Source organism: Mytilus galloprovincialis, chromosome 1 (assembly GCF_965363235.1).
Source record: "Mytilus galloprovincialis chromosome 1, xbMytGall1.hap1.1, whole genome shotgun sequence".
Lineage (NCBI taxonomy): Eukaryota > Metazoa > Mollusca > Bivalvia > Mytilida > Mytilidae > Mytilus > Mytilus galloprovincialis.
This window is the reverse complement of record NC_134838.1, coordinates 44,371,829-44,478,498: the sequence shown is the minus strand read 5'-3', so window position 1 is coordinate 44,478,498 and position 106,670 is coordinate 44,371,829. Positions and strand designations below refer to the sequence as shown.

The window sequence follows — 106,670 nt, the reverse complement described above, 5'->3', positions numbered from 1 at the left end:
ATTTAAAATTCCTATGGAGATTTGCATTGAAAAGGGAGATAACTCTTGCAAAAAAGGCAGAAATATCAATAAAAATTGATACAAAATTACAACTTTACCGCTTCTATTCATCAGAATGTATTAATTCTTGATATTTTAGGGGTCTTTAGAGTATAACAAACAACTCTAAAGGTGTTTTCATATATTTTATCAAGCTATAATCTAGATTTCGTAATTCATTAGTTGACCATTTATTGAATTTTTCAACATGTCAAGGTAAAGAATCTCAAATTTAATAAAAAATAATTAAGCATGTATTCTTCTTTTTGTGGTTTAAAATTTCTTTAGATAAGTAGGTTGCTGAAAAAATATAATATACAGATATAAACAATACCAAATTTTCACATTATTTTTTCAAAATGGTTACAAAGCTTCAAATTTGAAATTTCTTTAATGAAAAATGCACGAAAAAAATAAAAATACCCATAACACTTCGGTTTTGTACATTTCATGAGCAGAAGAATATATAATTTAGTCAAATACAAACTTATAACCCCATCAAAGTATCATATTTTACGTATATTTAAAGAAAAACAACCAAAAACTGACCAAAAAGACTCATTCTTGTAAGAGTTATCTCCCCTTCCAATGTTAATTTCCATAGGAAATTAAAAATGCTGATTTTGAGTTTTCCTCAAGTTAGATTTTATGGGACTTTTTTCTGTGTATATAAAGGGCATAATGCTATAGATTAGAACTAAAACATTTTCTGTTGCAATTAGTTTGAGGTTAAATCTTAGTTTGACTGGACTAGTAAGGGGGAATTTCCCTTCCGAGTTACAGATTTGGAATATCACATCATTAACTTGCCATTTACCGCACCAGTAGTAGTTATTGGTCGCAGTGGCACAGGAAAAACAACTTGCTGTATATATCGTCTTTGGTATCGGTTTCAACAGTATTGGTCTAATCAATACCTAGACAACAAAACCTCAAAAGATGCAGAAATAGTGGAAAATAGTGAACGTCATAAAGGCAAGTCTAATATTTGAATATAATACTTTTTTATCTCCTTCCAGACTCTGCATTACTAAAAGCATAAGATAGGTAAAATTAATCATCAAACAGGACTCTAGTGCACCAAAGTCGCCAGTTCCCGTGTTAGTCTGAGTTACAACTTCTTTGTATACGGTATAGCGGGTTGTTTTGCGCGGGTGTAAAATTTCGAGATATACAAAAATTTGGCGGTTTTCATTTTTGGCGTATTTTTTTATCTGAATTAAATGTTTTGGTGGATACTGAAATGATTGTAGTTAAAAAGTTGTAAAATTTTACAAACAATGGTCTACTGTTATGGTTAAATTATTGTAATTCAAATTATTGTGTCACCCGCATGACGTCTTACTTATTGATTATGTTTTTGATACAGTTAATCAATAGAATACCGGTACATAGTTATTAGTCATAGGTGTACAAACTTCTTGTAAATGTTACGGTTGATAAGTTACGAAATTGACCGAACCTTTGATGTACTAATTAAATTACAAAATTATTATGAGCGATTTTTAACTTTTATTAAACTGGACACTAATTAATAAGAAATAAATACCTGACAGCGTACCTTACACTCTTGTATTGTTATTTGGGCGTATGACATTTGCGCCGATTTTGAAAATTTTCATTCTTTCATTTGCACCGATTTCATTTTTTCATTTGCGCCGATTTTATATTTGCTCGTAATTAGATTTACAGGTAAGTTAATACTTGTACATATACTGTACTATACCATTGATAAAATCTGGTTATAATTGTTATTCATTTAAATTACTTTTGATTCATATTGTTCTGGAACTTCGTTGTAACATGATGAACATATTACACACTGAAACGAGCCGAGGAGTCAATTCTTTAGTCATCGAGGGCCATACATATCGGAAGGTTAGTGTCCTGAAACATAACAACATATCTAACAAATGTACCATCAATCGTGTAAAGCCAAAGTCACCACGGATTCTAGGGTCAAAACACTGATCGAGCATAAACATGTGGCAGATGTCCGAAAGACAGAGGTTAAAGAACTACGGGTACTGTCAAGGAAAAAGTCTAGAGGTGTATCTTCTAGGCATTCTTCCATCTCCCCGTAATGAGCAGAAGACAACAGTTTTCCCGTTTGAATGGTTTTACACTAGTAATTTTGGGGCTCTTTATAGATTGTTGTTCGGTGTGAGCCAAGGCTCTGTGTTGAAGGCCGTACATTGACCTATAATGGTTTACTTTTATAAATTGTTATTTGGATTGAGACTTGTCTCATTGGCACTTACACCACATCTTCTTATATCTATGTTATGATTGACAATTCATTACATTTATACACATGGCTAATTGAAGAGGTATAAAATGATAAAATAAAAATTACATGACTTGGATGGAGAGTTCTCTCATACCCCCATCTTCTTATATCTATTCACCTGTAATTTACCTATAAAAAGATCGGCGCAAATGAAAAAAATAATCGGTGCAAATGAAAGAAAAAATCGGCGCAAATGCAAAACGCCGTATTATTTATTTTATTAAGTAACCAATAAACTAATTAACACCTGAAAGCCAGTGAATATTGCTTTTTGGCATTGATGTTGTTTGAATTATCTTAAACCGTTATTGGTCCGTCGAATGGGAAAAATGAATATTTTTATGCTTAAATTTTCGCTGAATTTATTTTCGCGATTTCCCTTGATCCGCCAAAATAAGCGAAAAATAAATACGCCGCGAAAATAAACCGCTATACGGTATTCTATTTTTTTTTTTTTATGTATATGGCAGTATGTATGGGGAACCAATTCCTTCAGGTGAAGTTGATCTGTATGATTTTGTCTGTTTTCTGTAAGATTTTTTTTTTCTTTTGCTTCAAACATTTCACGTATTTTATTACCTCATTTTTTCTCTTTGCAATTCGGATGAAGGTTATTTTAAAAATAAGTCAAATTCGGCAAAATTTACCTTTCATGATTAGGAGATTGTTTGAAATGTAAGAACTGGAACAGGAAGGACTATTTGTAACGCTCTTTCGGAACAGCTGTTTCAATCTTGAATACAACAGGTTGCGTAGTTTAATGTGGCAGTGGTATTATTTATGTTACGATATATTATCAGAATATTGTTTGTTATATCAACAGTTATATCTTACCTATCTTAAATTGTCACTGTTGGTAAATTAACAAATTATAAAAAAAAAAAATAAACATGGAAAGAAATGTACTCGTTGACAAATTCTCTAGATATGAAATGGTATTAACAGGTAACATCTGTTCTTCTACTACCAAGGAGGAACCACCTTTTGAAACCGTCAAAATAGTACATTCAACCGAGGATAAAGACAGAGAAGTTACAAGTATCCAAGATCCTACCATGCAGTTTCAAGAAGACATAACAGAAGAGGCAAGTGCAATGATAAGTTGTGACAATTTTACCAAGGGTAACCCAAATGGAATGTCAGCTGTAAAGGACAGTATAATTTCCGGGGCAAATGAATTTATGACAGATCAGGTTGACTCAGAAACATTAGAAAATGTTGAACATCATTTGCGTCAGGTATTCATAACCAAAAACGGTGTACTCTGCTCGGAAGTTCGAAAGAGTTTTAGAGCATTTATGATTGGTGATGGTATTGCAGCTGAACATTGCATACTGGAAGACACAGATTTGCCAAATCGTCTTCAAGATCTTTCTGAAAAACAATATCCCCTTTTTATTACAGCAAAGTATTTTTGGTTGATGCTTGATGCAACATAAGGAGCGCCATATTATTTTGAGAGAAACCCTGGCGATGGGAGCCCTAAAACTGATATTAAAGGATGGACCGATGTTGATGATATATCTATATTACTTTGTATGGATGAAGATGATTATGACAGTGATAGCACCGATGAAAGTGAGAACAACGACACAGAACACGACTCAAAGTCAGAAAATATTTCTCAAAAGAAAACAAGAAAAACTGATCCTAGAAGAGAAGTTACTTATAATGTGTTTGAAGAACTTCTGTGGCCGCAAATGATTGGGAAAACTAAGTTACACAAAAACAGATACCACCCGTTATTGATTTGGACAGAGATAATGTCTTTTATCAAAGGTTCGTTTGAGGCACTTGCATCTAAGAAAGACTATCTGTCAAAAGCCGAGTACTTTGAAATGGGACGAAAGCAAGCACCAGCCTTCGTTGGCGACCGGGAAACTCTGTATGAATTATTTTTAATATATGAACATATGCGACGACAAAAATGTTTATTTGATCAAACAGACGTAGTTAAAAACCTATACCGAAGATTTATGAAGCAGAAAAGAAGAAAATGGATTGTACATGAAATATATGTGGATGAAGCCCAGGATTTCACTCAATCTGAACTGTTTCTTCTCATCAACCTTTGCGAGAGTCCAAGTGGAATGTTCCTCACTGGTGATACAGCTCAGAGTATTATGAAAGGAGTTTCATTCAGATTTAAAGACTTGGTTAGTTTGTTTCACTATACAAGCAAGAACCTGACGGTAAGTGTCTATTTCTCCTACAATTATATTGAGATTGAACAATTCAACATGTAACAGGAAAAGAATTTTGAAACGGCAAATATAGATGTCATTTCATTTTCCAAAACGAATAATTGCTTTGAACCCTATGGTAAAATTGAGAATGGAAATGGGGAATATGTCAAAGAGACAACAACCGGACCAAAGAGGAGATTACAGCCGAAGACTATTTCGAGCCGCTTCCAATTCACCACCTTGACTATTCATCTATTAGTTTATTGATGTTGTCTCTGCCGAAAAAACGTTTTGAATTGACTTGTTACATTTTTATTTTTTTCTACTATAATATAAGGATCTATTGATAACATGAGCGGTACTAAATTTCTGCGTAAGGATTCATTTTACACTCACATACACGCATTTGAAAATTGACATTCTAACACTTATCTTAAAAGAAGAGTCACCCCGTAGTCTTTTGTAGTAAACAACTTACAAATTCCCGGTATGTAGAATTCTGGCTGTCGTTCGTTTCCAAATATAATGAAATTATTATTTGCCTCTTTCAAAGGAAATTGTTAATTGATGATATTTTCGAAATATCGTGTTAAAATGTATTCTTATGAAAGATGTATGATGTCCGAAACATTAAAGAATATAATCTAGTGGAATATAACTACTGTTCAGTACGGTTTTAGATTAAATAAAATTGAAAATAGAAATGGGGTGTTTGTCAAAGAGACAAAAACCCGATAAAGATCAGACAACAGCCGAAGTCCACCAATGGGTCTTCAATGCAGCGAGAAACTCCCGCATCCGGAGGTGTGCTTCAGCTGGCCCCTAAACTAAAATGTATACTAGTTCAGTGATAATGGACGTCATACTAAATGGATATAGGAAGATGTGGTGTGAGTGCCAATGAGACAACTCTCCATTCAAATAACAATTTAAAAAGGTAAACCATTATAGGTCAATGTACGGCCTTCAACACGGAGCCTTGGCTCACACCGAACAACAAACTATAAAGGGCCCCAAAATTACTAATGTACAACCATTCAAACGGGAAAACCAACGGTCTAATCTATATAATAAAAAAACAAGAAACGAGAAACACTTATAAATTACATAAACAAACGACAATACTGTACATCACATTATAAACTCCGAATATACACAAGAAATTAAAATTAAAAATCATTCAAGACTAACAAAGGCCAGAGGCTCCTGACTTTGTACAGGCGCAAAATGCGGCGGGGTTAAACATGTTTTTTTAAATCTCGACCCTCCCTCTATACCTCTAGTCAATGTAGAAAAACAAACACACAACAACACGCACAATAAAACTCAGTTCAAAAGAAGTCCGAGTCCGATGTCAGAATAAGTAACAAAAGACAATGATACATTAATTAACAAAGGACTACTAGCAGTTACTGACATGCCAGCCCCAGACCTCAATTAAACTGATTGAAAGATTATGTCTTCATCATATGAATATCAAGTACAATCCTTCCCCTTAGAAGTTTAGTATTATACCATCATAAAATATATAAGAAGAACATAACCCGTATCATGCCAACAACTGGTTTTAGAATAAATGTGTTTATTTCCGATGCAAAGACCCTATAAGTGAATCAATATTAAAGCCAAAATATGCAATCTTTAATGACCTGACAACAGTATCGTAACTATATCCCTTCTTAATAAGTCTGTTGAAAGATTTTGTTAGCTTTTAAGGTGAATGCCGACATTTTTGTGCTTTATAAACAATATTACCATAAAAGATTGGGTGTGAAATACCTGAACGTATAACATGTCTGCATGTTGAATTATATTTACGAATGATGTCCTTGTACCGGTGATAAAATTTAGTAAATGTTTTGACTAGTTTGTGATATCAAAACCCCTTGTGTAATAATTTTTCAGTAATACACAAATTTCTCTCGCTAAAATCTAATACGTTTTAACGTACACGAGCGAATCTTACAAGTTGAGATATATAAACACCATAAGATGGTGACAAGGGAACGTCACCATCTAAAAATTGATAAAGTCTACTTAACGTTAGATATGTTTGTTCTGTTTTACAGATGAACGCAGTTGATGTTTCTACGATCCCTGAACGCGTGCACAGCCTTCCACATAACTACAGATCTCACACTGGTATTACAGATCTAGCAAAAAGTGTTCTTGACATTCTATCTGACTTATTTCCGGATTCTTTTGACAAACTTCCTGATGAACAATGTGTTTTCAATGGCCCAAAACCTGTCCTACTGTATGCATATTCTCCGGATGATTTGATAAAAATGTTATGTCATCATAAACAGGAAACATCACAAATAGAGTTTGGTGCACACCAAGCGATTCTCGTTGTTGATGACGATGCACGTGACAAAGTGCCAGAAGAATTAAAAACTGGAATTGTTTTAACATTATATGAAGCAAAAGGACTAGAGTTTGATGACATACTGTTGTTCAACATTTTCAAAAATTCACAGGTCTGTACATAGATTTAAACAAACGCGATATTCATATGAACTTGGCTTGTATTTTGAGCATCCGTTAATGTTCTTTTTCTCTTTGCCAATAATCAGCCAAAGGGGGCTAGGTTACATCAAGAAACCATACCTTAAAACATCTACTAAACAGGTGATTTGTTTTTCTATCTCGTTATTTTTTTAAATCTTTTTTCCTCAGATTAAACTAAATAATTTAGTAATAAAATGACGACTGACAATGATTGAATATGAATGCAACCCTATTCTGTTAATTTTTATTATCGTTTAATAAAACCCATCACAAATGTGGTCTGAATGTTAGTCTAAAAAAACACCAAAGCAATGCAGTTATTGTTATTTTACAATTAAGATGTACTCTATTGAAAATGTCTTAAAGACTAATATGCTCGTTTATAACAGGCTTCGAAAGAATGGAGAGTTGTTACAGACTTTTTGCAGAGACAAGGAAAAGACAAAACTTTGCAAACAGGTAAATTCGACTATAGCCTATGTGAAATATCTTCATAAAAGTATGTCTTTCATGTGCAGGATTGTAAGTATTATTAATTGATTGCAACAGATCAACTATAGGTCATAGAAGCTTCTTTTTTTCAAATTGGCTTTATTACAAATGTAGTGTTGGGATGTGAATAATGTTACGATAAACATTTTTTCTGTGGTCAACTACATAATAAGGCGGGTACAAACTAAAACAAGGACATAATTTGTTCATACTTTGCTAAAATGTAATTCTTTTTTTTTCTATTTTTAAATCTTATTTAAAAGGATTTTCTATCGAGTTATATTTCAGGCTTCAGGTTGTAAAATGGCTTACATTTTGCTAAGTTTAGCAGCTGAAAAACCGTACACTAGAACAAAAATTGAATGACAATGATTGTTATCTTACCTCCTATACATTTCTAGGAATATGATTGGTTAAAAGCGTTCGCGTGGAGACCGTGTATATTCCATATTAGGTTAGTAAGGAGGCGGGGCTTGTTTCAATACACGGTTAGTAGTGGAGTTTCGACTTAGGCACTTTTTGATTATTCAAATGTATTGAAAGGTCTGTTTACTATTGTTATATCAAGGTTGTTGATATCAAATTGCTATTGTTAACATTAGTTTTTTTTTGTGCATACCAATGGAAGTAGGTTCTTAAAATTGAACACTTGGAAACTTTAATATAAAAGTAAGAAGACGTGATATGATAGCAAATTCTAAATTCAACAAATTAAGATAGTCGGTAAGATAAATGCGTTACATAGTGTGCTACTGACCTAATACGATATATACGGGATAGTAAATTCCATATGGGGTTCGAGCTTCGCTCGTATATATCGTATTAGGTCACTAACACACTATGTAACTAATAGTACTTGTAATAATACAGAGTGCTATTATAATTGTAGGATATTCATCAAGACCTTTGACGTTTGATCCAAAGTTACATAAAGTGTTAAATTCAGAATTGAAACAGCTCTACACAGCTATCACGCGAGCAAGAGTTAACGTTTGGATATTTGATGAAGACGTTGAGAAAAGGACACCTATGTTTCAATACTTTACAGCTCTTGGTTTAGTCAAAACCTCTATTGAGAAAAGTAGGTACTTCTATCTTAATTTTTTGGATATAAGTGTATTCTTCTTTTTTAAAACGTTGAAATGTTCAGTCCCTTGTATATTTAAGAAACCCTTCATTGAAATGACAGACATACACTCTCTGTAAATGTGTCCAGCTTTTTCTAGAAATACAATTTAAATTTATGTACTCATATTTTTATCATTTAACCATACGTTAAAGTTTAGTTTTGTCTCAACATTTGTGTGGTAATCTTCACATTAAAGATCATTTGATAATCTGTTGCTTTCTTTTGATCTTTTCATTTCTTGATGATGATGTTCAATCTGCTGCTTTTCTATTGAACAATTTATTCAGTTGCTCAATGTCCAACTATTTACAGCAAAATCTCACATTATAATAAAAGTAATATTTTCATTACAAACCATTTTCTATATGCCTAAATAAACTTTTAATTACACATATTTTAAACTTATTGTAAGTATATGGACATTTAAATGAATGTTTTGCGACTATTTGAAAAATTATTTAGATGAATAAACAATTGCCTGAAAGTAATTTATAGACTGTCCGGATATTGTATAGTCGCTTTATTACAATTTGTTTAAACAATAATTGTTTCCTCTGCTGATTTATTTTTCCATTTCTTTTTAGATTTTACAGTAAAGTCAACACCTGCTGAATGGACTGCAAGCGGAGAGGAACTAATGAAAAGGGATTTGTATGAGCAGGCAGCACAATGTTTTAAAATGGCTGGTTGTATTTATAAAGAAGAATTGGCATATACCTATTTGCATTATAAAAATGCACGCAAAAAAATTCAGAACAGCAGTGAAATGAGAGAAGAACTATATCAAGCAACTTTAAAGTTTTTGAAGTTGAAAAGGACTAAGGAGGCGGCAAAATGTCTCGCGATGGCTAAACATTATGATCTGGCAACTGAGATATACGAAAAGAGACAACGGGTAATACAACAGTGTCACTGTAGCCTATTTTACGTGAATTTTTCAACAAATAACGATCTTAACCTCAATCATTAATGTTTTTTTTTTAAATCTCGAAACGGTCTGGCATTATTTAGGGATTAAAGTTCTGTTAAATCATCTAAGTCATCCTTACGATTAACGTACACTCCAATGACTTAAAAGAAAAGAATGAAATTGATAAGAAATAACAAAACGATTATGTAAATGCCAGTTGCAATAAACCTTTGAGAAAATGATAAAAAAATCCTTTTTGAAATTAAAGTTAATGGTATAGAAAAAGGTTCATAAGAAAACTTGTGTTTAGCACATAAAAATAGGACGAAGGTAACCATGTTTTGAACTCAGATCACCCCTTCGATAGTAGTCTGATAATAAAAAATAAGATTCAACTGTAAATATCAGTTAGTAAAGGTTCGACTTACAGATTGGTACTAAGAAAAAAAATAACAATCGTGTTCTACACCGTTAAAAGAATTTGGAACAATATATTTTTCTAATAGTTTACAAAAAGCGGTCGACAATACGTTTTATTAAAATATTTAATAATCATTCATATATATTAAGAAACTATTGTTGCACCCTGTAAATGGTCCATTGATACCAAAGTTCAATGTATCCAGTAACACATAAAAAGGATAAAATCAATTATCTTAATTTTGGACGTGAAAATAGTTCTCTTTGAAAAATGTTGGTTTGAACTCTTATTCCTGTGTTCTCTCACTACCATTATAAAAATCTAAAGCTGAACCGATTGCTTTTGATCAATCACCATTTTCAAGTTTGTCACTTATCCCTCAACTACTGGCCGTTTACTGTACCACATGTTAATCGCGAGTTTGGTTGTTAAAATTGGATAATTTAGAGCATGTTTAATTTGTTGGGTTTTGTTTTTTTTTTTGTTCCGTACAAACAGGCTTCATTTCAAGTTTGGCAATTCCTTTTTATTAGATATATATATATACTTACAGATAGCTTTAATGCACAAATTCGTGATAAATCTTTCAAACATACTCAAATCTTCTGAAAAGATTTTTACTTTATAGTTTGAGAAAGCTGCTGAAATGTTTAGAAGAAGTGATAAACCATCAGAATGTTGTCGAATCTTTGAACACATTAGTCGTTTTGACAGAGCAATTGGTGTATTACAAGAATTCAACATGTTTGATGAAGCAATTGCATCTTTGCGAAGATATAAAGAGAAAAAGGTAAATATAAGCATTTTTCTTTTTCTCTATTACATAACACCTATAGGCTTGAACATGTTAACATTTGTGAATTTTGTTTTTGCTTCTGAATACCTGCTAAGGATTTCAAATGCAGTTATTCTTGTTAACATTAAAATCTGTGTTTGGCAAAAGAAAGCTTTTTAAAAAAAAAAAGGCAGAGACGCTTATTTTTGGGTATATTATAAATCATTTAACTCACGAATGTGTAACTTCTGTTTTGACACACCTTTGTTTACATCTTTTCTTGTCAAACTTTGCTAAATTGTTTAAGTATTGACAAATTCATATGAAATATATAACCAGTAGAGAGAAAATATAATAATATTGTACATCAGGACTTTCTTTAATAACACAGACACAGACAAAGAAATAGACATATTATGAACTCATTTTGGGCTTATTCATTCATCATATGTCTATGTTAAATTCTGTTCATGTGAATATAATCTAAACGTTTTCTAAAACTTTTTTAATTTAGGTATTAAATCAGATACGAATGAAGGACAGTATACGTGAACATTTTTATATTCCCCAAAAAAAGTATGGAATACCTGAGGCTAAATGCTACCATTGCTCTTCTGTAATATGTGGAAGCTTGGATAGTACTTCAAATCTCATGACTCACATGAGGGTAAGTAACAAAATCTAAATTGAAATGTTTAGTAGAATCTTAAAATTTTAAGAATAACTGAAGAATAATCAGATGTATTCACTTGTTCCAATATATGAATCTTTACCAAAATAAATTGAACCCTTAAAATAAGAAATGCAAATAATGCTGTCATGATATGATCAAATATAAAACACACAGTTTGAAATTATCAAATAAGGGATGTTTGTTGCACATTAAAATGTATATATGAACCAGCCCAAATTTTAGTAAATCTATTTAACACTTCTAATGGTAAATGTTTTTTTTATAGAGAAAACATAGGGAAGTACCTCTGGAAATCCTTATACAACCTGATGGATCTGGACTACAAGTAAGTAAAAACACAACATTTTAGAAAAATAATTTGTAAATATGCTGTGAAGCAACCATAGATATTATTTGTTGCTATGCTGGTGATTCGGTTCCTTTGTCAGTGGTAACAGCAAATATTTCAGACATTTAAAGAAAATACAAGTGCAAAGTACGAAGTACGAAGTGTCAAGTACCGAGGAAGAAACATCTATCCTCAAAAAGAATAAAGTGAAATTCAAATCAATTCAAAGCTTCAAGTAATGTAAACCAAAAATGTATGACTAACAAATAATTTCTGGTAAAAATGGTTTTTTTTTAAAAACAGGTTCCTAGACAAAATAGAGCATTTCCTTTTTAGATTGGAACATTAAGTCTGTAATATAAGTACATTCCCGCTTTTAAGTACGTACATACAGCTGAAAATATTTGACAAGAATATGAAGAGGTAGTATGCTATGAAATTGGTATTATGATTTCAAGCATAGTAAGTACAGGCGGATACCCAGTTGAAATTAAACAAAAGAAATGGAATGATTTGCTAGAGAAGGTAAAAAAGCAAAATTGGTATATTTGAATTGTTTACATCTGTTTTTATGGGCTTTAAAAATTTAATAAAGTGCATAGTTAAGGATTATATGCATCATGTGCGTGTTTTACTTAAATTATAGTAAAGAGCTTCAAGATATTTTTAACCTTAAAATTAAAGACAAATTTTCATATACTACTGTTCAATAGTCATAAATCGATTAAGCGAAAACAAATCCGGGTCACAAACCAAAACATAGGGAATCACATCAACTATAAGAGAAAACCAACAGAAACAATGAACTGCTACAATAACAAACGCTAACATACATAGGAACAGACTATTTGATAGCAACTGCCATATTCTGGTCTTGATATAGAATATTTTAAGAATAAATGGTGAGTTGAACCTTCCTCAGGAACAGATTATCTTAGCTCTATTTGCAAAACTTTAGTAATTTTTGGTCCTCAATGCTTTTCAACTTACAAAATTTCAATCCTGGTATCTATGATGAGTTAATTTTGAACATGGTTGTATGGCTAGCCAAACCTCACGCTTATATGGCAATGTTAGAAATACCGCTCAAAATGACAACTTTACACTTAGGACAGAGAAATACATAAATAAATAATATAATAGTGCGTAACACGAATGTATAAAACAGACGATTGTTGTAGGTGCAAATGTAGGTAAAATTTGTGTTATGCATGTGTATATTTATGGAAAGAGAATCTTCCATAGATTTGATTTTCAATAGTTATTATAGTGAAATATAATTTCTTTTTGGTGTAACCATGGCAACAATCTGCATTTATTTGATACAAAATATTTCAAAAAGGGGGGTGAAAATGTCACAAAATAAAGTCTCCAAAATTTGGTCCAAAAGAAAATTTCAATCAATTAGAGTAAGTGATACCTTTCCTGAAACCATAGACATTTATCTATCAAGAGGTAACAAAAAAATCATATGCATTTCTGCTCGTTTTTCCATAAAATTTAATTGAAAAGATCGAGCGTCAAATGTTTGTTGAAAAACACGACAATAATTTCTGGACCTATGGGAGGTAGGGATAGGAAAAACGGACTGCAAAACACAAAAATAGTCTATAAAACATGCTAAAAACAATCTAAATGGTCACATAAACCCACTTGGAAGGCTATATTATTCTTCAACTATCTAAAAATCAATTTTATTGTACAAAAACTTTCATATTTAAAAAATGGACCATGGTCATAATGCGAAACTAAACTTCTAACTGTGTATCGGTTGAAAACAAAACTTTACGACAAAAGAGATGATTTCAGCTTCCCAATTGTGAACTTTCCATTTCTATGTAGCAACATTCCAGCAGCGCCTGCATACGGAGTATATATCTCCCAATTGAGACGATATTCCCGGGCTTGTATTTCCTATCATGATTTCATCGATAGAGGGTTGCTGCTCACAAGGAAGCTATCGAACCAAAAGTTCCAAATGGTGAAGTTGAAATCATCCCTTCGTAAATTTTACGGACGCCATCACGAGTTGGTTGACCGTTATGGAATAACCGTTTCACAGATGATATCGGATATGTTCCTTATGTCGTAACTACAATCCACTTCCCTTTTCACCACGAATGTGACCTACCGAATTAGACTATTTACCGGGTTTGTAATAACATGAGCAACACGACGGGTGCCACATGTGGAGCAGGATCTGCTTACCCTTCCGGAGCACCTGAGATCAACCCCAGTTTTTGTTTGGGTTCGTGTTGCTTAGTCTTTAGTTTTCTATGTTGTGTCTTTTGTACTATTATTTGTCTGTTTGTCTTTTTATTTTTTAGCCATGGCGTTGTCAGTTTATTTTCGATTATGAGTTTGACTGTCCCTCTGGTATCTTTCGCCCCTCTTTTGAGTTAATAGCATTTAAAATTCACAGTATTAAAAAATGAAATATATGGGACAAGTGAAATACCTTTCTTATATGAGTCATAACAACAGAGTTGGTGTGTTCGAATAACAAATCTTTACTAAAAATACTGGACGACAAAGTTAACCAGTGGAACTAAAAATGCATAACTTCAAAAAACTTCATTTTGTGTGTGTGTTTTCTATGGCTATTAGTCTGAAACCTCTGAAACCCTTTAGTCTGCTTTACCACGAAATAGTTAATAAGATTTGTTTTAAATGTTTAATTTCGGAAATGACAACCGATCAGACAATAGTTTTGAATTGACTTAAAGCAGAAAAGTACATTAAATGATGACCAATGGCTAGTAGATGCATTTTTCTTTTGAAATACAACTAAGTAGTCAAGATTCTACTTCGTCAAAATTGTATCCCCATTACGCCACCTTAATTTTATAATCGTAAAGGTGATAGCCATTGTAGTGATGACACGCTGTCAATTTATCTCTTGAAAACAGATTAATTTATCCACATAGTATCATAACCATCCTCATATGCCTGTTGTTCATCAACAAATATATCTAAAAGCTATTTGACATAATTTAATATACTGTTTATTTTTTTTACAGAACTCATACAATAGGTCTGATAGCAGTCTGCATCCTTTGGGCAACTTGTATGATGAGGATCAAATAAATATAAATGCTGCTGGTCATTACCACAAACATCACGATATAAATCGAATGTTAGAATTCCTTGACCATATTAGGAGTGTATCAGTCAGAATTGATTTCTTAACAAGTCGATATAATGGCAACAAGGAGTACATCACATATGCTGCAAGAATACTTGTCAACAAAGGTAATTGGTAAATTGATAATAACTTTCCACTAAACAGACACCAGGTAATATGAAACATTTCAAGAGGGTCGAAAGATACCAGAGGGACATTCAAACTCATAAATCGAAAATAAACTGACACCGTCATGGCTAAAAATGAAAAATACAAACAATACTATACAAACACAACATGGAAAACTAAGAACTAAGCAACACGAACCCCATTAAAACTTGGGTGATATCAGGTGCTCCGAAATGGTAAGCATATCCTGTTCCACAAGTTTTCTTGTGAGCAGCAACCCTCTATTAAGGACATCATGACGGATTGTTCGGTTAAAGGTAAATTCAGAAGAGTGGTTATAGCGCACGAAATTCATAAAATTCCTTTTACAGCCATAGCACATTGTCTATACAGTAACTGGAAGGCTGTTCCAAAGTGTAAGATTTCTTAAATCAACCGTTTTAAATTTAAGAACATTTTAAGAAAATAAGCTTCCGACCATCCAGGCAAAGTTGACGTTAGAAACATTTGTTAACTCATTTTATATATTTGGTTTTGTCATATAGCTATATATGCTAGGAATGCCAAACATTAATCGAATACTCAATTATTCTTTCAATTACATTTTTTTTTGTAAAACGCCCCTTCGAGATTTCAATAGAAATCACTATAAAATCAAAATTCTAAAATCGTTTTGTATATTTGTGTGAAAAAAGAGTCCACAGATACCAAAGGACATTCAAACTCATAAGTTAAATGAACAGACAGCGCAATGGCAAAAAAAAACAACAAAAACAAATAACAATATACAAAACACAACCTAGAGAACTAAAGACAGAGCAATACGAACCCCATAAAAAAATAAGGGGTGATATCAGTTGCTCCAGGAGAATAAGACGGGTGCGAAATTGTCATTAAAAATGCGTCCGAAATCTTCATTTTTTAAATACTTTACAAACATATAACATCATATTAGAGGAACATATTGTTTCAAAATATACAAAAAAAAAACAACGTTAACACGGACAACCAGGCATTATTTAGATGACTACTTATCATATAAAACTTTGGTAAACGTGGGTTTTTTTTACGGTTATAAAATGTAACTGATGTTTGATCTGGTAAGAATGTATTCATTTATTTTCAAATGGTGACTATGTAACTATTGATTGAATTATTGTGTAGTTAATTGGTAGTGGTTATAGGCTATTCATTATGGTAGATCTTACCTAGGACTACAATGTTATGCAACTTTTGTCAATATTCGAACTATTCTTGGCCAGGCCAGAAAGTTTTTGTAACGAGCGTATGTTCGATTGGTCAGCCTTTATGTGAAAGTTACATTGGCGACAACGTGACAAAGTTATCCACCACAATCAAAATACATCGAGAATAGATAAAATCCAAAACTATGTATCAATTTAAAGATCGTGTTCCTTAAATTACGAAAATCATAATATCCATTGAAAATCAACTTATATATCCATTATTTTCTACGAATTTAACGGAATTATTTAGCTTAATATAATGATGTAGAGGGTTATACGTTGATAATGTGATACAAACAAAGCGTAACATGCGTATTATGGTCTTCTATTTTTGTATATATCTTTTCTAGCTAGTACTCAAGTACTGCTCTATTAAACCAACTAGTACTCTTTTAGTAATTTTTCATAGAGTTTATATGCCTCTGAAATGCAAAGGATTTAGCTTTTCTGATTAAGATCAAGTTTTAAAAAGGAACGAAGTTTACAATATGGTTTTTTTTTTTTTTTACTTTTTAAGATTATTTTAAAATTTGAAACAGGGCAAAATTCTGAACTATGTTTTATTCTTGGAAATAAATCCTTGCCGGATATAACTATTGTGCAGATTAATTACATGTAAGATAGATATTTTACAGATAAAACGAAAGAGGCTATTGACTTATACAATAAGTACGGCTTTCCAGAAGAAGCTCTTCAATTTTATGATATAAATAGAGACGCTTTTTCATATAGTCATTGTTTGGTCCTTAGTTCTCTCCTTCATATGAAAATTAAACCTGATGGTAGTGCAAACGCCGGAGAAGCTATAAAAGTATTAGAGGAACGTTTGAGGAAATCGATTAGGATGCTTTTGAAATGCAAAGAAGGAAACAATAAAGAAAGTATTGATGGCCTTACCAATACAGAGGGTGAGGCAAATTTGCTTCTTGGTAGACTCACTGGACATCAAAAGTATATTGAATTGGCTTTTGAGAGGTTTCAAGTTAGACAACCACTTGAAAACAATTGGGGCAAGATGGAATGTTTGAATTGGATGATGAATATCTCGGATTTAAAGCAAGGTTCACATTTGGATTTAGTAGTGAAGTGGCTGCAAGATACATTAGCATTGCTTTATACGATAACTTCCGAGAACAATTCCCTTGAAAAAATACAACTGGTGGAAGATTATGGGATAAAACAAGAAGGGGTGAAATTATTTTACAATCCTAGACAACACCCTCCAATAAGTAGACTTTTCAAAACATTAAAAAATAAATCTGTAAAAAAAGAAGTTGATAGAACAGAAGTTCTCCGTGTTATAATCATTGATCTGTTAAAAAAGATTAACGATTACTATTGGAAGTTTTTACCAATTGTTGAGAAGAACTTTACACAGGCATTGTCTGTTTGCCAGTTGAAAAGGACCTGTACCACTTTCAAGTATTTCGAAGTTTTGCTGGAAAGTAATGTTCAGAAAATAAGACTTGATTATTTTCTGCATCGGATCAAAGAATTATCAGATCGTGTTACAAAAGAAGAAAACCAAATTCTTCGACATTTCAAAACGCGTACTGGTGAATCTATGTCATGTCGGAATTTGATAAGAGAAACCATTCAGATTGTTCCTCGGATTAATAATCTTTCTATGAAGGACTGTAACTGTATACGTGGACAAGTTTTAAAGGTAAGGGAAGAAATGAATGAATACTTCAAGTCTCATTTGTCAGAATGTGAAGATGAGTTTAATGACAAGAGAGAAAAAAATATTTCAACTTTAGTAGAAATGATCACTTACCATAAACTATTTGGATTGAGTGTAGATATCACATAAAGCATTTTGGAGCTCGAGAATTCGATGTCAGAAGAACTATTGAGCTATTTACAAGATAAAAGCTGTCCTAACGATCAAAGTATAACTAAAGTGCGAAAACTTGGTTTTATGATTCCTGAATTTACGGGTAAACCAGTAGTTATATCTATTATTCGATCGTTTTCTTATAGTGTTTTTGAAATGCGTGAGCAACAGAACCCTTACCGAGCTATGAAAAGTTTCGGTGTCTTCGTTGAGAGACTTCAGAAGCAGCGAACAGAATATACACTACCAGAACTGAATTTATTTCTATCATGGATAAAATATTACACATTTGTTGGTTTTGTATTGCAGTCAAAACTCGCCATCTGTCAGAAGAGGAATGACTTTCAGTTTTTTATTCCATCATCATTTTTAAACACAGTAAAGTACATAGAGTTAACATTATTTGACGACAAACTGACAACAGAGAAACTGATTGCATGCTATGACTTTAAAAAGATGCCACAAATTAATGATATTCGTAATATTCTAGAAATGTTTGTTCGGTTAGTCTCTGGAATACGCAGTAAGATAAACATAACTAATATTGCCTTCAAAAGACTCAAGAATTCATGTCATTTACGAAAAATGAAGTCCGGAAAACCCGATGAAGGTCTTTTTTATTCTGATGTAGCAGTTGTTGAAAATGTGATATGTTGGAGTTTAATATTCGTAATTAATATGGATTGTGCCGTGTTTACGCAATCTGAAGCCGAAATTCTTAGACAACTTTCAGTGCATTACAAACCAGATCTTTATCCAGAACGAATATCGAACGTCTTAGCAGGTATAAAAAGTGCTACTGGTATAAATAACATCAGAAGAAGATTACATGATTTTATCACAAACAAAGGAGGAAAATTGCTGCGATGTAAATGGGATGAACTGAAAGGAGGCATAATTCAAGACGAATGTGACTTAAAAATCGATTCGATGGACACATTCCACCTATATGAAACACTAATGACCCTTACAGGTCAAGATCAATTTATTGCAGATGTCGCGGGTGAGAAAGACATATTTGAAACGGAGGAAATTAAAGTTACGGACGTTGAAGTCAAGACAGTTCTTGAGGACCGCAAAAAACAAAATATTCGAAATTTGGAATTCAATGAAAAAACAACCAAAGAATCAGTTTATTTTGAATCTGGTATAGTCGAAATACAAAATGATCCCTTGTTTGTTAAGCTTATCATAGATAAGTCAAGATGTGATATTTGTGGAGAGATATTTAAAGATAAGACTGACATTCAGGAGATCAATCAAAGTGAAAGGACAGTCAATAGTCAAGTTGTGCAAAATTTAGTATCTACTAAATTAAGTATAAAGTCTATTGCGAATTCTCTATTGTCACCGTCAAATAACATTGTAAAACCGGATTCAACATGGTCCTCACGAGCTGAGTTTTTGCCACTTCAATCTAGTAAGAGGCAGTCGATACCGTCAGTTGAAGAAACAAAAACGCACTTGCATTCTAATGTAAACAAAAACATACAAACAGAGGTGCATTCAAAGGGAAATAAGGAAATGTTGACTTTCCCTGACCCATATGATAAGACACAGCAGACTCGAAAACCTGTATGTACATCTGAGGAACACATGTTATCTACGTCTCATCAGGACAGACTAGCTAAATTTCGTCAATTTCATCAATTTTATCAAAACTTTGTTAAACCCATTCTGGATAGGATCAGCCAGTTTATATCAAAATATGGGTTGTTCACACCAGAAAATAGACAACAGTTTGATGAAGATATGAGAATCAGCAGGCTTGTCATTCTCTACGAGGAGTGTAACGTGGATCTACATAATATCGTCAGGTTGAAAAAATGGAACGGACACTATATAAGATGGAAATTACACGAGTTAGAAAATTTACACAATGATGTAAAGAAAAGTGTCAAAGAATTGTTTGATGTCATTAATCGAGTGAGTAAAACTATCATGGTGCTTGTAGTATTTTTCTGTCTAGATATTCACTGGTGAAAACTCATGAAGTAAGGTCTTATTTTTGGTAGATAATACTATAATACCAATTGGCCGTTTGAGATCTAAAGAATCATGAGTAATTTCATTGTTTGTACCCCAAAATGAAAATAAAGTCACGTCATTGGTTGAATTTCCATTGTTTATGACATTTTTAACCAATCACGACGTGTTGGTGTACACCTTTGTAAATATTACCCAGGATGCATTAGATTCTGAAACGGCGAATTGGTATTGTTTAATTGAATTACACTAACAATATAATGTTTCTGAATCAGATGTACATTTTCACAATCAAATTCTCTTTATTGATACTCGAGACCAAAATATCATTTCCTATCATTATTGTCATCTTATTGTGTGCAAATTTGAAGTATCGTGATACAAATTTTGAAATAGTATTATAAAGGGAAAATTAAAGAGGTGGAAAAATCCATATTAATTTCACAGAATTTTAATGATTCGGTAAAATGATGCCACTTAAACCATAGATGAGGCAGCTACTTGTCAGAACAGGGTAAGCAGTCCCTAATTCACTAGAGATACCATTGTGTACCAAAATACAGTGTAGAAAATCAAGTGAATTTCGAAATAATTCTGTTACAGCAATTCCGGAACGGTCAAATAAAAGATATTAGCCTGTAGTGTTCATATCGTTTTGCTTTTAGTCTTTAATGTATAGGTTATTCATTGATACCATATTACATCGTCTTATTTTATTTCCATCATGTGACCAGTTAAAAAATTTAAAGATGTTACTTCCATAGCATCATTTAGAAATCTTGAATCAGTAGCTGATATGGAAGAGGCAAACCCTTTTATCAAGTAAATTATGATAGATAATTCAAAATGTAGAAAATATTTAAACTGAAACTGCTTCATGTAAAATCAATATGAATAAGCTTCTAAAAGAATAATTGTAGGGATAATTCAAAGTCCTCCTTTTCATCAAGATGTTTAGTTCTCTTCCAGTGTTCAAAGACAACATATAGTTAGATAACTACAGTTGGAAGGAGAAATGGAGTACAAAGTTGAATATTATAATTACTAAAAGGTCTGACAGTATGTGGCAAATACATCTATGCAGTCTATGCCCATGGGAAGAAACCCTTAGCATTTCAAATAAAGTCCCATTTTATAAATTGTAAATTTGTATAAAATTGAACAATCATAGATATTTCCTGACAGCATAAAAGTGCTGACTACTTGGTTTGTGATACACTTGGGGTCAAAACATCCACAGTGTAAATGAGAATACATAGGTATCTGTATCTCTGATTTCCTTCATGTCAAATTAAATCGGACAATAAATGAACCAAGAAATACAAGTATATAAAGTAAGTTGGAAATGAATGTTCCTCTGGTATCTTTCGCACTTTTTTGTATATTTCAATATCCTGTTTTGCTCTTTTCAGAAAGAAAATTCAGAAGATGATGATTTCGATGAGCTACAATACAAACCTCACAAAAAATCTAAACGAAAGACGAAATGGAGCAAGATTGACCTGAAATAGGCATTTGGTTATGTGAGAAAACAGTTTTCTTTGAAGCTATCAATTTGCCAAAGAAATCATAGTAGCTGTAAACTGAATGATTTGTTTATTGTTATATCTATGGTATAATGGCTTTCATCAAGTTAGTTTATGTGATAATTAGTTTTAATCAAAATGAACATAGATCAACAATTCATTAATTTTGTAGAATTCAAAGGGAGTTCCTAAAATTCAAAGCTATAGGAGCGACAAGAATAGTTTGGAGTAAACAGAAAAAATCTAGCAAACTATAGTCGCAGAATGACTGTAAACTGTCAAAATCTACCTCGACCTAAATATCATTTGTCCATGACATTGTGATTAAAGTCTTAAAAGCTTTTGTTGAGTAGAACATATACCATCATCAAGTTTAAAAAGAAACAAAACCGGAAGAAAGCTAAGGTCGCATATTTTGATCAATGATGTTTAAATCGTAAAACTAATACTTCATCAGTAGAAATTAAAATCACAAAAATACTAAACGCCGAGAAAAATTCAAAAAGCAAAGTCGCTAACCAAATGGCAAAATTAAAAGCTCAAACAACGAATGGATAACTAGTGCATATTTCTGATTTAGTACATGCCTTTTCTCATGTTGAAAATGGTGGATTAAACATGGTTTTGAAGCTAGCTAAACCTCTCACTTGTATAACAGTTGCATCGAATTCCATTAAATTGACAAAGATGTGTGTAGTTTACGGTCCATGGCATCGTGTTAAAGTTTTGTCAAGTGGCACTTTTGTCTGCAAATAACAACCAAAAAAAACACCCGCAATTTTCACAAATATAACGAGTATAACTCTTGATCGATCAAATTCATCAAAACCATTTTTCACATGTAGTTTATGGTCCTTTACATATTTTCGAATTGAGTCAGGTCATACTTTTCGAATCATCAGTGCTACCACCCATATCATGATATGTCAGTTTATTAGTACTACGAATATTATAGCATGATTTCTAATGATACTAACAATATTTTTGAATAGATTGATGCAAATGTAAAATAAACCGTTATCACAGAGATATGTCTTGCATTTTTGTTATTTCGATAGTGCAAATGTTGAAATTAAAATAGCAACACTATTTTTAAACATGTAAGTTTTGCAAGTTTTCAAAGTTAATGAAACATGACTGTAGGTACATGGCTAAACAATCTCCATGCTAATAGAACTGCATACCAAATACCATTGACCTATCATAAGTCGTTCCCTTTAAACAACCTAAACACAAACTAATACATATAAACTAAGCAAAATTTCAAAGTCAATTAACCATAACTGAGGGGGCGGAGTCACATAATCTCTATGGTAATGAGATATGCAAATGCTACTACAACTGCATAACACATATCATTGACCTAGCACTAGAAGTTCGCCATAAACTGACCTCATCACTAACTATGACTTGAAAACTATACGAAAGTTTCAAAGTCAAGACTATGACTGAGGGGAGGGGCTAAATAATCTCCATTGAAATGAGATATGCCAATGCTTATACAACTGCATACCAAACATCATTAACTTACCCTTAGTGGTTCCTTTAAAACTGACCTAACTTTGATAACTAATTGATAACTAATCATAAATGAATACAAGAAAACTAAGCAAAATTTACAAAGTCAATAGACCATGACTGATATAACCAAACGCTATCAATCAACAGAACAAGTGAAATACAACCATATTCCTTACAAAGTATGACATTTATTCATACTTCCTTTTGTGTGTTAGAGCTACTTAAATATAACTAAAAGAATATTATGATTTCATGCCTTTAATTTGAAAAAGGCAGGGATGTTTATGATTTTTTGAATTATTTGAAAGATAGCTTAATATGTATAAGCCTTAAATAAATGTCAGAGTTCCAAAGAATGGACAAAATAAGATGAATTAATAATTTTCTTGTAATGTTATGCAAGTGCTGGCATACTTATAACGAAATTCCAGCCTCAGTCAGTATCATAAAAATTTAAAGCAATGTCAAAAAGATATGATTGCCTTATTGATTTGAAAACTTGTAACCATTTACAACTTCTCATCATAAATTTCCAGGTCAAAATATCATCCTTATTTAATACAAAAGTTGGGTACTATGTTATACTAGATAAAAAAACAATTTGATGGACAACAAAATTGCTAATTCTTTGAAAGCTATAGGACCATGACATAGAGGGCAGTGCATCAAAATGATTGTCAAACTGAGAAATATTGATTGATCTATCACAAATTGTCGCCAGAAAAGCTATACATATGTCTTGTTTGTTTTTGTACAGTAACTGAAATCTGAAACAGAGATCAAGGACAATTGGCATATGACAGAAAGAAACTTCTTATGATACATCTTTTATACAAGGCATGAAGCATCAAAGTTTTTTTTCTGATTTATAAGAGCTTTTCAGTCGCTAGGAGATTTGCATCCCATTTCTTGAATTTTTAAACTTTATTGTCGGTCAGATAAACATTATAGTATTTATATGTTTATTCTGCTCAGTAGATCAGTCTATGCAAATGTGGAGTGTGATCATGAAGTGCAACATTGCAAGATCACAGACTGTTGTTCATCTGGCTGGGAAACATAGGCCACAAAAAAGGCTAACAAAATAAGACTATACATATATATTTGAATGTGGTTTATTCAAGCTAGGATAGAAAGACAGTGGAGAATTCAATACATACACTGACTTACAATTAATTCAAATAAGTGTTATGTTTTCTTATTCAAAATATGAGATTCAGGTATCATTTAAACATTTAAGTTACTATGTATATTTTTACGAAATTTTTAGATCAATAATATAAAGAAATTAGTTATTTGGTGTTGTGTACTGATAAAAGTGTTACATAACTATATAAAAAGTTTGTTAAGTTTACAGCTATAAAACAAAGTGTCAGTCACTAATAACTCTTTTCAAGATCAATCCTTGGTAGTTGAAGGTCAAATTAATTGTAGAGAAATCAAATATGATAAATATATTTTAGGGTACAAAAATGATCAATAATCAAAATGTAATGAAATACAGATACTGCAATCTTCCCTTTAAAGCTCATATAAACATATGCAAATGACAATTATTTTCATTAAATAATTATGAACATATACAAAACAATCACTTTACATGCTAATGAATCAATTTTTCAAAAATAGCTACTCAAAAATGGATTGGTACAAAATATCTTCTATCAACAAAAATGCAAACCAGCTGTGTACAAAAATTTCACAGAAGTTCTGTGCATTTACAACAGAAATACAATACATACATTGACACAACCTTGTTTACATTCTTATAATTATTTTCATCTATTCCTGAACATATCAGGTTCATGTATATGTAAACAATAGCAAACAATAAATTTCTTGTTTAAACTTATAAAGCATTTATACAGGCAATTAATGTAAATCTTAATTTATCATTATGCATCTTTTATTAAGCTGTTTCTGCAAACAACAATAAAGCTGACTTAAAGCAAATTGTATTTTGCAGCAATAATTCACATGGATTATATAAGTATAGGCAAAGCAGTCATAAGAAATATGATTCATATTAAAAACCTGCTAATACTGTATATTGTATAAAGGTGTATGGCAAATAGTCCATTTCAGGTTCCTAATTAAATTTTCTATCGAGAAAAAAAATAACTTGGTAAATTTTTAGAGAAGAAAATGTCATAGATTTTCCTTTGTCAATTATTTGAATGCAGTCCAGAAATATGTATGTGAATAAAAAGCTTTTATACAGCTATCATCCAACAATCTGAAAATGTTCTTTAAGTCCAAACTCATATGCAACAACAAAATATAAAACCGATTTATTATGGAATGACAAGTCTGGAAACTTGAGTCACTGAACAGAACAGGGGAAATCATAGTTTTTTCATGAATATAGTCAAATAAACTATGAAAATATGATTATGAAAGAGAATTAAGTAAAAAAAAACCACATACTCTTTCTTATAGCATTCCAAAATCTGTGTAAACTGAAAAAAGACAAAATTTATAACAGTTAAAATTATGTTAACTGAAAGAAGACCAAACCTGACACACATTTCTGCAAAAACACTGTCCTGTCCACTAGTTTAATACAAAAAAGCACCATAACTTTGTAATGGCACAAGTACAAGCAACCTAACTTTCCTAAATATAAAAAACATCTACACGTACACTTCTACAAAAATTTCCTTTATGTTTTTAAAACTGTCAGGAAAGTTTGATAGTTTAAACTATATCTTCTGGAAAACCTATTGGATTTTTATACTGTTTATTGTCATTGTTTTGTAGTTGTACATTTATTATAAATTTTATGGTTCCAGTTAAATTGATATCTTTGAAGAAGAGTTCTTCCCTTTTATCAGACAGACATGTAATTATTATCTCATTCTCCATCATATAGAACTGAACACTAGCCTGTCAACACTGAGGTTGTCAATTTGAATCTCACACACAGCAGGTGTCCTTGATTGTAATATCAATTGACTAGGATTGTCAATTTTATTACTGAAGGTTGGTGGTTCTCTATGACTTAAAAAACTTAATCATACTATTAAAATTAAGACTTAAATTGTATACCCTTAAACAAAACAAAATATAACAATGGGCACAAAAAAGGTTTAACAAGAATGTGTCCATACTACACGGATGCTCCACTCGCACTATAATTTTCCATGTTCAGTGGACCATGAAATTGGGGTCAAAACTTTAATTTGGAATTAAAATTAGAAAGATCATAGCATAGGGACCATGTGTACTAAGTTTCAAGTTGATGTGACTTTAACTTCATCAAAAACTACCTTGACCAAAAACTTTAACCTGAACTTCGCACTATCATTTTCCATGTTCATTGGACCATAAAATTGGGGTCAAAACTATAATTTGGCATTAAAATTAGAAAGATCATATCATGGGGAACATGTGTACAAAGTTTCAAATTGATTGGACTTCAACTTCATCAAAAACTACCTTCACCAAAAACTTTAACCTGAAGCGGGACGAACGGAGGCACAGACCAGAAAACATAATGCTCCTCTACTATCGTAGGTGGGCATAAAAAGAATAACATCTTCTTATATTTTTTTCAAAATTGTAGACATTCACAGGGAGATCCAGCCATTTTTAAAAGGGGGTTCCCAACCCAGGATAAAGGAGGGGTTCCAACCATATGTCCCCATTCAAATGCATTGATTGTCCAAACAAAAGGGGTTTTCAACCAAGGAACCCCCTCTCTGGATCTGCCACTGATTCAATGGAAAGAAAAGGACTTCTTATAATTTACCATTCTGAATTTTTGACAAATGGCTTCCTAGTGATTTATAAATATCGAATGAGCTAATTAAAGAGTTATATTGAAGTAATAGCAATACACAAAGTTTTCATATTTTAGCATATTTCTATTTGAATTTCATGAAAAATTATTAAAATGGATCCGTTTTTAAGAAAATGTGACTGTAGAAATATGAGCTGAACACCTAAATTATCAAGCATGGAGAAGTTTTTTGTGGAATAATATTATCCTGGAATGGAAAACCAACATTTCAAGCAATGCTCTGATAAGACTTTTATACATCTGATATGAATTAAAAGCACCTACATTGAAACAGAACAACCTATCTTGTAAAATTTACAGAATATGGAATCTTGTACCAACCTCTACATGTGTATGAACTATGCCATTCTTGTAAAATGATATAAAAATGTTTAAAACTGAACCAATACATACTCTGGGTTCTAACATAAAACAATGATTGTCAAAACAAATAAATCACTATATGGCAATAAACTATAGGAATGACAACTGTCAGGTTGAAATTGAAGTTCAACAGTGAAACCAAAGATTTTTTGTAAGATTTGCTTATAACTTATCAAATTAAATATAACTAAATAAAACAAATAAACAACATAACTTTCTGTCCAAGGTTTTACTGGGAAATCGCTTTTGGATAAATGCAAAATGAAATCCAGTAAACCTATCATTTTCGCTTTTTTTTTCCTAATTACATATGTTCTGTTCATAAATTAAATATGTTTTGAGTGAATTAGAATGACACTTTTTCCTCCTTTTGTTCATTGAGTAGTGTTGATCAACATAAACTGTTGTAAGAGAAAACATATCTAAAAAAAAAAGTACTAGAGAATTTATTTCAGTTCCTAGCTTTGAAATTTAATGAATTCCAAGTTTGCCATTGTGTATGTTCAAAGCATTTTTTATTCATTTTATGTGCATGATTTTAATTCTGTAATTTTGTTCCGAAAACAAAAATGAAAAATGCTTCACTTAAAATCCTTGCCATTTTGGAAAACTAAGGTAATGTGCCTAATCCTATATTTCTACATTACACATTATTTCGTTGATATTTAGACCGCTTCTACACTATAACAACAAACGACTGTGGTATTTGTGATATAAATAAAAAATACCATGCATAAGTTTCCAAATTAGAAATCATATAATATATTCATTTTCACATTTGTAAGAAATATGCTCACCTAAATGAATGCAAGAACTACTGTGTATTTTGTCCATAGCTACTTCATTTATAAGTGAATACGTTCAAAAGCTAGCACCTTAATGACTTGGTGTAAGAAAAATATACAAATGTACAAAAACACAGGCGATGTATGTACAACTGTTTATGGCAAGACACATTGATGTTAGCTGCACAAATTATACAAAAGCACATGTTAATTTAAATATTAACTATAAATTCAGAAATATGTAAAATACATTTATGTTTTCAAATTACAAAAAAAATATTACAAAGTGTGAATCTGGTTATTTAAAATTACAACATAGATGTAATTTGGTTTCTTCATCAGTGCCTTAACAAACAAATGTGCTCTCTATTGATTTTTTTCTAGCAAAATCTAGATATTTCAAATGTCAATTTTGTTCTGTTAGCCGCTACAAATGTTATACATTTTTTCATAGTTTATTCTGATACATAATAAAAATAATGTTAAGTAAGTGTGTTTTTTTTCAGGCACTGCACTTCAAACATTATTTATGTAAATTTTATTACAGTAACAGGACTTTCATATTACATTTTTTGGCATGAATCAAAATGTCAAAATAATTTTGAATTTACAGTGCATAGCAATAATGATGAAATGATCACTACAAATAGTGGATAATCTTCTGTGCAAGTCTATAATTAAATGAACATTTTTTTCTGTTTATTGTTTGGATTACAATCATCTATGAGTCAGTATATTGGCATCACTTTATAAATAATAATTTCAAACTGGCCATTTTATTAAAATAATTAGGTTGTTAAATATGCATACATTGACTGTTGACCATGTGTAATAAAATTGAAAAATTCAATCTGTGTTTAAACCTTCTGTTTCAGCCTTGAATATAAAAAGGACAAAATCTAAAACTCCTACCAGTTCAGAATAGCAGACGCCACTCAAGTTTTGTTTAGATTGATGTATATTTTTACAAATATAACAAATATTTTGGTGAAAGTTGAAGGAAAAACTATTTTACATCAAATTACAATCAGGATTATAAAAAATATGATGGAATATTTTATTGAAATAAAAAAGAAGTTGGAAGGCATGTTTCACAATGATCACGGCCATTTTTTCTCTCCACCAACAACATAACCTAATGATATAAAATTATTTCTTAAATCTTTTGTCAAAAACTTATCCAACCTATTTTTTTCAAGAGAAAAACCCCTAAAAAACCTGATACCATTACACAATTTTAAAGCCATAATTCAAAATTTCCGCCATCATGTTTTAATGCTAAAATATGTTGGGAAACAAAAATCTACTTTTATCTTCTAATATCTACATATATATAATATACACAAATCAGGTGAAATGAACTCTTCCATGAGTATTTATAAATAAGATCATAATCATACATATTTACATAATAAAACTGAGTATCAAATACACAATACACATGCACGAAAACAGTAATTGTATATATAAAATACAGAATAACAAGATAAAACAAATACAAAAAAGACAACAAAGAATTACACAACATAAAACATTGAATGCTTTATTGGTGTAAAAGTTGTAAAATAAAAGAAATATCACATGTTTGTATGACAACCTGTTTAAAATGCCCCCAAAATAGGTTCTTCTAAAATGACATGATATATGTTTTCAATTTGTTTATCTATGAAATTTAAAAACATCTTGCAAACACAAATTTCAAAGCTAATTGAGTTTTGTTCACTAACACAGTAAAAAAGATATTTTTTTTTTCAATCCTAGTTTGAAAACTATCCTGTTACAAATTATATATAAATTAAACACATGCTTCTATGTGAATAATACTTGTTAGTTTGTATCATTAAACTGGAATGTCACTTCATCAAGGCATTCTGCCTGACCGAGGTATTTAAACATGGGACCAATTGTAAACAAATTGAGGATGATCATCATTACATCTTTAGATGTTCTATTGAAGAAAGAATGGACAGATATAAAGGGGTCTGGTTAGAATTGTTTTAAGAAAGACAGCAGTTTCTAAGTGGTTTTAACAAAATAAAATTGATTTCATGGTTGCAAGAAATGATATGTGAAATTTCTCAAAAAAAGAAACTTGTACGTGTAATATTTAAAAACACAACTATCCTTTAGTGATTAAATAAAATAAGATGTTGCTAATGATGAGATCGCCCAAATAAAAAAAAAAAATAATACAAAGCATATTTTGCAGAATGACAGTTACCTGTTGACACATATTTACGTGAGCTGAGGTAATATATTCACAGCTTACACTGAAGAGTGCATATGTTAAGAGTTTATATATGTCTTTCATACTCTATTTCATGACATTTATGCATACTATAGTCAATACTACCGACTTATATATGATATAGTCAGAAAAAAAATCCTAAATACTGCACTTGGATACATAATCTGACTCAAATAAAAGCACTTGATTGTTCAATTTGTTTAAATTTCTAGTCACTGAGTACATCCTATGAACACATAATATAGCGAGAAGATTTTATGGTTTTCGGGTTTTTAGCATGTGTCACACATTTGTTTCTGCTTTACTAGAATTTGTTTCTGCTTTACTAGAATGGTGATTATTTGGTAAGGATGGACTCCGCGGAACTTTATTCTGTACTGACGGACTTCGGGGAATAGTTCCATTCTTTTTTGACGATCGTAAAATCAAATGATTTGACATTAAAGCCGAGTCTTTTTCATTTTGGTCATTACAATAACTATCTACAGCACTATACAGGAATAAGTAATCACCCTGTTGGAAAAAAATATCAATCATAATAAAAAAAATAATCAATTTTCATGTTCAAACCACAAATAACATTATCAGTTTAGAAATAAATGTAAATATACATTCTAGTATCTATGATTAGTTAACTTTATACTTAAGATGATTTATCATTTGCAAAATGAATGGAGCATAACAGCATATACAACATTAAAAAATAGTTTGCTTAGCTATTTGAAACACCTTGTATAACTTATAGCTTATATTTTCTTCCTGGAGCTTTTTTTTTTAATGTTTTCTCCTGTTTCAGTATAGCAGTACTGCTCCAGATTAATTAATTTCTATCATGTAGAAAGGGAGGGAATTAAATGGGGCTATCTCCTTTTAAAAATAAATAAGGTAAAAAACAAGTTACCAATTCACCAATGTCATACAAAACAACCTATACTTCAACCCTCAAGAATTGTAAGAATTTTGTCTACCATTATTTGTATTCCTAACATTGATGACTTATTACAAGAACATTCTTGTTATAATGTTACTATGGTTCTTTATTTTTCGTTGATTTTTTGGTATGAGTAAACCATGAATTTAAATGTGTCAACAAAGTACAAGTTTTCAGGCAAAGCCAAGAAAATCAAATATCCTGAAAACACAATTTTTTTTGTCAATCCCAAAATATTTTTTTTCTAAATACATGAATTCCCAGCAACTGAGATATCTTACCACTGATCCAATGATTCCTGCTCTCTTCTTGTGGTAAAGTTTACATAAGTGATAAATATCTATTGTTTTATCATGTTGTAACTGATCCAATGAGGACCACAGAGCACAGAATTTACATCCAGTAACACCTCCATATCTAAAAATACAATAAAACTTGACAGCTAATTTTATTTCATATTCATAAATTGAAATGCAATGGAGTCCTATACTTTCATTTAATTAAGATCTGAATGAGGATCATTCGATACCACCTTAGTACAGGTAATACAGTAAAAGTTGTAACAATTACATGTCCATCAGCATGATTGGGTGTTAAATTCATGGAGAGCTACACTAGCGTTCCACACACAAAATCAAAAGCATGTAGCTCTTTCCTTGAAAAAAATCCTTTAGCTGAAATTTATGGTTATATAAACAGACTTAAAACTGTCATTATCTATTAAAACATATATCTAAAGACCATGTGAAAATCTCTAGATGCCTTTTCTGGTTTTCATTGTTAATTTTGTTTGGATTGCTATCTGATCAAACCATACCCATATGGCCTTTTATCCATATTTACTACTAGTTTTTTTAGTAATCGTAATCTTCAACTGAGTTATACTAAATTGTGCCTTAACGTTCTCTTTTCTAAAGAAAATTCAAGTCTAACTTTTCACAATTTTACATCAAGTTAGAGATCTATCTCTTTCTGAAATTACAATCTTACCTATCTACGACAATGACAGGTCCAATATCGTTCAGTCTATGAATATCTCTAATAGTGTCTATAAGATCAAAGGCTTTACATAATGGCTGGTCATCTCTTGGCCAGTTGGAACAGGATATCATTTTAGTCATAAGAACATAGTCATCCTACAAATACATTTTATCATTAAATCTAGGCAAATATATTTACTATTATGTTTTCTCAAAATCTGCTCTTTATAGAAGCTTTAATACATGGTACAAGAACTGATAGAAAAAAAATTTTGAATTCAATTCAGTGACTGCTGCATCTTATGTATATTCTTATGTATATTTCAAAGTTGATTTCTTGAATTAATTGACAACAATGATATTTACAACAGGAATCTATATCAATATAGTTTTGTATCAGATCAATTATAAATATTATTATAAAATCATTTTGCTCAAAACTTAAAATCCTTCACTTGTATATAAAAAGAATTTCTTCAATTATGTTGGCAGGTAGGTAATAACAATAAGAGGGATATGCAAACAACATTGAAATTTATCATGTAATAATTACATTAGATGTATGTTTCATTATAATACTTTATTCTGATTGGCTGCACATCATGTGTTATTCCGTGAGAAGTTGCATTGCTCACTCAATAAAGTGCACAGGTGAATTAAATAAAAAAATATATAAAATTCGTGTTTTCATGATCATAGCTAAAAAATGTAATTATAAGTATTGAATGCTTCTTTTTGTAATTTTATAGGGTTATAAAAGCGTTGACCGTGCGCACATTTTTAGAATGAAGCTTCCGCAAGCTTCCGCGCTTCATACAAAATGTACTTCGGTCAACGCTTTTACACCCCAATAAATTTACAAAAAGAAGCATTCAATTCTTAATAAATTGAATTCGTTCTTTTATCTTAGCAAAAGCAAAGAACTGAATTTTGAGTAAGTCCAATTCTATTTCAATCTTTACATCTTAAAGACTGGTACTCTTGATTTTACCACCATATAAACCATTTAATGTAAGATTTACAATAGCATTTTGTCTGAAGTTAACACATATTTTAGGTGACTTTGTACAGAAATCAAGGTCAAATTACCTGTGTAGATTCCAATAAGAAATCTCTGGTTGTATACATGTAACCTGTTTCTTCTTCACGACATGTTAACTTAAATATTCCTGTGTCTACTTGAAGTGGATTATCTTCTTCTGGCCAGAACTTGATAAATTCCTGCTATAAAAGAATCGTACAATTTAGAGATGATTATAATTCAACAAATAAATTGAATACCACTTGTCAGTAAATTCAGATTTAGGTATAATAATGTGAATTAAATTTCTGCCTTTTGTTTACAATAAAATTACATATGTAAAACAAAAATTTGAAGCAGGAAAGTAACTGACACAAAAAAGAGTATCACCATATACTTTGCCCCCATGATGAACTGAAAATGGTCTATGAGGCAGATTTTTAGTATATCAGGGAAGTAATGAGCAGCCAAATATCTTTTTTATTCTGTCTAACACATATATAGGCTTAATATCCAATGAAAGGCTTCTAAAACGTTCATATATTCCAGACAATTGTATAATGTCCGGTAAAAGTCCGGCTGGGCAAAGCATGAAACGGTCATCTACATTTTTGTTTTCAAGGCTTTCTTAAGAGAGGGTCATTTTAACATTATTCAAAATCTTTTTGACCCAACTTTTGCCTTTAACAGCCACACATTTCCGGTCATAAAAGTGACATGTTGATTAATTACTATCAATAAAACCCCTACTTCAATGCTTTATAATTTTAATCAAGGCTAATTAGTTTCATTGGTTTGTATCTATTTGATTAAGTTCAAAAGTTTAAAATTATAAGAAATACGTTTTAAACATGATTTGATAAAAATTTGTAAAAATTGTCAGAACTACGTTGTGTGAATTAGAACACGTGTGCACATGTGCGCAGGTGGGAAATTTAAATATGCATCCTACATTTCTTCAAAAATGCTAAAAATTTTATGTATCCGTTTTGGGTCCATGTTTTACCATTGTCAAGTCAACATCTGGTCTAATGAAATGTGATTTTAAAAACCAAAGTAAAGTTTTTAACAATGTTATTTTGCCAAAATAAAGAGTCTATGGCAGATATGAACAAGCTGATGTGCACACTTTGAATGATGCACTGCCAAGTTAACAGTATACATCAGAACATCAACTTCATATTATAGTAAAGTTTAATATCGTTTTTTTTTAATCTAATTTCAATCATTGGGATGGCCATCTGATTACCATAATTGCCTTTTGTGACTTAATCTTAAGGGATTAAAATCGGGATCAAATACAAAATGTCTGTCTGGCTCAAATATTTTTTGGAAGCCCTGATCCAATGACAAATATAACATTTAAATTCCCAATAATAACATGTAAATTTAAGTAATAACTAAACTGTACATAGAGCCAATAATACATATTACATGCTAGCTCTCAAAATAGCAATGCATATTATGTATGACCTGTCACTTTACCCTGACATATAACTTCCAAGCTCACTTCTTCACACTATATTTCCCCAATGTAGCATCATTAAGAAGAGAAACAACAAATAACAGAAATTTCAATTCTTTTGGTTTTACAGGACCTTGGAATATATGAATAAAATCTCATACTCATAAAACCACAATGAAAATAATTAACATATTTACGCTATACAAGAAACTTTTTATACCACCATCACCATGGAAAATCTTACCTCATCGTCCACTATATCAGACAACAGAACTATAACAGAACTATTTTTGTCCCAGACCATTCTCCAGAAATCCTCTATTGTAGATTCCATTGGATGTTGTGTTAAAATGAACTCATTGGTTTTTGTATATCCCTGAAATTAATGAAACAGTTGTTTGTTAAGCAATTCATTCTTTTGAAATAATGCACCAACAGTTATATCTTTTATTCCACAACAGAGAGTTGATTTACTTAACCTAATTGTCTGTAATCAGCAATTCCAATCAAAAATCAAATCATTACATAACAATAATTTACAGATCTAGTATCCTTATGTTCTTAAATTTGCAAAGTGAAATAATTCCTACATGGTAAAACTACAATGCTGAAAATAAAACTTAAAAACCCTTTAACTTAACAGAAAGAAAATTCTCATAGAAAAGTGACTGATGATAGATGGCTATATAACTTTTGCTGGCAAATCAGATGCAAATTCAGGACAAGAACATGTTACTGTAATAATTATTATTAACCCCACATTGTACTAGATCATCTAAACTAAAGGGAAAACAGATTTGCATAGAAAAGTAAATTACTTGACACTCTTTTGATTCAAATAAAACAACCCAAAAAGAGCACCCATTACATGACCACTATATACTTGAGAGAGGATAACTTTTTTAAAGACTCTTTACCTGCAGAAATGTTGCATTAATATAATCAGATCCTGGTATCCCTGGTTTAGTGGGAATTTGGACTCTCTTGGTTGTCATGGGAACAAGTTCTTCTCTTCGATTCTTTGGCACATTATATTCTTCCAAGGCTGGATATTTATCTATTTCTTTGGGACAGTAAGCAACCAGAAGCTAAAATATGTATTTATAGATAAATGTAAAGGTAAATGAAGAAAGGAAATAGTTTGGTTGATATAACATCATAATCAAATACATTCAACTTTTTTATTTTATTTAAGCTAAAATAGAATACTTCTCAAAACATTTCCTTGATTTGCTCTTTACAATCAAGCATATTTTCATTTTGTTATAGTTGGTTGAATGTACCTAATAATCCCAAAATACTAAGTGGTTGGAAAATATAGAATTACCCATGTGTTTTTTTCTTAATGTCTGTAGATATTTAAAAGATCTTTGGTATATAAGAATGTAAAGATGACTCAAATAGAATATGCACTTCGTTCAAGTTGACCAAACCTATACCATCCACGAAATTCACAATTTCTGTAATTTTTATTGTAATGCTTGCAGAACTTGAGGTGACTAATGATAAATCAGTGTATTACAAGAATGTGTCTTAAGTACAGGGATGCCCCATCAGCACTATCATTTTCTATGTTCAGTGGACCGTAGAAATGGGGGTAAATCTCCAATTTGTCATTAAAATTAGAAAGATCATATCATAGGGAACATGTGTACTAAGTTTCAAGTTGATTGGACTTCAACTTTATCAAAAACTACCTCAACTAAAAACTTTAACCTTGAAGCAGGACGAATGGACGCACAGACCATAAATATAATGCCTATAAATGGAGCATAAAAATTACTTATCACATATTTATTACAAATATGTTGGGTTTTGCACATGTAATAACCACAAAACTGCCAGGGGACAAAAAGAGGTTATTGGTTTTTGTGCCCTAATTCCAAACGATGTAACGTCATTGTGTCCTTTACAAGTATTGATAACACTTATGTGATAAAATTTCAAAGATTTCACCTGTTATGTTTCAATAAATTGTTATAATTGAACTGTTTTTCTCTTTTCTGCAGAACTTAAATATGTGATAAATAGATTATAACTTGTCTTTTCCATATTGGCCCAGGTTTCATCCCTCAACCCATATTGGCCCTCGGCTCAAGCCTGAGGCCTATATGGGAATCTCAGGATGATACAAGGGCCAATATGGAAAAGGGCAGGTTATAATCTATCCTTAATTATTTAAGATATGAAATATTTGTGTCTAGATGATATATCAAAGTCACTCCTTGATTTTAAATTTATAAAAAAAAAATATGATAGCAAATTAAACCAATTTCAAATTTTTTTCAAAATCTACCCGCATAAATCTATATCTATATACCTCAAACTGTTTCTGGAGTAATGAAGACTTATCCTCCTGAATTGTTGTAAGGTTCTGTATATATTTGTTTATTTCGCCATTCCTGACTTCTGTATCGTGGCTAAGTAAATATTCCACCAACGCATCATGAATTAACATGTACTGTTCCTAAAACATGAATATATAAGAATTAATGCCTTGATGTGCTCAGCTTACCCCAACGCACATTTCGATGTATTGGAAAACAGGTAGGTATTTAACAGAAATGGAAGAAAGGGCTTAATAAAACTTATCATTGTCAACAGAAGTTACTGTGAAATTAAATGTAGTCTTTCATTCTGCTCAGCTCTTTTTAAGAAAAGGATAAAGTGAAATTTGAAGTTTATTCAGCATATTGAAAAATTCAAAGTATCAGCAAGCTGGAAGAAGGTGTCTGACAGGAGGTCAGGTTACCCAAAAAGTGCTCATATACAGAAACAACTGAACTAGTACATCTTATTGCTATTTGTCCATTATTTCTGGAAAGGATAAGTGTTCCCGTAAATATCAACATAAAGGAAAATTTCTGTTGACATAATGTTAACGTCTAAGAGTGTATCTTATCTTACCTCTGTTTGGACTAGGAAATTTCTCTGTTGTCTAATTTTCAGTAAAAACTGTGGTATATTTATGGTACCCTTGTCTTTAAGCTGCTCTATCATAGCATCTATAAGGATGTAGGTACCAGTTCTTCCTACACCAGCACTGTCAAAACAATATTTTCATTAACATTATTTTTTTTTTTTTTTTTTTTTTTTAAACTAAAACATAAATAATTTTAAAGTCATAATACTTAAAACTGGTATATAGAATTTGTCCAATTCAAAAAATTCTTTTAAATTATCAATTTAATTTTCAGTAAATTGTAAAACAAATGTGTCCTGGCAAAGTCCATACCTGCAATGTACAACAATGGGTCCAGCCCCTGGTGGATTAGCAAATGCTGATTTCTGTACAAATTTAAGTACAGGCAATGTAAAATCTGGTACCCCATGATCTGGCCATTCTGTATAGTGGAACTGGTATACTATTCTTTCTGAAGATTGCTACAATTCAAAATTAATATTCATCAGTTGATCTGGATATTAAGTATACTTCAAATTTATATAAATATATAGCAATGTGGTCACTGAATTATGTATATTGTAAGTGTTTAATCTAAATAATCCTTCATAATGAGGGTGAATACAAAATTTAAGTTTTTCTTTCATGTATTTTCAAATTTTATTATTTCTTCAATAAGTTGAAATCTTTGAATTTTCAAAGAAAGTTGCAATTGTTCCTTTTGTGGTTTTTACAATTTAGCATATTTTAGTGATTCCCAATATCTTTTAAAAAGATAGGATGCCAACATTTTCTTAGGAATCATTTCTATATTTATTTACACATTAAATTTGACAATGCACAACTTCTCTATAGCTAGGATATTACCAAGACCCATCTCAAATTATGATCCAATACTGATTGTAAAGCTCAATCTTAATCTATGCATCTAATGTTTTTTTCTGTAAACCAGGAACACATTTTTACCGAAAACATGGTAAATTTTTAACAACCTTCTGAAGGACATTAACCCTTTGAGTATTTTAAAGGTCACAAGTTACCTTTTTAGCTTTAGTATCTTTGAGTGAGAATGTTTTTTTTTCTGTAAACCAGAAACACATTTTTTACAGAAAACTTGGCAAATTTTTAACAACCTTCTGAAGGACATTAATCCTTTGAGCATTTTTAGGTCATAAAAAAAAGATATAATATACGATAAAGCATTTTTGTCACAAGTTACCTTTTTAGCTTTAGTATCTTTGAGTGAAAACATTCTAACAGTATAATGAGCTCTAGAGAACGTGTTCAGATGTTTAACAGCGATATTCCCATGCTGTTCTAAACCTTCTTCTGGCCAATATTTATCACATTTTTTCTAAAAACAAAAATAGCAATAAATGTTATATTTTAATAAAAATACCTGTTGCTTTCTTTATACTATTTACTCCAAATTGAAATATGTACATGTATTGATAAACAAGAAGAAAATTTACATGCGAAGGAAAGAATTATCATGGCAGATGGTAAAGCTATACTATATTAATTTGTTGCTCTTTTAAACTTATTCAATTCTAAAAATTTCTTCACAAATATTTTGAAAAAATATTTTTTTATATTCTATATAAATTTTTAAAATTTGGTTTCATTTTCCTCAATTCTACATTTCTACTTGAAGGTAATCAATTGCTAGTAATAATTTAGCAAAATAAAATAATGCAAAAGTTTTATGTGGCCTCACTTTTTGTCATTTCACAGAATGGAAAATTTTGATTTTTTAAATTTTTTTTTATGCAAATAGTCATGAGTCAATGACGTAAGTTTTTAATGTTTAGGGAAAATGGAAATATTTAAAAAAGACTAACAACTTACCCTTCCTTTTTCCATCAGTTTAGTAATCATCACTATGACAACAGACTTCTGCTCCCAGACCATTCTCCAAAAATCCCCAAATGTTGATGGCATTGGTCCCTGTGTAGCTATATAAGCTTTGGATTTGTGATATCCCTGTAATTAAAAGGTTTAAACTTTACAAAAATTGACAAAATTTAATAAAAATATTAGAAGAATATCCTTCAATCTTACAGTTCATTGATAATTTAGACTTATCTGACTTTTGAAATTATCCTTGTAACAATTTTACAGTAAAGTGTATTCCTCACTAACTATTCAAATTACAGTGAAACCTGTCTTAACCAAATCTTGTGTAAACCAAAAACTTGTCCTTACCATACTTGTTCAAAAGTCGAGTCATATCAAATTTTATGTTCAGCAAACCTGGTTAAACTACAAATCTGCTAAAACCAAACAAATTGTTTAGTCCCAAAGAGGTTTCGGTTAAGACAGTTTTCACTGTATCTACATTATATAGGTAAAGACACTTCTTCAGAAATAGCTATTATTTTGAGAAAGAAACAACTCACAGCAATCCATATGCATGCAGTTTTACAATTAGTTTATTTCATATTTCACTAAAACACAGAATTTCAAACGGAGCGATTGCCATATCTCACCTTGATTTATAATGTACACAGTCTAAAATTTATAAAACCTATTCCTGTACTTATAAAAGCTTACAAGTAAAGTTATAAAGTTTTTCACTACTTTTCATTCAACTGGAGCTAGAGCTTCTAAACCACTTGTAAGGAGCCGATGCAGTAGTCCTCCAGTAAAATTAAGTGACTTATCTTTGATTAACATAGGTTAAACAATCAATATTGTTATTTAACACATAATGTTCAAGTAATTCTTCAAAAAATGAAAATGTAGAAATATAGACCTTACTTATAAGTTAGTGAACAATCCAACAAAGAACACCATTGTGAATGGATTGAATTACTAAATACATTGAATTTGTCCTGACATTAAGTTTCTTCACTTCCTATTGAGACGTAGTTTAAGAATGTTTTTGTTTCTCTCTCTTTTTTTAACATTATGTGTACAAAAAAGGCTATATAAATTATCATCATCTTGCACATTTCAATATTCACAGAATGGCTTGAAACGAGAAAATTTGAAAATCAAAACTATGTGAATAAATTCAGTTTTTAGTGTAAGACAAAATTTATTGTCCATCAATAACCAACATTCTATCTATTTTACTTACATCAACATAATTAGCATTTATGTAATCAGACTGACGGATTTTTTCACTTTGAGGCTGCTTAGCTAAATATACCCTGGAATGATCAACTGTAAAAAAAATAACTATATCAGTTATAAATTCAAATAATAAATCTGAGTTTCATGGAATAAATCACTCTCCTTCCACTTATCTGTGTTTTCCCCAATGGTTCAATTGCTATATTACAATTTCCTTAATTAGTTCATTAAAAAAAGGTTGTTCTTTTTTTTTTTAAATTTTGCTTTTTTTGTTCATACAAAACGTGTGTGGCCAGTATCTGAGGTCAGTAACAGTAAATACATTGATTTTTTTTGCCCTGGTAGTATTTGGAGACATTTATTCACTTTTAAAGATATTATACATAAATACATAGTAGGAAAGTCATACTTACATGCTGTAATATTTACATATCTATTCTTTGACTTATTTTCATGCATATTAGATGTATCTGCCTTGAGGTCTGTTCGTGTATTCTTGTTTACATCCTGAAAGACAACAAATATACTTATAATTGGTTGACATACAAACATTGACACATAAATATTGATAGAAGACATTTTCTATTCATAGATCATTTAATTCCTATGCTTTCCCTTTTTAATTTTATAGAAACTAAAGGTACAAGTAACTTACCATGCTTAAATAAATATTGTGCATTATTCATAACCATTCAAGCACCCTAAATGTTTTGAATGATCCATTAGACTTTTCTTTGATGTAAAATGATAATAAAAGATCCTAATAGAACAACAAAAATCTTGTACCTCATCCATACTCAATTTAAAATCCCTGCATTTTTATTTCAGAAACTGCAGGATCATTATATTTATTATTTTTTTCTTTCTGCTTTGCATCTGATTCTTTTTCTTGACATATTTTGACCTACTTTCACTTTCAGTCTGGATTCTGGGTTCTTCATTTCTTGAAACCATATTTATCTATTCATATTTTTGTTGCATTTTTTTCCATTTTAATATTTTTAAAACACTCCAATCCTAATTCTTAATCTTTCTTTCACATTGTCCTCTATTCAGTAAACCCCCCCCCCTTTATCGATAAGAGATTTTTTCACTATGACTTACACTATATTCTTGTGAGAATTTATCATCTGTGTCAGCATGCAATATCTTTACATGCTGAATAAAATCTTCTACTTTTACTTCAGGATAAGTCTTCTCAACTAAAAAAGAAACAAATTACAACAATGTTTCATGTACAAAAATAAATGCAGTATGGGTCAGATGATGCCCCTACTTTTATAACGTTATAAAAAGGTATAACTCAATAAAAATAAAAGTGACACCACCCAAATTTATAAACTTGATCTTTGTTTTATGGTATTAAGCATTGTGTATAAGTTTCATAATATTTGGTCGAGGCAAATTAAAATTTGAGAATAGATACTTATTTATGGATGTACAGACAGACTAGAGTAACACTTCATGCTCCCTCTGCTCTGGAGGGGGGCATAAAAATAGTTTGATGACACATCATCAACATTTGATTTTTCTTTCTAAGTATGATGACTGAAAAGCAGGGATTCAAATAAGCATATGTCTGAGGTTTGACAGGGACCTTTCTTTTTTAGGTGTGGACTTTTCATATTTGAATTTGAAAAGTAAAGTACTGTCCATTCTTGTCACAGATTTTTCATGAAAAGGGCTATTGACTCTCTTATGGAGGACCTATCACTTTAATAATAATGCAAATAGTTAAGGACCATTAATTTATCCAAATTTGAACCCCTGCTAAGAAATAGTCCTTACTAAAAAATATGACTTACCAAAGGGTTCTGCTATGGTTATGACAGTTGAAGGAAAATGATTAGAGTTGGTTGGGACAGCTAAGTAATTGTAAGCAGCCTGGTAATATTTTCTGCAAGTTAATGATCTGAAATTTAAAATATTTAAATATGATCAAAAATTAGTAATAAACGCAAACTCTAAGCAAAAGTAATATATCAGTAGAGTTGGGAAGGGTTTCATGATATCAAGTCCATGCTTAGATCACTTAGTTTTAAATTTCAAATTTATATTTCTGTAAAATACATCATCTTTTAATTGTCTTTAGATACTGCACTTAAACTGAGTTCTCAATTGAAAATATTGAAAAAGAGAGGTGTGAATTTGTCAAAAGAATTATTATAGAAAAAAATCTGCTACCAGTTTTTCTAAATTTTAACTTACATTTTCCATCAAAATCAATTTCCAAACATGACTATTGACTTACCTACAACCAATGAATACAAGTGAAGCCAAGAGTACTACCAGTATCCCACAAACAATTCCCGCCACTATACCAGCAGACATGATGTCTTGCTCAGCAGCTTGAATGGCTCTTGGATCTATAAATAGAATAATATGATAAATAAAATAATACACAAACATCATCATAAAATTTCAATAATATTTCATACATTTTTTTATATTTTTACATATTACAATGATTTTACAAATATAAATGATTATATGATGTTTACGAAAACAACACTCAGTTCATCATTCCAGAAATGTTTTCAGAAAGTTAAGAGACTTTTTAAAAAGAAAAAGAAATATAACATATGCCAGCTATGTAAAATAAGATTGTGTGTACTGCAGAACACAGTACACACAATCTGTACTCACAGAACACACAATGTGTACAGTCCGTACTTTAAATCAAAATACATTAAACTGAACCTTAACTCCAAGTTATACATATAGCTGTACAGATAAATGCACACAGGGCATAAACAGTATAAAATTGTATCTTCTTAATTTTTGTAAAGGTACGTTTTACACATTTCTGAAATTGATGAACTACACAGAAGACAAACACACACATTGGATGAGAACATAGAAAGCAAATGAAGCAAAAATGATATGAATCATAATATAAAATTTATACATTTCACAAAATGACTTCAATACATCAATATATTTTGTATAGTATTTTGTTTATAGATTTTCAGTGACATCATTTCTGTGGCAAAATTTAAGCTTAAGATGGTATAATTGTTTTCAATGATACATTTTTTGCAAAGGTCTTAAGCTGAAAATTCATCAAACTGGTCAGAATTGGTTATAAAACAGCAATTAAAGGACTTTTCCTTAGATGTTAAAACATTTTTCACCATTTCTTCAAGGTAAAACCAGCTTATATTCATTCTTTTCTTATCAATGCTCCATTTCTTTAAAGTGTGCATGAGACAAATCATCTTTCAATATTAATCAAATATCATTTAATGTTTACCTTATGATCAATGAAAATTAACAATGTTAAACTCTACTTTTGTATTCCCAATGTTAATTATTTCCTTTGCCCAGGATAAAAAAAAATACCATTAAAATGAAAACAAACAGAAATTAAAATCATGCATATTAAACAAGATTTCCAAGTACCAATGCAAAAAAGTTGAACTTTTCATTCATGAAAATAAGTTGACAAAACTCTGTTAAACATTACAAATCATGAAACCAAACAAATACAACCAATATTTAGAAACTTAAATACCAGGAGTGATGTCTGAAAAAAAATAGAATTTATATGATCAAAGTAATATCATTAGAATCAATTTTTTCATGAAGTTTTCAATGGATTTAATTTTTCCACAAATCTGACGAACAATACACATCTGTGAACTTTCATTATACACTTATGTGCCAAAATCAGCGGCAGTTCTGCAGGTTTACAAAAAAAAAGTTCAAGGGAACAAATTTCAAAGGAAAAAATATTTTGTTAACGTTATACGAAAATGCATGTATACGAAAAAAGCAAAATCCATCATACACCTATCTAGCAAACATCAGCATCATAGCTGTCAGGCATATTAAAACAATAATATGTCCATAGTATACAGATGCCCCATCCGCACTATAATTTTCTTTGTTCAGTGGACTGTGAAAATGGGGTAAAATCTCTAATTTGGCATTAAAAATTAGAAAAATCATATCATAGGTAACATGTGTACCAAGTTTCAAGTTGATTGGACTTCAACTTCATCAAAAACTACCTTGACCAAAAATTTAACCTGAAGCAGGGCAGAGGAACTGACAGATGAGACAGACGAAAAGATGCACAGACAGACGAACAGATGAACAGACGGACAGACCAGAAAACATAATGCACCTCTCCTATTGTAGGTCGGGCAAATTAAAAAGTTTCACAAATGCAACATCATCTAGATTATCTCTGTAGATGATTGTTTTCTTTATTTTGTAAGACAAAGAAAAAAAAACATAGTTTTGCAGTCATTTAGTAGCGTTTGATGCATAGGTTATCTATAAACATTTTGTATTCCTAAATGCTCTATCAAAACAAAAAGAAACAAAAAAAAAAGCCATACTGAGTAAATCTAAAATTTACACAGCCATAAATTTTATAAACATAAAAATAAATGCAAAATAAAAACAAGTTGTTTTAACATTGTTTTGTGAGTTGGCTACTATTTGGTATAAAACATGCAACCCTGCCACAGTTTTACCGATCAAGATCTAATGCAGTTAGTGATATTCTAAAAGAATGAAAATACCCTTCAAACTTAAAATCATAATTTTCCTACAAAAATCTAGAAGTGTTTACCAATTTTGAAGTAAAAATTTCTATATTCCCTAATTAAATCTGCACCATTCCACTATAAATGAAATTTAAAAAGAAAAACAAATACTCCACATATTCTACAGAGACTTCAACATGAATTCTTGAATGTAAAACTGTGGCTTGTAACCTAGATGTGGGGTGTAAAACCAATACACATTTACAACATTTGGTCACCTGCTATTATAACATTCGAATGATTGGAGGGTATATCTGGTTCTGTTGTGTTACTCTCATTGCCACCTGAGAAGTGAAAGGTCAAAATATAGGTCAATACTGGTAACAAACATGATGAATATAGCTACTCCAATAATATCTTCATGAAACAATTTTTCATCCCAATAGCAAGTTGATGAACAAATTATCATTTTGTATTCAGTTATTAATCAACTTTAAGTGTGAGTTGAAGAAATTGTCACAAAAAGCAAATGTATATGTTTTGGTTAATTTCTATAAAAATGGAAAGCATGAAACATTATCTGCATGAATGCTATGAGTCAATTATGCTGAATATTCCATTTTTTCTAAATTAAGTAAATAATTCTACCCCTTTGACACAGGATTGGGTGCACAGAGTTTTGCAACACTGAGTATAGGTGCTGTTTTTTTGACATGATACCAATTTTACAATATTTAATTTACATTGCAAGCAATATATACACATGTGTCAAGATATAAAGTTGCAAGGCTACTGCTTAGATTGATAAAAAAGTATATCAAGAAATGGCAGACTTTGCTATGGATACACTCAAGTCCAACTGAAATGATAACTTCACATTTTAAGCCTCAATTCTACACCTTTTATTAGGTCATTTAAATCAAATCCGAAGGGTGACCTTTAAATGCAGGGTTGATTGTGTATACAAAATATCAATACACTAAAAAAACAAATACATCCTTGGTCTAAAAATAGATATATGGTCTAGAAATAGATATTTGATCTAAAATAGATATTTGGCCTAAAATAGAAAATTTGGTCTAAAAATAGATATCACTTTTAGTAAATACATGTGTATGTGAATAATATTGTGCTTTATAGCCTACTTGTGGGAGATATTATCTTGAGACTGATATATATATTGCATGCTTTGTTTATACCAAGTGATGAATGCACACAGTTAATACAAAGGGAAGATAATCACCTTTGGTGGTCAGCAATTCTCCTGCAATTTTAAAAGCGTTCACTCTTAGTACATTGCACACAGAAGGTGGAGTTATAAATGATCAGAGGACAAACATATATAGTTATTTAATATTGGATTATATAGCCAATGTTTTATGTTTTGATGTCCAAAATATAAATTTGTCAAAAATATCTTTAAAGGTATAAGCCAAAATTTGAATGTTAATTTGGTCAAAAATATTTTCAAAATTTAATGCAAACTTTTTATGTTTTGATCTTCAAATTTTAAGTTTGTCAAAAAATTACTTAAAAAGGTATCAGATACATCCAATCCATGCAGCTGTAAGCTCTATTGACTGAATCTTACCTACACCATGATATTATGACAAATGCAAAATGATAGCTTTCAATAAAATGTCTTATAATGAAGGTAGAAATCTTTCACCAATCAAACCTTATTTCATGGCAAAGCATGATGTATACAGTATAAAATGACATCATATGGTGAGAGTAAATTAACTTTATCATCTTTTTGCATAATTTTTACAAATAAATCTGAAAGAATTATTTTTATATCTATCCTATTTTAGCGTTAAATCAAATCCAATACAAGTAACAAACACAACATTTTGATCCGTTCTACTCAATCGAATATGATTTTTCACGAAATTATTACAGGAAAAAATGTGCAGAACACTCAAAGTTCACCATACATAAGAGTTAGTACATACAATTAAGAAAATATATCATGAAAATTCACCTTGGAGATAGAAGAATTCTTTAGCAGAATAATTTCCAGGATACTGATGAGCGTTAAATAGACTCTGAGTAAGTCCAGCGATCCGGACAGAATAATGGCGATTAGAGGGTAAGTTACTAACAGCAGATTCAATCCATGTCATATCATTAGATTTTACAACCTAAAACATATACATAATATAAATAAGAAGATGATGTATTTATTGCCAATGAGGCAACTCTCCGTCCAAGTCACAATGTATAAAAGGTTAACAAGGGTCAAAGTATAACTTATAGTCGCCGTCAGCTGAAATTCGTAGCAGTTATCGGTAAAAATAGTGGTTTTTCTTTTTGCGATTTATGAATGGAATGTGAAAAACTATATCTCGAGTGAATGCGATTGATAGTTTAGATTATTTTTACCAATAACCGCTACGAATTTCAGCTGACGGCGACTATACAAATAATGATAAAACAGAAATAAATAATAAGTAAAGAAGATTAGAATTTGGATACTTATTTTTTTTTTTATTGTGTAAACTGCTTTTCTTTTCACATAAAATCTTAGAGCAGTACTTTGTATTTTGTCTTTTTTTAATGTTGCTTTTGTGCTTAGTACAACTCTGTTGAGACAGGCCCTTTTAACCATATTTTTATAGTTAGTTCTTGTGTTGTGCTATATATACAGTCCAAGGTTAGGTGAGAGGATTGACCTCTCAGAAACATTTTAAACACTACTTTCTTTTCTAAGTATCTGTGTCTGGTGAACAAAATTTGTTTCATTGACAGTCAAACCTGATATTCTTGTTTTTACTTTTAAAGTCATTTGTTAACTTATAGTATAGTTAAGATAGGTTTGAACCATGTTTTCTAATAAATATTAGACAAATGAATGAACTAGTGAAAGGACTGCAAAAGGAAAGCGAAAATTACATCTTAAAATTTACCTCATATTCTTTCTCAGGAATCTTTTTAGTCTTTGTAAAATATGAGTCGAGATCGATAAATTCTATTAAATATTCTTCCACATCACGATAGAACTTTTTAGGACGCAGCCATCGTAGATAAACTGAATCTGTCCCTATTGTTGTAGCATTTAAAATTGTAGGTGCGCCTGGAGCTAAAATTAATTAAGCAGTAAGCTATCATCCTATCATCTTTTAACTGTGAATTTATAATTATTAGTGAAATACCAATTTTTTTTTATTTCATGGGTATAAGTGAATTACTCATTCAAATGTTCAATGAAATTAAAATTTTCATAGGCTAATGTGTAAATTTGGCAACCCTATGTAATCAAACATCCTCAAATATACCAATTGTCAAACCGCGAAATTTATATCCTTGAAAACAAATACAACCACAGTAAATGGAAACCTCATCCTTTCATGCATTCATTTATCATGTTGAATTTGTTAAGATTTAGAATATTGCATAAATACATAACATTCAGTTTTAAGAGTTGATGCATGTATTTTCATCTACTAGAAGATATCTTGACAAAGAGGAGACGACTCTATGGAAATGTTTCATTTGATTCACAATAAGAAATTGAAAGAAAAGAAAAATATTCAATGCATTTTGTAATTCAAATAAATGACATGGATAACATTGTTGTAATTTCAGAATTTATAAATTGTACTTGACCTTTGACCTTACCTGTTACATCTGTCATTGCAGGATATCTATCACTAAATTGACCTTTACCCCCACCAGTTACAGCCCTTACTCTTACATCATACTGTGTATAAGGATCTGAAAAAAAAGTTACAAAACTTAAGCTTCTACTAATGATAATCCAACCTTATAATTGAAATAAGTTAACCTTTGGGAGATTTTTGAACAATGAACAAAAGTGGATGATTTAATTATAACAATTACAGAAAATATTGCCAAATTTAAATTTTACAAAACCTATTGCATTTTAGCCTAACACTTCTGAATTTACAATATATTTTGACAACAAATCTATTAGCAATACTTCTATATACATGTATTTTCCAACTAAGCTTTCACTTCTAATCTAAACATAGCATACCTAAGTTAGTGATATTTTCTGAAATTTTGTTTCTCAGTACGCCATTTATAACTTTAGTCCTGACAACACCAGTATTAGTGTTAATCCACTGTAATTCATAACTTTGTAGTCTCCCATTAATCACCTTAGGTTCTACCCAATGGACTTTCACCGTAGATGGGGTATTTCTTGATATGTGAGTAATTCTTGGTTTTGATGGTTCTAAAATATAAAATAAATTATGACTTTAATATTCATTTTTTTTCTATCCTTATATTTTACCAGCATGATTTTTGTGGTAAAATGAAAACAATACCATTCACACTTTTAACATTATTATATACCACAACTTTTTCAAAAATTATAATTTTATATTCAATCATCTGATGTCTCAAAGATAAATTTGAAATCAGCAATAATGTCAGAAGTATTTCGTTAACACTTTGTATCTGTTGATGTGAGATTTTTAATAGTTTCTGTTTAGTTTATTGACAACTGTTTAGAAAAGTGATGATTAGAGCTTGACATATTGTACAGATACTTGCTTATTGTAGAAGAAAATTTGTTACCCTCTATATATTTGTTGATGATTTGTGTCATACATGATATACAACATCTTCTTTTTCTATTCAAACTTTATGCATTAATTTATTGAAGAATTCTTCTCACAAAACTGATAACAGTTACTTTCTTCAGTAAAAGTATACTTCCTTCAGCAGTAACTATGGCAGCATATTGGTATACGTTTCTGACTGAAGTAAATACTACACTCTAAATACTAAATTCCTGTCTGAATTAAATACAAAACTACTGGTACTTACTTCCTTCAGCAGTAACTACGGCAGCATTAGCAACAGGTCCAGGTCCCTCAGTATTTATTGCTGCAACCTGGATCAGGTATTCAGTGTAGGATTTCACACCTGGAATATCTAGTTCCTGAAAAATATTAAACAAAACTTGAGATTGAATTTGTGTTTTGAATTAAATGTAAGGGCTTTTATAAGTGTGACTTTTAATACTAGACTTCATTTTTGCAATATGGAAGTTGTAAAAGTATTTGCCATGAACTCTTTGCTTTACCAAGAGCTAATAAATAATTGTTAGGGATCCTTGCAGGATATTGATTTGATGGGTTCAGGAACCCTTATTAATTTTGTTTTACAAATCAAACCATCACAGACACCAAACTTCAAGAAATACTATAAGTCACAATTGATGAGAACAAGTCAATTACTCTTACAATGAAAACTTTGCTCTATGTTGGTGTTTTTTGTAGTGACTTTAAGATGAAGAACAGCAATTAAAATATAGAAAAAAGAAATATTTTATTTGGAAAGCATATGATAACTCATCTGGAAAAGGTCTTTTCAGTTATTGAAGACACTTAACAAGACATTTCAAGCGATTTATTTTGGTATAAAAATCACCCACAAAACTTAATTTTTATAAGGCAATTTTAATTACTCACAGTCTTATCTGTTCTTTCAAATGTTATAACACTGAAGACTTTTTTGTCTGCTTCACTATACATGACCTGGTACCCCTTTAACTCTCCATTGATCTTCTCTGCTGCTGGATGATCCCACTTTATATGTATCACAGAACTGTTGTTACTGGTTGCCAAGAGGTTACTTGGTGGGGCTTCTGGTTCTTTAAGTATAAAATAAAATCATTACAAGAATATTCCGACTGGAAAAAAGATTGTATTACAATAGTGTTTATAAAAGAACAATGCACCACAGCTGCATATATTTATATAATGAACAAGAATGTGTCCAAAGTACACAGATGCCCCACTCACACTATCCTTTTCCATGTTCCATGGACCATGAAATTGGGTAATTATCTAATTTGGCATTAAAATTAGAAAGATCATATCATAAGCAACAAGTGTACTAAGTTTCAAGTTGATTGGACTTCAGCTTCATCAAAAACTACCTTGACCAAAAATTTAACCTGAAACTCCCACTTTCATTTTCTATGTTTAGTGGACCGTGAAATTGGGGTCAAAAGTCTAATTTGGCTTAAAATTTAGAAAGATCATCTCATAAGCAACAAGTGTACTAAGTTTCAAGTTGATTGGACTTTAGCTTCATCAAAAACTACCTTGACCAAAAACTTTAACCTGGACGGACGAACGGAACCACAGACGGACGGATGCACGAACGGAGCCACAGACCAGAAAACATAATGCCCCTCTACTATCGTAGGTGGGGCATAAAAACTAATGCTTTTAATGTACCATTCCATTTATTTTATTCTGTACATTAAAACACAACACTTGATGAATTTCAATTTAAGCTATATTTCCTCCACCCTCAACTTGTCCCTCATATTTTTCTTTTAATAATTTATCACAAAAGAGGGGTTCAATACCAAATATTTCTATATTTTCTACGTTTGTAGTTTTTTTCATGGCTTTTCAGTAAAAATTAAATACAGAATTTGCGTATACAAAGCATATCAATGGTAAAATGTTTTTCCCAAAAGTTTGAATAAAAGGGATACACAATGAGTTATTAGCAAGATCACAACTTTGCCTTCTAATACATCATGTTTTACTAACCTTCAGAAGGAGTAATAAAGAACATGCTTGGTTCACTGGGCATGCTCTCTCCTATACTATTGACAGCTACAATCCTTAGTTTGTAAGAGGTATAAGGTCGCAGGCTCATGTTGGTCGTTATATTCTTCTGGTGTATGTTTGTTGTCACTTGATTGCCTAATACCCAGTTCTCTGTATTTGTCCTAAAAATATAAATATAAAATTCTATAATTCAAGTCAATTGAAATACAATTATATTCTGACAAACATATAATTTATATAAATTATTTGAAAGCAGCTTGGTACTTTTAACAAGTTTCTGTTAGCACTGATGATTGACCAATTAAAATTACTATAAAGCTTTATGCTTAACTACTAACATGGTTTGAATAGATTGGTTTCTAAAGAATGTATTTTGAGTTAATTCCCTTGGTAAACATGTTGAAGGAAAAGCTGGTTGCAGGCCTGGGGCCATTACATTGCAATGTAATGCATTACATTACAATTACTTTGTGATTCTTCCATTACAATTACAATTACACTGAATTTGACTTCCATTATTCCAGTGCATTGATTGAAATTTCTTCACATGGCTCAGACAAGTAGATGTCAACATCATGTACTGCACCTTATCTGTGTCTATACCCTTTGATTGAGTAGTAGGAGGCATGAAACTGAAAAAGTCACTTTTAAGTTTTCTTAGGTGGTGGTAAAAAATAAATAAATTATCATATAATTTTGTTTCTAACATTGATCACTTAATCATTAAGACATCATTAAAGATTTCAAGGGGACATAATAAATGTGTCATTAAAGAATTATCTTGTGAAATGCCTAAGGGTTCTGTGAGGACAAACATAAGTTGAAAAGATTTGATTGCAATAAAAACATTGTGATATTAATTAGGTGAAATAACAACACAGAATGTTGTTTGATATATTCAATATTTCATTGAAATACATGTAAGGTGTGTATAGAATTATGAAATTTTCATCTTCATATATTTTTCATTGAGCTATATAGTTTTGTTTGATAATTTTTTTTATAAGATTTTTCAAAGACCACCGAACACCAAAATATTCCCATACCATATTAAACAAATATCAGAAACCAAGATCAAAGACTTGATATTTTTTACCATTTTATATTTTTTACCTTAATGTGTGTTTTAAAAATTGATGAAATTTATTTAATACAGTAATTAACTGTGACAAAAATTTTATTCCATACTTTCTTTTGTTTTTGTTAATATTTTATTTTTATTATACAATATTCTTCAATTTTATCTATTTTACCAATTTGTAATGACAAGTAATGTACTGTAATGGAGGCATTACATCAATTTTCAACTAAAGTAATCATTACATTACATGTAATTGTAATGTAGAAAATGTGCATTACAAATTACTTTGCATTACATCCAAAACAAGAGTGCACACGCTGAAATGTCTCGCCTTCTATACTAATCATTGATATTATGTTGATAGTCCTAAGTAAAAAGCTAAGCTTTATAACAACTGTACCATAAACTTAACATTAACCAAGATAACTAAACAAAGACCAATGAACCTTGAAAATGAGGTCAAGGTCAGATGAACCATGCCAGGCAGACATGTACAGCTAACAATGCTTCTATACAACATATATATAGTTGACCTATTACTTATAGTTTAAGAAAAATAGACCAAAACACAAAAACTTAACACTGTGCAATGAACCGTGAAAATGAGGTCACGGTCAAATAAAACCTGCGCGACTGACATAAAGATCATTAAATATTTCCATACACCAAATATAGTTGACCTATGGCATATAGTATTAGATAAAAAGACCAAAGCTCAAAAACTTAACTTTGACCACTGAACCATGAAAATGAGGTCAAGGTCACATGACATCTGCCCGCTAGACATGTACACCTTACAATCATTCCATACAACAAATATAGTAGACCTATTGCATATAGTATGAGAACAACAGACCAAAACACAAAAATTTAACTATAACCACTGAACCATGAAAATGAGGTCAAGGTCAGATGACTCCTGCCAGTTGGACATGTACACCTTACAGTCCTTCCATACACCGAATATACTAGCCCTATTGCTTATAGTATCTGAGATATGGACTTGACCACCAAAACTTAACCTTGTTCACTGATCCATGAAATGAGGTCGAGGTCAAGTGAAAACTGTCTGACAGACATGAGGACCTTGCAAGGTACGCACATATCAAATATAGTTATCCTATTACTTATAATAAGAGAGAATTCAACATTACAAAAAATTTGAACTTTTTTTTCAAGTGGTCACTGAACCATGAAAATGAGGTCAAGGACATTGGACATGTGACTGACGGAAACTTCGTAACATGAGGCATCTATATACAAAGTATGAAGCATCCAGGTCTTCCACCTTCTAAAATATAAAGCTTTTAAGAAGTTAGCTAACGTCGCCGCCGCCGCCGTAGCCGCCGTAGCCGCCGCCGCCGCCGGATCACTATCCCTATGTCGAGCTTTCTGCAACAAAAGTTGCAGGCTCGACAAAAAGTAATATTACAATGCATTACAATTACAAATTACCATTACCCCAGGCCTGGCTGGTTGATTTTCAAATCTTATTTTCTAATTAAATATTGTTGTCAGTATTGCAAGTACATGTAGTTCTTATCAAACTAACTTTTAAATGCAGAAAACTAATCATTAAAAATCAAAATAATTTAAAATCACTGGACCATGATTTAGGGGCAGGGAATCGAACTAATGTGTACTGATGGTAATAAAACTTCATAATAAATATCAATGATCTATCACAAAACAAACCCTATGTCTAACTTTCTGCAAGTTTCAAAGCAGTCGAGATCCAAAATGTATTAAAAACTTGAAATCTTTGGCTTGGCCGCTGGTGACATAATACTAACCTGACTTGTATCATGTAACTACTTATTGGACTATTGTTTTCTTCTGTACTGGCTGACCACCAAACAGAAACTGTACGTGACTTTAAACTCCCTATTTGTGGCATCCCTGGTTTACTTGGTACATCTGAAGTAACAAAAACAATCATAAAACCATAAAATTCAAGAAATTATAAAACCAGATGCTCCGCAGGGCGTAGCTTTATACGACCGCAGAGGTTGAACCCTGAACGGTTGGGGCAAGTATGGACACAACATTCAAGCTGGATTCAGCTCTAAATTTGGATTGTGATTAAATAGTTGACACAGCATAGGTTTCTGACACAGAATGAATGTGTTCTAATGAACTTAAAATTTTTGTTTTCTCTTAGAGCAATTCACTATGCTGTTGAATATTAATCCTCTCAAAACAAGAATGTGTCCTCAGTACACGAATGCCCCACTCGCACTATCATTTTCCATGTTCAGTGGACCGTGAAATTGGGGTAAAAACTCTAATTTGGCATTAAAATTAGAAAGATCATATCATAGGGGACATGTGTACTAAGTTTGAAGTCGATTGGACTTAAACTTCATCAAAAACTACCTTGACCAAAAACTTTAACCTGAAGCGGGACAGACGGACGGACGAACGGACAGACGGACGGACGCACAGACCAGAAAACATAATGCCCCTCTACTATCGTAGGTGGGGCATAAAAATGTTTGAAGAAATTTTCTTTTTTATTTATGAAATTTCAAATGAGAAAAATTGAACCCAATTTTTTTAATCACATCCCCCTTTCCCTTATTCCAAAACTAATCTCAATTAAAATTTCTAATGGAGTTTGCAACAATAACTACTCATTTAAATACATCATAAAATATTAAGATGTAAAAAAAACTGCTTGTTATCACTGAATGTTATTTATTATAATTTATCAGTTGGTAGTAAAAAGTGAATATACATTGTATATTGTATATAACAAAGATTTAAGTTGATTCTGGACAAAGAAAGATAACTCCAATTAAAAAAAAATCTTGCTATTGCACAATATTTTGCATAGATATTTCTTGCTTACTATTCTGGACAAAGAAAGATAACTCTAATTAAAAAAAAATTTGCTATTTCACAATATTGTGCAATTAGATATTTCTTGCCATTGCGCAATACTGTGCAATTGAAAAGATTTTGCTATTGCACAACACTTAATATAATAATTTTAGATCCTGATTTGGACCAACTTGAAAACTGGGCCCATAATAAAAAATCTAAGTACATTTTTGGATTCAGCATATCAAAGAACCCCAAGATTTCAATTTTTGTTGAAATCAGACTAAGTTTAATTTTGGACCCTTTGGACTTTAGTGTAGACCAATTTGAAAACAGGACCAACCAGATGCTCCGCAGGGCGTAGCTTTATACGACCGCAGAGGTTGAACCCTGAACGGTTGGGGCAAATATGGACACAACATTCAAGCTGGATTCAGCTCTAAATTTGGATTGTGATTAAATAGTTGACACAGCATAGGTTTCTGACACAGAATGAATGTGTTCTAATGAACTTAAAATTTTTGTTTCTCTTAGAGCAATTCACTATGCTGTTGAATATTAATCCTCTCAAAAAAATGTTTGAAGAAATTTTCTTTTTTATTTATGAAATTTCAAATGAGAAAAATTGAACCCAATTTTTTTAATCACATCCCCCTTTCCCTTATTCCAAAACTAATCTCAATTAAAATTTCTAATGGAGTTTGCAACAATAACTACTCATTTAAATACATCATAAAATATTAAGATGTAAAAAAACTGCTTGTTATCACTGAATGGTAAAGATTATTTTAATTTATCAGTTGGTAGTAAAAAGTGAATATACATTGTATATTGTATATAACAAAGATTTAAGTTGATTCTGGACAAAGAAAGATAACTCCAATTAAAAAAAAATCTTGCTATTGCACAATATTTTGCAATTAGATATTTCTTGCTTACTATTCTGGACAAAGAAAGATAACTCTAATTAAAAAAAAAATTGATATTTCTTGCCATTGCGCAATACTGTGCAATTGAAAAGACTTGCTATTGCACAATACTTAATATAATAATTTTAGATCCTGATTTGGACCAACTTGAAAACTGGGCCAATAATAAATGATCTAAGTACATTTTTGGATTCAGCATATCAAAGAACTTCAAGATTTCAATTTTTGTTAAAATCAGACTAAGTTTAATTTTGGACCCTTTGGACTTTAGTGTAGACCAATTTGAAAACAGGACCAAAAATGAAGAATCTACATACACAGTTAGATTTGGTATATCAAAGAACCCCATTTATTCAATTTTTGATGAAATCAAACAAAGTTTAATTTTGGACCCCGATTTGGACCAACTTGAAAACTGGGCCAATAATCAAGAATCTAAGTACACTTTTAGATTCAGCTTATCAAAGAACCTAACTGATTCATTTTTTGTCAAAATCAAACTAAGTTTAATTTTGGACCCTTTGGACCTTAATGTAGACCAATTTGAAAACGGGACCAAAAGTTAAGAATCTACATACACAGTCATGACAGTTAGATTCAGCATATCAAAGAACCCCAATTATTCAATTTTGATGAAATCAAACAAAAGTTTAATTTTGGACCCTTTGGGCCCCTTATTATGTTGGGACCAAAACTCCCAAAATCAAACCCAACCTTTCTTTTATGGTCATAAACCTTGTGTTTAAATTTCATAGATTTCTATTTACTTATACTAACGTTATGGTGCGAAAACCAAGAAAAATGCTTATTTGGGTCCCTTTTTGGCCCCTAATTCCTAAACTGTTGGGACCTAAACTCCCAAAATCAATACCAACCTTCCTTTTGTAGTCATTAACATTGTGTTTAAATTTCATTGATTTCTATTTACTTAAACTAATGTTATTGTGCGAAAACCAAGAATAATGCTTATTTGGGCCCTTTTTTGGCCCCTAATTCCTAAACTGTTGAGACCAAAACTCCCAAAATCAATCCCAACCGTTCTTTTGTGGTCATAAACCTTGTGTCAAAATTTCATAGATTTCTATTAACTTAAACTAAAGTTATAGTGCGAAAACCAAGAAAATGCTTATTTGGGCCCTTTTTGGCCCCTAATTCCTAAAATGTTGGGACCAAAACTCCCAAAATCAATACCAACCTTCCTTTTGTGGTCATAAACCTTGTGTTAAAATTTCATAGATTTCCATTCACTTTTACTAAAGTTAGAGTGCGAAAACTAAAAGTATTCGGACGCCGGACGACGACGACGACGACGACGCTGACGCCAACGTGATAGCAATATACGACGAAAATTTTTTCAAAATTTGCGGTCGTATAAAAATGAAGAATCTACATACACAGTTAGATTTGGTATATCAAAGAACCCCATTTATTCAATTTTTGATGAAATCAAACAAAGTTTAATTTTGGACCCCGATTTGGACCAACTTGAAAACTGGGCCAATAATCAAGAATCTAAGTACATTTTTAGATTCAGCATATCAAAGAACCTAACTGATTCATTTTTTGTCAAAATCAAACTAAGTTTAATTTTGGACCCTTTGGACCTTAATGTAGACCAATTTGAAAACGGGACCAAAAGTTAAGAATCTACATACACAGTCATGACAGTTAGATTCAGCATATCAAAGAACCCCAATTATTCAATTTTGATGAAATCAAACAAAAGTTTAATTTTGGACCCTTTGGGCCCCTTATTATGTTGGGACCAAAACTCCCAAAATCAAACCCAACCTTTCTTTTATGGTCATAAACCTTGTGTTTAAATTTCATAGATTTCTATTTACTTATACTAACGTTATGGTGCGAAAACCAAGAAAAATGCTTATTTGGGTCCCTTTTTGGCCCCTAATTCCTAAACTGTTGGGACCTAAACTCCCAAAATCAATACCAACCTTCCTTTTGTAGTCATTAACATTGTGTTTAAATTTCATTGATTTCTATTTACTTAAACTAATGTTATTGTGCGAAAACCAAGAATAATGCTTATTTGGGCCCTTTTTTGGCCCCTAATTCCTAAACTGTTGAGACCAAAACTCCCAAAATCAATCCCAACCGTTCTTTTGTGGTCATAAACCTTGTGTCAAAATTTCATAGATTTCTATTAACTTAAACTAAAGTTATAGTGCGAAAACCAAGAAAATGCTTATTTGGGCCCTTTTTGGCCCCTAATTCCTAAAATGTTGGGACCAAAACTCCCAAAATCAATACCAACCTTCCTTTTGTGGTCATAAACCTTGTGTTAAAATTTCATAGATTTCCATTCACTTTTACTAAAGTTAGAGTGCGAAAACTAAAAGTATTCGGACGCCGGACGACGACGACGACGACGACGACGACGCTGACGCCAACGTGATAGCAATATACGACGAAAATTTTTTCAAAATTTGCGGTCGTATAAAAATGAAGAATCTACATACACAGTTAGATTTGGTATATCAAAGAACCCCATTTATTCAATTTTTGATGAAATCAAACAAAGTTTAATTTTGGACCCCGATTTGGACCAACTTGAAAACTGGGCCAATAATCAAGAATCTAAGTACATTTTTAGATTCAGCATATCAAAGAACCTAACTGATTCATTTTTTGTCAAAATCAAACTAAGTTTAATTTTGGACCCTTTGGACCTTAATGTAGACCAATTTGAAAACGGGACCAAAAGTTAAGAATCTACATACACAGTCATGACAGTTAGATTCAGCATATCAAAGAACCCCAATTATTCAATTTTGATGAAATCAAACAAAAGTTTAATTTTGGATCCTTTGGGCCCCTTATTATGTTGGGACCAAAACTCCCAAAATCAAACCCAACCTTTCTTTTATGGTCATAAACCTTGTGTTTAAATTTCATAGATTTCTATTTACTTATACTAACGTTATGGTGCGAAAACCAAGAAAAATGCTTATTTGGGTCCCTTTTTGGCCCCTAATTCCTAAACTGTTGGGACCTAAAATCCCAAAATCAATACCAACCTTCCTTTTGTAGTCATTAACATTGTGTTTAAATTTCATTGATTTCTATTTACTTAAACTAATGTTATTGTGCGAAAACCAAGAATAATGCTTATTTGGGCCCTTTTTTGGCCCCTAATTCCTAAACTGTTGAGACCAAAACTCCCAAAATCAATCCCAACAGTTCTTTTGTGGTCATAAACCTTGTGTCAAAATTTCATAGATTTCTATTAACTTAAACTAAAGTTATAGTGCGAAAACCAAGAAAATGCTTATTTGGGCCCTTTTTGGCCCCTAATTCCTAAAATGTTGGGACCAAAACTCCCAAAATCAATACCAACCTTCCTTTTGTGGTCATAAACCTTGTGTTAAAATTTCATAGATTTCCATTCACTTTTACTAAAGTTAGAGTGCGAAAACTAAAAGTATTCGGACGCCGGACGACGACGACGCCGACGCCAACGTGATAGCAATATACGACGAAAAATTTTTCAAATTTTGCGGTCGTATAAAAATCTAAGTACATTTTTGGATTCAGCATATCAAAGAACCCCAAGATTTCAATTTTTGTTAAAATCAGACTAAGTTTAATTTTGAACCCTTTGGACTTTAGTGTAGACCAATTTGAAAACAGGACCAAAAATGAAGAATCTACATACACAGTTAGATTTGGTATATCAAAGAACCCCATTTATTCAATTTTTGATGAAATCAAACAAAGTTTAATTTTGGACCCCGATTTGGACCAACTTGAAAACTGGGCCAATAATCAAGAATCTAAGTACATTTTTAGATTCAGCATATCAAAGAACCTAACTGATTCATTTTTTGTCAAAATCAAACTAAGTTTAATTTTGGACCCTTTGGACCTTAATGTAGACCAATTTGAAAACGGGACCAAAAGTTAAGAATCTACATACACAGTCATGACAGTTAGATTCGGCATATCAAAGAACCCCAATTATTCAATTTTGATGAAATCAAACAAAGTTTAATTTTGGACCCTTTGGGCCCCTTATTCTGTTGGGACCAAAACTCCCAAAATCAATACCAACCTTCTTTTTATGGTCATAAACCTTGTGTTTAAATTTCATAGATTTCTATTTACTTATACTAACGTTATGGTGCAAAAACCAAGAAAAATGCTTATTTGGGTCCCTTTTTGGCCCCTAATTCCTAAACTGCTAGGACCTAAACTCCCAAAATCAATACCAACCTTCCTTTTGTAGTCATTAACATTGTGTTTAAATTTCATTGATTTCTATTTACTTAAACTAAAGTTATTGTGTGAAAACCAAGAATAATGCTTATTTGGGCCCTTTTTTGGCCCCTAATTCCTAAACTGTTGAAACCAAAACTCCCAAAATCAATCCCAACCGTTCTTTTGTGGTCATAAACCTTGTGTCAAAATTTCATAGATTTCTATTAACTTAAACTAAAGTTATAGTGTGAAAACCAAGAAAATGCTTATTTGGGCCCTTTTTGGCCCCTAATTCCTAAAATGTTGGGACCAAAACTCCCAAAATCAATACCAACCTTCCTTTTGTGGTCATAAACCTTGTGCTAAAATTTCATAGATTTCCATTCACTTTTACTAAAGTTAGAGTGCGAAAACTAAAAGTATTCGGACGACGACGACGACGACGCAGACGACGACGCCAACGTGATAGCAATATACGACGAAAATTTTTTCAAATTTTGCGGTCGTATAAAAATTAACCTCAACTCATTGAATCAATGGTCATGGTAAAATTAAGGCAAATAACTTATAAATCATACATGATTAGTCAGGAACCAGTTGTTCAGTGGTTGTTGTTTGTGGATGTGGCTCATAAGTGTTTCTCAATTCTATTTTTTTTATAGGTGAGACCAATTGTTTTCCTGTTTTGCACTAGTAATTTTTTGGGGCTGTTTTGTGTGAGCCAAGGCTCTGTGTTGAAGGCTGTACTTTGACTTATAAAGGTTTACTTTTAATACATTGTGACTTGGATGGATAGTTGTCTCATTAGCTCTCATACCAGATCTTCTTATTTCTAGTTGTTGAGTTCAAGTCATGAAACACCAGAAATTGTGAGGGTAAGAAAAACTTTTCTGCAATATTCTAAGCAAGTTGAATTTTATAGTACATTATTTTAGAACGAAGGTAATGATTGATTGATTGTTCCAGTGGCAAATATTTCATGCATGTTCAGGACGGAAGTTATGAATAGACTAGATATCATTGAGATGGGAGCCATCTCTGTGGGCCCCGCTGTGAATAATGCGCATTAAAAAATTGTATCTTTACCATAGGACATGGGTTTGTCAACTGAAATCAAAGTTTTTGACCTTGACCTTTGACCTAGGAAGTTGTAAATAAATTATGACACACCCTTTGGTGTTGGTTTATAAACATGTCAAGTATAAACTTTGAAATGATAACGGTTCTCAAGATATAGAGCAGACACAATCTTTACCATAGGACATGGGGTTGTCAACTGAAACCAAAATTTTTTACCTTGACCTTTGACCTAGGAAGTTGCACATAAATTATGACACACCCTCTGGTGTTGGTTCATATACATGTCTAGTATAAACTTTGAAATCATAACGGTTCTCAAGATATAGAGCGGACACGATATTCACCACAGGACACAGGGTTGTCAACTGAAACCAAAGTTTTTTTACCTTGACCTTTGACCTAGGAAGTTGTACATACATCATGACACGCCCTCTGTTGGTGGTTAATAAACATGTAAAGTATAAAGTATGAAATCATAATGGTTCTCTAGATATGGAGCGGACACAAAGTTAAAGTGTTACGGACGAACGGACGGACGGACGGACTGATCACTATAGGGCGACCCACCTAAAGGCAGGGCCCTAATAAACTTCAGATCAAGGGGATTCAAACATTTATTATAAGTGGGAAAAAATCTAATTCAAAATGAAAACAGTACAAAAGTGTTCCATTCATTTGGCCTTGTGGTCATACAACCTTTGAACATGATTTTTGTACTCAAGACTCAGAAATCAATTAATCAAAATCTTGGATTTGGTGTTTGGAATGCAAATTTTGTAAACTAAACTATTTCTCAATCTGCCATTTTAAAGATTATTCATTAATTTAAAATGTTTCTTCTAGTCCCCAATTTCCCTCATTAGTCCTAATAACTATTATAATTCAATTTATGCAGTATCATCCATGCAAAAGCACTTGTACAAATGTATTACAATATTATGAAATAAGTATTTAAGAGTATGTGGTCAAATCCTTTAATTGAATCATAATACTACTACAGGAGTGTTTAATAAACTTGACTACCAATGAGGGTTTCACACAGTTGGTTTAATGAATTAAATGTAACAGGAAATGGGCTTTAAATTTCATAGCAAAATAAGAAAAAGATAGAAAAATTAATTTACTAATGCAAATATTTTTTAAAATACAGCACTCAATAAAATTAAAATTGATTCATATGACAATTTTCTTTGATTATCACTATTCCTAAAGTTAAAGAAACATAAATTTGGTATCCAATTCTAAAATTATTCCCTGCTTAATCTCTGCTTTAATCGAGAAGCAATATAACTGTAAAATCAAACACCTGATAGAAGTATTATATTGAAACTATAACCAACAACCAGGTGTGTCGTACATTTGTAATAGATGTTTAAACAGGAAGTTTGATAACCATCCCTTTTATTTTATATTTCTTTACTAGCTTTTAACAGCACAGTTAAACATACTGATAAGAAAAATTTTAAAACTACTTCTTTTTAAATTTTAAATTCATTATTTAAATTGGGTCAAATGCACTTCTAGCGCTATTTTTTAACAAGCAATATAGGTCAAATTTTTAAGAGTCTCAGTGCAATTAACAGTGGGCTACTGAAGTTTCAATTTGTTTAAAACTACTCATATTCAAAATTTCCGTGTTTCTAAATTAAGAGTGCACCTCAAGAATTGACTACTTTTTGAAAAAAGAAAGTATAAACCTGACTTTGCTATAACTTAATCAAACATCTCTATCTTTCATTCTATTAAATGGTAGAGGTTTATTTTGTACATCAGTATTCTCCCAGCAAAAGAATTTTGAAATGATGCAACCCTGTGGCCCAGGTCAGTATAGCTTTTGTTTTCAGTCTAGCAATATTTCACTGAATAGAGGCCTCAAAAGCCATATACATTTTAAGGATTTTTTAAAAATGTCTGACTGATTTTTGGGCTTGCAACTCGACAAATTTTTCATGATGACTGTGTTACCTGTAGCTAACAAACTAATTGCAGTTTAGCAAACATTGCAGACAATATATGAATCAACCTCCTTTATTTACCTTGGACATAAAGCTCTGTAACATTCTCAAACTTCTGAATAAGATCTTTAGTTTCAGGATCTCTGAATATCCCAACAGAACACGTATACTGTTTGGTATCATCAAGATCTACATTCTTTATTATCAAACTGTAGTTGGCATCTAGAATATACTTGGCTTTTAAATGATCTACGACATAGGTTATAGTAATATTTCCTTCATCCTCCTTGGCAGTTAACAGGAAGACCGCTCTCTCGGTCCATGTGTATGTCACGTAGGTCTGGTTGTCTGTTGGGACATCTATACCACAGGGCAAAATGGCATCCGTCTTTACCTTCACAAAAACCTGCCCATCTTTCTCTGCCTTGCCTAGAATGAAAAAAAATGGTTAATATTAACAAATGCTTATCAACCTAGATCTGAAAACAGCTATTAAAAAGTTCATGTCAACAACACTGTACCCTGATGTACTCCTGTCTGGGCAACTTTAATTTACCAACAATGACAATATTCATAATGTTCACCAAATGCTCATTAAGGTCTCAAGCTACTTCTTTTAATGTACTTTGAATTCAGAAAAATTTTGAGGTGTTTGTATGACCAAAATAAGTGCATCATAAAAATATGTACAAGATAAGTTTTGTAAAAAATAAAAAGTTGCATTTAAAATTTTAAAACATTGATCAGCATAACATTTCTACTTTTCCTATAAATAACTCATACATGTACTTATGAAATATAGATTTGTTTGTATCAATGTACATGTATCTGTCGTCTGTGCCAAAAACATTAAACCGCCTAGCCCCAAAGCTCATCTAAAGAATATACTTTCAAGTTTGGCATGTCTAACTTTATTTTTTGGCTATTTTAAATACATGTTTACATATTTGAGCAAAAGAGGGAGAAAATTATTTCAAAAACACAAAAAGTTTTTTTCAAGGCATCTAATTTTCAAACACTTCAACATGTATAGAACTAATAAATAAATATCAAATCATCCTTCGAATAGAGAAGTAACACTCTGGTTTGTATAAACAGTTAAATTGGCTGATTAAGCCTTACAAAAGGGGGACATGCTTCACTTCACCGATACCAGAAAATAATCTTCAAGAAACAAATCCATCTTGATCATTCTCTTTTGAAGCCAGATGAATTTACTAACTCTGATTAATTTATTAGCTAAACAAATCAGATTTTCTGACATGTGTATCATACAAACATTATACCAGTTAAGTTTTTCCCTTCTCAATACAAGCTTAATTCAGAGTGTATAAAATAAACACCAAAATTTAAAGGTCTATATTATTCATAATAAATATGGCTTTTTAAACATTTTCATCTTTAAAGGTTAAGCAAACAAAACTTGCTATTTATCAAAGACTTTAAAATGTGATTATTTGAATTTATGAGCATGTTTAACCTACTTAAGTAGCGTGACGCCCCTAACCAGTCAATGGAATTAAACACTCGGTAATTGAAACATTATCATATTTTGAAACTTTTGAGAATATTACCTCATAAGTTAATTCACCACAAATTAATCATAATTTATAGATTTTAAAAATTAAATATGGCTATGAAATTGTTCCACTATAGTTAGAAATGACTTTAAAGAATTACATACAATTGTAATCCTTATTTAAACATGCATTTAAATTCTGATCCCTGACATGACTCAACGGAAATATTATATTTCAGTTATTATGCCTAAATAATAGACTTGCAGACAGATGCATGCATGTATAGAATAGCAAACTATTATAACTTTTAAACTGCATATTTTGACTTTTCAACCTTTCCACATTTGGCGAAGGCACAAGACAGGAAAAACTTCTTTTTGTCCCCTTAATCGCTGGGAAGGGGGAACTTCTATTTTGACCCCCAGTGCAAATGGAGGGGAAAACATATTTTGTCGCCCTGGACCCTGCCCTCCCTTTTGAGTAATTAATTGTTGTTGATCATTGGATTAACAAATACTACTGGCCCTACACTCCCTATTGAGTCATTTCTTTTCATTGGATTTACAAATCAAGTAGAAATCATTGATAATAAGCAGTAATGCATTTGTACATTGAAAAGTCAATACGTCACTAGACATGGGTGGACTGGTTATAATGAAGATAGGGAAAAGTAAATCCACAAGAGCTTTATTGTATTGTGCATAAAACGTGAAGGGGATAATCATCTTTGTTTTCATCTGCTAAAAAAAAAGTTTTTTTGATGAAGAAAACTATTTTTCTTATTTTTTGCACATGTTAACCAGTGAAATCATATCAAATCTGAATATTACACTTGAACTTTTTCATTAAATCGTTATAGATAATTAGAGAAACAGATATTACAACTTCACATCATTAATCATGATATATACAGTAACTATTACAAGTGGATAAATATCATAACCTATGCAGAATTGGGGCTGAATCTATTATATACATAAACATATAAAAAAAGTAAATAGAGTTAATAACCCTTTCAATTCATCACATTTACAAGCATTTTTACTTCTTTCACATGTATATTCATGTCAAATTGTGACAATGTTATATATAGGGATATGACAAAAAATTAAAAAGTTAAAGTTGTAGAGGGTTTGTAAACTTTCTAAAATGTCAACAAAAATCTATATTTGATTTTTTTTTACATTTTAATCTTTTTTTAGAAATTCATGAATGAATGAAGAGAGATTTAACCATAAAATTCCATGAATACTGGTAGTCATAGCTTCTTTTACTGAATTGGAAACAATTTTAATATTCAGACAGGAAACCAGATAAAGTTTGGTCAAACATTGTATTCCTGTTTAATTTATCATAGGAGCATTATAATTCCTTTCAATTATGATGTACTCCCATCAAAACGGTTGTATAAAGTTTCATAAGAATTATTTAATTTATAGTATTTTTGTTAAACAACATCCTGTGTCCGAAATAAAGCTGAACACATGGACAGATAAAATTAATAGACACCCGTTTATTATGAAATGATTACATACATAAAACCAAATCCAAAGAATAAAATCATGGATCAATCAAATTCTATCACAATTCATATCTTCTTTTCTTACAAAAAGCCCATAATTTTAAATAGGAACAAACCAAACTCACAGTCACATAAATAGATTTCAATATCTGGAGATTTACAGAGATGCAATTATGACTTATTTATTATGTATCTCCTTTGAAAAAAGAAAATAATCAAATAAAAAAGAAATAAAATTCATTTTCTCTCATGAATGATGACCTTATACTTTTTAATTGTTTTGTTTAAAAGTTTAAACCCTCATGAATAATGAATCAATTCTCCCTAAGCAATATATTTAATTGTGTATCAGTGACCTATTTACACAACAAGTATTTATAGCTATCCCAACAAATTCTCAGAGTATTATAGTACTAAGACTTTAATGCATCAGTGACCTATTTATAATTTTCATAGCTAACAAGATAATTACATAATTTTTAGAGCATAAAAGTTATACTTAGTATCATACTATGCACATTTTGGAAACATGGGCTTTGTATTCGTAATCTTTATCATCAATAACAGGCAATTTCTCAGAGAATACTGGTACTTTAGACATTTCGCATCAGGGACCTATTTATACTTTAATATAGCTAAGTTTTAGCTAACAGACAATTTCTCAGATGGATCTATTTGTAATTTCCATAGCTATCAAGACAATTTCTAGTACCAGTATGACATAGCATTTGCATCAGTGACCTATTTTTACTTTATTATAGCTAAGTTTTAGCTAACAGACAATTTCCCAGATGGATCTATTTGTAATTTCCATAGCTATCAAGACAATTTCTAGTACATTGTACCAGTATGACATAGCATTTGCATCAGTGACCTATTTTTACTTTATTATAGCTTAGTTAAGCTAACAGACAATTTCTCAGATGGATCTATTTGTAATTTCCATAGCTATCAAGACAATTTCTAGTATCAGTATGACATAGCTTTCGCATCAGTGACCTATTTATATTTTATCATATCTAAGTCAAACTTACAGACAATTTCTCAGATGGATCTATTTGTAATTTCAATAGCTATCAAGACAATTTCTAGTACTAGTATGACATAGCATTTGCATCAGTGACCTATTTTTACTTTATTATAGCTAAGTTAAGCTAACAGACAATTCCTCAGATGGATCTATTTGTAATTTCCATAGCTATCAAGACAATTTCTAGTACCAGTATGACATAATTTTCGCCTCAGTGACCTATTTATACTTTATTATAGCTAAGTTAAGCTAACAGACAATTTCTCAGATGGACTGTTAAACTGATGGAACATTGAATGAGTGATGAGTAATCAATAATTTCGTATAATTACCCCCAATCCTAATCACTGAAGTTCAAAAGATAGCCTGAGTCATAATTCATCACTAACAACTTTTCCTTCCCTTATTTCATCAAGATTAGATACTTTATATGGGAGAAATTTACATGGTTAAAAGCTAATTATCAGCTGATCACACATGAAAAGCTGTACATTTCAATGTTTACAATACGACCACAATCTTTTACATCAATCATTGTCAATAGCAGGATAGTGCATTGGGGAACAAATGTCTTGTAAACAATGGTCTGGTAACATAAATGACCATGATAAACATCAAAACATGACAATTGGACATACAACCTTTTATGGTGTTGTAAAAAGGACATATAGATAAAGATATATTTTCAGATCCCAGTCATCCAACATGACCTATCTCCAGTATTCAGACCCTATTACCAGCTATGGAATGTTAAAACAGATAAAAATCTGCTGTACAGGGTTGCAAAAACAATTGTTTTAATGGCAATCTCACTTTTTTATCTGTAAAAAATCCTATTGTTTCTGTCATAGTAATAATAGACGTTAATAGAGTAATCAGTATGGTATATAAATTACTATTGCTGTATATCTGTGAATAAGATTTAGATCTATACTAATGAGTAAAAGGAGAAGAGGGGAATACATCATTGTGTCGTGACGCCAACCACACAACACAACACGAAAAGAAACAAAGAACATTTATAGGTCAACATACAATCTACAACTGCAGACAAGTGTATACCTACATAAACATGCATAAATGCATAATGCACCCTATTAATTACAGACTATCAACGGCAGGTGTAATACATAACACAGATAAAAATCGGCTGTACACAATTATAAAATCCATTGTTTTGCAATGACAATCAGAAACAGAGATATAAATCGGCTTAACACAATAGCAAAAACGTTTGTTTTAATGGCAATGAGAAACACAATACCTATTGTGTCTGCGGGAGTGATAGACTGTAATAGGGTGTGAATATGTCTAGCTTTGAATTGCTCTGATTGTCGAACAGTACTGAATAAATTTGACAGAGTTTATCAAAGATCTGCAATCTACATCAAAGTCATTGAAAGATAAAAACATTTAATTTAAGATATATAAAGTTAACCCAATAAACTGCTGACGAAGTTTCTCACTTGGAACAGACATATGAAGAAGGAATGAACTAGTTTTTTATATCTAAAATAGAGGCGAAAGATACAAGAGGGACTCTAACTCATTTAGTCTAAAATAAACTGACAACGCCATGGCTAAAAATAAAAAACCCAACAGACAAACAACAGTACACATGACGGTGTCATCCTGGTTTGCCCACTTTTAATTACATGCATATGTAAACATAGGGGGGATTGTTGTTTTAACAATTATAGTTTATTTCAGAATTATAGTCATATTTTTACCTTTTATTTTACCTGTAAAATTTTAAAAAATATATTATATTCTGCTATTAAACTAAGGAAAATGTGACACAATTTGAACAGTAATCTGCATCACAGCTAGCATTTTTCTTCTACATAATCAACAATACACCTCACCTTGTTGGGGATGTTTGGCTAACAATTTTAAAAGACATTGGAAAGCTGACAACATACAAGCTGCAACATCATTTACAGATTACGGGACACAGTTCTCCATTGAAGGATGCCGCTTTCTATGGAATCACTACTACAGAGAAGGACCCCGCACCACAAATCACATGGAAGGATGGCACAACAAAGTTAAGATGATACTCAAACATGCCCATCCCAACATCTAAGAGATAATCGAGTTACTGAAGAAGACAAAGGCACAATCAAAATGTTATATTATCCAGTATGCAGCAAGAGGAGCCCGCCCACCAAAAACACGACGATACATAGTAATAGACACCAGACTCCAACTACTGAAAGACTGTTACCAACAAGGACTTATCAACAATTGCTCTGACGCAGTTTCCTATCTTATCCATTTGAACTGAACAGATAAGTGAAATATTGCAATTTGTGACTTTGTAAATTTAATGTATTGCGACTTATAAAAGATTGTATTTCTCAACTTTTTACATATAGTGCCCCATATTAATTATTTTACCATTATGATAGTCCTTTATTTATTTCTTCATACAATGCATTTATAAAATTGATTCATATATATTGAATAAAGTATGTTTGCAATAAAAGAAAACTTGTATTGGTGTATTTATATCATGAAAATCATTCAGAAACTAATGAAATACAAAGACACTTTTATAACAGAATGTCATTGTTTTGTCATTGTACAGGTATGAATTGATTGAATTGATATTAGATTATAGAGAAAAAATATTTGATTTTTTTTAATGATTTTTTTTATACAACTTAAAATGGAATTACAAAAAAAATACCTTAATATATAGAAAACATTAACAAAATTTTATATACATAAGTTGAAACAGACTATACAATTGTATGCTCATTAAACCTTTTGTCTTTATTGTTTTCTTTACAAATAGATAATTGGTAGAATTAAAAGTGGGCAAACCAGGAGTAAACCCACATGACACACATAGAAGACAAAAGACTGTTCCAAATGAACCACACCAAAAAAGGGGGTGGTCTCAGGTGCTCCCCCCTTCTCTTTTAACCCTTGATTATTTTTTTATTCAGGAATGTCCTTCATTTTATAGTAAAATGAAATACTATCCTAATTACTTAAATTAGAATATCAAAAAGAATTAGGTTTTTAATGTGCCAAACAGAAATTATTGAGCCATAAAATCACCACATCTCAATTATCTAGACAAGATGATAATTGAATTGTTTTAGCAGTATATTGATCCTATCTTAAAATTAGCATTTCATCTTTGCCCTCAAAACTATCAATTTCATTTATTGATTTCTCATAGAATCTAAATTTGAATTGAAAACAAAAAATAAAGCCTAAGCCTTACAGATATAATATCTAAAGTTGTAATTGCAATAAAATTCTTGGAGACAAAGCTTTTATATAGGTTTGTCCTCAATTTCAACTCTATTGATTTTCCATGGCTTCTTCAAATGAAAATATTCCGTAGGAATCCTGTAGGAATATGAAACTCATAAAGACCAGTCAAGTATTGGGTGTTTAAGATCATACCTAGACACGTGGACACCAGCAATGAAACACAATCTTAACATGCAACCACTTTTTGTTAAAACAAGGAAACAATTGACAATGCAAATTTTGTTATAAATACTACATTACTGATAAAACTATGTAAAAGATAGGATGTTTAACATGGTTGATGCAGTGATGTATGTCTTAGTCTCTGCAGGCTGACTATAAATTTTGGTAATTGAATTATAACCTGTTACCGACTTTACTTATACAATATAATATTCCAGTAACACACAGTGATAAATAATGAATTTAAAGTCTTAAGTCTACTGCTGAGACAGAGAAAATATATCAAACCAATATCTTATGTCTAAGATTATATTTTTTCAGACAGAATTTTTCATCATTACAATATCTCCATTTGGAAGCATCTGACCCTCCATCATCTTGAGCACATTGTAGATTCTATAATCCACACAGAATCAAATGTTTTAATTTAGAAATACAAATGTACATATACAATTGCAAGTAGTTTATAATCTTCAGCATGCAAAATCTATATTCATAGATATCTCTGTCAATTGCTTCAGTTATCTCTACTTTTTTTATTTTCTTAACTAGAACATTTCTTTTCCTAATTTAGTTTTTCCGATATCTATGTCAACTCACTCAACTGATATATATATAATCAGTTATTTTTTATGATCTTAACAAGAACATTTTTTTCTGATTGATTTTTCAGATCTAACAGTACAATGTAAAGGTTTTGCAAATTAAAATGTCCTGAATAAGATAGTTTAAACCATTAAGAAAACAATTATTCATATTTTAAAATTTCAAAATGCTTTAAATTTAAGCTTGCCATTCAATGCTGGATTATTAACCTGTCCACATGAAATTTTAAACAGGTTTCAAAATAAAAACTATTAATGCCATGATTATATTCTATTTAATTAATAGCCTCCAGAGCTGCATACAATGTATGAATCAGATTCTAATTATCCTGCCATATGTCCAGTTCTTCATTAATTCGATAGTGTGCTGGTCAGGGAGGAAATATCTGTTTTCACATCATCAACCACACTTTGCACTATAACACCAGTTTGATTAAATGCAAACTTGTTACACAGCAAGGATAATTATGAACTTCATGTAAGAAAGTAAAAGCGGCAGATGCCAGTCATTTTTTAAATTTGGGGTTTTCAACCCAGGACTAAGAGGGGATTCCAACCAGATGTCTCCATTCCAATTCATTGAACATTAAAAAAAAAAAGGTGGGTTTCAAACTCCCAAAACTACCTCCCCTCCCCTGGATATGTCACTGTATAATCCTAGGTTCTACATTAAAAATCATACTGTAAAACAAAAACATGGAAGTTTTTAACGACCTTGACTGGCTATACAGCCCTTGCACGGTCGGTCTGTAAAACAAAAACATGGATTTGCAATTTATAAAGAAAACAGAAGACAGATATAATCTTTGATTTCAAGCTATTAGAAAAAAAGTTTATCATTTTTGAAATTTCAATAATTATATTATATCTAAGAAATAGAAGTACAAGTCACAATAACATCAGCATGCCACTGGCAGATTTTATTTTGAATGATGCAAGATCAGTTGGAGTTTGAGATAGTGATTGCTGTATGCTTTAACTTCCAGTGGCAAATATTTCATGCATATTCAGTACAAGAGAATTTAAGTATCAGGTGAGTTTCAGTGCTGAGCTTGAACTGGAACCATCTCACTACCATTAATGAACATACATGTTCCACTAAGGTGAACCATTGGAATGGTCATCAATTTTACCCTGTTCAGACTGTTTATCCTTTGAACTGTTTAGTTTGTAACTTTGTGTAGTAAAAATACTTGCAGGACTTTAAAATATACAATTACCAACTTATTAAGATTTCATTTACTAAAAAAAATAATTCTGGAATCAATGTGATGCAGGTACAACCATGATGAACATAGGTATAGATATAGGAAGATGTGGTATGATTGGGAGTATGGTCTTGAGGAAACGATGATAGTCCATCGGAAGGGGACGATAAATGGCTGACCCGTGTTAAGAGAGAGCCATATCTCTTGCACATTAAAGACACCCTTGTAGATTTTGAAAAAGAGTAGGCTAATGCTGCTACAAGGCAGCACTCGTACCCGCAAAGTGGAAAGGGATTAATATAAGTTGCAAAACTTGTTTCCCAATCCACTATAGCTATAAATAAATATGTTTAAATTAAATTAACTCTCCATCCAAGTCACAATTTATAAAAGGAAACGTTATAGGTATATCACTTAATTGTGATCCTATATGATATGATTTACTTAGACTGTATGGTTATTCAAAATTTCCTGATTATCAAGATGTAGCATGTATATGAAAGGAGAAGGTCCGGTAAGGCCACTTTTTGGCCCTAAAATATAACAGTTTTACAAAATTGTTAAAATGTAAACTTTTAGTTATTTATTGGACAGTTGAATGCTTCTGCTACATAAATATGGGCTGTTTTTGACCATACAATGCACATATATCGGGTTGTAGCACCATTAAGTCATGCTAAATTACTGAAATCTTCAAAATTCTAGCATTTTAGGTAAATTTTAGACGGTTTCCGTGTAAAACGAAAGTGGCCGCATTCGTGTTCATCCTTAATATTGAAATGTAAGCTGTATTTTATGATAATGCATAACATATATAAAGGTTGTGGATGAACACGGATGCGGCCACTTTCATTTTTGACAAAAACCATCTGTAAAGTGACAATTTTCAGCATATTTGGTAGATTTTTCATATTTGAGCTTGAATCGGATCGTTTTTAATGACTAAATCAGTTAAAATCTTTCACATTAACTAATTGAATCAAGTAAAATAGACACTTAAGTGTTTAAAAAGTGGTCAAAATATTTCGTCAGATGAAACTGAAATTTGAGGCTAAAATGAGTCCTTACCGGACCTACTCCTTTGTGGGAAACACTGACTCCCAAAGGTCTTAATCTTGTATGTTAAGGTTAATATAATGTATCAAGGGGTTAATTAACCTTCCATCATCCTAATTAAAACATGTCAATCATTTGATTATATGACACATATTTTAGAAAATTCAGGATGTTATATTATGTAAAGTAAACATAGCCTTTAGCCTTAGAATCTTGCTATTATCAACAAATTAGACAAGTGAGCAAATGGAGATAATTATACAAAAATGTACACAGTACATGTATATTCTGGCAAAAAAAATCAGATAAGCCATGTAAGCATTTTCATTCAATACTTTTCAAAATCAGAGTAAAACATGAGAAGACAGCTCCCAACTGTCACAGTTTAGACAGGTTCATGTAGAAAAAAATCATGCATCTAGGCCATACATGTACTTACTAAATGCAAGTTAATCTGTGTAAATTTCAAAAGCAACTTAAAATTCAACGATATTTCAATCTACTGACGAATACATTAATTTGGTAAAATTTTCTCTGTAAAACAGTTATGTACATGTAACATACAAACATAGATCCCCACAGGCTATTTTAGGATGGTAGCCCTCCTTTGTCTGCATTTAATTTTTAGCACCACACTTGGATTTCCAGTTATAAAATTATTCTAGATTTCCTCAAATTCACCTAGAGGTCAGGGATATGTTTGGAATATAAGTTTTCAACAGTATAATTTTAAAAGACTACAAATTAAATAAGTTTAATTCTTTTTTTAATAAAATTATGAAATGTATACATTTTATATGAAAAAAAAGTAAGGTAGATTATTGCAAAAAAGTATATTCAGAAAAATATAGATTTAACATTTGGAATAATCTTATGAGCTACACCCTAGAAAATTAGTCTGTGCACATGGTTATCCCTGATAGATACTGATTAATCAATGATAAGTCATGATCGCTTTGTCATTTTAGTTTCACTGGCAAGTTTTCAATTAATAGGTATAAAAATACTTACTGCCAAATACATGACACAGGATACAGAGAAAGAAAACAAAATGTCTCTTCATTTTAGTACTGATCTCATCGTCTCACATTTTTACCTGTAATAAAACAGAAATATTGCAAATCATGCAATTTATATATGCACAGAAATTAACCTTATGAAAATTCAGTACAGAAAAAAACAACATGAGCATATAACAAATGATAACAACATTTTATAAATTTCATGGGTACATTGTACATGTAAATATGCCCTGTATAACTACCAGTCAAATGGGATACTGTTTTCAATCTTAAAACTGTAATTGTAAATATTGTCACAAAAAGTTAAAACTTTAGATGAATAAAATATGTGGCCTCATACATGTACATGTATGCATGCATGTATCATCAATTTATTTGATGTACATATGTACTACAATACATAGCCAAATTTCTGTAGGTTCTGTAGAGAAAAAGCAAGTATCAAAAAGTAAGAATACTCAATATCAATTCAATTGAGCTGAATATAAATGAAAATATGAATACATGTTAATTTTGTCAACATTTGGTGGCTGTTAGTTTCATCATGGAAGTAATATTGAAAGGAATAACATCGTCGTCACTTCAAAGGTTTCATCTGCGTTACCGCCCATCTTTCGATAACTCGTTAATTAGTTTAATATCTGGCATGGAAGTTGATTCTTCGCATGTGATCGATCAATTCACTGACACTTTTCGGTCATTTTTTGTGGTCACGGAGAATTATGAACAGACAAGTTTTTGTCGTATATACGTGCGAAGTAACCCAAATAGTCCATTCGTTACATTCCGTTGATGTACGCTGCCGAAATCGTTCAATTTTTATTTTAGTCCAATTTTCCCTTTTCTGGTTAGTTCGATCTTAATAGTTTAAACCGACAGTTATCACATATGAAATTGGAGAACAAGGCTGGGTCATTATCAATTTTAATATTTACAGACAGTTTAAAGGTCATTTCTGTAAGTTAGAAGATGATTGTACAACAAATCGTTTGGATCCCCTTATATTAAATACGAGTAATCTAAGTCTTTCGTGTATCAAAAAGTCAGTTAAAATATTCACAATTCTAAACGGTTCTATCCTTTAATTTATAGTTCTTGATAAATAAACTAATTCGTGTAAAAATGAATTTGCCGTAACGGTAAGACAGATGTCTAGATTTGTCTACATTATTTTGTTAAACATCATGTGAAACCTGATCGATTCATCGGTATTTAACTATTTTACCCGGGATCCGCTTTTAACCGGAAAATACTTTTAGAACAGTTTCAAACAAACAGTAAAAAGCAAAAATATGCTTAATTAAATACAATTTTCCCAACCTAAACTGTTGTAGTTTGAACAATTCTCGTCCGTTTTTCAATTTTTTTTACATCATACGACTTCTTTCTGAAGGTAGAGGTTTTATATGTTACCGCGCCACCTTCTTATTAATAAACCTCGGATTTCACACAGGTGCTTTATTATTACCGGACTCGATAAAATCACGTGACTGATAAGAAATTCCAGATTCCATTTTACAACAGCGGTATCACAGATAGTTACCAAAGGGGTCTTGCTGCTGAGACTATAATTGGATAAAATCATACGAATTTAGAACAAAACTCTGCAGGTTGTTAATACATGCTAAGGCCAAAAAAAAATATATGTCTGTTTCCTGCTGCCAAGGCAAAAAAATCAGGGTCGGTAGGTCGGGATTTTTTTTTTTTTTTTTTTAATTTTTATTATTATTATTATTATTTTTGCACTCCCCGTCAGATTTGCAGATGGTTAAATGTCATGTTTGGTTAGGGTCCTGTACCCTAAAATCATTTAATCTCTTTAAAGAAGCTTTAATTGAATAATCCTCCCAGTGCCGACATTTTTTAAACCTTAATTGTTAGAGTATAGTAAAATACAGATCTGGATCGGACTTGAAACAAATTTTTCCGGACCAGAAACGATTTTTTTTCCTGAATTGAATAAAAAGATCTAGGGTCGGGGGCTTTGAGTCAGGGTTGGTCGAGAAACAGGAAACAGACATATATTTTTTTTTTGCCTAATTAGTCGTTATTCCTTTTAAATATTACTTCCATGGTTTCATAAAAAGATTATTCTATTTTATTTACTCAATATAAAAAAATCTCAGGGTATTGAACTTTAGCTTAAACAATCGGTCAATATCTTTCAACAGAATTTTCAAATGGAAGGTCCGGAAGGTTGAGCATCTAGAAATTTGTACAAATTTCTGTGAAAGGGAGGGAGTGATCATGGTGATTGTCATATTTTTTTCATGAAAATGAGAACGTGATTACACTGTTAACCTGGAACTATGTCTCACTTACCAATAAACTCATCATATACCAGGACAAAGCATGCGGTCAAGACAGATCATTTTATTTTTTATATATAAATATAGTAGAAAACATCAAATTTATTTTTGATCAGACAAACCATTAAACAACATGGCACAGATTGTACATAATGTTTCTTCAACTTATTATCTTATGACTGCAATTAATTCCATATTCTTAGCGCCAGCATCAATTTTTGGCTCTGAAACATGTAGCATTTTAGCCACATATTGGCGAGTCGAACCAGTGTAATCCCTGCTTCATGGCATACATTAGATTACTTGCAAGAAACTGAATTGTAATCCAACCCAAAATAGTTTTTTTAAACACAACTGTATATGTACAAGACAGACAACAACAAAAATCAAAATAGAGACGGCATGGTTGTAAAGTCATACATGACATGTATGTTACATGTGTAAAAAGGGACCTGCTTTAAAAGATGATTAAGATCAGGAACTTCTTGGCACCTTTCCGCAGTTCATAAAAAAAGTTTTGATTTGGTCAGTCTTCTTCGATACGTCATGCATTTCTTTCAAAAGTCTACTGTGCATTTTATTGAACACTAGTCTATCATCAATGAAGCTGGCTTGTAATTTTATTCATTAAACAACTCTATATTCAATATTATATTTTACATGTTTTAAGACATGCACAGCGCTTGTTTAACTATACATGTTCATCCCTGCTATGATCACAAAATTTTAGTGACCCTATTTACTTAACAATACGCTAACTTTAACTAAAATCTTATAAAAACAGTATTAGAGGTCCATCAATAATTTATGGAGTCTCCGCTGCACCCTTCTGAGTTCATTGTTGTCACCTAAAGTATAAACATGCCTCATATTTTGTGAAATTATATAAAAGATGTCGATTTCTTTGTCCATTTATGTGATAACACTATGTAACTCAGAGAAAAACGTAAAAATCACCTTCGAGATCGAGTCGAGGTAGCTAAATTCATAAAAATTTAAAAGCTCGTAAGAAGAGTGGCGGTACATAATACATTTCAGAACATCACATCGTCTGTAAATGGACTTATTCATACTCCAAATTATAACCTTTAAATACATTTATGGTCATGTATATGGAGTGTGGTATTTTTTCGGTGATAATAATTACTAATTACTCACAGTAAGAGTATCAAATTCCAATACATTTCTGACAGAAATTTATTCGCCATTTTGACTAATCTTCAATCCATTTCCGGTTGTTGGTCATGTGACCTTAAAGTTGAACCGCGGGAAAATATGGTTTTAGTGTTCCTTTTAAAAATATTTCGTTTTCGATGAATATTTTTTAACATAGATATTGAAATCTTAACAACTTTCTTTGAACTATTCGTGTTTCAAACATAAGAATATATATAATTGTTTACTTTTTACACATTGTGACTTGAATGAAGAATTGTTGCATTGGCGCAGCCACAGCTATAGCCACTCGGTCATGTCATCTTCTCAGTTTAAGTTAACTTATCTATATTAACATGAAAAATAATATAAATTAGATAAAAACTGTGCATGCACATGTATGATTATTCTATGATACAGTAGATTCTTTAGATATACATTTGTACCACCTGGCGCCATCTTGAATGGCACAATAGCAGTCCACAATAGGTCTAGATTGTTCTTTGCTTAAATCTGCAATTTTGAGAAAGATATGCTACATAGGAAAATTATGGGTGAGACTAATCATTTGAATTAATGAATAATAGTGACCTATAAGTATTGCATTGTAAAGACTTATGTATCAAATACTTAATATTTGTGTTTGTTCTCAGGCGCGGATCCAGAGGGGGGTTTCCGGGGGTTGGAACCCCCCCCCCCTTTTGTCCTGGGTTAGGAACCATCCCCCCTTTTTAAAATGGCTGGATCCGCCCCTGGTTCTAATCAATTAGCTATTTAAGGAGAGATAACTCAAGTAGTGTTTTTTTTTCTCACATATAGAGAATCTGAAACTACTATAACACTACTATAAAGTATGGATTATGATTACAAGAGCAATTTCACCGTGACACTCGACTTGTTTGCAGTAATACTGTTTATAAAGCATACATGTTAATTATGATATGATTTAGTGATGTTTCTTTTTTGTTTCTTAAAGAATTAATGATTATGTTGTACTATGTTTTTCGCTGGTCATATCGAAATTTGAACATCCATATTTCCTGAGGTCATTGCCAGAGACAATGATGACATTTCTAGAGTGAAAAAAATCTTTAAATCTCCCGAAAACAGAGATGCTTTTCAAATGTCGCAAGGGATAGTCAACATCAACCAAACATTTATTGATCTGCAGTGGAAAGTAAATTAGTTTTTAAGTGTTAGCTGCTCGATATCTACATTAATGGTTGGTTCTAAAAATAGGTCCATTTTGAAGCTCCCTCACGAAGGTACACCAGTTATTACTTTTTGTCGGGAGAGGGAATTCATAAGTATCAACAGATTGTCTATCCATAACTTATGATCAAAATGCATTATTAAAATAAATCTTATATCTTTAATCACATATCGTTGTTACTTTACAATGCATTCGTCCAACACTAAACAGACAAGACATCCGAGCAGATTGAGACAGTAGTGCAATTCATTTGTAAGACTTTTTTTTATCAAACGAAGAATACTGTATGATATATTTCATAATTACGACTGTTTTAACAACTATAGAATATCTGTGTTAAAAAAAAACTTTGTTATTACTCATCCCTGGCTGTGAGGGGATATAGATCATGCAAATATATAACTCATATTTACTTCCAATCTAATTTAGATTAAAAATCCCCGTCCTAGACGCAGCGACCAATCATAAACAATAAGCAAGTGCGGAGATTTTGTCTTAATTAGATTGTTTTACACCCCCTCCCTTTCTAATACCAGTATATATTAATAACTTGCCGTGACAAATCTTTCTACTGCACACCAAACATTATTTGTGAATTCAAATCCATTTACCATCTATATTCTAATTTGTCCATTTCTATGCATATTTTTGGTTTCAGTCCACTAACACAGTTTTACCTTGTTTATATAACTTTTTAATTAAAATTGAGAATTGAAATAAAAAAAAGTGTGAAAAAGACAACTACCCGACCAAAGAGCAGAAACCAACTTATATATATAAGGCCGTCAATGGGTCTTCAACACAGCGAGAAAAATCCAAAACAAATAAATTAACTAAAATTACAAAAATCCATTAAAGACTAGCAAATAAACTTATCATAGATACCAGGATTAAAATTTTATATATACGCCAGACGCGCGTTTCGTCTGCAAAAGACTCATCAGTGACGCTCAAATCAAAAAATGTTAAAACGGCCAAACAAAGTACGAGGTTGAAGAGCATTGAGGACCCAAAATTCCTAAAAGTTTTTCCAAATACAGCTAAGGTAATCTATTCCTGAGGTAGAGAATCCTTAGTATTTCAAAAAAAATCAAAGTTTTGTCAACGGTTGATTTATAATTAAGAACATATCAATGATAACTGAAGTCAACACAGAAGTTATGACTACTGGGCTGGTGTTACCCTCGGGGAAATAAATCTCCACAAGCAGTGGCATCGACCCAGTGGTTGCAAATAAACTTATTGCGGACCTGTTTTTGTATTGTTATGAGTTACAATTTATGACAAAAATAAGCAAAGACCCATCGAAACAACATCTGATAAACAAATTTAATAATACTTTTAGATATTTGGATGATATTTTGGCTCTCAATAATGACGACTTCAGTATGTATAATTAATGAAATTTATCCTGTTGAACTTACTTTAAATAAAGCTAATACTAACAATGACCACTGCCCTTTTCTCGATCTTGATATCTATATCACTAATGGAAAGCTGAATACTAAAATTTATGATAAAAGGGATGATTTTTCATTTCCTATCGTTAATTATCCGTTTTTAGATGGTGACGTTCCCTTGTCACCATCTTACGGTGTTTATATATCTCAACTTGTACGATTCGCTCGTGTATGTAACAATGTTTTAGATTTTAACGAGAGAAATGTATATATTACTGAAAAATTATTACACCAGGGTTTTCGATATCACAAACTAGTCAAAACATTTACTAAATTTTATCATCGGTATAAAGACATTATTCGTAAATATAGCTCAACATGCAGACTTTTAATACGTTCAGGTATTTCACATCCAATTTTTTATGGTAATATTCTTTATAAAGCACAAAGGTGTCAGTATTCACCTCAGAAACTTACAAAACCTTTGAATAGACTTATTAAGAAGGGATATAATTACGATACTGTTGTCAAGTCATTAAAGATTGCATATTTTGGCGTTAATATTGAGTCATTGATAAGGTCTTTGCATCGGAACTAAACACATTTATTCTAAAAACAGTTGTTGGCATGACACGGGTTATGTTCTTCTCATATATGTTATGATGGTATGATACTAAACCCCTAACGGGAAGGATTGTGCCTGATGTTCATATGATGAAATCATAATCTTTCAGTCAGTTTAGTTGAAGTCTGGAGCTGGCATGTCAGTTAACTGCTAGTAGTCTGTTGTTATTTATGTATTATTGTCATTTTGTTTATTTTCTTTGGTTACATCTTCTGACATCAGACTCGGATTTCTCTTGAACTGAATTTTAATGTGCGTATTGTTATGCGTTTACTTTACTACATTGGTTAGAGGTATAGGGGGAGGGTTGAGATCTCACAAACATGTTTAACCCCGCCGCATTTTTGCGCCTGTCCCAAGTCAGGAGCCTCTGGCCTTTGTTAGTCTTGTATTATTTTAATTTTAGTTTCTTGTGTACAATTTGGAAATTAGTATGGCGTTCATTATCACTGGACTAGTATATATTTGTTTAGGGGCCAGCTGAAGGACGCCTCCGGGTGCGGGAATTTCTCGCTACATTGAAGACCTGTTGGTGACCCTCTGCTGTTGTTTTTTATTTGGGCGGGTTGTTGTCTCTTTGACACATTCCCCATTTCATTCTCAATTTTATTATCATAGATACCAGGATTAAAATTTTATATATACGCCAGACGCGCGTTTCGTCTACAAAAGACTCATCAGTGACGCTCAAATCAAAAAATGTTAAAAGGGCCAAATAAAGTACGAAGTTAAAGAGCATTGAGTACCGAAAATTCCTAAAAGTTTTTTCCAAATACAGCTAAGGTAATCTATTCCTGAGGAAGAGAAGCCTTAGTATATCAAAAAATCAAAGTTTTGTCAACGGTTGATTTATAATTAAGAACATATCAATGATAACTGAAGTCAATACAGAAGTGCTGACTACTGGACTGGTGATACCCTCTGGGAAATAAATCTCCACCAGCAGTAGCATAGACCCAGTGGTTGCAAATAAACTTATCATAGATACCAGGATTAAAATTTTATATATACGCCAGACGCGCGTTTCGTCTGCAAAGGCCAGAGACTAGCTCCCGACTTGGGACTGGCGCAACATGCAGTGGAGTTAAACATGTATTGTGAGTTCTCAGTCTTCCCCTTTACCTGTAACTTGAGGAAAAGAACAAAAAAAAACACACCTTTACGCACAGTTAAACTCATTTAAAAAAAAGAAGTCTGATTTCGATGTCAGAATAGGTATCAGAAGAAACTAAGCAAAAGGACAATAATGTTTAAATTAACAAAGAACTTCTAGCAGTTACTGAACTACAACCTCCAGCAAACCTTAATTAAACTAGTTTTCTAACCAACAAGACAAACGAGCATCAATTAGTTTTAAAATAGTATAAATTCAATATTCAAATATTTTGTTATGTTTACGAGGCCATTATCTGTCAAATTCGTATTCAACAATTTGACCCAAATACTCATATTTGATTTATTAAAGAATTATAAAATTTCTAAAATTAATAATTTACGATGCATTACTTACTTACTTATCCTCTTCATCCCAAATGGGACATAAGGCCACAACAAACTGCCTCCACTTCTCTCTGTCCTTAGCCATGTACTGGGCTTGGCCCCAGGTGTAGCCCATTGCTTCTAATTCTGCTGTTACAGTTCTTCGCCAGGTGATTCTATGCCTCCCTGGTTTCCTTTTTCCTGGTGGTGTCCAATACTGATAAAGCTGTTTTAGGTGTGCGATGTTGTGGCATTCTCAGTACATGGCCTAACCATCTAAATCTTCGTTGTTTGATTTCTGCTGTTATACTTTTAGCATTGCATTTCTTCAAAAGGCTCTTGTTGCTGATCTTATTTGGCCAGAACATTTTGTTGATTTTTCTAAAGCAGCTAGTATGGAAAGCATCTACTTTTTGAAGGTCACTCACTAAAACACGCCAAGTTTCCGAACCATACAGTAGGACAGATTTTACATTGCTGTTGTAAATTCGCAGTTTGGTCCTTAAACTGTACTGGTTAGACTTCCAGATTGTATGAAGTCTAGCAAATGTTGCGCGTGCCTTAGATAGTCTTGCCTTTATATCCTTCCCTGTTCCATTATCTTTGCTTATGATGCTTCCAAGGTAGGTGAAATCGTCAACACTGTCCACTGGCAGATCATTAATTGTTATTTGTGTTGTATTTCTAGTGTTTATTGACATAACCTTGGTATTCTTGGCATTGACATTCAGACCAGTTTGCTTTACATAGTTGGTAAGTATGTTGGTCTTCTCTTGGAGGTGTTCACTTGTTGTTGATAATATGGCAATGTCATCAGCAAAATCAAGGTCTTCTAGCTGGTTAAACATGGTCCACTGGATACCCCTTTTCTTGTCTGATGTTGTATTTCTTTGTATCCAGTCAATGGCCAATAAAAATATGATAGGTGACATAATACATCCTTGTCTTACACCAGATTTTACTTCAAATGAGTTTGAGATAGAGCTGTCAAGGATGACACTGCATTCAAAGCTGTTGTAGAAGGCTTTTATTAGCATCAAAGTATCTTAGGTGGAATTCCATATGATCTTACAATTTTCCAAAGAGTTTCTCTATGAATACTGTCAAAGGCCTTTTTGAAGTCAATGAAATTAATGAAAAGTGGTGTGTTCCATTCAATGCATTGCTCGATGATGTTCCTCAGAGTGAAAATTTGGTCAATGCATCCTCTGCCTCTTCTAAAGCTTGCTTGTTCTTCTCTAAGCTTTTCATCTACAATTTTATCAATTCTTTTTAGAAGAATTTTGCAAAAGACCTTACTAGGGACAGAAAGTAATGTAATCCCTCTCCAGTTGTCACAGTTGCGTAGATTGCCTTTCTTTGGTAATTTCACAATCAGGCCTTTGCTCCAATCTGATGGAATGTCCCCTTCTTCCCAGATGACAAGGAAAAGATTGTGGAGTACTTTGGATGATGTTTCTAAGTCTGCCTTTAACATCTTTGCGTGAATGGAATAAATGCCTGGTGCCTTCCCCGTCTTCAATGATTTAATGGCATTTCTTACTTCATCTATAGTTGGTGGTTTTGAGTTGATGTTTAAATCATCTTCTGATGGTTCAGGGGTAGCTATGAAATCAGGCTCACTCTCAGGGCAGTTTAATACCTCTTTGAAATGTTGGACCCACTTTTTTGCTTGTTCCCTTTCTGTTTTCAATGCTTTGCCATTTTTGTCGTTTACATGTGCTGTCTGTGCATTTGATGTTCCACAGAGTTGTTTGGTGATTTTGTAAACTGTACTTAACTCTCCGAGAATGGCTGCCTTTTCTGCTTCTTTTGCAAGGTCCTCCAAATATTGTCTTTTATCTTTTCTAGCACTTCTTTTAACCTCTTTGTCTTTTGCTCTGTATGTTACTTGCAGTTGATCTTGTAACCTTTTGGATTTTGCATTTACTGATTTTAGTTTTATAGTCTTTCTTTCTTCAATTTTTTGCCATGTTTCCGATGTTAACCAATCTTTGTTCTTTTTTGTCTTGTGACCAACTGTCTTTTCTGCCGTCTTTACATAAATATCTTTGATGCTATCCCATTTCTCTTGTACACTATCTTCTCCATCATCAGAGTTATCTAGCACACTAAACCGATTTTTCAATTCTAAGCAAAAAGCTTTCTTGACGTTTGGTGACTTCAACCTTGCTGTGTCTAGTCTCTTTCTGTTCTGGTTTTCAATAGGTGCCTTTCTTAGTTTTAGTTTGATGGTAGCTTTCAGTAGAAAGTGATCGCTGTTTACATCTGCACCCCTGAGTACTCGTACATCTCTTAATGATCTACGCCACTTGTTGTTCACCAATATGTGGTCAATCTGGTTAACTGTTCTTCCATAAGGTGATTTCCATGTTAGTTTATGGATGTTTGTATGTGGAAAGATGGTCCTTCCTATCACCAGTTTATTGCAAAGACAGAGATCGATAGCACGTTCACCATTCTCATTTTTCACCCCGCAACCATGCCTGCCCATCACATATTCAGCATCAGTGTTGTCGGATCCTACTTTAGCATTAAGGTCTCCTATTATTACCAGCATGTCGTGTTGAGGTACTTTGGAAATGGCAGTCTGTAGCTGTTCATAAAAATCATCCTTAGTCTCATCTTCAGCATCATTTGTTGGTGCGTAACACTGTATGATAGAAAGTTTACAATAGTTCGAGTTAAATCTTGCTGTTACTAATCTTTCACTGATTGGTTCCCATTCTAGTAATGATTTTGCCTTTTCTTTGCATATAATTATTGCTACACCATTAATATGTTTGTCAATGTTTCCAGAGTGTAGGATGATGTTTCCACTATTTGTTCTGGTCTTTCCTGAGCCAGTCCAACGACATTCGCTCACACCAAGAATGTCTAACCTGTAGTGCTCCATTTCCTTGATGACCTGTGCAGTCTTTGATGTTTCATACATGGTTCGAACATTCCAGGCTCCTATATGTATGTGTGCTTTAGGTCCTAGAAGACTCATATTCATTTTCCTAGTTTCCACAATAGGGCTTTCACTAGGAGAAGTCATTCCGCTGAGGTTTGAGTCCCCCGTTGAACCTATAACAGAGGGTAATCTAATTTCATTTGTTGTGGTTTCTGTAACTGTAGTTGTTTTTACAGGATGGGGGAGTTAACCCCATGTCCAACACTCCAACCTGGAGAGCCAGGGAATTTGTAGTCAAGGTTTCCATCCTCTAGAAGGGCTGCTGTCCTGAGCTTATGAATCCATTCTATCCAGGTTTGTTTTCGAAGTTTACCTTCTCCTAGATGAGTTGCCTTACTGGGCTACGACTCTCATCTAACCGTCTATTTACCCATAGCTGGGACAAGGTTGATGAGTGCTAGGGCATGTCCACACACCGGTGGGCCTACACACTGCATCTCTAGGGCCCTTGCTGCTCCGAGATCTCCTGCAGTTTAGCCTTAGGTGCTAGACCCCAGTTTACGTGCACTGTCGCGGGGAGGCACTGCAGGAGTCTTGGAAGTGTAGAGGCTATGTACTGGCAGGAAAGACTTACACACTCGGCTTTCTTTTCACACAGCAAGTATGCTAGCCAGCAGTAGTTAACAAATCAATGAATTGTAACCACACTTGACGCATATCACTACCCTGTGGCATAAACCACTAGCGCACTTACGATGCATAGACTCGATTAAATCCCATTCTGTGTGTATTCTAGTGTAGACGTCATCCACTCAGTTACCTTCGAGGTGACCTCCGAAGACTGTTGAGAGTCATATAACCCGATATTGAAATAAATATAGATATGAATAGATAGCCAGCATGTGCAATTGGCCCTATGATTTTACTAGGTCTGTTTGATTTCATACGGTATTGTATTTTAATCATCGCAAGTCTTTACCTGTATTTGAATGGGTTTTTGTTGATCGATTCAGTCGACCAAATTATTCACCTTTGTTTCAGTTTCTAAATTCTTTGCTTTTTAATAGCTGAACACTCCTCGCTTATTCGTAACCCATATCTAGCTTAAGGGTTAAGTTGAAGGTTGCATGAAAACGGGTTCAACATTCAACATTCAACTTTCAACATTCAACATTCAACATTCAACATTCAACATTCAACATTCAACATTCAACACATTCAACATTCAACATTCAACATTCAACATTCAACATTCAATCTTCAACATTCATCATTCAGTATTAAACATTTGAATTTGCCTTTTCAACATTCGATTTAATAATTCGACATTCGATTTCATTACATTCAACATTCGATTTCATTACATTCAACATTCGATTTCATTACATTCAACATTCGATTTCATTACATTCAACATTCGTTTTCCAACATGCAACATTCGTATTCAACATTTAACATTCGATCTCCACGTTAAAAAAAATAATCTTTTTTTTTGTTTTTTTTTTTTTTGTTTTTTTTTAAGCAATCGATTTCAACATTCAACATTTGATTTCAAAATAAAAATATTTTTTCAGTGATGTTCCGATTTTTTTCAACATAAGATGTTATCGTTCAACATTAGTCAAGTTATTTCAACATACAACATTCGTTTTCAACATTCGACATTCATTGTGTTTTCATTTTTTTTCAAATCTTGTTTATTTTCTAAACTTTCGATTTCAACATTCAACATTCGTTTTTTAACATTCAACATACGTTTTCAACTTACAACATTCGATTCCAACATTCAAAAAACTTTTTTTTAAGAACAAAATACAGCTCCTCTAGAATCTTTTGAAGATTTTCTTCCTATTCCTCATTTATTTTACTTTTAAATTTTCAAAGCCTTCCTTGGCAAAGAAAAGCCAGTTATACCTTTTTTAAATTGTATTTGTCATCGAATCCACAATCACCAACCTTTCATTGGATACTATATTCTATAATTTTTTTTATTTGTAATACCACACAGAAGTTCAAGTTAATTCTATTAATGTATATTAATATTTGGAATATGATAAAAACAATGCTTTACATCAAGAATGTTTCACAAAACGTTTTTTTGTATGGAAGATAAAACAAAAAATCCCAAGTTCACTAGTTTCCTGAACTGGTGTATATGTCGAGTACAAGTTGTAATTTTGTACAGATTATAACACTGATGTACAAAAAAATGTACATGTGATAATTTGTACAATGAAAAAATGCAAGTTATAACATGTACAAAAGCACCTCGTACATGTTATAACATGTACAAAATATTGCTTTAAATAGGTTTAACTTGTACACAATTTTGAAAATATGTTTCTATTATGCAAGTGGATGCCAAGTATATACTGTACAATGAAATCCTTGATATGACGAGGGGAAAATTCCTTGGCAAACAATTTCCTGTTTTCAAAGAAGAGGGTATACATTTTGATAAGAAGTGCTAAGCAGGCGAAAGATGCCGCTTAAACTACTGGCAAAGAAATAACGGCCTTCTGAAGCAGTGTGAGATATTGACAGCTGGAACCCTAGACAAGATAATCAAAAGAAAAACATGGGATAACGAGTGCTATGTTGATACAGTCTGTTAAAAGTACCCTTTTAAAATTCTGGATTCTTATGAAAGGGTAAATTTCTGTCCAAATTGCAGAATATTTAATGTTTGTAGTTTGATTAATTTCAGTCACCTCGCTGTATAACATCATAATGACATTTGACCCATTCAATGAATTATTTAATTATAAAAAAAAAGTGCATAAGATTTGCATACTCATCAGTTATGCTTAAGGTAAAAAAATGTTGAACGAACATATATAGAGTATGCATAGGAGGCCTTGCTTTCAGTTTTTGCATGTTACAAAAAGAGGGGGAGGTGTATCATTCCAAAAGTTATGGTATTGTTCTTAACAAATTCAGTGAAACCAATTATCTACTTTGTGGCCGTTTAGGAAATGTATGCTATTATCTTACTTCCTATACATTTCTAGGGATGTGATTGGTTAAAAGCGCCCTCGTGGAGACCGTGTATATTAGGTTAGTAGGGAGGCGGGGCTTATCTCATACACGGTTAGTAGTGGAGTTACGTCCCTTTATATTCCATATAAGGTAGAAGGGAGGCGGGGCTTATCTCATACACGGTTAGTAGTGGAGTTACGTCCCTTTATATTCCATATAAGGTAGAAGGGAGGCGGGGCTTATTTCATACACGGTTAGTAGCAATCTCCCATACAGACAGTATGGGAGATTGGGTTAGTAGTGGGTGTTACGTCCCTTTATAAAAACCAAAACAGTACTGAGAAAAAATCGTAAAGGTTTTAACAGACGAAGAAATTGATGATTAAGATTGAAATAAATTCATATAACACATTTAACCCTCACAAGTTGTTATTGTTGGTATCTGTTTTTGTAGGATCAATGGAAGTAGTTTCTTAATGCTAACAGTATTGAGGACTTGCTCATTTTGATAGGTCTAAATTTCACACGTTAAGATAGTCGGTAAGATAAATTCGTTACATAGTGTGCTAGTGACCTGGTATACTAGCTTCGCTCTCGCCCCATATGGAATTTACTGACCTCAAATATACCGTATTAGGTGACTAGCACACTATGTAACTACTATTATTGAGTAGAGTCACACTGCTGTAGGCCATGGGGGACTGCATTAAACATACAATAACTTGAAAACGCGCTATGCCAACTTGAAGCAATAAAAGTATTTCTGAAACTCTGTGGTACAAAAAAATGTACTTTTGTACATGTTAAAACTTGTATTTTTGCATTGTACAAATCAGAACATGTATTTTAAAATTCAGGCAAAAACTTAGACTATGCTTATCTTTTTGGCATGCAGTGGCGGATCCAGAAATTTTCATAAGTGGGGGCCCACTGACTGACCAAAGAGGGGGCCCGCTCCAGTCACGCTTCAATGATTCCCTATATAAGCAACCAAATTTTTTCCCCAAAAGGGGGGGCCCGGCCCCCCTGGGCCCCCCTCTTAATCCGCCTCTTGCATGGATTTAAGATTAATGCCTGATTTTCCTTATTGCCACCAAGAAATACACAAAAAGTTGTATATTTTTCAGTAAAATTGTTAGTGTGTTAATTGTCCCATATATATGTAAGAGTTGTTTTTCTATATTTTTTTTAAACTAAGAAGTTACGGTAGTTTAATGTAATACATCGAAAATTATGTATAAGTATGATGACCCGAGATATGACCTTATAAATATATATTTTTATACCAACTGATGCACAATTTAAAAAATTTATGACATGATCCTTTGGCTAATGCATGAATATTTATAGGTTATACAATTGGTCACAGCATGCTCTCATATTACTGTTACTTAAAAAAAAACCAAATTATTCTGATTTTCGTTATAATTAAATATTAAACGGGTTATTTTAAACAAAAGAATGTTTACGTTAAAACATATCAATTACAATTTAATTACTTTGACAATCACATAGGTGTGACTGTCTGTTTGTCCTAATTAGTATTAATGTCATTAATTAAATTAGTGCAGGTGAAACAATACGGATAATTAAGTTTCTCCGACAATGTCTCTGCAATTACCCAAACCGGAAACAGAAATTGCGCATGCGGAATTATTTGTTGTCAAGTTTGAACATCAACTAAAAATATGTGAAAATTGTAATTTCCAGATCCCTTATACCTCCCCGCGAACGTAATAGGTAAACTGTATTTAAATATTTTTAATATATCACCATATAAAATATTTTAGAATTAGCAGCAAATTGTATTCAGGACGATAATTTTGGTTTTGGTTGAACTAAATGCATGTGTCTAAACTTGCCAGACGAAATTGCGGCATAAATAAAATTCTTCAGAAATCTCATTCTGTGCAACATTATCAACCAGGTTTATATTAATATATTGAAGATACATTTGAAACGATCTTGTTGAACGTAGTCAGGGTAAACATATGTCAGGTTCTTCCTATAACTTGAACACACAAACTGACACGCTGGCAAGGCTGGTTAGATTTAGCCTTCTGTTTTAGGGGGGCATGCTTTTAAAGTGTTTTGTCTTTGCAGGCAATTTGTCAATAAACAAAGTGTTAATGTTGCGACTCTTTATGTCAGAGTATAACATGCAAGAAATATAGTGTATTAAATCTAAAGCTGGATATGTTGATTGAAATTTTGTATTCTGTGGAAACGATGGAAAGATGATGATGATTTGAATGAACTCCATTAACATTTTGTCAGTTTTTATTGCTTTGAAAGTATATGAATTGAAAAAAGTAATTATGTGAAATTGGATTTTTAATTACTTTTACAGCATCACAATGGCCACAACTAACAGCTTTCTTCAGAGTCCTGACAAGTTTTCGGGGAGCTATCCAGGACTTGCTCAGCAGTTACCACAGATTGCAACAGAAACAGAGCTGCAAAAAATGTTGGCTGATGAAAGGATGCGAAGTCAGATGCATAGAACTCATTATGAACAACTAAAAACAGAACATCATAAGTAATACTTGTTCATATTAAGATAACTCATAGTCAATGAAAATGAACTACAAATGTTAATATTTACCTTTGTTTCTGAAACACTTGAAAAAATCTTACAATATAAACTGGCATGTACTTTTCATAAAGAAATAACAAATGGATTGCTGACTAACGTTCTGACTCAGACAAAGCTATCAATCAATCAATACTGGCTTCTATACTATTAAACGAGAAGACCTCATTTGTGTGTCGCTTCTCTTTCTTCTGCAATACATTAATAATCATGCCTCTGTGTCCTATAGGTCCCATGCATAGTGGCATTTGTCATCCATTCTTATGATTATTCAGTTTGGGTTATGTTGGGAGAAAAACAAAAAAAAAGGAGTCCCGATATTGTTTCCATCATCAGACTGACTTTTATGTCATAGACAAGACACCAGGTTTTAATTTTTAAAACATCATTTTCATAATTACATATATATACTATGATTATACTCCTATATATAGTAGTGATCGCCGTTGAGTAGAAACTTGGAATTGATAGTTAATAGAAAATACACTTTATTTATAATATGTGTATGTTCATAGTATGCACCTTATCGCTATTTGTGTGCCATTACTGGACATCACACAGGTAAAATTTTGATGCAGCAATGGAAAAGTGATTGTTGTATGACGTCAATAGTTCAAGCGGGACAGATTCTCAGGGCAGCCGGGAATAGCGAGGTATATACACATGATACAGAAACTTGAAAATCATGGAATTTAACAGAAAACAAAAAAATAACGGACTTTGGAAAAAAGGGAGAGGGCTTAAAATAGTTGTCCTGTCACCAAGTACCTATGTCTTGATACATACCTTTTCTGAAATCTTTTACAAAAATTCATCCTACGACAGTTAACATACTTTCAACCAAGCTCTAAATATGATTTTGCGGGTTTGTTCTAGTCAAGAGTAAAAGGCAACACTCTTCTAGATTGATTAAATAATATTTTATTGTTTTTAAATCTGAATCATGAAAATAATATTTCTTCTTTTAAAGACTTCAGGATGAATATGGGAAACTTGAGGAAGAAATTAAACATACTATCGAAGAAAGCAGGATTGTACAAGAAAAATACAAATCTATGTATGAACAAGGCAAAAAAGAGGTGGCTGAATTACATGGTGAATTTGAAGAGGCCAAGAGCAAAGTATGTTTATTTTTCGAGAGGAGTATTGTTTGTTTCATTTTCAAAATGTAAACAGCAGTACAGAAACTTAGCTTATGTCCTTGTGTAATTTAAAATTTCATAGATCTACAAGTCTAATCTTTCAGTTAACCTGTAGACTGTAATTGTGGTGATTGACAATACAGGGCAGTATTTTAGTTTTAAAATTGCATTGTAAATAATTTTTATTTATACACAAAATCAAACTATTTATCACAAGATAAAACTCTTTGTTAACTGTATTTGTTTATTCAAGGTTGTGACTCCACAGAGATTAGAGATCATTCGCATGCAAGTAATTGAAGAAGTGGAGAAAACATACAAAGAACGTTATATGAAACAGGAAGAGGAAATAGAAGAATTACGTACAGGATGCAATAAATATAAATATGAACTGTCTTTTCTGAAATCAGAGTATGAGCATGAAAGGATAGAATGTCAGAGGATTTTAGAAGAATGTAGACTAAAACATGAAGCTGAGGTACATTTTTACCAAATAAAATACACATGCATATATATATGTATATATATGCATTGATAGTCTGTAAGGGCCTGGAGCTGTTAAATTTGTTTACCACTGCATTTGTGTATTGATACTATTATCTTATATACTTGAAAGTAATCATTGAAAAGAAGTAAATAGAAATATTATATTTTTAGAAAAAAATAGAAAGAAGCCACTTCATTTACCTCCCTTCTGTCTTAACAAACATATAATTTGCTGTTTGAGAATCTAATACAGTCTGTGTAATATTTTTAATAGTGTACACTACAATGTTCTTATTGGTTAAAAACGGCCAATACGATAGGAAGTCGCACAATGATCTAACGTTACTTTGTCAGTGTATCCTTAACCTACTTACAAATGGTATAAGAATTTAGATATCTTATTTCAGTCTTGTGCATTTTGATTCATATTTGTGGACTGTTTACACACATATATGCTCTCTATAAATGATAATTGAATTATTTTTCAGGTGTCAAATTTAAGAAAAGAAAGAGAAGCAACAGTTTCAAAAATAAAGAAAGAAACTATTGATGACTCCGAGCGTGTTAGAATTGTACAGAGAGAAAATGCACAGCTTCATATGAAATTAAAAACTTTAAATGGAGAGTTAGAGGAAATAAGAGCACATAGAGAGAAACAAGGATTCGAGACTGATAGCATTACTCGAGTTCAGCAAAAACAAATAACTGAACATGTAGCCACTGTTAAATCTCTTGAGGTATATAATGTTATTTAACTATTTAAAGAGTTTCTTTTGTTTAAAATGTATTTAATATAAATGTTAGTATTTACAAATCAGGAGGAATTAAATCTAGATAAGTGTCAATGAATCAGCCACTCATAAGGATATCCTGTTGTTAATATTTGAAAAATGAATGTGTGGGTTTATGGTATGGTTTCTGACAATGCATGTATATAGAGAATTATAAGTTGTTTCAGAATTCAACACAATCTGAAAAGTACTACTTATCATTACAAACAAATTTGGACTTGGCCCATAAAGGCTTCTGACGTACATGAAGAACAATCATCTTATTATACATGTATTGCAAGGTTTGATCTGTAAATGAAGAGGTCTTTTAAAATTTAATTAACCTAGGCCTTGATTAGCTAGATTACAGACTGGAAAATGATACCCACCGGCTTGACGTCTGTTTTTATAGTCTCCCTACAACCATATCATGATATTAGGACATTATGCTTTAATTCATTGACATTTAATATCTATTTCCTTGACACTATGCATCAAGTTATAATTAATTCATCTTTCAGGCTGAGAGGGAGTCATTGAAGAAACAAGTTGAACAATTACAAAGAGACTTAGCACTAACAGGTGACACACATAACAAATTGACAGGAAGAATCCATGAACTTGAAAAAGACAATGTCATTTTAAAAAATAAAGTGGATGAGGCTATCCATAAAAATAAAGTGGAACTTACAAATCAAAAGATGGAGGGGTTGAAACAGAGAGGTGAACTTGAAAGAGATCGAGACAGATTAGCAAATATCATTGAAGGTATGTATTACAGTTATGATCATATTAAAGCAGATATTAAATTCTACAATTTCTTTTGAACTATTCCATTAAACCATTAAAATGAATGTGGGAGTGTCAATATCAAATTTTATTTTTGGATATAAACTGGGTGTTGCTTATAAATTTGGTTTACTCTTAATGTGTCTAACTCAGTTGACTCCAAATTTTGGATAAGTTGAAATTTTCTAGTCGTCCTGAACTTTGTTCCATATAAATATAAGTATTTTGACTTCCGATGAGTTGAAATTGAAAGAGTTGAAATTCATTGACTCCAACCAAATTTACAGTCCCAAGTTTAACATAAGCTTAACCAAAGTTTGTAATGAATCTTTTCAGTCTTTTAAATCATTATACAAACAGAAAATCTAAATAGATACATTTTCTTTGTGGCTTTATAATATCAACTGTCAAGTTTTTTAGTTAATAATTTTTGGCAATTTTTTATATTCCTCAGATCTGCAGACTAAGATAGAAATTTACAAACACACTGTAGACCAGCAATCAAGATCTTTACAAGACAAAGAAAGAGATGCAGTAAGGAGAGTACAGGCATCAAGAGAGGAAGAATTTGTCAAATATGCAAAATTGGAAAGTGAAAAGTAAGAAAACAGCATCTAACAACAGCAAAATGAGATTTTTGTTTTTTTTATGTCTCCTTACTGTCTCTGTGATTTTGTAATAACATGCTCATCTTGAATGTTGGTGGTCATGGAAATGATCACTAGCTGATCAAAACAAAGTTTTGAAAATTGGTAGATGCTGCTTCTCCTATAAACACACACAAAATTAAATAAAGAGAAATGACTAGTTTGCTCCCTGTCAAAATAATGTGACTGGGTAAGGTGAGAAATCAACCAGGGGACCACCATACAAAATCTGACTCAGTGAGTCAGTGTGTTGGTCTAGTACAAAACAGGGTTCCTATTCATTTACATGTTACATGAAAGAACTCACAGACACCATAGGAAGCTTTATAAGCATTAAAACATAAATTATTTCTTCAAAAAAAAACAAAAAACAATCGAATCAGAAAAGGGTTAAGATTTGACTGCACATATAGATTTTAACATTTAACCTCTGAGCGCAAGATGAATTTTATTATGGCTCTTTATGCATCCAGACGGGCACCAACATAAAGGTCAAATTGTTAATCACTGCTGATATGATACAACATGATATCCTAATAATGTTTACCTACTAATTTCTTTTTCACAATTCATTTACTTAGATTAGCCTTAGAGGCCAAATTACAAGAAAATGATAGGAGGAAAATAGATGAAGAAGCACATAGACATGCAGAAAGAGAGAAAATGGAGGATAGGATAAGTGCTGCTAACGATGCTAAGAATGTCGCTGAGAGAGAAGTTTTAGTATTAAAGTTAGTGTAGATTGACATAAGACAATACATTTATAAATGTGTGTGCCTAATGTTTTTTTATTAGGTTGACCATTTTCTTGAAACACCTCATTTTTTATTCAAAGTTTTAAACTGAACAATATTTTAAGCGGGAAAAGGGGAGGGGTAGCATTTTACATGTAGATCTATACTTTTATATGTCAATGAGATATCAATTTAACAACACAAAATAATTGTGTTTATAAAACTTCTAGATCTGAAAAAAGACCCTGCATTAACTACACTAAAAGTATGACATCTAGTTTGTTATTAAATTATTTAATCCCTGGTGTGTAATGATTTGTTAAGTAAAGTTACTCCATGTGAAACTTTTAGATAGTACGGTTAAAAAACAACACTTCAGAATGTACTGAAAAAAGAAAAGGACTAAAGTGACTGCTATTGGGAAATCAAATGTAAAAAATACAATGCTAAATCCTCATAAAAAATTATTAAAATTTAAAGGATTAAGACTAGCAGCTGCATACATTTAATCTAGGAATGATATCAGATACAGTAAAAACTGATTTTGAAGAATTCTTATTGACATATCAATTGTTTTAACCAAAGAAATATACAAACAAGATTGTGTCTCCTGGAATATAATCAAAAATGACTTGTGTTTACAATGACTTCACATATTTCATATTCTTATATTTTATTTATCACAGGACAAAAGTTAGTCATCAGCAATCTTTGAATGATCAGTTGGAAAGAGAAAGAAGTGAAAATTCAGATTTAAAAAATAAAATTAATAAGTTAGAGACTGAACTGAGCTCATACTTGAACAATGAACATGATATGACTGATGATAATATCAGACTTAGGAATCAAGTAGAATTATTAAAAGAGGAAACTAAGATGGCTAAAGATCAACTTAGAAAATTACAAGACAATCATGACTTAATTTTGTCGCAGCAACGATCGTCTTATACAGACGAGAGGACAGAGCTTGATAACAGAGTACGAGAACTTCACGATAAATTATCTGAAGTACAGAAAAAGTATCAAAAAGCTCTCACACTTTACAAAAAGGTATGTCATTGACGGTTTGAATGTCTCATCATTTTTTTGCATATTTTTATGTGATTTTTTAGTGGGTAATGATTACTGTTATTGTTATATGCTGAACACACTGGCAATCATGAATGTTCTTTTTGTTTGCACCTATTAAAGGATTTACTTAGCAACATTTAAATAAAATTATGTATGTTTCCCTTTCAGCATGTTCAGATAAATAAGGAAGGTAATTCCTAAAACAAAACAAAACATCAAATTTGTTCTCCTGACAGGGATATCATAAGCTTTCACCTTTCCCTTTTATTATGCAGTTAGTTTGTGTCAGAGTGTGACAGCTGTTTTATCTGCATATATAAGTGTAAAGTATTTCATTGTATTTGATGTGTATGGTTTATTACTATTAGTTTGTATTTATTTATTTGTTAGACATTTTAAGTTTCCTTTTTTTCTCATATATGCAAATGAGTTGAATAACTACAATAACATGTAAACTTTTTTTTTTAGTTACGCAGTAAGAGTCATCGTGTAGTTGAAAATTTGAAAGATAAACTGCAACTGACAGAAGCTAAATATGAACAGTTAGATCTGGAAAAAAAAGCTTTAGAGTAAGAATTACAGTAATTATAACTTCTTTTTTAAACAAGAAATAAAAATCTTTATTAGGTTGCCTACTGAATTCTGCCTTGTATTGGTCTTACTCCAAAATTTAAATTGCTAGGCAATGGTGCTGATTGAAAAGTATTGTAAGCAAGAAATAAGAGAAAAACTCTTTTATTTCATGATATTTGTTTACATTTTCAACATTAAAAAAAATATTCCCTGAATTCCTTTGTCCAAAAAGCGATGTGGACAATGTTCCAGTGCTGACTTTACATGGCAGATTATTGCATATATAGTATTACAATTATGGTTTAATATCTTGGGGTTCCAAATGAGACAATAGTAGCTGTATGGGGAAATGAAATGCCAGTTACAGTGTACATCTGTTTTCATGTCTATTTTACCTTTTTTCTCTTCAGAAAATGTGTGCCACAAGAGAATTACAACAAATTAAAAAAACAATGGAAAGATTTACACAGACGCCATGCAGAATACAGGAAATGTCTGATAGGTGGCGGCACTGTATCTAATATACCCATCGGGGACATGATGTTTACATCCTTTAATGTTACACATGATGCTACCTTCTTACCCAATTATAGTTATTCTGAAGAGGTGAGAAGATTATTAAGGATTTGTCTAGCTACTTAATGAACTTATTTACATGAATCAATATATATATTCTGAATGGTCTAGTTTTTTTTTAAAGTATATAAAAGATGTTGATTTTCAAATCCCCTCATGTTTCATGCAGATTTTTCTTTATTCTATAAGTTTCAAGAGTTATCTCCCTTAAAGCAGGATTCCTACCCGCTCTACACCTTTTATATTTTATTGAAGGATTCTGATTGTCTAGCATTAAAAAGGAAAAAAATGAATAAAAATAGTGATGTATGGGTGCTGATTAATGAACATTTACACTTATCAAAAACAATTTGATCATTGAAAAGTAAAATTATATACACTTAATTCAAAAATCATATATATACTTTTACAGTTTAAAAAGTAGATAGTATAGCATCTCTTTTTCAAGGTAGGATAGCTGCTTAACATATATTTAAATGTTCTTTCTTTTTCTGGGGATTTTTCTTGGACTTTTTACGAATGGATGAAAACAGTAGTATTTCAATTATTTTGTAAAAAAAAAACATATGTACACTGATGAATTGATTTGGATAGAAAATAGTACACACATTTTTTGTTCTGGTTGATAGGCTTAAAAATTTCTCAAGACACAAGAGATGTAGTTCTTCTGATTACCCTATATATTATTTCTGTTTATTGATTTGTTCCAGTATTATTATTATTATTAGTTTTGGGTAGAGAATAGATTTTTTTAAAACAAATGGGCATTATAGTTAAATATTGAGATATATACTAAATGGTTTTTGGTTTAAAAAAAAAAAATCATCACAACTTTCTATTTATATTTTTTTTTTTGGAGGGGAGGGGGAGGAGATAATGTTGAAATATTATCTTTTGATTTATTACACAATCATCCATCCATCAATTAATACATGTATTCATTCATCATTTTATTCAAGTTAGAAAATACTGTTGCTTTCTCAAGAAAATGTAAACCTGTCCAAGAGGAAACTCAGTCTGTTTATAATAGCATGTTGTTACCACTGCATTTTTTATCACCTTGTTATTTTTTTCACTATGTATCCTGCTTTTATTATCTATATATAGAAAAACATTCCTTTGTCATATTATATAAAATATGACAACTCAAGCAATAAGCTTATTAAATGTTATAATTAAAATGTAGATCTAATTATCAAACAGTATACACATGGTAAATCTTCAAACCAGTTGAAGTTGAGCAATGTGATTGATTGAAGATAATAATTTGATTTAAAAACCTAATACCTATTAAATATACAAAGAGATTTTTCAAGAGAATAAGCAACATCAGTCACAAGCATTCACTGTTAAAAACTCATGAAAATTTACTTTTAACTGAATCACCTTGTCTGCACTGTATTTAAAATACCTTGGGAAAGCTTATTGGAAAAAACACATACAATAACATAAGCCAATTTTGTCTTTCTTGCTGTTATTTATTATCATGGCATAATTATTATGACATACATTCATCTAAAAATTATCCTGAAAGGTATATATTTGCATGTATGGAACAGTTTAACAATATGAATGAGATGATTTTCTATACTTAGTTTCTGTCATTCTAGTCAGTGTCAGCCAATTTCCTTAAGATAATGAAATTTACATTTTAAGGTCTTGAAAAAAACCCAGTAAAATGAAAGTTTCATTATCTTGACATGACACTTTGAAATTCCTGTTACATTTGTTGAGGGTTGGTGGCTTATCTTTCTTATGATACTTCAATAGTTATAAAACAGCTAATGCAATCCTTCTTTTGCTTTGCTGTTACCCTTCTAAATATTTCTAGGTGACTTTTACAGCATAAAATTATATAGTAGAAATAAATTTGCAAGTATTGTTTTATAAATAAACATTAATTCTGACAGAACTTCAGTCACATGAATTTTTTGTATTAAGGTATGTCCTATTCAAAGGTCAAGAATGCATAGAACTGACACCTCTGAAAATAAAAACATGTTTTCATCACTTGTTTAAAAGTTGGTGTTTGATTGTCCACATTTTCATTTAAAGCATCTATATATAGATGTTTGATAAATAGCTGATCATAGCTGAGTTTTACATGATATATGCATATTGTGTTTTCTTATGATAAAATTTTTCCATTATATTTGGAATACTTGCATTAAAAAAATGCTGCTGTATACCCAGCTTCCATTCATTCAATTTGCCACTGGACGTTAAGCAACCAACAATCAATCAATCCATTCATTCATCTGGCATTTCACAGGTTGAACAAAGAAAAATTCACAAAACTATAAACATGAATACAAATTGAAAATATTGTATTTAATTCTGAAAAAGGACCTTATATTAGGAAAGTTATAGCTAAAGTGTTTCAATTAAACATGTTCAATTGACAAGTAATGAAATAAATATTTGTATATTTTTTTTTCAGGAAAGAAAACACCAAGACGATTTGAGAATTCTAAAACAAAGATTAGAAATGGTGGAGAATAATCAGCAACATCAAATTGAAGAACTGCAGGAGATTGCTCATAGTACTTTTAAAGGATCTTTACCTGGTTTAGACGATCATGATGGGACATTAGAAAACAGCAAAGAGAAAAATGACATTGATAAATCTAGCTGATACATGTCTAATTATTGATTCGTAATTTCGATAGAATGATGGAAAAGTACCATACTTATAGACAGTTGTACTAATTGCATTTTAAAAAAAACTCACTAATGTTTATATTAAGCTGGGCAGGGGTAGATTTTCTTCAAAATAGCTGATAGTCAATAATGTACTGAGCTTGTATTTTTCCACAGGGTATTTTAGGAGTTTAATTTCAAGAATGCAAATAAAAATTATGTCATGTCATCATAAATATACTATGACTTTCAGTAAAAGCTACTTGGGTTTGTGTGCTAAATTGCGAAAGTATAGTGTTTTGTTAAAAAACTGGATTAGTACTATGGTTGTATTTTTGTCGAGCCTGCAACTTTTGTTGCAGAAAGCTCGACATAGGGATAGTGATCCGGCGGCGGCGGCTACGGCGGCGGTGTTAGCTCACTTCTTAAAAGCTTTATATTTTAGAAGGTGGAAGACCTGGATGCTTCATACTTTGTATATAGATGCTTCATGTTACGAAGTTTCCGTCAGTCACATGTCCAATGTCCTTGACCTCATTTTCATGGTTCAGTGACCACTTGAAAAAAAGTTCAAATTTTTTGTAATGTTGAATTCTCTCTTATTATAAGTAATAGGATAACTATATTTGATATGTGCGTACCTTGCAAGGTCCTCGTGTCTGTCAGACAGTTTTCACTTGACCTCGACCTCATTTCATGGATCAGTGAACAAGGTTAAGTTTTGGTGGTCAAGTCCATATCTCAGATACTATAAGCAAAAGGGCTAGTATATTTGGTGTATGGAAGGACTGTAAGGTGTACATGTCCAACTGGCAGGTGTCATCTGACCTTGACCTCATTTTCATGGTTCAGTGGTTATAGTTAAATTTTTGTGTTTTGGTCTGTTTTTCTCATACCATATGCAATAGGTCTACTATATTTGTTGTATGGAATGATTGTTAAGTGTACATGTCTAGCGGGCAGATGTCATGTGACTTTGACCACATTTTCATGGTTCAGTGGTCAAAGTTAAGTTTTTGAGTTTTGGTCTTTTTATCTAATGCTATATGCCATAGGTCAACTATATTTGGTGTATGGAAATAATTTATGATCTTTATGTCAGTCGAGCAGGTTTTATTTAACCGTGACCTCATTTTCACGGTTCATTGCACAGTGTTAAGTTTTTGTGTTTTGGTCTATTTTTCTTAAACTATAAGTAATGTGTCAACTATATATTTTGTATAGAAGCATTGTTAGCTGTACCTGTCTGCCTGGCATGGTTCATCTGACCTGGACCTCTTTTTCAAGGTTCATTGGTCTTTGTTTAGTTATCTTGGTTAATGTTAAGTTTATGTGACAGTTGTAATAAAGCTTAGCTTTATACTTAGGACTATCAACATAATATCAATGATTAGTATAGAAGGCGAGACATTTCAGCGTGTGCACTCTTGTTTTACAAGTAATGAAACTGATGGTTTGATAGCAATTAAAAAAGTTTATAAAGCATGACGATTTATTTCATGATGTTTTGAAGCATACTTAGTAACTGTGTCAATACTTTTCCATCATACTACACCTTGGTATTCACCTGTGATATTTTTGATATTTTACTTCTTTAGGTTGTATGTTATACTCAACATAGTGAAATTTACCTGTGTACTTATTTATACCTCATTGCTAATTTCTTACGTTTTTTGTTGTCACACATATACAATCATATACATGTACATCTACACAACTTTTATCTTGTTATTGTTGTTTTAATGTGATTTTCAGTTACTGTTTGTCTTCATCAGGGTTGTCCTAGTTTAAATTACTAGATTAATAGTTAACTCTTTCCCGTCCATACTATGAATGAAATATTAATGTTATATATACAGGTATGATGAAATTGATAATTAGCAAACAACAATCTTGATTAAATTACATCTGTGGGTTAAATAGAAACTGCCTCTAAATTATTGTTTATTTTTACTGTGATGACTCTGATACTATTTTCAAGAAAACAGAAAATAATTTTTATTTTAAGATAGTAGTATAATGCACTTTCTCTGTTGTACTCTTACCAATATTCTTGTACTCATAAAATTATTCCTGTTGTAGTAAAAATATTTTTGTATAGTTTCATCATATTTCATTATATTTTCAAATCTTTAATCCACATTGTGTGCTCAGTTGTGCTATTCCTTAAATTAATTCTATGTCCATTCTAAGTCAGCATTTTTAAATTGTATATGCTTTTTTATTATTTGTATATATTAACTTATTAAATTATATATTTGTATATAAAATATCAAATAAATATCCAATATAAATATTAGATGGTATTTTTCCCTCTTTTGCCATGTTTTGAGTTGAGGTATAAAAAGTAGATCAGTTTCTGCTGTTTATGGCTGCATCTGCTTCAACAGAATGTTTAAGATTGTGATTATGTCATTTTAAGGAAACAACAAATGGTTTGTGACTGTTTATCTCTCATAAGTGGTATGTAATTGTTTTAACATTGGCACATTCCATTTCCTTGGAGAGTATCTGTCCTCTGTTAATAGTTTGGTTTACTATCAGTTTTAGAGGATTCATTTACTATTATGATGATATTACAATGATAATCGGTGTGTTGTATTAGTATCCATAGAGATTATTTAATACTGAACCCTTTGTTTGGATTCAGTGAATAAATTCGTGGTTAAGCAACTACTTTAAAAAAGACTAGATTTAATTTTTTGCTTGGGGGCCAGCTGAAGGATGCCTCAGGGTGTGGGAGTGTCTCGCTGCATTGATGACCTATTGGTGGCCTTCGGCTGTTGTCTGCTCTATGGACGGGTTGTTGTCTCTTTGACACATTCCAAATTTCCATTGTCAAAGTCAATTTTAGTTAATTGTATACTAAATGTGTCAGTAAATATATTTAGTGCTGTTCTTCATCTCAAAGTGACAGTAAGAGATGTCTTCAACATGGAGCAAAAAGTTTCTTCAAGTTTAAGATGGCACCTAGAAATGCTTCATGCAGAATTCTTTACAAGATATGGATCACAAAATATCAGACAGTTCATACTGATGAAGATTTTATCTGAAATATCTTGCTAATTGTTTTTTTTATTGCGTAATAATGAGGTGTTCTGTTGACAAGAAACACAGTTATATGCACTATGGTTCAAACAGTTATCTTGTTCATCTTGGTCAAGTGAAGCAACCTTTGACAACTTTGGGATCATGTAACTTACCTCCTTTGTAGAGAATGAATATGGAAAAACCAATGATTGAAAAATTCTTGTGTAATTGCCAGTGTTTGTATCTCAATAAGAAAATCATTTGTTGTCCCTGATTCTTATCTTTCTTTTAGATTTTCATTGCTCTTATATAATAACAGAAGTTCATCTGATTTCTGATTATGTTGAACAATACAAAATGAATGGACTACATAATACATAGGGAATGATGTAGTTTCATTATTTTTCATATGATACCAACTTGTGGAATTCAATATAGGCCACTATCAATGAAGCACACATTTTTGTCGAGCCTGCAACTTTTGTTGCAGAAAGCTTGACATAGGGATAGTGATCCGGCGGCGGCAGTGGTGTTAGTTCTTAAAAGCTTTATATTTTAGAAGGTGGAAGACCTGGATGCTTCATACTTTGTATATAGATGCCTCATGTTACAAACTTTCCATCAGTCACATGTCCAATGTCCTTGACCTCATTTTCATGGTTCAGTGACTACTTGAAAAAAAAGTTAAGATTTTTTGTAATGTTAAATTCTCTCTTATTATAAGTAATAGGATAACTATAATTGGTATGTGCATACCTTGCAAGGTCCTCATGCCCGTCAGACAGTTTTCACTTGACCTCATTCTCATTTCATGGATCAGTGAACAAGATTAAGTTTTAGTGGTCAAGTCATTCTTCATTCATTCATGTCTTTATTTCCTCATAATTGAGATACCATGAATACATACAATTAACTATATATCAGACAACAAAAAGAATATACGAAATAGGAACAGAACAAAAACAGTTTTTTACATATACAGACAAATATATACAATTTAGTCGCTCAGCATTTTAAAAGGCCTTATAAAATCTCGAATGATGACATATCATGTATTGCCTAACCTGACACAACGTCCATATGTTGCTATGAAGTCTGAAATCCGGTTGAAATAGAACAAAAGAATCGAAGCTCTTTGTTAGAGAAGGCGATAAATGCTTACTGTAATGTTTACTATAGTGACCAAAATTTTAAAAGTTAATAGAAACAAATAAAAGGACAATTTTCTTCTCAATTACGAAGTGTTTTATTTTAAAAACACCATTTGCATATTTTTTTCAACTTATCTAGTACATAGTTAAGCAGAACAATTAGATATCAAGTCGACGACATGGGTATCTTTCAAGTTGGATGCAGAAAATGCATAACCTCCGATTTAAATTTTTTTTTTTACCACGGACGGAAAACATATCAATCTATTAGTTCAGTTATTTTTGTGTCTGCCCTTCTATTATGTGACTCAATAAAAAATTCCCAAAAATGGGTAACAATTGTATCGAAAAGAGAAAATCGAGTGCACCTTTTTATGTTAAGGCGTGTTTGAGTTGTATATTTTGTCTTGATATCGTACAAAGCAAGAATATTTCATACATGGTCTTGCTTCAGATTCTATCATTTTTTATATATCAAAGCTACAGGTTGACTTTATAACATAAAAAAATCACAGTACTAAAAGATGAAATATATGGGTCAAGTGAAATACCTATCTAATGAATCACAAAGACAGAGTTGGTGTGTTAGAATAGCTATTTTTTTACTGAAAGTACTTGACGACAGTCTTTCAAGTCGGATGATGAAAATGCATATCTTCCAAAAAATTATATTTTTTTGTGTGTGATAACTAGGGTTTATAGTTGTCAACCACTAAAAAAATCTAGTCTGCCCTTCCACGAAATATTTAATTAAAATTTTTTAAATGTTTATGAATTTTCGAAAATTCCACCTGACAAATGATCAGACAATAGTTTTAAGTTGAATCAATAACTGATGCTCATTAGCTAGTTGATAAATTTGTCTTTTAAAATACAACTGACAATTATAAGGATTGTAAGGGTTCAATGTGGATAAATTTATCGGTTTCTGAGAGCAAAATTGGCAGCGCATCATCTCTACAATGGCTTCCATTTTTACGATTGTGAAAATGAAATGGCGTAATGGGGAGATAATTTTGACGAAGTAGAATGCTGACTGTATGCAAGACCATATCTCAGATACTTTAAGCAATAGGTCGACTAGTATATTTGGTGTATGGAAGGACTGTAAGGTGTACATGTCCAACTGGC

The 106,670-nt window shown here is 31.6% G+C and overlaps 3 protein-coding genes across 9 annotated transcripts; 2 read left to right on the top strand and 1 right to left on the bottom strand.

Annotated features, from left to right (window-relative positions):
• The first annotated feature begins 3,278 nt into the window (after positions 1–3,278).
• On the top strand, positions 3,279–22,653 carry LOC143075492 (uncharacterized). Its single transcript, XM_076250925.1, has 11 exons — positions 3,279–4,521; positions 6,585–6,995; positions 7,416–7,485; positions 8,408–8,599; positions 9,232–9,542; positions 10,607–10,768; positions 11,268–11,420; positions 11,713–11,772; positions 14,796–15,027; positions 16,911–20,038; positions 21,511–22,653. Exons 1-10 carry the CDS (start codon positions 3,868–3,870, stop codon positions 18,086–18,088), a joined length of 3,423 nt encoding a protein of 1,140 aa, XP_076107040.1. The 5' UTR covers positions 3,279–3,867; the 3' UTR covers positions 18,089–20,038; positions 21,511–22,653.
• Positions 22,654–24,244: 1,591 nt separating this feature from the next.
• Positions 24,245–78,830, bottom strand: LOC143075459 (putative receptor-type tyrosine-protein phosphatase mosPTP-1). 6 transcript variants are annotated; one of them, XM_076250874.1, is made up of 29 exons: positions 78,749–78,830; positions 75,271–75,355; positions 63,947–64,294; positions 54,657–54,780; positions 51,762–51,943; positions 50,664–50,845; positions 50,017–50,131; positions 49,217–49,417; positions 48,838–48,933; positions 48,126–48,298; positions 47,201–47,360; positions 46,460–46,480; positions 45,495–45,560; positions 42,972–43,086; positions 42,526–42,632; positions 41,825–41,922; positions 41,134–41,227; positions 40,725–40,810; positions 39,491–39,625; positions 38,862–38,996; positions 37,976–38,124; positions 37,648–37,783; positions 37,061–37,207; positions 35,658–35,828; positions 34,985–35,116; positions 33,344–33,478; positions 32,265–32,410; positions 31,556–31,691; positions 24,245–30,856 (listed from the first exon to the last, which is right to left on the bottom strand). In XM_076250874.1, the coding sequence occupies exons 2-29, from the start codon at positions 75,320–75,322 to the stop codon at positions 30,626–30,628; spliced, it is 3,873 nt and encodes a 1,290-aa protein (XP_076106989.1). In that variant the 5' UTR covers positions 75,323–75,355; positions 78,749–78,830; the 3' UTR covers positions 24,245–30,625. The 6 variants fall into 6 exon arrangements, with proteins under 6 accessions (XP_076106989.1, XP_076107005.1, XP_076106996.1 ...); XM_076250890.1 differs by having other exon boundaries at positions 33,344–33,475; XM_076250881.1 differs by lacking the exon at positions 78,749–78,830 and adding an exon at positions 78,548–78,566.
• A 12,124-nt stretch (positions 78,831–90,954) lies between these two features.
• On the top strand, positions 90,955–101,925 carry LOC143075444 (centrosomal protein of 83 kDa-like). Of its 2 annotated transcripts, XM_076250862.1 has the most exons (13): positions 90,955–91,077; positions 91,688–91,876; positions 92,901–93,051; positions 93,326–93,550; positions 94,047–94,295; positions 94,850–95,096; positions 95,572–95,716; positions 96,346–96,495; positions 97,185–97,548; positions 98,038–98,138; positions 98,553–98,748; positions 99,131–99,166; positions 101,159–101,295. In XM_076250862.1, exons 2-12 carry the CDS (start codon positions 91,695–91,697, stop codon positions 99,140–99,142), a joined length of 2,022 nt encoding a protein of 673 aa, XP_076106977.1. In that variant the 5' UTR covers positions 90,955–91,077; positions 91,688–91,694; the 3' UTR covers positions 99,143–99,166; positions 101,159–101,295. The 2 variants fall into 2 exon arrangements, with proteins under 2 accessions (XP_076106977.1, XP_076106969.1); XM_076250854.1 differs by lacking the exon at positions 99,131–99,166 and having other exon boundaries at positions 101,159–101,925.
• Positions 101,926–106,670: the final 4,745 nt, after the last annotated feature.

What these genes read in the sequence shown, in the direction of transcription:
- LOC143075492 (XM_076250925.1), top strand. Translation starts at nt 3,868, where the DNA reads ATGGATGAAGATGATTATGACAGTGATAGCACCGATGAAAGTGAGAAC. An exon ending in AGACAAAACTTTGCAAACAG is followed by an intron (nt 7,486 to 8,407) that starts GTAAATTCGACT and finishes TTATAATTGTAG; the next exon opens with GATATTCATCAAGACCTTTG. An exon ending in CTGATGGATCTGGACTACAA is followed by an intron (nt 11,773 to 14,795) that starts GTAAGTAAAAAC and finishes TTTTTTTTACAG; the next exon opens with AACTCATACAATAGGTCTGA.
- LOC143075459 (XM_076250874.1), bottom strand. Translation starts at nt 75,322, where the DNA reads ATGAAGAGACATTTTGTTTTCTTTCTCTGTATCCTGTGTCATGTATTT. An exon ending in CCTGTGTCATGTATTTGGCA is followed by an intron (nt 64,295 to 75,270) that starts GTAAGTATTTTT and finishes TTTTCATTCTAG; the next exon opens with GCAAGGCAGAGAAAGATGGG. An exon ending in CTTTATTACTCCTTCTGAAG is followed by an intron (nt 50,846 to 51,761) that starts GTTAGTAAAACA and finishes TTATACTTAAAG; the next exon opens with AACCAGAAGCCCCACCAAGT.
- LOC143075444 (XM_076250854.1), top strand. Translation starts at nt 91,695, where the DNA reads ATGGCCACAACTAACAGCTTTCTTCAGAGTCCTGACAAGTTTTCGGGG. An exon ending in CTAAAAACAGAACATCATAA is followed by an intron (nt 91,877 to 92,900) that starts GTAATACTTGTT and finishes CTTCTTTTAAAG; the next exon opens with ACTTCAGGATGAATATGGGA. An exon ending in GCAAAATTGGAAAGTGAAAA is followed by an intron (nt 95,717 to 96,345) that starts GTAAGAAAACAG and finishes TCATTTACTTAG; the next exon opens with ATTAGCCTTAGAGGCCAAAT.